This window comes from Maylandia zebra, linkage group LG9, assembly GCF_041146795.1.
Source record: "Maylandia zebra isolate NMK-2024a linkage group LG9, Mzebra_GT3a, whole genome shotgun sequence".
Lineage (NCBI taxonomy): Eukaryota > Metazoa > Chordata > Actinopteri > Cichliformes > Cichlidae > Maylandia > Maylandia zebra.
Window position 1 is genome coordinate 34,186,669 of NC_135175.1, and position 104,208 is coordinate 34,290,876.

Consider the following 104,208-nt stretch of genomic DNA (forward strand, 5'->3'; position numbering starts at 1 on the left):
TCCCTGTGTTTTGGTTTCTGGCTCGTTGTGTTTCATTTGTTTCGTGTCTGCCCTGGTCCCACGTCTCTGTTCCCTCTGTAGTGCCTGTCTGTGTGTCTAAGTTCAGTCTGTGTTATGTTTCCTGTTTTACTTTGAAAGTCCGTGTCTCATGTAAATGCGTCTGGTTGTGTTTCCTTTGTCTCGTTAGGCCTGATTTGCCCCAGCTGTGTTTCCCCCCTGTTACTCATTCCCTGATTGCTCCCTCTGTGTATTTAAGCCTTGTGTTTCTCTGTGTCCGTGTCGCGTCGTCCCTCATGCTGTGTGGATCTCCCTGTGTCTCACTGAGTTTTGTTTATGAGTTTCCAGTTTAGTTTAGTTTGCCTTTTTTATGACTTTCCCCTGCCAGCAAATAAAGCTGAGTTTGTTTGTGTTTAAACCTCATGCCTGAGTGCCTGCATTTTGCGTCCAACTCCTGCCTGCCACACAGCGACTCATGACAGGCGTAAACACAACATTCAAGATAACAGTTAAAAGTAACGTAACCATAAACAATAGAACAAGAACATCTAAACAGCAACACATGTCCCAAGGCATGATGGGAGACATTTCTGGATGCATTTTTACAATCTAAATATGCATATGTACAAAAAAGTATATTTAAAAAACAAGTAAATTGTTTTTTATTACATTTACAGTGATGTTATGTTATTTTACATTTGACGTGTCAGATCAGTCTACTTATGTAAATGTAATGATATTCTAGAAAAACAGTACACGACTGTAAACTACACAGTAAAATAATTTGACATTACTATTTTTTGGAACAGTGTATAGTAAATAACATTTTTATTAATTCACTTTATTCCATTATTAATGTGCAACTGACTGGTTGACATAAAGTCTGTAGTTACACCTGGACTTGCTGTAGAGGGCAGTCATAAGGAAGAGCTCACTTTGTTATGATCCAGATGCAGTGTGATGTTGTTGGGAATCTTTTTAATTTTCCTAACCTCTGACTTTTAGGTATTTTCATATTTTTAGTTCCAAAACTTTAATTTCATTCACATTTCTCAGTTATTGGGAAACTGTAGAAAATACTCTATTCTGAAAATGGCTACTGAAGGGATTCAAAAATACATCAAATAAACTGGGAACACATACTCGGCCCATGTCTGAGTTAAAAAGTAAGGAAACCAAATACAGCTTTACTGTTTACTGACCAACATTATTTGTCTGCATTCTGATAAATACAACCCCAGTACTATACTCACTGTACATACAGTACATGACGATATTAGTAAGTAATGTAATAACTGAGTAAATGACATATGACACACAAAAAAACCAACACATTGCACGAAACAGGAAGAAGGCAGCTTATTTCCATATATTTTTATACATATGCATAAAATAGCATCATTAAGAAAAAAACATACATGGGCAATTTTGATAGCCATGTTTATGTAGACTGGAAACACCAGGGTCTGGGTGCAGTTCCCCCCTCCAGGGGCAAGAGTACCTAGACCCGGTTCGTAGAGTATGCTTGGGGAGTGTGATTGTGTGTACAGCGTCTCTTTATGTCTGTCTCCACGTTGGTTGAGTGTGGAGTGAGTGCATATGAGAGCATGAGGGTGGGAATGGATGTTTGTGTCTGTGTGTGCCTGTATGTCTGTGTCTATATGTCAGGTTGGGTATCAGACGCCACCTCTCTGGGGACATCTCAGGCCCTCCAAGGTTTGGAGGCCTATCTCCACCCACCACCACTTCCCCTGCCAGTGGCGGACTCCCTCAGACGTCGGTGCGTTGGTGGTTCTTTGTGTCTGGGGGTGGGCGTCCGGGTACACACCGGCTCACTCCTTGGCGGCCGCTTATCGGGGCCTGGAGCCTGGGGCTCGCTCGGGCCACTTCGGAGGTGGGGTGCCCCCGGCCTCTCGGCCTGGGGCTCGGTCACTCAGGCACAGCTGGCTGCCGGCGGAGCTCACGGGCACGTCACTGCAACTAACCCTGGCTTCTGCTCCGCGGCTGCTGAGTGAGCCCTCATCTGGGACTCTCCTCAGCTCTTACTGGGACAGTGGCGCAGCTGCCCCTCTGTGGGTCTTCCTTGGTCTCTTGTGTTCTGGGGGCCTCTAGATGTCTGGAGTTTTGATCTCCTCCATACCTTTTTTTTTTTTTTTTGTTTGTTTGTTTTTTTTTCTCTCTTCCCCCCCTTCTCACCGTCTCTTCTCCCCTTTGGTTTTCTTTCTTTCTCTCCCCCTCTTTCTTTCATTCTTTTCCCCTGTCCTATCCCACAGTTATGTCCGTCCCGTTTGCAACTGAAAATAAAATAAATTCATAATTATAATAAAGGTCAATCAAATGGACCAATATGGCAAGGCCATGATGATCCACTTGGTAAAATAAATCTGCTTGGCATCTTTCTTGGCCTCAAGACAACAATTCTGATGGCTAAAGATCCAAACGGGACAAAAAAAAAAGAAAAAAGAAAAAAAAAGAAAGCAGTGTTTTAGAATTAGAAAGAAATGATGACAGCGATGCATTGAAATTATTTATTGAGATATAACATTTAAAAGAATTACACTGAAGCAACAATAAACAATCATTGACAAAATTAAATGCTTTTCACAATATTTTCAGACAAAAATGGCAAAGAAAAGAAAATACATTTCAAACTTCATGCCATCATTTAAAAACAAGTCATTGACTGAAAATATGCATAAAACACACTATTTAAAATAAATTTAACACCAAACCATCAGGGTTGCAAACTCACTACAAATTGGAGCAGATGCAGTAGAGAAAAGCTCGTACTATGATTATTATTTCACTTTATAATGCTTTCCTCTTGAATACCAAAAGATAAAGTTAAATAATGTAGACAGCTGTCTACACTGTAAGTCTGTGTCAGACTAGACTTACAAATGGGTACAGAAACTGTCCTGTTTAGACTAGATTCATCACTATTTATTACAATAATTTAATCTCCATGAAGAACAGTACGAAACATTTTGATACGCTGAAACAGCGACTCAGTGAATTTACACTCATCCACGGCCAATCCCTTACTGTGTGCTTCCTCCACCTGTCTATACATGGCGTTTGTGTAGCGTATGCCTCCATTTGCTGCCACCATGTCATCAATCTTCTTGACCAGCTGCTCCACCTGCTTTCTGTCACTGCTGGTGTTGTCAAAGACGTGGAACCTGTTTCCACAGCTTTCAATGATGTGCTGAAGTCCAAGATCAGCTTCATTTACATACTCCTCTATGGTCATGTCTTCAAGATCGCCGCCACGGGTGAACAGCACAATCATGTGCTGGTTTATCTCTGGGCCAAACAGCTCCTGCAGGGCTTTCACTGAGTTTTTCTCCTCCTTAGTGAATCGACCCACTTGGAAGACCAACAGGAACACATGAGGACCGGGAGAGGAGTCTTCAACACATTTCTTGATTTCTTTTTTGATGAACTCATCTGAATTCGCAACGTCCATGATCCCTGGTGTGTCTACAACACTAACTGACCTGTTACCCATCTGTGCCACACCTTTTTCACAGACCTCGGTCACTGACCCCAGTAAGGGACAAGAGCTGAAATTTGTTTTTCCCAGGATGGTGTTTCCAACAGCGCTCTTACCCACACCAGTTTTCCCAATCATCACAATGCTCAAATCAGGACCTGAAACACAATTCACAATTCACAATTCACTTCACAGGACCTCAAACACAATTCACTACTTTTATTTGATGAAGATTAACTATAAATCTTACATAGTGGAAATGAAGCCATCTTAACTTCACTGTTGTCACTGCGCAGGTGAGAGAGATGAATGTTAAAGCCTCTGTTCAACACAGTGCTTTTATAGCTTTACAGCTGGCATGCCTCTGGCATTTGACAGTGACAGAGCTGTGGGTTCAAACTGGTTCTTCCAGTTTTGGATTTCTGTTTTACCTTTTGGACATTGTTTGAGGGTAAAAGGAAATAATAACTAGTCTTTCCATGGGTAAAGTGATACAGAAGAAGAGTTTATTTATGTGTGCTTTTGCTAATATTAAATCATTTTTAATTCTTCGTTAAAAATATAAATATTTATCAAAATACATTTTTGATCAACACATTCCTACATTATGTAACTGAGTGAAAAAAATCATGTTGAAATCAATATTTGTGTGATGGAGCTGCTGATAAATCATGTTAAAGTAAAACATAGAAAAAAGAAGAAAATGCAGCTTATCTCTTCTGCATGAAACTTTTGTACCTGGTCACCATTTCTCCCCCCTCTTTTTCTTCAACATTACATCTGAGGTGATGTCTAGTCCTACCCATTGTAATATATAATGGGAAATGCCTGCAATACCTCACCCAGGAGGCATCCTTGTCAGATGCCGGAACCACCCCAACTGGTTCCTTATAATGTGGAGGAGTAGCGGCTCGACTCTGAGCCATTCATGGACGGCCGAACTCTTCAACCTATCTCTAAGTTAGAGACCCGCCACCCTTTGGAGAAAGTTCATTTCTGCCATTATTCATTATCTTGAATGTTGTGTTTACGCCGTGGTGCAGCGTCACTGACAGTTGTTGTTTTGTAGAGAGAGTGCTGTACCATGAGTGACTTCTGTTGTGCTGTTGTTGAACCTTGAGGCACATTGTAGCACAGCAAGTGTTTTAATAAAGACCTCCCCCTACCAGCTTGGGGTTAAACAACAAGCTCAATCTCTCTCTGTGAGCTTCGTTGTTAAGATTTCTCTGCATGCCACAATGTAAAACATTGCACGGACACACTGTGCTAATTATATATTTTGAAAAAGAAATGTAGAGGTAGGAATTGCAATTAATATAAATAACATGACGCTAAGCATCGGCCAATGAATGTGAACTAACAACACGGTCGCGGGTAACGCTGCGACCGTAGGAAAAAACCCTAATATGAAGGTATTTTACTGTGCATTTTACAGTAATGTTCTGTTCTTCTAGAATATCATTAAAGTTATGTAAATAGACTTTGACTTCACATTTTGAATGTAAATTAACGTTAAATCACTGTAATCACTGTAACCTAAAAAATCAGTCAGACAACTACAGCTCATTCAGAACTCTGCTGCTCGAGTCCTCACTAAGACCAAAAAAGTGGACCACATCAGTCCAGCTCTGAGGTCTTTACACTGGCTGCCTGTCCGTCAGAGGATAGACTTTAAAGTTCTGATGCTGGTCTATAAAGCTCTGAATGGTTTAGGACCAAAATACATCAGCGACCTCCTGACCCAGCATGAACCTTCCAGATCCCTCAGGTCATCTGGATCCGGTCTTTTATCAGTTCCCAGAGTCAGAACCAGACACGGAGAAGCTGCATTCAGCTTTTATGCTCCTTATATCTGGAACAAACTCCCAGAAAGCCTCAGATCAGCTGAAACACTCAGTTTATTTAAATCCAGGTTGAAGACTCACCTGTTCTCAGCTGCATTTGAATAAAGCACCAAATCCACACTTTAAGCTTAAATTTCAAAACTAACATTTTAACTACTGATTTTATCTGTTTTGATTTTATATACTGTTTTGTTTGTTTGTTTGTTTGTTTGTTAATTAGTTAGTTTGTTTTATTTGCTTGTTTTAATCAATTTTAAATCATGCTTTTTATTTGTTTTTGTTTCTAATGTCTCTGTAAAGCACTTTGAATCACCTTGTTGTTGAATTGTGCTATACAAATAAACTTGCCTTGCCTTGCCTTGCCTTGCCTAATGTAATACAACATAATTAAATTAAATTAAAATGTATCTGTCTGTACATATGCATATTTAGATTGTTAAAATACAAATGATACAAATGTATCATGATCTCACAAATATCTGTCCGTTATTTGAAAGATCGAATTCAAATGTAATGCTATGGAAAAGTAATAACATGATCCCTATAAGCTTGAGTTGCATCACATAAGTATTATTATCATTGCTAGTTAGGCCGTTCGTGGCTCAAGGGTTGGCAGTTTGCCTTGTGATCAAAAGATTGCCGGTTCGCGCCCCGGCTCGGACACTCTCCGTCGTTGTGTCCGTGGTCAAGACTCTTCATCTACCGCCTACTAGTGATGGCCGATGGTGCGATATGGCATCCTCGCCTCTGTCAGTCTGTCCCTGGACATCCAATCGATTATTATTCGAACCAACTGTTAACTGTATATTTCTGTACATTTACGTATTATGATTGTTGAAAACACGCAGTTCTTTGAATCTTTGGGCTGAAGGAGGGACAATACTCGGTGTATCAATGCTCAATCAACAATCATTTATTTCCATACAATTCAACAGTTAGAGCATTACAACGTCCGGACGGGAGAGATGCCTGCAGAGGTTCGACAGCATGTCTCAAAATGGTGACGGGTTGCTCAGCTTTTTATAGTCTCTAGTGGCCCCCAGCTAGTCGTGAAAGCCAAAACATCACATTTTTCTCTGTTACAGCGCCTAAGTTATGACCTCGGCAGTTGTTTCTCTGCTTTCTGTAAGGTGGGGGTGTGGAATGTGGTCTGTCTATCTCCCCTGTCTTTAGACACAGAGTCTCCTGCTTACAACCTTCTCTTCATGATTCAACAATTAAGCATGTCAAGAAAACAGTGTAACACATTCCCAGCAGATCAAGGATACAGAGTGATGCACATTTATCTAATGGACTAATATGTGAATATGTTCTGTTAACTCAAAAGTATAATGAGAACTAAACTACATACAGCTCACACACTCTATTTTAAAGGGTATAATATGATCTACAGCAGTATTCTAATTCAACTACTTTGATTACATATATAAGGTAACATATAATAACAGAATAATTTAATAATTCCCCCTTTTGATCTCTGAAAGAGATCACTTACAACATGCACTCCAGGGTTGCAAGGTCCAGGTTTTCTTGATCCTGAGGCCCTCTGTCCCCCTTTAACGGGTGGACCATATGTGGGATGACCTCTGTGTTCACGCAGTTCAGATGCAAGCAAAGTTAGATTTACAACCATAACAGCAGTTACAGATGACACTCCCATCACTCCCCATTTTCCCACAGCTTTATTTTGGTGCTCCAGTTTTCCACTCCCATTTTAATGCCCCCTTATACCTTTCAAATGTACTTAGACTAGAACCTCTGTCTAAGGAGCTTTTAACCTTTATTTTTATTGCTGCAGCTACCAGTGTCTTCCAGTTGGGTGATTCTCAGCTTCTTTCTTCGACCTCCGGGGTTAGACCACCCTTTAGTCATTGCACAGTTCTGGGGATTATTCTGCCTCGATTTCAAACAAGGATCTGTGTGTTTTGGGTTCACCGGCGTGTCCCCCTTTCTGCCAAGAGCCTCTCGAACCTCGTTGGTCTGGTGTTCCTGGTTTTCCGCCAACCCCTTCATGGTTATTGCTGTGTTTATGGGATCCATCCTTTTGTGGTGACTAGCTGGAGCCCAAACGCCATGACCCTTGGACCCAGTTGATGTCTCGGCAGTCACTGTGTCTGACTCTGCTACGGAGGATCCTCGCATCTCTGTGACCTCGTCTGGTGTCTGTTCCTTTCTCTGTAAGAGACAGAAAACCAAAGCACCTCTCTTCCTAACCCTAATAATCTAATGTTCTTATCTACTGACCTTCTAGTGATTCAGAATTGGTCTAAAACATTCAGAATGTCCCAGGGACTTATTCTAATCATATCTTATGTGTGTGTAAGCATGTTTGCATTTAGCCCTCTGCACTCAAGGCATTTCCTACACTTTATCAGTCCGGACAGTCACGCCGAACGAAGCTTCTGACCTTCAAAAGGCCGAGTGCCAACTCGTTATAAGCACATTTGCAAGGTGTGTCTGAAAATTATTGAAACCCCTCTTTTTAACAAAAGACAAAAAATTAACAAATCTTCTAAACGCTATTCAGTTCATTTCAATGAGTAATGATTAAACATGAAAGTGATAGTTTATGCTTTTTCACTGATTCTCTAAAAGGTCCGTCTTCTCGGACCGCTATTAGCTTAAGCTTTACCATTCCTAAATTATTAAAGACACAAATGAAGTTATAAAATGTTCAAATAATCCTGGTTTGATGTTAAAGCTCAACCTTCCCCCCCTTTTTTGACACATTCCAATGTGTCAAATCAACGGAGCTAGAACATTCAAAAAAGTTAGGCAGCTACAAAGTTTCCCAGACTCTTAAGGTGATCCGCGTGTAACGTTCTGACTCAGGTATTTAATATTTTAATAAATCTCGTTTAATTAACTGCCACTCTTTAAACTAACCTTAAAGACATAATTTAAGAAAAGATCACAAAGAATAACATGATATCAGTGTTTTGTAAGCGCGTGCGGCCTTCTATGCTCGAAGCCTTTCCCCTCAATAGATCAGTCAGACATTCGCGCTGACTGTAGCTTTTAACCCTTATTAACTTGAGCACAACTCTACAATGAGCAACAAGTTGCAATATGTATAAAAACGATCATGGTTACACCTGCAATGAAAACCATCACTGGCGTCTGACAGGGTGGTGCTGCATACTCTTCCTTTAATGTCACTATTTTCACCCTGTTAATTAGAGTGTTTAAACCTGAAGTCGACTACGTCCACAACAAGTCAATACAGCTGTAAATGTGGCCAATTATCAATCTATTACCAATCAATAACAACAGATAACTTCTATTTTATGCATACTTTTAATCAACCACTCACCCAGAGGATCTCCAATCCCAGCAAGTTCCTTCTCCTCCTTTAATGAGTCTGTCCTCCTTCCATGCCCTGGTAACCGGTCCATCCAGAGCCATATGATCTCAAATATCCATACGACAAGCCAAACCACACCTTGGTCACACCAACCCCTTTCCACCCCCAAGATGTCCAATGCCATCCTAGTATGGACTGTCAAATGTGGCTTTAACGCTGACTGTTCTGACAATCCATTTTATAACGTTCCTGGTCAGATTTGCCAATCTCTGCACCAGAGTTTTAAACGTTTCGCCATTTTCATTAGGTTTTATCTTTTATTTAGTTTCGACTCCAGATTTTCAATTTTTTGCCAGTTGTAATTAGCTTTTACCAATTCTTTGCTAGTTTAGTCTAGTTTTTATTTTCTGAAAATCCTTAGTTTCAATTTAGTTCTATTTGTGTTTTGCAAAAGTTAAGTGTAACAAAATCTCCGTTCCATCATATCAGTCATGCTCTTCTAATTATCCTTGGGTGTTGAGACTAATAACTATTAACTCTTGCCGCACCGAGTGTTCCTAAATTTGGTTAAAGTCCACTGCACACCTCTTACTATCTCTCCTTTTTATTTTTATTACACCACAGAGTAATACACCCAATTATGCCCGTCTATCTCTATGTGGCTCCAAATTCCCTCTTTATTTTAATTTCACACTCGTCAGGGGACAGGCACACAACAATTTCAACCACTGAAACGAGGAATTCAACCTTTTTATATTTCTTCACTAATCTAGACTCAACGTTTGTTTGCAAAAATGTGTCTTGTTCTAGTCCGGAATAAATGTGAACCCGTGATTACACGGCCGTTCCAGTGTTATATCCGTAGCTATGCGGGGGCCCTCACCTCCCCAAGTCACCACCTCGGCACCCGGACGCCGCCGGTCCTGGCCAAGCGTCCCTGGACAGGAGGGTCGCCACTCCTAGGGCAAAGGTCCACAGGTACACTAGGCATCAACGTTTGATCCTAAAATGTGTCTTTGCTCTAATGTCCTCCTAATCAAACACATTAACCGTCACTGTCACTGTGTTCACGCTTCACACTCCACACAAAACACACTCAGAGCGCGCCTCAGTCACACTCTCCCTCAGTGCGCGCTTCACCCACAAGACAGCACCCAGAGCGCGCCTCGCAGCTTCACACACACTCTCTCACCCAGAGCGCGCTTTGACACTCACACACAACACTTTTCCTCAGCGGGAATTTTACACAGAAACCTCTGAGCTCAACTATTAGATCTTCTTAAAGCACACTGCACCATAGACCAAAATACCCTTTTCTCTGCGATTATGACCGCCACAACGGAGCAAAGTCGCATCATAAAAGTGATGCTTGCATCCCCGAAGTTATACCAGACATCATAAACCAGGTTTTGCTCTATGTACTTCTTGGCAAGTAAAATTTTACTTTGTTTTATGACCGCAGCCCTTAAAAAAAAAAACTCGACTGACGCCACAAACCACCGTCAAACCTCTGTTCAATGTACTAAAATTAGCACCAACCACTACTGCACTTCACGGCCGCATATCACCGGAACACGCCGTATCATAAACCAAACCTACGGACGTGTTTCGCTCTCGCGTTGCCAGTGTTTAACCGCACCGTGAAGCCAGCATCTGCTTTTCCTTAAATCAACTTCTATTTCATAGCCGGCAAGAGCCAGGACGTAACCGACGACTAATATGTGAATATGTTCTGTTAACTCAAAAGTATAATGAGAACTAAACTACATACAGCTCACACACTCTATTTTAAAGGGTATAATATGATCTACAGCAGTATTCTAATTCAACTACTTTGATTACATATATAAGGTAACATATAATAACAGAATAATTTAATATGATTCATATTTCCACATTCAGTGACCTTGTTTATAGGTAATTTCATTGTTTGATCGCGTAAAAATGTTCCTAATTTAATGTCTAAAAGCACTTGGAAAAGGCAGAATCCCATGTCAAATTAGCGCAACAAACTCTATTTTCATTACTGAAAATAACCGTATTTTTATGGGACAGTTATTTTCTGTTATTTCACGGTCGTATTTTGGCGCCCCAGCTGCCGGAAGATTACCGTTGTTTTACGATGTTTTTTGTAACAGTGCAGTTATTTATCAAGTGCATTCATTGCTGGTGAATTTAAAGGACAGCGTGTGGTTGAAGAATTTGTCACTTCTAAAATATTCTTTTTACATTTCACCTTCTGGTTTCATCTAAGGCTGTGAACGACAGAATGATCCCAGCATAATGAAGCATATCTGGAATGCATCCAAACAAACTAGTCAATTGTAAATCACTATTAATGAAACTTTTTTGTATGGATAATATCAAGCCAAAACATGCAACCTAAATTCCAGAAAAAATGCGTCGTTCTTAAAGTTTGAGCAACTAAAATACTTGAAAATCACATTATGAATCACATGAATGTTCAAACTAAGAATTTTTTATGCACAAAAATTAAATAAAATTGTATAAAAAAGTAAAATTTCATGGTTTAATCATTTGTTGTGTCATTTACATTCTGTTATAGAGAAAATATTAGGTCATGTGATTTGAAAGTCTTTTAGTTTACATTTTGTTAAAATTCAAAGAATGTCCTAACTTTTCTGGAATTCGTGTTTCACATGATCACATTTGATAGTCATGTTTTGAATGACTATCACTGTGATAAATCATGTTTGTCACAGTGTTTTGTTCTGTTTTTATATAATGGTCTGTAAGACACACATCTGTAGTAATCTGAATGTACATTGTATCACTAATGAGAGTTTCACAACTACAATTGTAAGAGCCAGATAAGAATTATTTGATTGTCTTTAGCTATAAGCCAAAAACACAAAAAATAAAAACAGAAAGTAATCAAAATAGAATATATAAAAAGTTACCTTTTTTAATTAAACTACAAAAAAGTGATTTTTCATGGTAGTTTTTTTATGATAGTTTCACAGACTGCCTATATTTTATTAAATTAAATGAAGACATTAACACACATATTTCAAAACAATACATCGTCTTTCTTACAAACACACATTGCGCCGTGATTCTCTTGTGAGTCATAAAGTTTTGCCACAGGGTGGCAGAACTTCAATACAACCAGAGCACGAATGTCGGTTTTTAGAAAAGAGAACATGATTTTGAATTTTATTTGATGTAAAATTTTAACAAAAAAGTTCTAACGTTTTTTACTTTGTGTCAAGTTTTTAGAAATTTAGACACAGTTTTTGGGAATGTATTTAAATATTTTCAGAAATACCCATACATTCAAAAATATATCACTCTGAAGCTGGTTCCAGTTGTAGATTGTTTTATATTCATAGGTCATGTTAATCAGTTATTTCTGTGAACGTTCAAATTGGGTGGTGTATCACATTTATAGTTAGTAGACATGCTTCAACACATTGGATTTTTCTTCAGGTTTCTAAGATTGTCTTCATCTGATTGGGTAAAGAATATTTAGGGTACAAAAAAACAGTCTACACTGCAAAAACTCAAAATCTTAAAAGATATATTTGTCTTATTTCTAGTCAAAATAATCTCATTTCACTTAAACTAAGACACATTCAGCTACAGAGTAACATTTTAGTGACATGGGTTATAAGCTGTGTCCAAATTCAGAGGCTGCATCCCCCTGAGGACCCGGCCTTCGCAGTCTATGTGGGCCGAGTCCTCCGAAGGCCGGGTAGGCCGGAAGTGAGCAGCTGTGAAATTGGCCTTCAGATTTGCGTCACCAGCTGTCTCGGTGGAGTTTAATAAACCTCGCCACCGTGTCCTGGAGGAACGTTTCCTCCAGGACACAATGGATGGATTTCCTTGTTTTTCTTTACGCAACCTCTTCTGACCGTTCTCCCTGATGTGATGTTTGTGTAATGTATGTATGGTCAGAAAACGTTCAATTTCGCTGCAGGCAACTGCAAGTGACAAATAAAGGCTCATAACTGCCTGAGAGAACAAGATAAACATCAGCTGAAACCAGGCAATGACAGTTTTGCTGATTAATATGTATACAAGGAACATCCTGCTTTTCTTCCTCATGGCATGACTTTAAGGAAGTGATTTCCTCACAGCAAACCTTCCTGAATGTTTGTGTTTCATTATGAGCTTCTTCAGGTGTCAGTGAAAACACTCTGGGTGGAATCCAACAGGTGTTACAGGTTTTTCCACATCATTATCAAACTTTCTGTCACATTTGTTCAGGTCCTACAACAACATCCCTGTTTTTTTCTAAGAAGCCTTGAACAATTTATTACTTGTAGATAGGCCAGTAGTTTCTTAATGAAAAGTAACAGCTGTGGTTTCCACTGTACTTCCTACATAGTAATCTAGCCACATTACAGATTTTATCTGAATTTCTATAAAACTAAATCCCTTTCTAAACCTAATTCTAAGTAAATAACAGTAATCATACTCATGAGAAAAACATATATGACAAAAGGATTCATTTCGTGTTTTTTTTTTTTTCATTTTTCTTATTTGAAAATAACTGGACGGTTCTCTTTTTTTCCTTGTTAGATTTGTTTTGAGGAAACAAATAAAGCACATAGACATATATTTTAAGTACAGAAAGCAACTGGCCAGTCTCTGTCACTAGCATAAAGTCAGATTAGATGTTAGCTAGAAAGCACTAAGATGTAGAAAAAAAAGTGCTTATATGAATTACTGAATGAGGATTTTTTTTAAGCACTACTCAAATAGAGTAGAAAAGTGCATTAAGGCAACCAGTGAATTTATCAGCACACTGGATGTATGATGGTAGAGCGCAATAGTAATCATCTGAAGATGTAGTTCTGTCTCCTTATAAAGATGACTTGGCTGAGCACAAACCACATTTTTGTGATTACTAATGATTCTCTGTTAGAAAATCAGAAAATGTCGTCATAGTGGCTTCAACTGTAACTACTTTAAAAGACACAAATCTTTCTTCCAGCTCCTGAAAACAATAGAATAATTGCTTATTTGTTTTCTGAGTGCTGATGATTGCATTGTTTTCTTTTTGGTGCCTTTTTTTTTAAATTTACATGTTACAAGGAACTTCCTGGTTTTCTCTCTGACCACATGTCTTTAAGAAAAGTATTTCCTCACGAAAACCTTCCTGAATCTTTCTGTATGATTATGAGATTGTCTGTGGGTTTGCACCTACAGTTTAAAAGTTTTTTTTCACATCACCAACTTCTGTGACAACTTCCTGTCAAATTTGTTCCATCCTCTCACCAAAATCCTTGTTCCTTTTCAAGAGGCTATGAACGCCCATTAATGATTTTAATCATAGGAAAGTAGTGTTGGACCAAATGTTAAAAGATCACAGCACAACTTCGTGCTGGCTCATTGTGTCCAACAAAAATATCCAGAACACCTCAGATAGATTATTCTCTGAATGAAAAGTATGACAGCGATACTTTTGACTTCTAAAAAGTGGAAAAACTGTTCATAATAGATGATGTTCTTAAGAATCTCAGAATGGTGGCTGTAAAGAAGCCATTCTTAATGAAGGGACACTGGGAGAAAAGGCTGACGGATAACAAGAAATTAGGTCTTAAAGAGTAATTAACCTGAATTTGAAAATTTTGGTTCAAATCATCAACATGTACCGAGGAGCTCTGGAGAGAGGTACTATAGAGAGTTTTTACAGCCATCTGTAAAACAGGGTGTAGGCTCTGTCATGGTTTGGTGTTGGAGATCTTGTCAAATCTGATAAAAAATTTGAAAACAAGAAAAGTAAGTATCTTGATGCATGCTCATTCATCCAAGTAAGGGCATCCCAAAATTCACTTCATCCGGAGGTAACGAAACGTTTCTCCCGCTGAAAACATTACGTCCAGATATACTGAATCAGCTTTTGAGGCAGAAAAGTAAGGTTAGATTTCGATGCACAATGTGATATCATCTGGAAAGAATGTGACTGGCAGTGGCTTAATTCTCTTCATGAGAATGATCTCAAACACACTGACACTGCAATAAAATCATACCTGGCTGGAAAAACACCATGAGTCAAGGTTTGGCCTTCCCAGAGTTTTCTAAATAAAAACATGACATGCTTAGCTTCTAGATCTAATCTGTGGTAAACACAATGACGCAAATCATTAATAAGCAGAGGAAATGTAACAACAGACAAACAGAGACTGCAGCGTGTTGTGCGCTCTGCTGAGAAGGTGATTGGCTGCAGACTCCCATCTCTGCAGGACCTGTACACCTCCAGGACACTGGGGCGTGCAGCTCGGATCTCAGCTGACCCTTCTCACCCTGGACACAGTCTGTTTGACCTGCTCCCCTCAGGCAGGAGGCTCCGGTCCATTCGCACCAGAACCTCTCGCCATAAGAACAGTTTCTTCCCCTCTGCTGTCGGACACATGAACAATAACCGTATGACTGTTCCCATCACTAACACATGACCCTACGCTGTGTTCACTGCATCATTCCATGTTTGGCACTGATCACCACCTGCACTCATGTATATATCATGTATATATTTATCTATTTAGCACTTTTAATTCTTATTCTTATTTTTATTTCATGTCTATTTAAGCGTAATTTATGACAGTATGTTTGCACTGAAGCACCGCAGCAATTTCCTAATGTTGTAAACCTGCTCAACATTTGGCAGTAAAACCCTTTCTGATTCTGATTCTGATTCTGATACAAAAGTTACTGACGTACATAGATCCAAAAACTCACAGTCTTCCCAAAAAAGAAGATAACTGGGTCAATGCTGGTCAAATATGTAAATGGACAGATAAATATTATCTGTAAGAGACTTTATTCCAGACACAAGTGGATACCCCAGTATAGGTTTCAAATATTTTTTATTGATCTTATACAGTGTATGTTCTGTTTAGAGAGAAGAGGACGATACAACTTACCCACATATGTCTTTTATATATTTCTGGAAAATTATACGTTGTGAATGCCATTAAATATAATTTAACTTCTACATTACCATTACTCACAGTGAGAAAGCTTTGTGGATTTGTTAAAAGTACAATCAACAAAATCAGCGTACATTCTTGTGAAAGGTGAAACTGTTTAAACATAAATGGAGTGAACTCACTTCAGTGGATATTTCATTTAAACCATTTTTTTATTCATACTCACATTTACTTAAAGAAATTAACACTAAAAAAAAAAGCATTTGGACAGTATTACCGTTGGTGAGAGTAGTCTAAGGTCAGAATACATCAGTAGGATGTCCTTGAGACTATGCCAGTGCAACTTAGTTAACCAGGATCCTTTCCAACACAAAGCTACACTATCATGCCATCTGTGTGCTGTCATGAGACAAACAAAGATGACATAAAATTGGATATGCAATGTGACGTGGAAATACCTGGATGTTAAAACATATACTTAGTAAATAAAGCTGATTCTGATTCAGATTGTGAAAGTGGGGTTTTATACTTAGACATGACTGATGACAGTGATGTATTTAAATTATTTATTTAGGTAAAACATCAAAATGGACAATGTTGAAGCAACAATTAACAATCATGAACCCAAAGGAAATTTTTCTTCACAATAATTTCATTTAAACAACCAGAAAACAGACAAAACAAACAAACAAATAAAATTCAAACTTCTCCTCTTAGAAGTCATAATTCATCATTTCAAAATCACACAAAAATACAAAATACAGTTCAGTTCAGATATCACAAACCACCCTGATTATAAACTCGCTACAAGCTGGAGCAGATGAAGCAGAGACAAGAAACACTTTGAAAGCACAGCTTGTATTATGATTAGTATTTCACTTTAATACAATGTCAAACAATCAGCAACCGATATCTTCATTATTTTTTGTGATAACTCAAATAAAATGATCCTAAACAGCTTTCTACACTGTGTCATTCTAAACAGATTTCATGCTTTCATGTGTATGTACAAAAACTGTCCAGTTCAGTCTAGATCGTGTACTATTTATCACAACAGTTTAATCTCTCCCAAGAAGAATACGAAAAAGTCTGACACGCTTAAGCAGCGGCTCAGTGAACCTATACTGCTGCAGTGTCAATCCCAGTCTGTGTGCTTCCTCCACCTCCTTGTACATGGCGTCTGTGTAGTGTGTGCCTCTATTTTCTGCCATCATGTTATCAATCTTCTTGACCAGCTCCACCACCTGCTTTTTGTCGCTGCTGGTGTTGTCAAAGACGTGGTACCTGTTTCCACAGCTTTCAATGATGTGCTTTAGCCCAGGCTCAGCTTCACGTACATACTGCTCTATGGTCATGCCTCCAAGATCACCACCACGGGTGAAGAGCACAATCATGTACTTGTTTGCCTCGGGGCCAAACAGCTCCTGCAGGGCTTCCACTGAGTTTTTCTCTTCTTTGGTGAATCGACCCACTTGGATGACCAACAGGAACACATGAGGACCGGGACAGGAGACTTCAACACAACGCACAATTTCTCTTTTGATGAGCTCATCTGATTTTGCAGTGTCCAGGATCCCTGGTGTGTCTACAACACTAACTACTCTATTACCCCACTGAGTCACACCTTTTTGACAGACCTCAGTCACCGACCCAGATAAAGGGCAAGATCTGAAATGTTTGTTTCCCAGGATGGTGTTCCCAACAGCACTCTTGCCCACACCAGTTTTTCCAATCATCACAATCCTCAAATCAGAACCTGAAACATAAAGCCATCTTAATGTCACTGTTGTCACTGCACAGGTGAGAGGGATGAATGATAAAGCTTCTGTTAAACACATCTTTTATTTATAGCTCCACAGAGGACACACCTCCTGTAGCTGACAGGCATAGAGGGCAGCACAGTCTGCACTCACTGCACAGACTGTGCTGCACCTGATTGAAGAGCCACCACTCACAGTGAGTTTTGCTTGTAAACTTTTCTTTGCTTTGTAGCAATAAAATAAAAGGACAGTTATTAAAGGTATTGCAGATAAAAAGAGAAAGAAAACCTTTCTGATTTCATATCACATCACGCTTTATTTTCACAATCTCTCAAGTCCTGCAGTCTATGATTTATAATTTAAAATGTAAAATACTTAATGAATGTACTTCAGCAAAAGTGAAGAGTTCAGAGTTTTGCTGCTTCTGACTTATGAACCCACAGATCACTCATTCAGTTTCTGCAGTATGGGTCTCCGGCAAAGCAGTAATTCAAGGAGATGTGAACCGAAACAACTCATAACAACCAATGCCAGGTAAAGCTGAAAGTGCAGAACTGTTGAGCTAGCATTAGGGCTTACCTTATTTAAATAAAAATGAAAAACATTCTCTTTAACCATGTGCACATATGCTATGAAAAACTCTGGTAATGTATTTTACAAGGGGCTCTGATTTTTTTTATATATATATTGTTAGAAACAACAAATAAGTGTTTATAAAACAAAAAAAGAGTTTTTGAGCTGAGGTGGGTTTATTTTTTCTCTGTTATTAAATTGTAGGCCTGACTATGGATCACAAACTGGACCGTACACTACTGAGCCACAAGCAGGTGAACCCCAATGCTTCTAAGCAGCATTTTAGAAGTTCATATTAAAAAATGGGTTATTAAATAGGGATTATGCAGACGGTTGTTATAAGCAAAGAGTCCTTCATGATCCAAGAAAGACTTCAAATAGTAAGACTGGATTTACTAATGTTAAATAAGCTCTTTTGTGTATTTTAGTGCAACTGTGGGAGTTTACGTTTTCATTATTTATAGATTTTGAATGTAATGCAATGAGGGATTTCGCTGACATTATCATCATTATAAACTTATTCAGGAAGACGCACTCCAGCCATATGGAACATTGTCCTTTTGGGAATGTCTGGGAGTGGAAAGAGTGCGAGTGGGAACAGCATCCTCAGAGAGAAACGCTTCATATCTAGACCCAGCTCCAAGCCGATCACCTCAGAGTGCCAAGTGGCAGAAACTAAAGTGAATGATTTCCATGTATGTGTGATCGATACTCCTGACATCTTTGATGATGACATTGCACCGTCAGTTAGGGACAAACATGTAAAAAAGTGCAAACAGCTTTGTGAGTCAGGACCTTGTGTGTATGTACTTGTATTACATGTGAGCAGATTTACAAATGGTGAGAGAGATATCTTTAAAAAGTTGGAAAAAGCGTTTGGGAGCAAAGTTAAAGAACAAACAATTATCCTGTTCACCAGAGGAGATGACCTGCGGCAGGCAGAAATGAAGTTTGAGGATTTCCTACGTACCTGTCAACCTGAGCTGAAAGCAATAATTCAGAAATGTGACAACAGGTGTGTTCTCTTTGAGAACAGCAGGCAAAATGACAGTCAGGTAAAGAAGCTACTGGAGACAGGGATGAACCTAATCCAAAACCAGCAGACGTTGCTGTATTAGGTCAGGAAATAAAGTAATTGGAAGTGGGATTTTTTATTTTGGTGTGTGCAAAGACACACATAAGGGCATGAACACAGTTATAAACTGCATTTTTTTTGTGTGTTTTCTTCTTGATTTCATATTAATCAGCATTCAAACAAGGAAACAAGGAATTATTTCTGAACTATTTAAACGTTTTTATACACTTTTATCTAACAAATCAGTGAAAGTTTGTCATCTTTTGTAAACTGCAAAATAATAATCCGAAATTCAATAAAAATAAACTTGTCAGTACATAAAGTGTCTCTGTTTTCCACCACACTGATTCAGACAAACACAGAGAAAAGACAAAGCAGCTAGATTGTCACGGTCTGGCTGGGGCAGACCGTAGGTGTTGGCAAAAGGACCCAAACCCAACTCCATAAACTGAACGTGGCGTAGATTTAACAGAAAATAAGCCGTTTATTGAGGCCAGCAAAAAGGGAGTACAACAGCAGGACACAGGTGAACACTAAACCATAGCCTAAACTGGGTGAACTAAAGCTAAACATGAAAAACCTTAAACGTGGTGAACTGACATAGAATGCTGAAGTGAGGGTATGGATGAGCAGATGACCTGACAAATGACATGCAAAAACAGAGGACTTAAATACACACATGAGGTGATCAGGGGAAGTGGAGACACATGAGGAAACAGCTGACTAACATGAACCTAATGACAGGAGCAGTGAAGCTAAATACAAAGAACCAAGAACACACGACTCCTTCCAAAATAAAACAGGAAACATAATGAAACGCAGACATGACAACCAGAACTTGACAACGTAAGACACAGACATGAAACACAAGAAGAGCAGGGGAGACTTAACATGGGTTGGAAACACGAGGGGGAATTAATAAGAACTAAAATCACCTAGACATGGTAACAAATGAACTTAGAAAACCTGAAGGGCTTAACATAAACTATAAACATCAAAATGAACTAAAACTCAAAACACTGGGTCATAAGACCCAGGACCGTGACATAGATGTTCAAAAAAATCTCAAAGATAACAACATAACAGCTGAATACATATTTCTGTGATGTTCTGAAAATGAATTTGTGTTCTGTCGTATAACAGTATAAAGTGCAATGTGGTCAGGAGTTGCATCCAAAGGGAGGGCATGAGCTGTTCACTAAACTCTAATTTTAAATAACTTTACATAATACACATGAAAGCCAGTTCAGAGTGAAGAGCCAGTGACAGCAATTTGTTACCAAGAACTAAGTAAGTAAGTAAGTAAGTAAAATTTATTTTTATAGCACTTTTCACAGATAGAAAAAATCACAAAGTGCTTTACAACACAGAAAATGGAAATATAAAACAATATGACAGTAAATAAAACAGCAAATAAAACAATGTAATATAATAAAACTATAAAAACAGCATAAGAGGAAATTAATCAAATGCTTTTCTAAATAAAAATGTCTTCAGCTGTTTCTTAAAAGAATCAATGGAGTCCGTGCAGCGAAGATACAGTGGAAGAGAAATACACAACCGTGGTGCCACCGTCTGAAAGGCCCGATCACCACGAGTTTTAAAACGAGTGCGCGGTACCACCAGCAGTCTCTGATCTAATGACCTTAAAGCCCGAGAAGATGTATGTGGTTTCAGCAGGTCAGATAAATATTGAGGAGCCTGACCATGTAGGGCCCTAAAGGTTAGAGCTAAAATTTTAAAATGAAACCTAAAACTTACAGGCAACCAGTGAAGGGAGGCTAAAACTGGAGTGATATGCGATCTTCTCTTGGTGCCTGTTAAGAGATGTGCTGCAGCGTTCTGCACAGTCTGAAGACGATTTAAGGCTGATTTGTTAAAACAAGTAAAAAGGCCATTAGAGTAGTCTAAACGAGAAGAAATAAAAGCATGAATAATCATCTGAAGTTCAAGCTTTGATACCGTTAGTCTGAGTTTAGAAATATTCCGTAAATGATAAAAACAGTTTCGGACCAGCTGCTTAGAGTGCTGCTCGAGCAACACCGAGGTTTCTAAGGCTCGATTTTACATAGGGGTCTAAGAAGCTGATATGCTGCCTGATTTCTGGGACCATGTGGTCTGGAGCAATAATTAGAGTTTCTGTTTTATCAGAGTTTAGTTGGAGAAAATTGTCATTTAACCATTGGTTGATTTCTGTCAGGCAATTACTTAAATTAGACAATTTATAAAACTCAGACATTTTGAAGGAACAGTATAGTTGGATGTCATCAGCATAGCGATGATAGGAGATATATTTATAGTGCTTAATAATTTGGCCTAGGGGAAATACATAAAGTAGAAATAGAATTGGACCCAGGACAGATCCCTGAGGTACCCCACACGGCAAAACTGTTGATTCTGATGTGACATGATTCATGCAAACAGTAAAAGATCTCTCAGACAGATATGATATAAACCATTTTAAAACAACACCAGTAATCCCAAACAAGTTCTCGAGTCTGTTTATCATGATACTGTGATCTACAGTGTCAAAAGCAGAGCTGAGATCCAACAGGACCAGCACGGTGTTCTCCAGAGTCTGCTGCCATCAAGATATCACTAGATACTCTAAGTAAGGCAGTTTCAGTGGAATGCAATTTACGAAAACCAGACTGGAAAGTATCCATAACAGCATTTTTATCCAGGAGATAGTTAAGTTGTTCTACTACTACTTTTTCTAAAATTTTCGATATAAAAGACAATTTGGATATTTTCCTATAACTGTTAGGAAGAGATGGATCCAGCTGGGGTTTCTTTAATATTGGCTCGACGATAGCTTGTTTTTATAGAAGCTGGGAACTGAGCCAGTATGAAGAGAAGTATTTATCATTTCCACAATACAGGGGCCAATGGAATCAAACACACTAGTGAAAAGTGAAGATGGAAGGACATCAAGGGGGCTTGAAGTCTGTTTTATATGACAAAGCAGGCCTCTGATGTCTTGTAATGTAACAGGAGAAAAAGAGGACCAAGTATCAGAGGAGAGCAAGTTGAAAGTCTGATATTGAGAAGATGATGGACAGATATTAGACCTGATGGCAATGACCTTATTTCTGAAATAGTTCATAAACTCATTGCATTCGGACGTTGAGTGAACTGGTGCACAAGGAGCATCAGGAGAAACAATGCTCTTAATTGTTTTAAACAAGAATTTGGGGTATTTCTTTTTTGAAGCTATGAAGTGTGAAAAATACTCTGTTCTAGCATTTTTCCACATGTCATTTAGTAAGACGATAGATTCTTTAAGGTGTAACTTATAAACCTCAAGCTTGGAAGCCTTCCACAAACGTTCCAGCTTGCGACAGTATCTCCTGAAATTACGAATGTTTTCATTTAGCCAAGGATGAGATTTCAAACGTAGGACAGTACTTTTTTTCAGAGGTGCCACTATGTCTAAAATAGAATTACACTGGTTATTAAAGGATGAGACAAGAGAGTCCAAATCATTGTAAGTCATTTCAGCGTCAAACATGACAGAGAACCTTTTGCCGGCGTTCAGGTTTATGATTCGCCTTTCAATCGTTATTTTGGGTTAAAGTTAAGTTAAAATATATGCAGCTATGGTCACTCACATGGACATCTTCCACACGAATGTCATTTATATTTAAACCCAAGGAGAAAACAAGGTCCAATGTGTGACCCTTTACATGTGTAGGGCCAGAAACATGCTGCATAAAGTTAAAAGACTCTGTGATAGTCATGAAGTCAGCAGCCATATTACAGGATGTATCATCAATATGAAGGTTAAAATCTCCCAACATTACCACCTTCTCTAATTTAATAATGGATGACAGGAGGTCATTAAATTCAGTTAAAAAGACTCCGGCAGGGCCAGGAGGTCAGTAGATTAAAATACAATAAAAGGTGAGCAAAGAGCCGACCTTGATCATCTGCAGTTCAGATGAGGTAAAGGAATCCGAGTTCATCAGTCTGCATGTGAATCTGTCCTGGTGCACAACAGCGAGACCTCCGCCACGTCCCGAAAGACGTGGAGTTCCGATGACGGAGCAGCCAGTCGAACAAATTTCCTTCAGATGTATATAATCCACGTTTTGTTGCCACGTCTCAGTTAAACACATGACGTTGAGAGATTCCTTTATAAAAAGATCGTTTAAAATAAACGATTTGTTTGTGATTGAGCGAGTGTTGAGCAGGGCAAACCTGATTGATGACGTTTGGTTGGTGCACTCAACAGCTGACTGCAGTGGCACTTGAATTAAACACCTGTGTGCACCTGTTACACCAGGCGGTGACTTCAGGGCTAGCTGAAGCTAATATCCTTAGTGGTACGTCACATCTGCCATCAAAACTGCGGTCGAACGAGGGACGCAAGGTGAACATGGGGCCATCGGACCATAGATTCCGGGTTGGGAACTGAAGTGTAGCGTCGGCACCAGGTGACAGTAGATGAATTGGTCGTAGGCACCGGGAATCTTCCCAAATCCAAGAAGCTAATCTTCGGTACCTTCTCAGTCATATCATTAAACTATAATGAAGGTAATGGGAAAGAATTGTTGAAGTGGATGATCAGTGAGCAGCATTATTGTTTCATGCCAAGAAAGAGCAAAAGAGATGTGATACACTGACTATTTGTTCTTCAGTCACTTTTCTCACTCATTGTGTGTCCATGCACCTCTCTGCATTGAATCATACTTGTGATTAATCTCTGGCTCGCTCCACAGCATGTCTTTTATCTTGTCTTCCTTCTCTAACCAGTGGTGGCAGATGGCCGTTCCTCCCTGAATTGAAATTGAAAATTAAATATTTTCTTTGAGAGTGTTGATGGAGAAGTATAGAGGCCAGAAGGACGTGCACTGTGCCTTTGTGGATCTAAAAACACATATGATAAGGTACCAGGAAAGGGACTGTGGTATGTATGAGGAAGTTAATAGTGACAGAGAAGTATGTGAGGGTGGAGCAGGATGTGTATGAGAACAACGCGGCAATGGTGAGGTTTAGGAATGACAGATGGGTTCAAGGTGGGGTAGGATTACATCAGAGATATGTTTTGAGCCCCATCATGTTTACAATGGTGATACGTTGACAGATGAGGTCAGGAAGAAGTCTCCAAGGACTGTGTTTGCAAATGCCCTAGTCTGGGACCAACTCTGTTCATTGGCTCCTTCACTACATCCATCACTTTTCTATGTGGTCTTCCATTTTCCTCCTGCCTGGGAGATTGACATTAAGCTCCACAGTTACCATCCTTGTCCAGAATAAACCCAATCCCTCCTCTGCACATGTCCAGTCCATCTCAACCCTGCCTCTTCAACTTTGTCTCCAAACTGTTTAACCTGAGCTGTCCCTCTGATGTCCTCATTTCTAATCCTGTACATTCTGTTCCTCCCAATGAGAATATTAACATCTTCAGCCCTATCACCTCTAGCTTGTCCTACAGTCTATTATCAGAAACTAAAAGCCATGCCCTTAAGACACAATAACCACACAGAGAATGTCAGCGATGCATCTGACCCTTGAGTTGATTAATCTACTGGTTTGTGATGCCTCATCAGAAGTGGAAGGAAACTATTAGAAAGGCTGAGGTAAAACAAAGTAAACAAAAACTGAACTGAAAATCTGTGAATCAGAAAATCTCTGATTCCAGTCATCAGTATGTCAGGGGTCAGGAGCGAGGTACAACAGTGAGTATCTGCAAACAATTTGTGAAACATGATAGAGAATCATCATGTTTCAGAGCTTTATTTCAGCCAGTGGTGTTGGAGATCTTGTGGGATCATTTTGACAATGAATTGAACAAATGGCAGCAAAACAATCAGTTTTTGCATTATATAACGTGTTCTATTTGTGTTTGTACATTTCATTACTTCAAAATACAAAAATGAGGCTGGATCTGTACTCTTGCACAGTACTGTATGTGTTTTCATGTCTCTCAGTAGTTTACAGAGGTGGAAAAAGTACAGACATACTGCACTTAAGTAGAAGTAAGAATACCATTGTTAAAAAATAGTCCAATAAAAGTTGAAGTACTGATTCAAATTGTGATTCCTGGCTAAAGTAAAAATAAAAAAGTAAAGGCTTCATAAATGTGCTCAGAATAAGAAAGCAAAAAGTAGGTCGTTGGAGGACTTTTCTATTTTTGTGCAAAGCTAACTGAACCTCGTACTATATTGACATTGTGGAAGTAAACACAGACGACATGAGAGCTCTCGATTAACACTCCTCGTTTATTACTCGTCACCACACAACTGAATACCTTTCCCTCCAAAACATAGCAACAACCCTTCCTGAGAACTGGGTGTGAGTGGAGCCCTCCAGTGGTCAACCACACATGCCCCCCCCCCCCCCCCCCCCCCCCCCCCGGAACACCCAGTAGGGTCATCCCCTAGTCCAGAACCCTTGCTTTAATCAAGCGTCCAGAACGGCTGAACCGGGGAGGTGGAGAGCTGGCTGAGGAGAAACGAGCCTGAGGACCAGGTTGGCATGGGCGGTCAGGAAAACCTGAAGATAGCTCGGGCCCCGCCAGGTGGGGGGCGCTCCCAGAGGAAGAAGCAGAGTTGTCCAGTCCAGTGGAAGGCGGACGGCCACAGCAGGGGGCCTGAGCCGGCACCACCTGATCATCCAGAAGCACATGTGCCGGTTTAAGTCTGTCAATAGAAACAGCCTCCTGCTGACTCCCAAAGTCCAAAAGGAAATGCTTCCGGCCGGTTGAATAACCCTAAAGGGGCTGTCATACAGTGGACGCAGCGGAGGCCTATGAGCGTCATGCCTGACGAAAACAAACTGCAGAGTCCAACGACCTCGGAACAAAGGTGTCGGGCAGAAAATGGTGCACTGGGCCAGGAACAGAAAACGAGTCTCTTGGGGGACGGAGAGACAGCACAGAGGGAGCGAAGCACGGGGGGTGCACTCTCGGGCAAGAATTCCTCGGGGACCCGGGGAGGCTAACCGAGGACAAGTTCAGCCAGGAAACCCCGAGGTCTTCTTTAACCGCGCAGCGCAACCCCAGTAAAACCCATGGAAGGCGGTCCACCCAGTTGGCATCTGTGAGAGAATCACGGAACACAGCCTTAAGCGAACGGTGGAAACGCTCGCACATCCCGTTGGCCTGCGGGTGGTACGCAGTGGTTGGGTGGACCTTGACCCCTAGGCCGTCAGTTTCATCAGCTTTTTCTCCAATCAATATTATGTCTATTCATAGTCTTGTCTCCTCTTTACTGAGAAATCTGTTTATTTTCTCTCATGTTCTTCCCTGAGTTACTCTTTTTGAGTTCCTCAAGAAAATGAAAACACGCGTTTCCTGGGACTTTACATTTCTGTTCCTCGTGCTCTGGATTTCTCTTTTGCACTTTGTTTGGTTTTGGATCTACATCAGCAGTAAAATATTGCTTTTCATCAAGTCCTTTCCTTCTGAGAGGCCTGCATTTACATCTTTGCCAAACCCTGGCATCTAAAACATTCCTTTTATATTTATGGTTTCAAGGGTGTGAGAGACAGAAAAAATTCCCCTTAAAAAGGCACATTTGGAATGCATCCAATTAAACTAGACATGGAAGATAGAGAGGATTTTGTTTTGATCTTATCAGATCCTAAAAATTCATACATCCTGTTCTCTGTTGGAACTGACAGGACTACATTTCCTTGTCAACCGGAACATCTTACAGAACCTGATAGAGATCTCAGAAATCTCTGGAAACTTTGGTTTCCTTGTTTACAGAAACGTGTTCAAGTGTGAAAACCTTGTTGTTTGGTTTAAAAGGTGTCTTACTTCCTTCTTGTGTGAAGGAAGTAAATACTTTTTATATAACAGATCTCAGATTTGTCTCCTTTAAAATATATTAAGCTCAAGATTGACAAATGTGATCAATCAACGAACCTCAACTGACCTATTCAGGTCCAACACTAAAATACAGAACAAAATCGCATTTCTTCAAATTAAAATAAGCCCTCAAAAAGTGAAAACTTTGCACTGACATCATTATACTGCTAGTGCCAGCTGTTTGGTCAAGTAAGACTAGGTTTTGCATTCTTTCACACATGTACTTAAGTAACCAAAATCCAGCTCTGCTTTTTTACATTAAGCTTATTTACTGACTTTAGAATAGCTGACCTATTTTAACATTAATGTTAATTTTTGCACATCAGGTTATCTCACATATCAAACCAGCATATTAAGCTCATAACTCTTTTGCAATTGAATCTATTTAACACTTCAATTTCTTTTCTTTTTTTTTGTTTCCACTTATTTATTAATCCTATTTGTATTTTATCCATTTGTACATATTAACGGGCATCTGCATGTGGACAGCAGGGAAAGAATTTCATTAGAGAAAAGCTTTTTCTTTGCACACATGACAATAAACGCTTTGAATCTTGAATCTTATTTCTAAACTTTTGTGTGAATGAGGAAAATGGTCCCTATTCAGTTCAGTTGAATTCATTTTTATTTATACAGTGCCAAATCAACAGCAGTTACCTCAAGGAGCTTTATATTTTAAGGTAGAGACTCTACAATACAAAGAAGACTGAGAAGACAGAAAAAAAACTCAACAAACATATGACCCCAATGAACAACCACTTTGGCAACAGTGGGAATGAAGGGAAGCCAGTATAATCACTCTTCCTGAAGACTTTTCAGTGAATTTTTAGGACATCCTGATAATAAAGAATTACAGTGGCCCAGTCTAGAAATAATAAATACATGAACTAGTTTTTCAGTGTCATCTGAGCCAGGATGTTTCTAAAATTAAAAACGATGTAAGGAAATTATTTCTCAGGAGAGAAATTTTAAATGATTAAGATTCAAACACTAAATGACCAAACCATTAAATTATAAATGTCACCTCTTTTATTTACATAGAATATTGAGTCATTTTGTCAGTTCAAAATAGATCAACTAAATACTGAATAATAGAAAAACCTAATTCTGAACTACACTTTGAGAAATCCACATTTGACTTTTACAGTCAGTAATATCTTCTCTTTGAGTTCATTAGTTTTTTCTCCTTTTTATTAACACAGTGGTATTGTCTTTTTGGCATTTAAAAATATGTACATAGCCCAATGAATAATTTAAATTAAAATCTAAATAACTAAACATCCCAAATATATAAATGTAGTAAAATAAAGAATTTTTGAGGAAAAACTCACTCATAAGTTGCACCTTATCTCTCATGGAAAATGAAATGTTGATTTTGAGCTGTTCAATTCAACATTGTTTAACTAACAGAGCTCCAGTTAAAGGAACTAAATGAATAGAATTTGCATGTATTTGTACATGTATATATTTTGAAAAATGTGTTTGTCCATGTTGTAATGTGAAAAATAGAAAAATAGAAAAAAATATTAAGAGAAAAAGATATCAATTTTATCAATTTTATTATTGACATAATCATGATGATGTTGTCCAAAACCTAACCCTTAACCCTATATTTTCAAAACATTTATAAATGGTTAATTGTATAACTTAATGAAAAGTCAACATTAAATATATGCACTATATTTCTAATGAAGTTTACAGTGATAATGAATACACACAATTCACATTTAATGCATAATACATTAATTAATGAATTTACATAGTGCAAAGTTTTAAATACACAATAAACTGTCATGATCACACATCCACTACAAATTGGACCAGATCCACCTAAGACAAAATATACTTTAGAAGCAGAGCTCATATTGTGATTATTATTTATTTTAAAATGCTTTTGTCTGTACCAAAACACCAAGAAGCAAAACAACATCATCAAAATATTTTTTTTACATTTTTTTCATACATCCAAGTTTATTGATGCTACACAGCAATATACATCGTAGGTCTGTGTCAGAGACTCCTAATCGATACATGCTGAGCCTAGATTCTTCATTACAATAGTTTAATCTCTGTGAAGAATGAGAAAAAATTTTTGAATACGCTTCAGTAGGGCCTCAAGGAACTCATACTGAACAGCCTTAAGTCCCATGATACCTGCAGCCTCCACCTCCTTGTACATGGCATCTGTGTAGTGCTTGCCCCCATTTGCTGCCACCATGTCATCAATCTTGTTGACCAGCTCCATCACCTGCGTTCTGTCTTTGCTGGTGTTTTCAAAGATGTGGAACCTGTTTCCACAGCTTTGGATGATGCGGCGAAGTCCTTCCTCAGCTTCACGTACGTACTCCTGTATGGTCATGTCACCAAGATCACCACCGCGAGTGAACAGCACGATCATGTGCTGATTTGCAGCCTGGCCAAACAGCTCCTGCAGGGCTTCCACTGAGTTTTTCTCTTCTTTGGTGAATCGACCCACTTGGATGACCAACAGGAACACATGAGGACCGGGACAGGAGACTTCAACACAACGCACAATTTCTCTTTTGATGAACTCATTTGATTTTGCAGTGTCCAGGATCCCTGGTGTGTCTACAACACTAACTACCCTGTTACCCCACTGAGTCACACCTTTCTGACAGACCTCAGTCACTGACCGTGATAAAGGAGAAGATCTGAAATATCTGTCTCCCAGAATGGTGTTTCCAACAGCACTCTTACCCACACCGGTCTTTCCAAGCATCACAATCCTCAAATCAGGACCTGAAACACAAATTACAACCTTGATTTAACCTGTATACACAACAAAAAACAATCATACAGACAGAAGATTAACTTTGAGTCTTACCTGCTGGAAATTTAGCCATCTTAATGTCACTGTTTTCACTGCACGTGTGAGCGAGAAGAATGTTAAAGCTTCTTTTCAACACATGGTTTATTTATAGCTCCACAGCTGACACACCTCCAGCATTTGCATAACAGGTACATATAATAAAGAGAGAGTGCAGCACAGCCTGCAGAAGACACCGTGCAGAGTTTTGACACACCAGACTAATGAAATATGTCTGAAGGTAAGTTTATTTGAAAAGGTTTCTTTGCTTTATAGCTGTTTTTTTTAACAGTTTTAATGATTGAATTTTGTAGCAGTAGAGAGAAAATGTTGCTCTTAAACAGTGTCAGAGAAAAAGGATTTTGTGTTTGTTCACAGACAAAATTTCAGTCGTCATCCTGGGAAATGGGAAGTTTTTGAAGAAAGTGTTAATAACCAACATCCTGGAAGATGACATATCTGTGCTATCCACAAGAAAGATTCTAACAAAAACCACGATATATGAAAACGAGACATATGTTTTCACATGCATGCCAGATTTGGACGTGCAATGTGATGACATAAAACAACAATTTGCTATGAATCCAGACCCTGACATGTGTTTGTTGGTGGTAAGATGTGACTTTTCAGTAGAAAATGTGTGGAATCAGATAGAATATCTGAGCAAGAAAAGTGGAACACCTACAGATACATTCACAGTTGTGCTGCCTTTGAGTTCTAAACCTACAGAGTACCCATTCAAGAATATGACCATGGAGCAGCTTTACAGAGAACTGCCTTACAAACAGCGGGGGTTAAGTCATAAGAGGTAAACCTAAAAAATCAGTAACATATAATGAATATTTATGATATCACATAAGTTTGCATAAGAAGAACAGTGTTTTATTTAATCTGAGTAATCATATTAATTCATTAGTTATTAGGTTTATTATTATTATATATATATATTGTAATGTTTCAAACATAATAGATCTTTTGCCCAAAAAACAAAGTTTCCTGGTGAGTTAATTTAGTTCTGTTATATTACAGGTCTGCTGCAGATCCCCAATCTATGACAGCTTTGGGAGACCTCAGCTTAAATTCATGTTTAAGAAGCAAACATGAATGGATGGAAGGCAAGACTCAGCTTTATCAGCAGTATCTCACAATATTGTCGTGTTCTGTGTGTGGATGTGTATGTCAAAAACATTTCTTTAGCCTTTTTATAAAAGTGGCAGATGTAACAAAGAGCCCTACACTATCCCCGTACATAGTTTCAAATGTGGGACATTTTTTGAAATTTTTATCTCTATTATTAACATTTTTTTTTTACTTTTTATCTAATCAGGAAGTTAAAATATTGAGATAAAGAGTCTCTTGTGCAGGAATAGCATGGTGTAATTATGCGAACTGCATGCAGATATAATTATGTGTATACTTAAATGCGTATTTAACTGTTCAGATAAAAGTCTTGTAAGTGTTTTAGCTGTAGATGATTATTCTTCAGATCTGGAAAGAATATTTATTTCTATTTCACTGTCACTTATTTTTGTTCTTCATTGACACAGAAAATCACTTTGATACCAAAGTGAACCTAGTTCTTCTGGGAATGACCGGTACGGGAAAGAGTGCCAGTGGAAACACCATCCTCGGAAAGAAATTCTTCAAGTGTAAGCCGAGTACAAAGCCGGTCACCACAGAGTGCCAAGTGGCAGAATCAAAGATAAATGGCATACATGTACGTGTCATTGATAACCCAGACATCTTTGATGATGACATCAACCCACGAGTTTGGGACACACATGTAAAAAAGTGCAAACAGCTTTGTGAGTCAGAACCATGTGTGTATTTACTTGTGATGCAAGCAAGCAGATTTACAGATGGTGAGAGAAACATAATAGAAAAGCTAGAAAAAGCTTTTGCAAGCCAAGTTAGAAAACAAACAATCATCCTGTTCACCAGAGGAGACGACCTGCACTGTGCAAACATTAAGCTGGAGGATTTTCTTCACTCCTGCCAACCTGGTCTGAAAGAAATAATTCAGAAGTGTGACAACAGGTGTGTTGTTTTTGAGAACAGCAGGCCAACATCACATCAAGTGGCAATTTTAATGGAGAAAGTGATCAGGATGATCCAAGAACAGCAGCAATGATAACACTATGAAGTGCATGGATATGATAAGTTGTTAAACAGAAAGATATAAACAGAGCATGAAATACTAGCCTGAACTGTTCAGTTAGAAATGTTTTCTTTTGTTTCCCTTTTTATTTGCCTTCGTCAAAATCAGCCTTTAATCAGCGACTGATTATGAATTCGGTTGTTATTGAAACTGGTGCATGGAGTTTGTCTCTTATTGTGTTTCTGTTTATAGCCTGTTGATGTAAATCATTCATGTTAAATTCACCAATAAAATGAAGTTTGGTAAATATTCAATGTTGACCAAAGGTTTTTCAAGTAACAGAGACCCTTTGATGATTCAAACATACCTTTGAAAAAACCTATATCTAACAATAATAGCACTAGTAATAAGAATACATACAGTAATCATAGCAAAAAAAAAATGAGCATTTGATGTTTGTGGATTGAACACTTGCAAAGACTCAGTGAAAATTTAAATAATTAAAATATGCAGATGTTAAACAAATATGTAGGACTTCTTTCTACTATTTGCAAAATATCTCTAAAATATGAGATATCCTGACTCAGAGTGACACCCAAAATCTAGTTCATGCACTTCTTGCTTCTAGGCTGGACGACCGTAATTCATTATTATCAGCATGCTCTAAAAACTTCCTAAAAGCCTTCAGTTAATCCAAAATGCTGCAGCAAGAGTACTGGCAGAGACTAGAAATGTTAGGATTTTGAGTTTATTATATTATTTATAATTTCTAGTCTTTGGTTTCTTTGAGTTCTGTCTTATGGTTTTTGTCTCTGTCTTCTCTAGTTGCTCTGTCTCCCCTGTCAGCTGTATCCCCTTGTCTAGTTCGCGTCTCTGTGTATCCTCAGTTGCTATATCCCCGTGTCCAGTCAGTGTCTGTGTCTGCACTGGTCCCACGTCTCTGTTCCCTCTGTTACAGTGCGTGCGAGTCTGTGTCTTTAGTTCAGTCTGTGTCATGTTTCCTGTTTTATTTTGAAAGTCCATGTCTGATGTTAATGTATCTGGTTTCGCTTCCCCTTGTCTCGTTAGGCCTGATTTGCCCCAGCTGTGTTTCCCTCCTGTTACTCATTCCCTGATTGCTCCCTCTGTGTATTTAAGCCCTGTGTTTCTCTGTGTCTGGGTTGCGATCTACCGTTTACCTAGCTGTGTGTTCTGTCAGTCCTCCGGTTTAAGTTTATTTAGATTTTTTCCAGTTATGTTATATTTTGAGTTTTACATTAAAGCTGTTTTGAGTTCACGACTGTCTCCTGAGTCTGCACCTTGGGTCCTATTCCTGTCTGCACACAGCCACTCATAACAAGAAAGAGAGAGCATGTTTCTCCTATTGGCTTCCCTTCATTGGCTCCCTGTTAAAACCAGCATATCCAGCTAGCATGGGCTAAAATAAAAATCAGCTGGAAAACCATCCGGACCTGGGGCTTTATTGTCTGGGTGATGCTGTATGGCTTCATGGAAGTCAGACATTGACACAGGTGGATCCAGAGCTACAATCTGTTCATCATTTAAATTCTGTAGATTTATATTGCTAAGAAATTCTTCAAAAGCAATGATGGAGGGAATAATCTGTGATGCTGTGAAGCTTCATAAAACTCATAAAAAGATGTATTTATTTGTTGTGGATCATGAGTAATGTTCCCAGTTGACTCTTTAATAGAATAAACAGTTGTGTTTTTATTTATTGATCATTACCCATTAGCAAGGAATTTCCTAAATTTATTACCACGTTCAAAGCTCTCCAATTGCAGATTTGCAACAATAACCATGTTCTTCTGTTAATTATTTCATTTCATTTAATTCTAGCTTTAGTTTTCTCATGGTGTTAATTATATGTTCTTGTGGCGAGGAAGCAGATTCTAAAGATTACATTTTTGTTTTTAGTACAAGTGTTTGTTCTTTTTCTTATGAGAAGAGTAAGGTATTATTTTGACTCTTTTCTGTCTCAGAGAGTTCGACTCAGTGAATGATTGCTGATAGTGTCTGTAATATCTCTTGTAATCCATCTGTTAACTAAAAAGTAGTCTATACAAGAATGTGTAATCCCTGAGAGGCGACATGAACACCAAGCATCACAAAGACCTAAATCACTCACATGTTGTTTAAGAATGTCTGCAGTCTGGCACTTCTTTTGACTCACTGAACCTGTCAATTTCTAGATTCAATACCAGATTGAAGTCTCCTCCTATTATAAGTGTGGTTTCAGAGTGATCCAAAAGTGAAGAAAAGAAGTGATGAAAAAAGGACGAGTCGTTGTCAATTTGGTCCATACAGTTAGTTCCATATGTATTTGGAAATACATATTTAGTTATTTATTTTTAATCTTTTTTACCTGTCTACTTAAACCTACTTAAACCTATTCCATTTGTAGTTATATAATGGACATGGATATAATGTAGAGTCTCAGCTTTCATATAGAAAATTCTATGTATAGAAAACTATTCCGCGCATAATTAAAACAGGTCCGCGGCTCCCAACCGTAGTAAAGGGACCTCTGGCTATTACGTCGGGTTCATGTCGGGCTCGTAACCAAAAACTAGCTTTACTTTGTTGTCTGGGTCAACTTTGCTAGCGAGAGACAGAGAGAGGCGTTGAAAGACTGCTCCAACGGAACTTATTGTTTCAGAGGAAAACACGAACACGGTGTACAGTCGAGTCTCAATAGATTACTTACAACTGGGCTACACTGCCCATGAGGCTACATTCTTTAGGGCTATGCCTGTAACACTCTGCCTGTTGCCTTTATATTGAATAATGTTTTGAACAATAATTTTTAAAAATATTTCTTCACGTCACTAGGCGGGCTGCAAGTAGAGGTCGCGAGATTGAGACCCAGGCTTTAGAGCCTCTTAATGTGTGTTTTATTTGGGTTTCCACCAGTGTGGAATTACCAAAAATAGATAGCAGACAACCTAGGGTGACCAACCGTCGTCTTTTCCCCGGACATGTCCTCTTTTCATGTTTTGATAAAAATGCCCAGGTTTCCCTATATTCCGACAGATATTTGTGACGTCATCCCCGAGTTGATGCTTTGTGAGTGCTTGTTTTGCGCTCACAAACGGGACAGACAGCATGCAGCAACGCGCCTAATGATGTTTAAAAGATCTCTAAAAGAAAGTCCATCTTTTCAGACGAACTGGAAAATAAATTTCCCTCGTACCAACCCAGTACTGGTAATTTTTCTTCTGCAGATGAGGCATTATTTCTGTAACATTATTTAATTCCAGAGGCTTTTAAGTTATTTTTTGCAATTGTTGACTTGTAAAAGGCTATATGACATATTTTATTTCACAATTCATTAACCGCACAGAGAAGACATCGTTGAAATATGTTAAATATGTTTCTTTAGGCAAGTTAAAACAGTAACTGTAACAGTTACTCATATTTTGTATTTTAAATACATAACGCCAGAACGTGTATTCTGTTACTCCCCAACACTGTCAATATAGCTACACCTCCTTGAGCTATACTGTAAAAGGTGTGAGGGAACTTTGGTAAGGTGGATGTGTGTGCAGATGATTTGGACATATGAGCTTCCTGTAGAAAGACAATGTCATTTAATCAATAAGTCTTTTAATGAAACCAACTCCATGTATTCCATGTAACAAACCTCAGGGTAATGAAAATAGACACGTCATTGTTTCCAGGGCCTTTTATGCCTTCTTTGGGATGCCTGGAAACACTACTCCATGAACTCACTAAGAACTTTAAAGTCTTTGTGTAGAATTTGTGCAGAACCTCTGTACAGAAGTCTCGACTGGCTCTCTGCTTAAAGGATCTGAGTCTTTGATCTATGGGGTTTTACCACAACTGATTAACAGAAACTGATGGTAGCTCCCCCCCTAATGATCTATGGCACTTGGAAATGTTTTGAAGGATTAATTTTTTTGGCCTGGGAAATAAGTCCCAGGGACCTGAATTTTTAGAAGCTATAATAACCTATTAGAACCTCAATAAGGTGGTTGCAAATAGTCATACCAAAAACAGGAAATGTCCACAAAATAAACTTTTAATTGTGACTTTAATTAATTGAAGATAGGACACTTTATTAAGTAAATTTTAAATAATTAAATCTAAACTGTTGCTAAATACCTACAGATGGTTTCTATTAGGTTTTAGTGAGACAGAGAGAGAACCACAGTGGGTTGGAAAAACAAGACCAAATCCACTGTTTCTTGCTGCAAAAATGCACTGTGTGAACCAGTCCTTGACTCGTCTGCGATGACCCAATGAAACTAATTTTTATCTGCAGAGGGTCTCTGTTCATCCTCTGACACAACCAACATCCAGCGTTACCAGTATCCAATCATGTATTGTGACATCATCTGATTTGAGCTTATCTTACTGTTCCCTCCCCCCCCTCCTCCCTTCATCGCTGTAGCAAAAGGTTTTTTTTATTATTACAATAGTCACATTTATACAACATAATTCACTTCACTTTTCATAATTTCAACTTTGACTTCTTCTTATCACGTTGAACAGAATTACACTCTTTTCCCCTGTTACAAACAAGTAAATACTTCCATTGTCACAGAGTGCTTGCTCATAGGGCGTCATGTAACTGGGGTTTTCTCCCCACAATATCACAGATGTTGTCATCTCAAGGCTGTGTTAATTTTTTTTCAGTCTTGTTGCTGCACTGCTAAGAAAGTATTTGCAGACTTTGACACACCTCCAGCATTTGCATAACTGGTTCATATAAAACAAACAGAGTGTCACAGCCTGCAGACATCCACACAGCCTCTGCCTGCAGCATGTCTCATAGTAAGTTTACTGTCACTGTTTCTGTAATGTTATATTTTTAAAAAGCATAATCCAAGTCAAAGCAACACTTTTATATCTACTAAATATTTATTGAAATCACATGTTTAAATTTTATATATAGTGTTGTTACTATCAAAAAATAAAACTGTGATTCACTATTTTTACAGACAAGATTTCAGTTGTTGTCTTTGGAAAAACAGAGTCTTTGAAGAAAGCCCTAATAACCAACATCCTGGGGAAAGATTTGTCTGTGCTACCCACGAGAAAGATTCTCAAAAACATCGAGATATATGAGAATTATACATATGAGATCACATGTACACCTGACTTGTACTTATTCTGTGATGACATACAGGAACTATTTTCTGAGAATTCCCACAGTGACATGTGCTTGTTGGTGGTAGAGGATGGGTTTTCACCAGAAGATGTGGGGAAGCAAATAGAAGATTTGAGTAAGAAAACTGGAAAACCAAGAGAAGAGTTCACAGTCGTGCTGCCACTGACATGTGAACCCTCAGGTTACTGTTTCACATCCTGCACCATCCAGCAGCTTTTCAGTGAACTGGACAAACTGGCTAAACACAGACTACTGGTGCCAGGCTCTAAGAGGCAAAGGTGAAATTTGAGACTTGTTGAACTGTGACTGTTAACTTCATGCAAACACAATTTGAAGTATTTTCTTTATTTTAGCTCTGTACACAGATACTATAAAATGTTTGTATTTTATAGAGAAGGTTTGCATTTTTATTATTGTTATAAAAATAATTAAGTTTTTATAAAACAGTAAACAGCTGCCTGCTGAGTTTATAATTGCTCTGTAACAAAATTACAGGTTTGACTATGAATCACAAACAATGTCCAGATCACACAGTGACATAACAAAGCCAGGTAAACTCACATCTCTCTCAGGAGCGTCTTACCAACAAATACAAAAAGTTGTGCTGTTCCGTGAATGAGAATATTTCACATGATCCCAGATGTGTCATTAAAAACTGACAAAATTCTTTTATGCCCTTTTAATTCAGTTGGCAGTTTAAGCAAAGAATTATTTACACACACCAAGAAGAGTTTAAAAAGTAAGATGCATGTTTTTACAACGTAGCTGAATTTAAAGAAACCATACATGTTTATTTTGTCATTTATTCATTCTTAAGGTAGGATACCAACTGATTTCTTTCCATTATTATTTGTACATATCAATACAGGAAAGCGTGCTATCACCACAGTGAACCTTGTTCTACTGGGAATGGCTGGAACTGGAAAGAGTGCAAGTGGAAACACCATCCTCGGAAAGAAGAGCTTCATGTCTAAACCCAGTTCAAAGCCGGTCACCACAGAATTCCAGGTGGCAGAAACTGAGATGAAGGACTTACGTGTACGTGTGATTGATAGCCCAGATATCTTTGATGATGACATTGAAGCATCAGTTTGGGACAAACATGTAAAACAGTGTAAACAGCTCTGTGGGTCAGAACCCTGTGTGTATGTACTCGTGATGCATGTGAGCAGATTTACAGATGGTGAGAGAGACATCATGGAAAAGTTAGAAAAAGATTTTGGGAGTAAAGTTAAAGAAAAAACAATCATCCTGTTCACACGAGGAGGCGACCTGCAGCAGGCAGAAATCACCTTGAAGGATTTCCTTCACTCCTGCCAACCCGGTCTGAAAGAAATAGTTGAAAAGTGTGGAAACAGGTGTGTTCTCTTTGAGAACAGCAGGTCAAGTTCACAGGAAGTGGAAAAGCTGATTGACACGGTGATCGGGCTGTTAGAATAACAGGCAATATAGATAAAATCATGTGCTTAGACATTTGGCCTTTTTTCTGTAAAGCTATGAATAATTTAGAGGGTGAAAGTTTATTCTGCAAATTGAAGTGACAGATTATAACAAAACAGTTGCCTTCTATATTTTATTTACTACAGTAGCATTTAAACAAGAAGAGTTTCCTTTTTAAAATATGGTTACTTTAAAGAGTTTTTCAATTTTTTGTTAAACAAACTACTGACTTCCTCACATAGTTCTGCTCATTAGAGTGTAATAGAATCAAATAAATGCTGAATTTATTAAACTCAAGTTATTTCATGCACCTAGTGTTTCTTTGTTTTCCGATATTTTTACCAGGCAGATCTATCACACACTAAGATATTGAAATATTACACAAAACTCAGTGCTTTGACACACAATAGGTATTCATGTAAAGAGAGGTAACCAAATATTAAGGAAAAATGTTGTCCTTACAGTTAATACTTAATACTTGAAATAGTTTTCCCAGGATGTTTACCATGGCCGCCCAGGACAGAGAGATTATATATTTTGAAAGCTCAGTTCCTGGTTAAATTTAAATAAATAAATCATTTAATTGATAATAATAATAATAATCACAAATAATTTGTTGTATGTAAAGTTAGTACCATAAATCTTTCACCTATTTATCGAAACATTTTCCAATTATAGTTATATAATGGACATGGACTAAGTGTGTCCATGTCAGCTTTCATTTGAGGGTATCCACATTCAAACTGTGTTTAGGATTTTCAGCTAATTAACATGTGTCACCCACTTTTTAAAGGGACAAAAGTAATTGGACAATTGACAAAGGCTATTTCATGGGCAGGTGTTTGAAATTCCTTCATTATTAATTGAGCAGACAAAAGGTCGGGAGTAGATCTGAGGTGTAGTGCTTCCATTTGGATGATTTTGCTGTGAACAGACAACATACAGTCAAGAAGCTCTCCATGCAGGTGAAACAAGCCATCCTGAAGCAGAAAAAAACATCAGCGAAATTGCTACAATATTAGGAGAGGCAAAATCTACAGTGTGGAACATCCTGAGAAAGACACACGGCACTGGTAAACTCAGACCTGCACGTCCACGGAAGACAACAGTGGTGGATGATCCCAGACTCATTTCCATGATGAAAAGAAACCCCTTCATGACAGCCAAACAAGTGAACAACACTCTCCAAGAGGTAGGCGTATGGATATGAAAGTTTACCATGAAGACGACACTGCATGAAAGTAAATAAGACGGTTCACTGAAAGGTGAAAGCCACTCATAAAACTCAGGAATAGACAGGCTAGACTGGACTTTGCTAAAAACAAAAAAATCTAAAAAAGCCAGTACAGTTTGGGAAAAACATTCTCATGATAGATAAACGCAAGATCAACCTCTACCAGAAATGTGGCAAGATAAAAGTACTGAGAAAGTGTGAAACAGCTCATGATCCAAAGCATACCAAATCAACTGTAAAACACAGCACAGGCAGTGTGATGGCTTGGGCGCGCATGGCTGCCAGTTGCACTGGGACGCTAAAGTTTATTCATGATGTGACACATGACAGAAGCAACACAATGAACTCCTGAGGTGTTCAGAGACATACTGTCTGCTCAAATCCAGCTAAATGCAATCAAATTGATTGGCTGGTATTTAATAAAGCAGATGGAAAACGACCCAAAACATATGGCCAAAGCAACACAGGAGTTTATTAAAGTAAAGAATGACCAAATCAGTCACCTGATCTTAACCCAGCTGAACATTTCACTTGTCGGAGACTAAACTTCAGACATGCACACAGACAAGAAAGCTCCTTACCATGCATGGAGGGTTTCACCCCAAGTTCAGCACCCTGAGGCTGTATGCTAAGCGGAAGGAAGGAGGCCGGGGACTAGTGAGTGTCAGCACCACAGTCCAGGATGAGACAACGAACATCCAAGAATACATCACGAAGATGGCCCCAAATGACCGAGTGCTCAGTGAATACCTCAGGCAGCAGAAACCCAAGAAAGAGGAGGGAGACGAGGAACCATCATGGAAGGACAGGCCCCTGCACGGTATGTACCACCGGCAGATAGAGGAGGTGGCTGATATCCAGAAATCCTACCAGTGGCTGGACAAAGCTGGACTGAAAGACAGCACAGAGGCACTAATCATGGCAGCACAGGAACAAGCTCTGAGTACAAGATCCATAGAGGCTGGGGTCTATCACACCAGGCAAGACCCCAGGCTGTGTAAAGATGCCCCAGAGACAATCCAGCACATAACAGCAGGGTGCAAGATGCTAGCAGGCAAGGCATACATGGAACGCCATAACCAGGTGGCCGGCTTAGTGTACAGGAACATCTGTGCCGAGTACAACCTGGAAGTCCCGAGGTCAAAATGGGAGACGCCCCCAAGGGTGGTGGAGAATGACCGAGCTAAGATCCTGTGGGACTTCCAGATACAGACGGACAAAATGGTGGTGGCTAACACACCGGACATAGTGGTGGTAGACAAACAGAAGAAGACGGCCGTAGTGATCGATGTAGTGATACTGAATGACAGCAACATCAGCAAGAAGGAACACGAGAAGCTGGAAAAGTACCAAGGGCTCAGAGAAGAGCTGGAGAAGAATTGGAGGGTGACCCAGAGGTAATTGGAGCGCTCGATGCAGTGACCCCCAAGCTCGGCGAGTGGCTCCAGCAGATCCCGGGAACAACATCTGAGATCTCTGTCCAGAAGAGCGCAGTCCTGGGAACAGCTAAGATACTGTACAGGACCCTCGAGCTCCCAGGCCTCTGGTAGAGGACCCGAGGTTGAAGCTTGAAGGGATTTTGTTTTATACATTATACATTACATTTGAAAATGTTTTTTTTATCTTATCTATTTTAATTCTTTTAATTTGATCATACTATCCCTCTGTTCAGCACTGTGCTATATAAATAAAGTTGACTTGACTTGACACTCTCTTAACGCCATCATGACAGTCCAGAGCTTCCTCAAATGGAATAAGGCTGCTGCCATAAGGCTGGGACAAATGTGACAGAAAGTTGGATACTGATGTTGAAATACCTGTAACACTTGTAGGTGGAAACCCACTAGTGTCTTATGTATATGTTTTCAGTGACGCTTGTGTTGATGAGCACACAATGAATCACAAACATCCAGGAAGGTTCGATAGAAGGAAATACTCTGAAAGAAATGTCAGAAAAGCAGGAAGTTCCCTGTAAACGATTTAATCAATAAAACTGTCATTGCTTGGCTTCACTTGATATTTATCTTGTTCTTTGGTCCACACAGTTCAGTACTCCTGAGTCATTCTTTCCCTTCACTAATACTTTAAACTTTCCAACCTCATGTGGCTGCATTACAACTTTGTAATAAAAATAGAAATTGAGCTCCTACCTATGCCACATAAAAGGGTTATAATAAGAGTGTTTCCATTTTTTTAAAAGGTTTCTCATTTCATTTACAACAACATGGTCTACTGTAGTGGCTCATTTTCTTTTCAGAAATTATTGTTCTGAATCTTAGTCCTCTGCTTCTCATATTTTTTCTTCCATTGTTGGCATCAATCTTCAAGGCAGGCTTTAATAAAACTCCAGGTCCAGCTGGTTTTCCAACAGTTTTATAAAGAATTTTGGCCTACACTAGAAACCACTATTTTTCAGAATGGTAACTCTTATTCAGAATGTCTGTGAAGGTTCTCAGTCATCCAGGTCATCGTAGTCTAAGGAGATTGGAAAGAAAAGCGTCTGGACTTCTTTAGGTTTCTTGAAGATGCTTTGCGTCTCATCCGAGATGCTTCTTCCATTCTAACCGCAAATGGTGGAGAGTCCCAGATTTTAAACCCTATGGCAGTGTCCCCAAGAGGGTCATGAACCCCCTAATGATCCTCTATCGAATCAAACGAGTCAAGGTGTAAAAATGGGTGTGGGTCACAAAGAGCAAAGGTTTCCAGTCAATTCATTGTGAAACCTAGCCCCACCATATCGTCATTTACTGAGGTCAAAGGGCCAAGGTTTTAGTGGGCGTTAAGGCGTCTGGAAAGGGATCTCAAAACTGGATTATAAGATTGCAGACAGTTGATGTTGCAGCCCACCGCCTCTGTTCAAAGATGGTCATTCACAGTGGACATATATGGCTTCTTGCACTCCTCTTTCAAACCATCTGTCTTCTCGGTCCAAAATGTAAACATCCTCGAAACATTGACCTTTGTCCTTTAGACACAGATGAACCACTAAGTCTTGTCCCGTCGAGGTGGCTCTTCTATGTTGTGCATATCTTATATTATACATGTAGTAGTGTGCAATACTCTAATAAAACTATTATTCAAAGTGTAAATGCTTAAATATTAGTCACTACTTTATCACTTTTCTTAATCGATGGCACATCACTTGTGATTTTTTGGAGATACTTCAACACTTTAAGATTTCAAGAACTATCTTCACAAAAGTGGGAAAAAAAATATTTAAATTAGATTTTAAATAATCTATAAATAATACTGAAGTGAAACTGTACTCAGAAGTACTGAACTGTCTATGGTGAAAAACAAAGTCAACATGAATTGAAAACAAGCAATGGCACCTTTGTTGATTAAAATCTTTGCAGAGAAGTGCCTGCTTCTGGCTGCCAACATTTCTTAAAAAGAAAAAAAAAGAAAGACAGAAAGACAGAAAGAAAGAAAGAAAGACAGAAAGACAGAAAGAAAGAAAGAAAGAATTTCTGCCTAACAAAGCTTCCTGAATGTTTGTGTTTCATTATGATCATATCAACACAAGTGTCACTAAAAAATATTTGGGGTGAAATCCCCTAGGTGTTACAGGTTTTTCCACATCACTATTCAACTTTCTGTCATATTTGCTAAAGTCCCAGAGCAACATCCTTGTTCCTTTCTAAGATGCTGTGGATTCTTTGTATTTTACTACTTGGAGATAGGATTAAGTACTGATTGGGGCAAATTTTAGATGATCACAGTAGGTTTTACTCAGGGAAGTTGGTTGTTTTTGGTTAACCCCCCGCCCCCAAAAACCAACAACAACAACAACAACAACAACAACAAAAAAACATCCAGAGTATCCAAGGTACGTTCTTCTCTTTATGACAAGTGTGACAGCTGAGCCTCCCAATTTACTTCCTGCATAGTGATTTAACAGCGTTTTTTCTAGTTTCAAAACAAACAACTTTCATTTTCTGAATCCAACATTGAGTAAATTACAGTATGGCACAATAATTACCATGAGATACATAATACATATAGAAACACTACATATTAACATCACTTTGGAAATAGAAAGAAGACTGAAGAGAGGGAACGTTTCTGTTTTTACAACAAAAATTTGTGGGTTTTTTAGAGTTGTAAGACACCCCTGTGGAATTGGACAAGCTAGAGTTGGATGTCATGAACACATCGTTTCCAGTTTTTTAATGTACTGTGTAATTAACTCTCAATATCGTTATTATTTTGACTGTTTTTAAACTGGTATAATATTAGTAAAATAGTGACAATACCAAGTCATGTGATGAACGTGAACATGTCCCTGAAACACAATTCCAAAATTTGGTTGAATATTTCTCAAATGTCATATGAATGAAAATAAAGACAATGTGACTTTTCATATAATATCAGAAACAGAGAAGCTTAAAGATAATGTATACCTGATGTAGATGATGTCATACTTTGTTTTCACTGTTCTAACTACACAGGTGAGAGAGATGAATGTTAGAGCCTCTTTTCAAAACGTTCTTTATGAGCGGTTTTACAATAGGCACACCTTCAGTATTTGAATAACAGGTTCATATAACAGAGACACAGAGCAGCAGAGCTTGGAGACACCGCACAGGTCTTCCGTCTCTGGATTGAGGAACCATGTCTCAGAGTGAGTTGTAATAAAAAGTTTGTATTCACATTAACATCACAATCTTTGCTTTGTATTAATACGTATGTGAATAGCGGGAAAATATTTTTAAATGTAAAGGTTTATAATTGAATTTCAGATTTTAAAAAAGTAATGTTGAGTTTTAACCTTTGCTCGACTCATGGGTCAAGAATTTCCTGTAAAAAGAAAAAGAAAACCTTTTTCTTAAGGACATGAAAACATCTGCTTACATCCACAGCAGATTTTAAAACACAATGTGATGAGTTTTATCTAAGAATCACACCATAACATGTCTTTAATGATCATAGAGGACGAGTCTTCACCTGAACCTGTGCAGCCACAGAAAGAAGATCTGAGTGAGAACACAGAGAAAGCTTCAGCAGACATGACAGACCACCCTGATCAAGAAGAAAATCAGATCCAGTCCAACAACACTGATCACAAGACTGACACACCAGAAAACATGGATGAAACTAAAGGAGCAGGACAAAGGAACAACAGGTAAATGTGAACATGGAGACTTCTAGATTCTGGATTTGACAAAACTTTATGTGAAGTTCACACTGAACAGAAATATTCTTTAATGATGTTCACTGATTTAAAAAGATGATCAGCTGATGATATAAACACAGTTTCTAATCACTTCATGAGGTTCAACACTTCTGTTACAGTTCTGATAAAAATCCTGAGTTACAAGATCAACCTGAGACTAAAGGTGAGACACAAACTTATACAGCAGTTTGTCTTCATACTTCAGGTGTGTGTGTGTGTGTGTGTGTGTGTGAGACAGAGTTCAGTGAGACCATGGAGGAGAAGAGGGGAGAGGGGGCAGAATCGGGAGGGAGTTAAGCTTCCTGACAGCCTGATGGATGAAGCTGTCCTTCAGTCTGCTGGTCCTGGCCTGGAGACTCCGCAGTCTCCTCCCTGACGGCAGCAGCTTGAAGAAGCTTTGCATTGGGTGCGTGGGATCAGCCGCTATGCAAAGGGCTTTTTTAGTGAGACGGGTGCTGTAAATGTCCTGGAGGGAGGGGAGAGAGACACCAATGATCCTCTCTGCAGCTCTCACTATGCGTTGGAGGGTTCTATGACAGGACGCATTGCAGGCTCCAAACCACACAGTGATGCAGCTCGACAGGATGCTCTCGATGGTGCCTCTGTAGAAAGTGTACATGATATCCTATTAGATCGATTAGAACATGCTGTAGGTATTACAGGTACTGCACTGCAGTGGTTTGTATCATATCTATCTAATAGACTCCAGTTTGTGCATGTAAATGGAGAGTCCTCTTCACACACTGAGGTTAATTATGGAGTTCCACAGGGTTCAGTGCTAGGACCAATTCTGTTTACATTATACATGCTTCCCTTAGGCAGCATCATTAGAAGACATAGCATACATTTACACTGCTATGCTGATGACACCCGGCTCTATCTGTCCATGAAGCCAGATAACACACACCAATTAGTTAAACTGCAGGAATGTCTTAAAGACATAAAGACCTGGATGGCCGCTAACTTTCTGCTTCTTAATTCAGATCAAACTGAGGTTATTGTACTCGGCCCTGAAAATCTTAGAAATATGGTATCTAACCAGATTCTTACTCTGGATGGCATTACCTTGGCCTCCAGTAACACTGTGAGGAACCTTGGAGTCATTTTTGACCCGGATATGTCCTTTAGTGCACATTTTAAACAAATATTTAGGACTGCTGTCTTCCATTTGTGCAAAATCTCTCAAATTTGAAAGGTCTTTTTTTAGAATGATGCTGAAAAATGTGTTTTCAGCATCATTCAAATTAACAAATACATTGTTAAAGAAAGTACATTTGTGGGTTGAACAGTTTAATTATGTGGGTTATGCCTAAGACAAACTTGTCCAATCGTCTGTGCCAATGTGAACAGCTTATTCTGCTACTGAATCTTGTTACGTGTCATTTATCGGATTGGATGATTGAAGTCTGTATTGGCAGTTTAACAATTTATTCATTTAACAAACAGAAAACTTTGTAGAATTTTGACTAATCATCACCGCAACAGCCTGGCACCTCCTCCTCCTCACAAGAGGATGAGGATAAATGTCTATGTATTTAGTGCTAAGTTGATGTATTGTGGAGTGGTGTTCCCTGGAGGAGAGGGAGAAGGAAGGTGACACAGCAAATGAAAGAGTGTGGCCTGGTACCTAAGTAATCCGGAGACAGAGGAGTGCATGAGCGCATGAGTACTTAAGTATGCTGCCTTACAGGAAAGGTGAGCCTAACATTCACACACACACAAACGCAATTGTAAGAGACAAAGAGAAAGATAAAGGATAGCAAACCACAATGGAGATCAGGATATACCAAGGAACATAACATTCAACCTCAAACAAATAAAAAGAAGAATATTCTAGTATATACTAAAATATCTGGGATAGAATTTTCACACAGGGAATGTGATGGAATGAAGACAGCAAAGCAAACTGAGTCTTTTCATAATCGTACTAGTGCATTTCATAACAGTACAATATCATGAAAAGGTTCTTTGTTCTAATAATTTCATGAACTTTCCTATATTCTTATTCACTTCAGTCTTTTACATTTTAAGTTTTATTCCCAAATTCTCTGCAGGGTGTGGATTCAGCTAGCATAAATAATCAGCAGGACATGAGACTTCAGCACATCACACAATTTATTTTTGCTCGTGACCTCTTCAGTTTGTCTGGTTTGGGTGTTAGTGGATGAAAATCAAATTTTTCTGACGAATTCTCCACCACAAAGATGACACAACTGAATGTTAAAAACGTTATATATAGCTTCACACATGACACACCTCCAGCATTTGCATAACAGGTTATTAAAACAGACAAAGATCGGCACTGCTTGCAGACGCCACACAGCTCGTCTTCTTCACTTTGCTAAACTGGACTGAAGGACTGAAGGACTATGTCTTCTAGTGGGTGAAAATATTCTGTTAATAGTATTTTTAGTTGTTTTGCTGAAATTAAAAGAACTGCATAGCAAATGGGAAAACTAACCATGTGACTTATTGTTTTCACAGAAAGGAAGATTGTAGTTGTTATCCTGGGAAGAGATGAAGTCTTGAAGAAAGCTCTAATAACCAACATCCTGGGAAAAGATTTATCCAAACTAGATAAAAGACAAGCTTTGAAAAAGATTGAGATCTATGTAAATGATATATATGAAGTCATGTTTACGCCAGACTTGTATGCAGAATTTAAGGACATACAAGACTTGTTGTGTATTAATCGATATCCTGACATGTGTCTGCTGGTGGTAGAACATGGCTTTTCACCAGATGATGTTCGGAAGCAGATAGAACATCTGAGCAATAAGACTGAAAAACCTGCAGAAGAGTTTATGGTTTTGCTTCCACTGAGTTATAAACCCACAGATTACTCGTTCATATCCTGCACCATGGAACAGGTTTTCAGTGAGCTCGACAGACTGGCTGAAGGCAGAAATCTGATGCTAACTAAAACAAAGTAAGGATGAAAAATAACATAATGCTTTATGGTATTTTTCATGTATTTGTGGGGGAAGGTTGCTATGCTACTAAAACACAGGTATTAAGGCTTAATTTGAACATTAGGTCCACAGGTAATCCTGTTGTGGCGAAGGCGTGTTCCCTGGCTCAGCTGCAGGGGAGGGTGGTGCAGTGCACTCAAGGGACAGTGTGGGTTGGAGGATCAGGTGGACATGATTGAACTAATGAGGTTTCACCCTTTTTATAGTGAGATCAGAGATCAGAGACGGGAGAGTGCGCAGACAGCTGGAAAGCCAGCGGATGTGTGTGCCGAACCAGGAAAACAGCCTATAAGTGAAAAATCAATCAAAACCATTAAACAACCACAGGAACAGAGTGTCGGGTCACGGCCCTTTGTACCTCTTCCACGTTTGTCAGCACCACGCACTGTGATGGCAATGCCAGGTAAACCACAATCTATACAGTGTCTTTCAGACTTGTTCAGACTGATATCAGTTGGAAGTTCATTATTCCAAACTATGTCGATGTTTCTGAAATTCATTACAGGAATCAAAACAACACAACACTTCCATACAGGAAAGCGTACCAGCAACAAAGTGAACCTTGTTCTCCTGGGAATGTCTGGGACTGGAAAGAGTGCGAGTGGAAACACCATCCTTGGAAAGCCAGTCTTCTTCTCTAGACCCAGTTCACAGCCAGTCACCAAAGATTGTGAGATAGCAGAAACAGAGATAAATGGCAAACATGTGCGTGTGATAGATACTCCAGACATGTTTGATGATGACATTGAAGAACCAGTTAAGAACAAATATCTAAAACAGTGCAAAGAGCTCTGTGAGTCACACCCTCGTGTGTATGTACTTGTGATGCATATAAGCAGATTTACAGATGGTGAGAGAAACATACTTAAAAAACTGGAAAAAGCTTTTGGGAGGAATGTTAAAGAACAAACTATCATCCTGTTCACTAAATCAGATGATTTGCATCGTTCTGGAAAAATGCTGACTGATTTTCTGCATAGTTGCCAACCTGATCTGAAGGAAATGATTCAACAGTTGGGCAACAGGTGTGTTCTCTTTGAGAATAACAGATCAGGTTCTGCTCAGGTGGAAAAGCTGCTGGACACAGTGATCATGGTGTTAGAAAAACAGCAGAAATTATAATGTCATGTGTCAGATCATGTACGGTGTAAAGATATAAAAAATTATAAAAACTGGGTTTTCCTCTATATTTCCTCTATATGTATTATTCAAGGGTCTACCTGAAACTATAAAGTGCCTTGAGGCACCTGATGCTGTGATTTGGAGCTGTATATATAAAACTGAGTTGAACTAAATTAAATTGAAAAAGGTTTGAGCATGACATTATTTGATGTATTAAACCAGTAGATCTTATAAATCTCATAAATCTTATAATTTTCATTTTTAGGCTTTATTTCACTTTTTTCCTACAAATCAGCAAATGAAGGAGTGATGGATTTAAAAAATTATGTTGGGTTTTTTGTAATTGTTGTTTGTGAATCTTGGTCAGATTAATCAAGCTCATAAAGTGTAACAGCAACAAATTATCGCTGAATTCAATAAAAGTTATCAAGTGCATCTGGTGTCTCTTTGGATAAACAGATCATTGTTAGATCCTTAGTTGTTTTGTTTGGTCCACTGTAAAAACATCTCAGGTATTTATGTTATTATGTAGAAGTGATTGAGCTGCAGATTTTCCAAGAAACCAACTTCCGAAAAGACTCCTGTGATGTCCCATAAATACATAAATATCCATATGTTGGACTGTTAAAAGTTTAAATTTAAAGAATGTGTATAGAATGGGTACCTTATATTAGACAATGAAAATATAAAATTAACTTAATTTCCCAATGTAAGTACTGCATATTTCACAAACAAATAAGTAATTATTAATAACAATCTATTCCAGCGTGAGAAAATGCACCCAAACGCATTTTAAAATCATTCTAAATATGATTTATACTCCAACGGCCTTATTCAATGAATCCTTTGATGGCATGAACCCTCAGTTATATCTTTTAGTCGTTTTATTTCTCATCCATTTATTTATCTGTTAATTTATTTAATTGTTTTATTTTATTTCATTTTATTTCATTTATGTTGTTGTGTTATATTTTTCTGGAACCAAAACTGTATCCAGGTGCAGTTTCAACAAGCATCACTATTATTGTCGATGTGTCGCCATCTATTGGACATATCATGAATAAGCCAGGATAAAGAACTTTAGTTGTTGCAGCACTATTTTTTTTAAATTATCATTATTATTTTTTTGCCTGTCCTGTTTGGTTCCTTAGTCATCAGAATTGTTCTCTGATTGCCAATAAAGATATCCAACAGATTTACTTACCAAGTGGATCATCAAGTTGATCCATTTGATCAACGTTTATTTTATTTTATTTTATTTTCAGTTGTTACGAAACGCGAGGATGAAAGGCCCAAAAGCATAGCAACACCTGTATTTTCAAAAATACCCGTGTAGGTGCGGACGTAGCGTAAAAGAGTTAGTACTGCATTTTATTACTACCTGTAATTTATTGTAGATTACTTGTATTTGATTAATTGTTTACTAAATGTTTGAGGTGTGAAATAAACTGCAATGGATATTGCAAACAAAATATGGGTGTGAGTTCCCAAAAACTTTTGGGAACCACTGTGCTAGATGGTGTGGGGAGCCATAGCCCCGTCCCCCAGGGCATGAAGCAGGCATGGAGGAGGCTCCAGACATCCAGAGGCCCCAGAGTGTGAGAACCCAGGGAGGACCATCAGAGGGGCAGCCGTGCCACCCTCCTGGGAAGAGCTATGGAGAGCCCCAGATGAGGGGTCACTCAGCAGCCACGGAGCAGAGGCTAGAAGTGGCTGCAGTGACATGCCCGCAGGCTCTGCCGGCAGCCAGCTGCACGAGGCCTGAGGGCCCCCCGCACCCGAAGAGGCCCAACCAAGCCACGGGCGTCAGGCTCACCACCACAAGTGAACAGAAACAATCATCTGCTTATTTGCTTCAGGGCCAAACAGCTCTTTCATAGTTTTTGTCTTCTCTGGTGATTTGACCGACTTGGATGACAGACAGGAACACCTGAGGACCTGGACAGGAGACTTAAATGCATTTAACAATTTCTTTGTTGATTAATTACTGTGATTTTCCAGAATCCAGAATCCCTGGTGTCTTCCACACTTAGTAAACTGTGTCACAGTTTTGTTTTTGTTTTTACAATATCTCAGTCACTGATAATGAACAGGGACAAATCAGGCCCTGAAACACAATTCACAACTTCAGTGTAATCTGTGCATGTAAGCCTCAATGAATCTGAAAGTATTTCAACATTTTTCATACATAATCTGCTTGAACTGGATTGATAATCAGACATCATGCAGAAAGAGAAGATTGAAAATCGTTCTTGCCTCATTGAAATGTAGCATTTTTTTGTTTTTATCGTGACTGCTGTCACTGAACAGATGAGAGAGATAAATGTTAAAGCTTCTGTTAACTGCATTGGTTATTTATAGATACACCTCTGACATGCCTGCATTGGTTGGATAACGCCCCCACATAATAGAAACACAGTGCAGCTCAGCTTCAGACACCACACAGAGTTTTGCTGCTTGTCTAAGGGAATGTCTCACGGTAAGTTCACTTGTAGACTTTTCTTTTATTTGCATTAGTTAAAAAAACCATTGTTAATGAATAAAATTTAGATATAAGGAAAGATGTTTAATGATTACCTAAACATGAGATACAGTATTACAGACAAATGATTTAATGTTTGTCTAATGAGCTTGGAAAGACGTTTTTCTTTCCAGTCTCCTTAGACTTATAACCTTCTCAGACGAGTTCATGTTTGTTTTCACAGACAACATACATGATTTTTACTGCACAACACTGGGGGAATACTTATCATAGTAACTTTACAGTTTACACTGCTAAAGTGTTTGACAAAGCCTTGAAAACTGATATAGCATCTTGTGTAAACAGTTATCTGTTTTTTTTACCCAAAAGAAAACTTATGAAATATAAATAAATGAAGGTGAAGAGTTCAGAATTCTGCTGCCACTGACATATGAACCTACAGATTACTCCTCCTAATCCTGCACCATGAGCTGCCTGCCCTTCAAACTGAAAAGTGTTAAACAGACAAAATCCAGACCATCAGAGGCAACTAGCAAGAGGTAAAGGTGAAGGTGGAGAGTAGAGAGTGGCTGATTTGTAATTACAGTTAGCTTCATGTAAATCTGCTTTCAACAGAAGATGCTATTAAATAATTAATTGTTATGAAACAGCAAACAGTTTACTGCTAAGTTAATATGTTCACTGTTACAAAACTTCAGATTTGGCCATAAATCACAAACCACAGCTAGGCTACACACTCACACTGACACAGCAACGAGAGGTAAACCACAATCTCACTCAGCACTTTCCCTTAAAAATGATTTGTGTGGTGGCTTATTTGAACAAACCACTATGCTTTATAGAAACTGATACAAAAACTCTCATTTGTCTATTTTATTCAGGTGGCAAACATAAAGAAAAGCCCTACAGTGACCCTAAGAAGAGTTCAAAAAGTATGAACTGTGCTTATAATGTGCCTAAAATTAAAGAAAGTAAGTGTTTGTTTTAATGTAACTTTAATCTGTTTCTCTCAAATTATCATTATCGTAAATCAATTCAGGAAGACATGCTGGCACCACAGTGAACCTTGTTCTTCTGGGAATGTCTGGGACTGGAAAGAGTGCCAGTGGGAACACCATCCTTGGACAGAAACTCTTTGTTTCTAGACCCAGTTCAAAGCCGGTCACCAAAAAGTGCCAGATGGAAGAAACTGAGAAAGAAGGTGTACACTTATGTGTGATTGATACTCCTGACATCTTTGATGATGGCATGAAATCATCAGTTAGGGACAAACATGTAAAAAGGTGCAAACAGCTCTATGAGTCAGGACCCTTTGTGTTTGTACTTGTGATGCATGTGAGCAGATTTACAGATGGTGAGAGAGACATCATGGAAAAGTTAGAAAAAGCTTTTGGGAGGGAAGTTAGAGGACAAACAATTATCCTGTTCACCCGAGGAGACGACCTACAACAGGCAGGACTGGGGTTGGAGGATTTCTTACATTCTTGCCAACCTGATCTGAAGAAAATACTTGAAAAGTGTGGCAACAGGTGTGTTCTCTTTGAGAACCACAGATCAGATTCAGCTCAAGTGGAAAAGCTAATGGACAACGTGATCAGGGTGACAGAAGAAAAGCAAAAATGATGACTTCATTTATCAGATCAGAGCACTAAAATACGTGCCATTTCCTGTCTCAAGTAATAAATATGTTAGAGCATTAGTCTGTTTCTTAAAGTGCTGTATATTGGATTTATAAATAGCTTTATGTGTCTTATTTTACAATGTTCCAAAGTAGCCTACATCCAACCAAGATGTCACGTAGCCTGTTTCCTGCTTCATGTCTTCCTTATGTTTTCTAGTCTCATTGTTTTCACAGTGTTTCATTGTATTTTTATGGATTTTGGTTTTCCTTCAATAAAAGATCCCTGTCTGTCTGCATTAGGGTTCTGATTTCATAGTCTAACCTGACAAATGGGATTTTATTTATTTATAAAAGTCACACCAGTTTTAAGATGACACATCATAAACGCATGTTCGTCTTCCTTTGATGATTGTAGCGTATGTGTCTGTTCACCAACTCCTGTGAGATGCCTTGATCAGATACACTATGATACCAGAATTATCAACAAGCACCGAGAATCCAATCTGACAAATGAATATTTTAAGATTGTTAACAATATTCTGAATTTCAGTTTCAAGTTAGCTTGAAAATTCAAATTTTCAATGATATTTTATGCAGTTCTACCTCTGCTGCTGAGTGGAAATGCAGGTACTAGAACACAGGATACACACCAAGAATACTTCTTCAGACTAACAAATTAATAAAGTTTGATGTGCTTCAAAACTGGAGTTATTCTGTGCGTCGCCAGGTAATGGTAAATGGTAAGTGGCCTGTATTTGTATAGCGCTTTACTAGTCCCTAAGGACCCCAAAGCGCTTTACACAACCAGTCATCCACCCATTCACACACACATTCACACACTGGTGTGCCAGGTGTTTCATCAGATTCGAGGTGTTACCTCCTTTGACAGTATCACAGTATCAGCTTAAAGCACTTGTTGCTGCTGAGTTTGCATCTTTTGCTGTGAAGTACAGCCAGACTTTTGACCGCTTCGCCTTGGACATTTTTAATCTGTAGCTCTGCTCTAAAAGAACGTACGTACCTGGGCCCGCCTACTACACTTGCAAAGGTAAAATGATTGGCTAGAATCCAAAGTGTATGACATCTCAGGGAAAAAAAGCACCGAAATTGTTGTGGTCGTGGGTCGGTGACCCAATGTTTTTGGTTTTTGTACTTTCACTTTTGATTTCATAATGGTTTGTGACTGTTTGTGTTTTAGGTTTTCTGTCCTAGTGTTTGTAGCGCCCTAGTTTCGTGGTACTTCCTGAGTTCTGATTTTTAGGTTTTGTTATTTGACCTCCCAGTGTTTATTCTGTGCTCCCTCTGTTTTGTGTCACCCCTACCTGTGTATCCCTCTAGTGTAGCTGAGTCTCTGTGTAAAGTCCGCGTCTCTGTGTCTGTGTCTTCGCATGTGTTTTGAGTTTCCTCTTTTATTGTGAAAGTCTGTCTTATGCCAGTGTGTTCAGTTTGTGTTTCCCCTGTCTCGTCTTGTTGATCACAATCAGCTGTGCCTCCCTCCTGTGTGTAGTTGCCTCGTTCCCTTCTGTGTATTTATAGCCTGTGTTCACTCATGTTAGTGTTTCTCCTAGAGTCTTCCTTTCAGGTCCGTTTTGTTAGTTTCTTCCAGTCTAGGTCATCTTTGGGTTTTGTTTCTGTTTGCCGCATTTCAGTTTGTACCACCAGTGTGTTAATAAAAGCTCGCTCACATCCAAGCCAGTGCCTGCGTCTGGATTCTGTCTCACACTCACCACACGTCTGCCCCCGCAGCCGTGACAGAAATAAAGCACCGAAATGTGCGCTGCTTTTCGGTCTGGTTACTACCGTTGAAGTCAGAACTGGTGCCATCATGGCACCGGATACCCTTACCCATCCCTAACTGTAACCACTGTTGCTACCATGATGTTACTTGGATATTTACTGATTTTTACTTTTTAATTGAATATAACCTTTTCCTACTTTAGAAGGCCTCATGTAAACTCTGCACATATATTTTTGAATTCAGCTGAACAGACCTACAATGAGCAGTGAATATTGGAGAGGCACATGTCAGCTGCTCACAGCCTAATCCTTGGGCTGCCTTTTTTTCCTTTACAATCCAATGTCACGTCTCTCATACCTGACATTGTCATTTCAAATTTCAAAATGAAGATCTCTATGTCTATGTTATTATTATTTACTGATCAAACTGCACAGCTTCACATTTTTCTCATGTCACATCATTATGAAAAAATGTGAAAGATGATGCTTCATCATCTTCCTAAATAAATCATAACATGACACAGGATTTACCTTCTCTCTTTCTCCCATGCCTTTTCAAACTTTGTTTTTTTATCTACCAAAACGTGGTGTGTCATAGTTGATTAGGCTTGTTCTCTTTTGAATAGCCTTCGTCTTTTAACCTTTATTTCACTTTCTATTTCTCTATCAGTGCATCCAAACTGAAGGTAGCCATGTGACCGCAACTATGGACAACGTTAGAAACAGGAATATTTCAGGAATTCAATGGCCTGACGTCAGTAAAACATTTAGACAAGTTAGACTGGATGTTGGTTTTGTTTGTTATTATCATATTTGTTTTTCTTCTGAACACACATATCGATTTTTGTTGTGACTGAAAGGAATCCATTTCATCGGCATTATCTACATTTTCTGTCATGGAAGACAGAAGCCACTCAAATCTCTACTGAACATCACTGATTCAAATCGTGGAATTCTGTGTGTGTACTTACAAATGTTTGTCTCCTTGTGTTCTACAGTATACATAATAATTCATCTCATTTGATCATATACACATTATCTTATACACACACACATAAGTTAACGGATAAATGTGAGTAACTTGGAGGTTATACACAGATGGGACAACATGACCTGGGAAAAGTCAAAAAGTTGAGCTGGCAATAACATTCGAAGTATAAACACCATCATCATTACATACATTACTCTTTGATTGGCTTTATATGACTGTAGGATCTTTAGCTTTCAAAATAAAGCATCTTGAGGCAACTGCTGTTGTGATTTGGCACGGTATAAAGAAATAAAATAAATTCTGTTCATCTGTGTGTTTTCAGTGGCAGAAACGTTTCGTCACTCATCCAAGTGACTTCTGTTAGACTCCGAGTTACATTTGCAGGTGATTTACTGAAACATCAACGCACAGAAAAGATTCAACACACCATCTGCTAAGATGAAATTGTTTGACTTCTACGAGTCACATAAGATGAGGACATAGAAAAGCAAAGCTTCATGTTTAATATGTATACAAAGGATCATTAACTTATGAAAAAGTGTGAAAGATGACACTTCATGATGCTTGCTCTCTTTCAGATAGTCGTCTTCTTTTAATCTTTATTTCAGTTTCTACTTCTCTGTACATCCAAACTGAAGGTAGCCATGTGACAGTTACTATGGGCAACATGGGAAACAGGAATATTTCAGGAATTCAAAAGCGTGACTTCAGTAAAAACCTTTAGATAAGTTAGACTGCATTTTGGTTTCCATTTGTTATTATCAGATTGTTTTTTTCTTCTGAACGCACATATGGATTTTTGGTGACGGAAAGGAATCCATTTCATTGGCATTATCTTATCTTTTCTGTCAGTGGAAGACAATGCACATGGAAGCCAATGGCCTTGGAGTTACTCAAATCTTTACTGAACATCACTGTTTCAAATCTTGGAATTTTCTGTGCCCTTACAAATGTTTGTGTTCTTCTGTTCTATGGCATCCATAACATCCATCCTCTTCAGTGGCACCGGGGGCTGGAGCCTATCCCAGTTGTCTTAGAGTGAGAGGCAGGGTACACCTTGGACAGGTCGCTAGCCTACTAGCAGAGGCAGTATATTAAGAACAGGAAACAGATGCAGACAGAAAAAGCGGAACTAGGCAGAGGGTAGCACACGTAATCACTCCACCAGCAACACAAACATACACATATCAAGTAAGGGCAGAGTGTAGCGCAGAAGTTGTTTTGATCTAAACTGTGTATGACGTGAGTACCAAAATAACACGGGAGGGACCTGACTATCATATAGGTCATAGGCTTCTAGTGCTTCAGATCTGCAAGTGACTTAGCGCTGTGCACAACTCTCTTCCGGAAGATGATTGAATAAAATTATTATAAATGCATTGACCACTCTGACTCTGCGTCTTCTCTGTCTAATAAAAGAATAAAAAGAACTGGGTCCAATAACCCAAACTCTTTCATGGCTTGCATTTTCCGTTTCTCTTTGCTAATTCTCTTTTGCTGTTTGAACAGTATAATGTCCTCATAAGCTGATATCAGGCCCTTGTAGAGCAAATTTAGTAGTTTGGTCTAGACAACCCAAAACGTGATGTCCACATATGTGGACGCCAGCTTTCTTATGTTGGGCCGTCTTATTTTCCCTTAGACTGCATATAAGTCGTGTCAGGAGTTTCCTTCTCTCCTTCTTCCATGCCTTTTCATACTTTTTTATGTACCAAAATGTGGTGTGTCATAGTTGATTGGGCTTGCTCTCTTTCGAATAGTCTTCGTCTTTTAATCTTTATTTCACTTTTTACTTCTCTATCAAACTGAGCAAACTGAAGGTAGTCATGTGACAGTAACTATGGACAACATTAGAAACATGAATATTTCAGGAATTCAATAGTCTGAATTTAGTAAAACATTTGCACAAGTTAGACTGGATTTTGGTTTTGTTTGTTATTATCAGATGGTTTTTATGGGTTTTGTTTTGAACACGTATGTTGATTTTTGTTGCTGACTGAAAGGAATCCATTTCATCGCCATTATCTTATCTTTTCTGTCAGTGGAAGACAATGTGCATGAAAACAAAAGCCCTGCGAGTTATGTAACGGAGCGGAAAGGCTGATTTTGTTTCCACAGTGTCGTTTTTTAAAGGAAGGAAACCTTCCTCCAAACGGACAGAGCAGTGGAGCTGCCAAGGGAAAGCACACGATTAAAAAAACTGTATAATTAAAATATAATTTATTATATTTAAATAGTTAAAAATGTAAGATAAATTAAAACAACCTTGGCCAAGGGATAACACAATAAAAATCAATCAAACACAACATTAAAAGTCCAGTGGGATCCACCACAGCATAAAAGTCCCAGGGAGTTAAGAAATCCAGCGAAGTAAAAGGGAAACCCAGCGGAGTCCTCTCCTTCCCTTCCGCATTCGCGTCTTGATATGCTAGAGAAAGGGAGGAGCGGCAGTCACTATTCTTCCGGCAGTTTTTTCAATAAAAGGGGATAAGTCGAAGACTTACCCCGGGTGGGCAGAGCTCTCAACTCCGCCCGCCGCTTCTTTAAAACTGCAAAGCCACACAGCCGTCCCGTGCCTTCCGCTGGTGCTGTCTCCGCTCTCCCCGCTGGTACTGTCACTCTCTGCACTGGTGCCCTGTGCGCTGATCCTCTGCGCGCTGGTGTTCTGTGCTCCGGTGCTGTCCGTCCTCTTAACGCCCAGCTCCACCAGCCCCTTCGGCTTGCAGGCGCTGCCGCCTGGCACCACTTACTCCTGGCCGTCTCTCAAGCCTCTCGGTCGAACCCCTTCCTTTGGTCTGCCAGGCCCTCTTATTGGCCTCTCTGGGATCTCTCGCAGGTGTGATCAGTTTATTATCAGGTAGGGGCGGAGTCTTTCCAGGACAAGTCACCAAATAAATACAATTAAAACATGCAACAACATAACCACTGCACAAAACATGACCAATACATGCAATATAAAAACTAAGTAAATACACTTCATATTAAAATATTAAAAAGGTAAAACAACAAAACATGCAAAACTTAAATAACTTGTCCCTTTTCACCCCGTGACAGTTACTCGAATCTTTACTGAGCATCACTGATTCAACTTTTCTGTGCCCTTACAAATGTTTGTGTTCTTCTGTTCTATGGCATCCATAACATCCATCGTCTTTAGGGTGCCCGGGGCCAGACAACATTCAATACATCATCTGCTAAGGTTTAATTATTTGACTTTCTCCAGTCACATAAGGTGAGGAGATAAAAAGTTTTATATTTTATATGTTTGCTACATCCCCAAGGTGAAAGACTGGCAGTGGGTGTGAGGGGCAATACTGAATGGAGGCTGGAGAGAAAGAAAGAAGCAAAAACAAAAATCATAAATCATAAATTTTATTTATGTGTCTGAACACAAAGAGACTCCACTGGCATTATGTCAATATCAGTAAAAACCCTAGGTTGTACCTCAGAACTGTAGCCTAACTGACAAAAGTTCAGAGCTCTGTTGAGCCAATCATTCCTTTAAGTTAACTAATAATGAATTTCTTCACAAATAAAATTGTAACCATTAGAAAAGAAATTACTTATAAACTTCTCACAGATATAACATTATGTACAGCTACTTTCAATAACATTGATATTTTTAAGTCTTTTTCTCCAATTAATCTTTTTGAGTTAACTTCAGTAATTGTTCTCCAACCAATCAACATGTGTTTCAGACCCCATTCCTACAAGACTGCTTTAAAACATCCTACTATTCATTAATGCTTCAATCTCAAATATGATCACTCTATCTCTATTATTTGTCTATGCATCACAGGCTTTCAAGCTGGCAGTGGTTATAACTTAAACAGCCATCTCCAGACCCAGCTGTCTTAGCTAATTATAGGCCAATCTCCAACCTTCCTTTTGTCTCAAAAATCATTGAAAGAGTAGTTGTCAAACAGCTAACAGATCATCTGCGGAGGAATGGCTTATTTGAAGAGTTGCAGTCAGGTTTATTAAACCCGATTCTTTGATCCCCATGATAGAACAGAGAAAACCCGACTCAGGAGTGGTAAATCACTTATAATTCTTCATTCAATCATCTTCCAGGAGAGAGCGCCCTGCACAGCCCAAAGCCAGTTGCAGAATCTGTAACATTAGAGGCTAAAAATGTGTCTCATATAGGTGTTATTTTGGTACTTTACACGTCACACACAGCCTCGATACAAACAACTCCTTATATGTTACTAGTTCCTGTTTTTTCTGTCTGGTTTCCTGTTTTATTTATATGCTTGTACAGCTCTACAGTAACTTCCTGTTTTTCATTCTGGCTCACTTAGTTTGTGAGTCAAAAGTGGCCTTGCTTTACAAGCCTTCAATATTAAAATACATAAAACAATATACTCAGAAAATAAGCACAAAGAATATATGTTTATTCCTTAACAGGTTTCAGAGTTCATCACAGCACAGAAACCGCTTTAGTGAAGGTTACAAATGATCTTCTTATGGCCTCTGACAGTGAACTCATCTCTGTGCTTGTCCTGCTAGACCTCAGTGCAGCGTTCGATACTGTCGACCATAATATCCTATTAGAGCGATTAGAAGATGCTGTAGGTGTTACAGGTACTGTGCTGCAGTGGTTTGTATCATATCTATCTAATAGACTCCAGTTTGTGCATGTAAATGGAGAGTCAGATAACACACACCAATTAGTTAAACTGCAGGAATGTCTTAAAGACATAAAGACCTGGATGGCCGCTAACTTTCTGCTTCTTAATTCAGATAAAATTTTGTGAATTTTGCTTTGGGCTCAATAAAGTTATTCTTATTCCTTTTCTCAGCGAGAAGATATGGTCCATCATTAGCTGAGCCATCTACAAGGCGGATGGGCACTTGGGCAGGGTGATAAAGTGAATTGTCTTGGAGAAATGATTCATGATGCTGAAACCTAGAAACCTGTCAATACCAGTCATCTAATTTTCTGTCATTCACACAGGCAAAACATAATAATGAATGAAGCAGCTGAACATCTGATTCTGACATTGTCATCTCAGAATCAGAAATAACTGATGAAAGTGGAGTGATTATTAGTTTTTATGAAGCTTGAAGCTTTAAATGAATAACTGTCAAATCAGATTCAGATTAAGGGAAACTTTCATAATGTTTTAATACAAACAGCCATAGAATAGACCCAAAGTAAAACTTCTCATTAGAAACTGTAAGAGCCAATTAAAGGCTGGTTTAATTGGTTTAAAAAAGGAAATATAGATTTTTGTTGATAAGTGTGTAATTTCCAGTTAATTTCCAAATACTGTTGTGTTAAAGGGTAGAATATAGAAGTGCGAAATTCTAGTGCGCTTTTTGGTATTTTGGGCTTCTGCCACACTGTAATTACGTAGTTCGGGAGTTGGATAAGCTGGAGGGAACACAGTCTTTCGACCGAGTCTTGCCATGTTAATTCGAAGTTTCATTAAACAGCTTTTTAAAAAGAAAAGTACCTGGTCTTGCTTGCCTTTCAAATGCCTGTTGCTGGACTGACTTCTAAAGGTGGTACAAAAGAGTGAAACAGAGGCAGAGTGCCACCGTTATAGAAACTGAAGTCATGATTGTTTAAAACAGAAAACAATTCACAGCTCGAATTAACACAAAATATTTAATTGACTAAATTTATCTTGTGTCTCCCAAATGTATGATATATACATAACCACCATGATTTGATGCCCATATACAAATCAGAATAGATGCAACAGAGACAATAAATACTTTAATAGCATAGCTTATGTTATGATTATTATAAAACAATGATTATATGCTCACTATTTCACGTTCAAATACTTTCTTCTTTAACATCAAAAGATAAAGTCACATAAAAATATTTTACTTTATTATTTCTTTATGGGAAATCAACATATATTGATCCTGCACACTGTGTGTATGATCATGAACAAACTGTATATTTCATGTAGGTATAAAAGCTGTCCTATTCAGAATAGAATAATTACAGTAGAATAACAACACTTTAATCTTTCCCCAGAATGATGCGAAAAAGTTTGATACGTTTACACAATGGCTCAGTGAACTTGTACTGCTGCAGTGTTACTCCCTTTTTGCGTGCTTCCTCCACCTCTTTGAACATGGCGTCTGTGTAGTGCATGCCCTTATTTAATACCATCATTTTGTCGATCTTCTTGACCAACTCCACCACCTGCCTTCTGTCGTTGCTAGTGTTGTCAAAGACGTGGTACCTTTTTCCACAGCTTTGGATGATGCGTTTAAGCCCTGGCTCAGCGTCACGTACATACTGCTGTATGGTCATGCTTCCAAGATCACCACCACGGGTGAAGAGCACAATCATGTACTTGTTTGCCTCGGGGCCAAACAGCTCCTGCAGGGCTTCCACTGAGTTTTTTTCTTCTCTCGTGAATCGACCGATTTGGATGACCAACAGGAACACGTGAGGACCGGGACAGGAGACTTCAACACATTTGACGATTTCACTTTTGATGAACTCGTCTGATTTTGAAGTGTCCAGGATCCCTGGTGTGTCTACAACACTAATCACCCTGTTACCCCACTGTGTCACACCTTTTTCACAAAACTCAGTCACTGATGCAGATAAAGGACAAGATCTGAAACGCTCACATCCCAGGATGGTGTTCCCAACAGCACTCTTGCCCACACCAGTTTTTCCAATCATCACAATCCTCAAATCAGGACCTGAAACACAAATGACTAATTTGATTTAACCCAGGTACACAAGAGTTTTACAAGAACCAAAGTGAAACTGAGAAATTTTGACATTTTTCAAAGGAAAGTAATTAAAGACACAATGATTAATAATAAGTCTTACCTGGTGGAAATGAAGCCATGTTTTCTCTTCACTGTTGTCGCTGCACAGGTGAGAGATGAATGCTAAAACTGCAACAAACATGTTGCTTTTTATAGCTCAACAGATGACACGCCTCCTGCAGTATTATACAGTCAGAGAACAGCAGTCTGCAGGCTTTAGACAGAGTCACACAGAGTTATGCTTCAACAGACCGAACAACTTCCACTCACTGTAAGTTGTGTGTCTACATTTCTTTGCTTTGTAGCAATAAAAAATAATTTCTAATCAAGAGTGTCTAAGAGTATCAGAAAAATGTATTTATTTAACGGAGATATACTAATTTGTTAAATGAGTATACTTAAACAAAAGTGAAGAGTTGTGCTGGCATTGACATTTGAACCTGCAGGTTATTCGTTCAAATCCTGCATCATGGGAAACTTTTTCAGCAAATGGCAAGACGGAAGCAACGAGACTAAAGACAGACAACCGGCGGCAGACAATATGAGGTAAAGCTAAAAGTCGAGCACTTTTGATTTAGCTTTAGCATGTAAATCAAGTCTCTTTTCATGGGGTACATATATGCAATGAAATATTTTGCAAATGTAGCTCATAGAGATACTCTGAAATGTTTGCATATTATTATGATTATAACTTTTTATGACACAACAACCAGCTTCCTGATGAAGTGCGTGGGATTACAATGTATAACAAGACCACACACTGATGAGGCAAAGACAGGTAAACCACTATCTCTTTGAACTGCTATATAAAGCACATACTAGTGGGTTTTTCAGTCAAGCAGCATTGTTCATATGATTTCTGAAGCAAAGAGTACTTGAAAAATAATGCAATAAAGATTCACTAATGGTAACCACATTCTTTTGTGTTTTAATAGTACTGTACAAGACTCAATCTTAAATTATTTCATTCACTTTTAATTTATTCTTTTTTTAATGTAGCATAATAAGTTTTCACTTACATTACTATTGGTATACATCTATGCAGGACGACACACTGGCACCACAGTGAACCTTGTTCTTTTGGGAATGGCTGGGACTGGAAAGAGTGCCAGTGGGAACACCATCCTTGGACAGAAACACTTTGTTTCTAGACCCAGTTCAACGGCGGTCACCACAATTTGCCAGAATGTACAAACTGAGATCAGTGGTGTAGACGTAAATGTGATTGATACCCCAGATATGTTTGATGATGACATTGCTCCATCAGTTAGGGGCAAACATGTGAAAAGGTGCAAACAACTCTGTGAATCAGGACCATGTGTGTATGTACTTGTGATGCATGTGAGCAGATTTACAGATGATGAGAGAGACATCATGGAAAAGTTAGAAAAAGCTTTTGGGAGGGAAGTTAGAGGACGAACAATCATCCTGTTCACCCGAGGAAACGACTTGCAGCAGGCGGGAATGGGCTTGGAGGATTTTCTTCATTCTTGCCAACCTGATCTGAAGAAAATGGTTGAAAAGTGTGGAAACAGGTGTGTTCTCTTTGAGAACAACAAATCAGGTCCTGATCAGGTTGAAAAACTAATGAAGGTGGTAAACACAATACTCAAAGACCAGAATAATGTATAAATTGAAGTGCTTGGAAATTATTTTTTTTGCATATATGTAAAAATAGAGCATTGAGCGAATCAGTATCTTGAAGAGGTAGATGATCTAATACAGCTAAAAATGTGAATCTTTGGTGTTTTCTTTAATAAATTTCATTTGAATTAACATACAGATGAGAAGAATGATCTGATATTTTTTCTTGGACTTCTGTCAAAGGAGGCAATGAAAGCTTGTTAACCTTTGTAAACTGGAACTAATTCAATAAAACTAAAATTTTCAGTACAAAGTGTCCAATTGTTCTATGGTCTAAGACTCAATTCAATTCAATTTTATCTATATGGCACCACATCACAACAACAGTGGCATTAAGGTGCTTTCTATTGTAAGGTATTTTAAGTACTACTTAAATATCCTATTAACAACAAGTAAGCAATGGGGGTGAGTGAGTAAGCTCAGGAGGTAGAGGGTGGTGGTTCGAGTCCCGTCTTCTACTTACCCCCAAGTTTCTCTCCAGTGCACCTATCACAGTATGAATATGTGTGAATGTTAGATAGAAAGCACAGAAAAAAGGTGCTTGTATGACTGGGTGAATTAGGTAAGTTGTATAAAGCACTTGAAGTGTGCAATGGGAGTCCATTTACAATTTACCAATCTGAGAGCAAAGTCCTCTATTTAGGTGATACAGTACTATGATATGTTCAAGAGAAGATGAGGCCTAATCATTCAAAACATTCCACGTGAGGAGAAGGATTTTAAATTTGATTCTGGATGTAGAAGGGATCAGATGAAGAAAAGCCAATTTGCTAATGGTAAATGGGCTGGTTCTTGCATTGCGATTTTCTACTCTGAGCACTCAAAGCATTCATATAACTTGCCGTATTCAGTGCTTTCTATCCATCATTCACACACTCTCCTTGTTCTATCTTCAGATATTTAGATATATTCATGTGGGGCTGTTGTTGGATGCATGTATTTATGGAAATTCTGTATGTGCAAAAAACTAGGTATCATATATTTTGATTATTGTTGATAGACTCATTATCGCCATTGCCTGTGTTCACCATAAATTAGGTAATGGTGGTGGTTTCTTAGGAGTTACTCTCACATGTGTATCAGGCACACAGAGGGAAGCCACATGTTGAAATGTATCAGTGTCAATTTACTTTTCCTGTAAGAGATATATACTCTGAGGAATGTACCAATTCATGACCGATAATATTCCATTGGTCCCCTGGGCAGACTCTTTTAGGCGGACTCGTTTCCAGTAGGTGTCAGACTCCGCCAGAGCTGCCCTTTGTCACTGATTCTGTTCATGATTTTTATGGACAGAATTTCTAGGTGTAGTAAAGTGGCAGAAGGCTTTCACTTATGTAGTCTCAGAATCCCATCTTTACTTTTTGCAGAAAATGTGATTCTGTTGCTTGATCGAGTGATGGCCTCCAGCTCGCATAAGTATCTCGGAAATCCTGCTCACGTGAGTACATTTACCTTTGACAGTTTGGAGGCAGATCCAAAGAAGAACTAAGACTAAGAACAAGAAAAATAACTCACTTCTCAAAACACAATACAACAAAGATTCAAAAATCCCAAAAAACACAAAACACTGAGAACAAATTCAGGGACCTTAACAGGACTTTTTTCTATAAAAATAGAAATGGATACCCCACCTCTAGCCCTTTGCTGTTTTCAATGTTCTGAAGTAAAGATACTAAAGATCAAAGATTATAGAGAGACTGCTGAGACTGTCCATGTTCTCCTTCTCCATTCAAATAAGAAAGCAAAATAGGGCAAAAGATGTTGTAAATGTTGTTATGTGCATCGTATATTTCATGGAATTATTGTTTTATACTGTTGTTACGTCCCCACAACAGTATAACAGTATTTACTCATCATTTGATTCAGATATTGTGAGTTAATGTTGTAGAGATTCAGAAAACCTCCAATGTGGCTAGATCACTATGCAGGAAGTAAACTGCACAACAGCTTTTACTTTTGATTTGAGAAGAATTTCTATGTTTTTGTTCAATGTAATGAGCCTGTTACTAAACAGAAACCCTGCTTAGTCAGATCTGCTCTGATAATTCAGCTGTTGAGCCAACCCTAATCTCCTATCACCACTTGATAAGATATCTCGTGAGAGTCATCAGCTTCCTATAGAAGAACGAACATGCTGGCATGAGACTCAAACAATTATAACAGAAAGGTGGGCAGTGATGTAACACCTGTGGGTTGGGCTAAAAGTACTGAGGAATGTTCATGTTTTCCTTTGCTCCAAAATTCAGTGTTAATGCCACTGTTTCACTTCAGAGTTGGTTGTGGAAGTTTTTTGCTTGCTTGCTTGTTTTACTTCGAATATGTTTCACACCCACTTGTGAGGAGAAACTCAATAAAGGGACTTTACAAACATTTCAGTTTGATGTTTCTCCTTTGAAAGACAACAGAATTAATAGCTAATATTTAATTATTTAGTACTTTATTATTATTTTTGTCTGTATGTCATAGTTATGATTAAAAACAAAATGGAATTGAGCAGGAATTGATCCTGCAACATGAAATACTGGTATCGGAAGTATCGGTATTTCAGGATTGCTCCTCACATCACTACCCCTCAGTCACTGAGTGAGACGGTAGACAACGGTGAAGAGGAGAGTGCAAGTGCATTGCAAAAACACATAAATGTGACTGACACCCATAAACGATGCAGCACCCGGCTTGAGTTTAAAGAAGCAGACACTAACTAAAAAGAGAAACCAAATCAAACCAGCCAATCTGAGGCATTTGATTTTTCTGAATGTCAACCTGCACTGAGGACATACTGTTTTTGAGTTCGGCCCTTTTTCTGTTCTGTGGATTTGTTAGCAGTGTTTAAACCATGACCCTATTGAAAATTGCAAAACATGAATGTCTTGAGCATATTGAGCACTCAGTTCACTAGTTAGCTGGCAGCCCTATCTGATAACTGTTAGAATTCATATTATGGCAAGAACCTAAATCACCTAAATAAATAGAAACGACAGTCCATTATTACTTTAAGAACTGAAGGTCAATCAGTCTGGAAAATTGCTATAACTTTAAATGCATCCCCGAGCGCAGTCACAGAAACCATCGGCACTAAAACGAAATTGGCTCACATGAGAACCGCCCCAACAACAACTGTTCAGAGGAGACTGGATAAATCAGGCATTTATGGTCAAATAGCTCCTAAGAAAGCAAATAGCTACTAAGGAAAAGCAACAAGCAGAAGAGATTTGTTTGGGCCAAGAAACACCAGGAAGGAAGAGATGGACTTCTCTGACCAAATGGCCTGGCCTCCACAGTCACCTGACCTAAACCCAATCAAGATGATTTGGGATGAGATCGACCGCATAGTGAAGGCAAAAGGACCAACAAGTGCTGAGCATGTTTGGGAACTCCTTCAAGACTGTTTAAAAAGCATTTCAGGTGACTGAAAGCTCATTGAGAGAACACCAAGAGAGTGCAAAACAGTAAACAAAGTAAAGGGTGGTTATTTTGAAGAATCTAAAATATATATTTAAATAATTTCACACTTTTTTGTTTACTACATAATTCCATATATTTTCACCCATAGTTTTGATGCCCTCAGTAGGAATCTACAATGTAAATAGTCGTGAAAATAAAGAAAATACATCAATTGAGAAGATGTGTCTAAACTTTTGACTGGTAGCATATATATATATAAGTTAATTTCCCTCTCACCCCTGCAGGCAGTCTATCCTTCAAGCTTGGGTCCTCTTCCAGAGACCTTGTCCTGCACAGTAACTTTGCTGTTCCTAGGACCGCACTCTTCTGAACAGAGATGTTGTTCCTGGGATCTACTGGAGCCACTTGCCTAGCTTGGGGGTCACTACACTGAGTGCTCCGATTACCTCTGTAGCCACTATTACCTTCAACCTCCACGTCCTCTCGAGTTCTTCTCTCAGTTCTTTTCTGAGCCCTTGGTACTTCCCGACTGTCGTTTGGTATAACTTCATCTAGCACTACTGCCATCTTCCTCAGCTTGTCTACCACCACTATGTCCGGTTGGTTAGCCATCACCAGTTTGTCTGTCTGTATCTGGAAGTCCCACAGGATCTTACCTCGGTCATTCTTGGCCACCCTTCCCATTTTTAACATGGGACTTCCAGGCCAGATGTTTTTGTATACTATGCCAGCAACTTGGCTATGGCATTACAAGTATGCCTTGCCTGCTAGCACCTTGCACCCTGCTGTAATGTGTCAGATTATCTCAAGGGCATCTTTACACAGCCTGCACCTGGCATCTTGCCTGGTGTGGTAGACCCCAGCCTCTATGGATCTTGTACTTAGAGCTTAATCCTATGGTGCCATGGCTATTTCCTCTGTGCTGTCTTTCCATCCAGCTTTATTCATCCACTAGTAGGATTTCTGGATGTCAGCCACTTTCTCTATCTGCCAGTGGTATATACCATGCAGGGGCATGTCCTTCCATGATGCTTCCTCCTATTGCTCCTTTCTTTCTTGGGTTTCTGTTGATGAGGTATTCACTAAGCGCTCACTAGTATTCAGCCTACTTCCGTTCACTTAGCTTACAGTGCTACAGTACAGGGTAATAGGTGTTGATAGCCCAGATCTTGTTCTTGCCATTCAGTTGACTCCTCAGGACTTGCCTTGCAGGTATTTGGTGGTTGTAGCTTTATTAGCGACCTCTTCGTTATTCACATTTCCCTGTGAGATTCCCAGGTTGTCAGGGGGTTGGGTTTTTACGATCCAGCATTCTGAGTTTTTTTAGTTTTTTTTATTTCTTAGGTTATATTTGAATATGTTAAGTTATTGCATTATTTTTAGTTAAGGTTTAGTCTAATCTATGATATCATCAAAGTCCTTTTAGTTTTGAGTCTTTGTCTGTTCTCTGTGTAGTCTGTCTTGTCCTCTATGTTTAACTTGTTTCCTGTTTTTTATTGAAGCGTCCCATTTTCCATGGTTAGTGTGTTTAGTTTTCTTTCCCCTTTGGCGTCATGTGTTCCCCCAGGTGTTTGCACTTCCCTGTTAAGTGTCGGCTGTGTGCGGACAGGGATAGGACCCAAGGTGCAGACTCCGGAGACAGAACTTAAACCAAAACAGCTTTAATGCTGAACGCAAACATAACATAACTGGAAAAACTCAAAAATAAACTAACACCAGCGGATTGACAAAACACACAGCAAAGTAAACGGTAGATCGCGACACTGACATAGAGAAACACAGGGCTTAAATACACAGAGGGAGCAATCAGGGAATGAATAACAGGAGGGAAACACAGCTGGGGCAAAACAGAACTGACGAGACAAAAGGAAGCGTAAACTGAACACACTGAGATAAGACAGAGACCTTCAAAGTAAAACAGGAAACACATAACACAGACTCACATGCAGGCACTACAGAGGGAACAGAGACGTGGGACCAGGGCAGACACAAACACTGACTGAACACGGGGATATAGGAACTAAGGATACACAGAGACGCGAACTAGACAAGGGGATACAGGTGATAGGGGAGACAGAGCAACTAAAGAAGACAGAGACATAAACCATAAGACAGAACTCAAAGAAACCAAAGACTAGAAAGTATAAATAATATAATAAACTCAAAACCCCTGGGTCAACGACCCAGGCATCCTAACATTCCCTCATTACTCTCATGTGTATTTAAGTCTTTTTTTCTCCCTCTGTTCATTGTCAGGTCGTCTGTTTACCTCACCTCGTGTTCCTGGAATTCATGTCATCTCAAGTCCCGGTTTTCTTAGGTTCATGCTCATGTTCCTGGTTATATTTTATGTTTATATGTCTAGCTTTAGCTTTCCCAGTTTAGGTTGTAATTTAGTTTTCACCATTGCCATTTTGTTTCTATGTTTTTCTAACAGCAAGAATAAAATTCTTGCTTTTTCTTTAGCTTCAGGTCTGCCCCTTGTGTTTCCTACTTTTAGGTCCACTCCTTAAGCACACTGGCCATCCCAGCCATGACACAGGTACTGGTAGCTGTCCTTGATGTCTGCAATGTTGCCTTCTGGTAGTGCAGTCCCCTTACTTCTGACTACTTTCCCTCTCTTTGTTACCATACAACTACACTTCTCCACACCGAATGACATTCCAATGTTGTTGCTCTATATCCTTGTGGTGTGGCTAAGTGAATCAATGTCTCATTCACTCCAGGCATATTCTCCTGCCTTTAAGCTCTCTGACGTACCTCCTAGGCACCTTCTTCATTGAACCTTTCTCCAGGTCCAATACTTGGCTAACTTCCCTCCGTGCTACCTTGATCTTGGCATCTAGTCTCCTTATCCATGGAGGGTACTATTCCTTGTAGCTGTTCATCTTGTAGCAAAGCATCTCATTGATCACTGCTATGCCATGCTGTAGATCAGGGCCCTGTTTCAGGAAGCCGGTTTAGAAAACTCAGAGTGAAAAACGATACGCAGGGTTGAGTAATCCCGAACTGTCCAACTCGGAATATTCGGTTTCAGAAAGGCTGATAACAATTAGTTCAGTCAACGCGGAGTTGCTTTAACCCCAAGTGAAGCGCGCGGACGAGGATACATAAAGCCCTGATAAGCGGAGCACAGATTAAGCGAGTCACCATGGAGACGGAGGGAAAGAAGGCGTGATCAATGTATTTTACAGCGCTTGAGGCCGAAATTCTGATGGCAGCATATGCCGATAACACGCAAATTCCGCGGAAAAAAGTAACACAGCCACAGCTGCGAAAGACAGGGAGCATGCATGGCAAAACATAGCCGACAGAGTCAATGCGTGAGTGTTACTTTAAACATTGATCTAGGGATTTCCACCCATTTAACACGTTATTTTATCATATGTTATTTTATTTGTTATTTTATACATTTTATTTTGTGATGTGATGTGAGCGCAGGTGCAACCCAACAGAACCCAAACGTTCCTGGCAGCAAGTAAAAATGAAATATAAAAATATAGTCCAAACAGGTAAGGTGTAATTGTATTATGAGCCATAGTGCTTGGTCTGTTTGTCCCATGTAAATCAATTGCAGTTAGAGGCTACATTAATTTTCCTTCTGTAAGCACTTATTGAAATTATCTGAGCACATTACAAGTACATATTTGCTTACTCTGTATGCTCAAATGTGGCCCGTTATAGCCAACAGAAAAAAAGCGGAGGCCCGAAAAACAGGTGGGGGTCCTCCACCACCACCACTCACAGAGGCTGAGCAGTTGGCCCTCAGCCAAAACAGTGGGCGCCCTGTGGCTGAAGGCATCTCTGCGGGGACATCCTCTGAGTCAATAACCCCGCAAGACACAAGTGCCTACATAGGGGGTAAATTCAAAATAATACATGATGTGCATACATCCTTTCTTCACAGTCACCTTTGCAGTGCGACACATTCATTTGATAAACTCTTTACCATAATGGATTATTTTGTAGTGAAGTTATTTTCCTACTGATTTTGCCTTCCCTCAGGCTTGGTTGTCTTTGAGAGCATAATGACAATGAAGTGTAAGGTGATTGGTATGTTTGTTAATTGCCATTTGGTCCCTTGTAAGTTATAAGTGACCTGTATAAACCTCATTCTATCAGTTGATGGTGGTGGTGTACTGCATCTGGTGCAGCCTCCTGTTGAGCCAGACCAACATGCAGTTGTGAGTAATACTCCACAGATTATATGAGTGTACAGTAGAACAGCAATGTTGTTTATTTCTTTACTACAGGAAAATAATGAAGAAACATTGACAGCTGTTACAGAGGAGGAAGCAACAGAGACACTCTATGAGGTGTACATCTTTTAATACTTTGTGTACAGGAAATACAGGCGACCAATAAAGCCAGTTGAACAAAAAATCTGTTTATTCTTCTTTCAACATGTTGAGGTGATGGGTCAAAAGAAATGATTGTGACATATGGTGTCTCTGACTGCACTTCCATCTTGTATGTCCGTGGGAGGGTCAGGATGTTCATGGTTTGGATCACTGCTGATGTTTGGTTCAGAAGGACAGTGTTCTCCTCTAATTGTGGCAATGTTGTGAAGAATCACACATGCCACAATAATGTCACATGCCCTTTCTGGGGTGACCCTGAGTCTTTGCAGGCACTGGAACCGGGCCTTAAGCATTCCGATAGTCATTTCAATTCTGGCTCTTGTCCTGCAATTAGCCAGATTATATCGCTGCTGTGGGCCCGGTTCAGGGTCAGGGTAAGGGGTAAGCAAATAGGGTAAACATGGATACCCCCTATCACCAAGCAAGTAGCCAGTGAACTCTCCTAAGAGAGAAGGATACACTTCAGTTCAAATGTCCCTGAAGCAATTGGTCTTTATATATTTTAAAGTATTCTCAACTCACCATGTCCAAATTTTGTGCTCAGTGTACATTCACGGAATATTTGTGAGTCATGGACAGAGCCTGGCCACTTGGCTTCCACATTTGTGATAATGTTGGCAGCATCACATATGATCTTCACAGTGCAGAGAACACAAATTAGCATCCATTACTATGATAAAATAATTTGTTAGTTTGAAATGCTACAGGGAACTATGTACCTGTACATTAATGCTGTGGAAAGACTTCCTGTTCACATAGTCTCCTTCATTTACTAAAGGAGCAATGACTGGAATGTGAGTGCCATCTATACAGCCAATCACGCCTGGGAATCCTGAAAATAAATGTAAAATTTAAGTAGTAGTCCAAGTATCACCACACCATAAATTAAGTTTTGTTCATCCTGATACCTGCAATTTTGTGGCATCCCTCTTTGATAAATCTTGTGGGTCTATGACCGGGGAACACCACAAACCAGTACAGGAGACGTTTCAGTGCAACTGTAACATTCCTGACTGCCCGACAGACGGTAGCCTTGGAAACGTGCTCAGCGTCACCAATATTATACAGAAAGCTCCCGTTTGCAAAAAAACGAAGTGCAATACAAATAATATGTACAGAACTGAGAGCATGTCCGCGATGTGTCACATGCGTAATATATGGCCTGAGGATGTTATTCAAATAACTTATAGATTGTGCTGAAAAACGGTAACGTTCGCACAGAAAATCATCAGGAAATGATAAAATGTCCAAACGCGCTCTAATCACTCTCTCCCGGCGGAGAGCTCTGCGGAGAATTTGGGCTTCACGATCTACTGGCTCTTCAAGGAAGGGACACGCCATGTCCGACACTTCCTACTGTCAGGTTTCCGACAAAGGGGCGGAGACAGTCAGGGTTAGTTGTAGTAAACCTGCTAGGGGGCAGGTTAGCTTCACGGCGTGTGTCGTCATAGTGACTCACTCAGGCTTCAGCTGAACTCGCTTTGTGAAACCGAAAACCCAGAGTTTTCGTTAACTCAGGGTATACTTACTCAGTTTTTCCACTAAACCGGCTTCCTGAAACAGGGCCCAGGTGGTTGATTTCAGTGATGGTCGCAGTAGGAGTTGTCCATAGTGCTGCATCCACACTACGGACTATCTTCTACCTAAAGTACCTTCAGAGGGTACTTTACGTAATCTTTCTAACCAGCTGCACAGGGTCCAAGTTTCCAGCTTTGTCTTAATCCTATTGTCATGTTTACGTTGTGTGGCAGGCAGGAAGTAGAATCCAAACACAGGACTCATACACAGAGAGGAATTAAACTCAAAGCAGCACCTTTATTGCTGGGAACAAAGTCCATACTAATACAAAACTAAACCAAAAGCAAGAAACTAGAAACTCAAACCAAAAACCTAAGAATAGAGAAACAAAACTAAGAACAAAGAACCAGGAAGCACAGAGGAAACCACACATCAGAGAGGCCACATGAAGGTTAATGACACAAAAACAAGCAGGGGAAGACTGAGGACTATAATACACAGGCTGGATAATGAGAGGATTGGGAACAGGTGGAAACACAGCTGGGACTTATCATACATAATGAGACAAGGAGAAGCAAAACTAGACACACTGATCTAGGGCAAGGACTATCAAAATAAAACAGGAAACACACAGATAAAAACTCAGATTCAAGACAACAAGCTTATGTTAAAAACACCAACTCTTTGATCTTCGTAATTATTGAAGTTAACTCAGAAAGATCAATTGGAGAAAAAGAGTCTAACTTAACATCAATGGTACTAAGAGTAGCTGTAGATAATATTACATCTGTGGGATGATTATTGGTAATTTTTTCTCTAATGATAAGAATTTTATTTGTGAAGAAGTTCATGAAGTCATTACTAGTTAACGTTAAAGGGATGGTTGGCTCAACAGAGCTCTGACTTTTTGTCAGCCTGGCTACAGTGCTGAAGAGAAACCTGGGGTTGTTCTTATTTTCTTCAATCAGTGATGAATAGTAAGATGTTCTGGCTTTGCGGAGGGCTTTCTTATAAAGCAGCAAACTATTTCTCCAGGCTAAATGATGATCCTCTAAATATGTGACACGCCATTTCCTCTCCAGATTACGAGTCATCTGCTTTAGACTACGTGTTTGAGAATTATACCATGGAGTCAGGTACTTCTGATTAGAGACCTTAGTTTTCACAGGAGCTACAGTATCCAGAGTCGTACGTAGTGAGGAGGTGAAATTATTAACAAGATAATCGACCTCTGTTGGAGCAGCGTTCAGATAGCTGCTCTGCTCTGTGTTGGTACAGGGCATTGAAGATGATAACAGTGGGTGGATTAAATTCTTAAACTTAGTTACAGCGCTTTCAGAAAGACATCTACTTTGATAAAGTCTACTCTCCACCGCTGTGTAATCAATTATTGTAAAAGTAAATGTTATCAGGAAATGATCAGACAGGAGAGGGTTTTCAGGAAACACTGTTAAATGTTCAGTTTCTATGCCATATGTTAAAACAAGATCTAGAGTGTGATTAAAGTGGTGGGTGGGTTCTTTTACATTTTGAGAGAAACCAATTGAGTCTAATAACAGATTAAATGCCATGTTGAGGCTGTCATTCTTAGCATCTACATGGATGTTAAAATCACCCACAATAATTATTTGATCTGAGCTCAGAACTAAATCCGATAAAAATCTGAGAAATCAGACAGAAACTCTGTGTAAGGCCCAGGTGGACGATAGATGATAACAAGTAAGACTGGTTTCTGAATTTCACAGCTGGGGTGGAGAATGTTAAGCATCAGGCTTTCAAATGAATTAAAAGTCTGTCTTGGTCTTTCATTAATTAATAGGCTGTTGTGAAAAATTGCTGCCACACCTCCCCCCCGGCCTGTGCTTCGAGGTTTCTGGTAGTTAGAATGACTCGGGGGTGTTGATTCATTTAAACGAACATAATCATCCGGCTGCAACCAGGTTTCTGTAAGGCAGAGTAAATCGATTTGTTGATCAATTATTAAGTCATGTACTAACAGAGACTTGGAGGAGAGAGACCTAATATTTAATAATCCACATTTCACTGTTTCACTCTTTGGTTCAGATGTGGATACTGTATTGTTCTTTCTTTGTGATTGTTTATGTTTAAGTTGTTTGTTGATGGTTTTTAGTTTGTTTTTTGTCTGTTTGGGAGCTGACACAGTCTCTATGGAGATGGGTTTTTGGGGGGTAGCAGGAGGAGAGAAGCTGCAGAGAGGCGTGTAAGACTGCAACTCTGCTTCCTGGTCCCAACTCTGGATAGTCATATTTTGGGGGGGTTAATAAATTTGTCCATATTTCTAGAAATGAGAGCTGCTCCATCCAAAGTGGGATGGATGCCGTCTCTCCTAACAAGACCAGGTTTCCTCCAGAAGGTTTGCCAATTATCTATGAAGCCCACATCATTTCTGGGACACCACTCAGACAGCCAGCAATTTAAGGAGAACATGCGGCTAAACATGTCACTCCTGGTCTGATTGGGGAGGGGACCAGAGAAAACTACAGAGTCCAACATTGTTTGGCAAAGTTGCACACCGATTCAATATTGATTTTAGTGACCTCCGATTGGCGTAACCGGGTGTCATTACTGCCGACGTGAATTATGATCTTACTGAATTTACGTTTACCCTTAGCCAGCAGTTTTAAATTTCCCTCAATGTCGCCTGCTCTGGCCCCTGGAAGACAATTGACTATGGTTGCCGGCGTCTCTAGCTTCACATGTCTGAGAACAGAATCACCAATTACCAGAGTTTGAGTGTTGTAACACTCTCAGAGTCGGTGCAGTCTGACTTTGACAGGGTCGTGCCCCCTGCTGGTCAGTGAAAAACTGACTGGCAGGAGGTGAAGACGATCGTCGTTGCGCCAGCTACACAAGCAGTCAGGAAGTTTTCCTCATCGGCATCACAGACTGTGATATATTTATGCCGGAATGTAAACAGAATACATTTTTGATTTTTCAAAGGAAAAATAAGAAGAATTTACGTGTACGACCCAAAACTACCCACACATAAAGAAACCTGGCTGGCTCACCACATGTAACACAGTAAAGTAAATAAGAAGAATAAGAATAAGAATAAGAATAAGAATGATGATAAACAAACAATTTGGTCAAGAAGGAAGTTGGACAAATTCCAGTCAAGTTCATTTGACTTATGATAGGCCATGTTCCAAACAGGTACAGAGTTTAAGTTCATTTATTGATTCATAAGGATTTTATTGGTCCTACAGCAACGGCACAGAGGTCAGGCAGCTCGCCATCCTGCACTGATCAGAACTCTGATTGCAGGAAAAAAATCCCTGACCATCGAGTAGATTGAGTGAGGGCACAATGCTGAATAAATCAGGTCAAGTGTACTAAAACCTTAAATTAAATTATGATCACACATCCTTGGTGTTTCTAACCACACTTCAGAGCAGTGTTTAGAAAAATCTGCACTTCAGAAGCGTAACACTGTGTTGAAACGTCAGTGTCGAGTGTCTCATCCCTACCATTCCTTTTTTGATCATGTGTTGCATAAGGTCAGACAGAAAAATAATTTTATACTTTAGTCAGCAATCCAAAGAGTAACTTCTTATCGTTACATTCATCAAGAGAATAAGATTTATTCTATGAGTTTTTGTACAAACCAGTAGCATTACATGTACGTTTATGAGATTTATAATAGATCAGGTTTGTTTTAATTCAACATGAGTAACTTAATATTTAAATGCATAAACAATGGAAAAGAATATTCTTTTTTTAAAGAGAACACATAAAATTGACCTGTGCAGAATCTACTTTTTTATTTCAACTTTGTTTTATTAATTTCAACAATGACATACAAAGTTAGCAACAGCTAAGTCCATCTTGATTTCAGAACAGTGGTATGTCCATTATACCCTCCAACCCCCCAACCCAAATTCTCCCCCTACCAGGTCTACAATAAACAAAACACTGCATAGAACCAGTTTCTGCCCCCCCACACACACACACACACACACACACACACACACACACAAAAACCCAAAAAATAAATAAAATTAAAAAAAATAAATAAATAAATAAAAAAAAACCAACAACAACAACACCTCAGGACCCATACACATAACAAGCATAACCCCCAAAAAACAACAACAACCACAACTCCCCCCGCCTCCTTCCCGCCCCGTAACCAAACAGACAAACAAAAACAAACAAAACAAAAACAGAGAAAACAATAGCAGAGAAAGGGCCAAACAAAACAAAAGGAAAAACAAATAGATGAGGTATAAATAAGATTAAAAAAAAAAACAAAAAAAAAACCATTATAATGTAGCTTCGCTCAGTTCACTTCAGACTCAGGAAGTAAAGTAATAGTGTCGACCAGCAAGAGAAATGATTTCCAGATTTTATTAAATTCCCTAATAGAACCTTTTAGAGAGAATCTAAGTTTTTCCAGCTTTAAGTTAAAGAGTACATCTCTCACCCAATGGTCATGAGTTGGGGGGTGGGGAAGCTTCCACTTCAACAGAATAAGCCTCCGGGCCAGTAAAGTGGTAAAGGCTAGGGCCTGTTTGAGGGGACCAGATAAGTTCAAGTCGGGAGGAATGCCAAAAATTGCAGAGAGTGGGTTAGGAAGGACAGTCTGGCCATATGCTTGGCTAAGTGTGTCGAATATATTCCTCCAAAATGCACTCAGTTTCGAACATGACCAAAACATGTGGACATGGTTGGCAGGCGATAGTCCACATCTGCTACAGGCATCACTGATGGTTGGATAGATTTTAGATAATTTTGCGTTTGTATAGTGTACTTTATAGACCACCTTGCACTGAATCAAAGCATGACGAGCACAAATTGAAGACGAGTGAATCAATTTCAAAGCACAATCCCACTGCTGTTCTGGCAGGGTTGTCTGAAGCTCTTCCTCCCATCTCAGCTTAATATGAGAAATGGATTTGGGGACCAAAGCATCTAGTATTTTATACAAGGCTGATATCAGTCTGTTTTGATGAGGGTTCGTCTGCAGGATGATATCCAGATTTGTTTCTGGAGGCCGATTGGGAAAGTGAGGGAACTGCGTTTTTACAAAATTTCTAGCCTGAAGATAGCGAAAAAAGTTGGAGTTAGGCAGGTCGTATTTGGACGATAGGTCAGCAAAAGATAGAAAGGTGTCCTGACTGTACAAGTCCTTAACAGTCCTAAGTCCGTTATCTTTCCAACTACTAAAGGCCGCATCAGTGTTTGAAGGTGCAAAATTAAAATTTTTTGATAAAGGTGTTAGCAAAGACGGTCCAAGTAGCCCGAAGTATTTTCTGAACTGTCGCCAAATAGTTACTGTTTCCTTAGCTATTGGATTATCCCCAACAAAGGTTGGAGAAAAAGGGAGTGGTGAGCTGAGTATTGATGATAATGAGTAAGAGCTAGATGCAGTTTCCATTTGTACCCAAGCTGTTACAGGGGGGTCGTTATGAACCCATTGTAAAAGTTTTTGTATGTTAGCTGCCCAATAGTAGTGTCTAAAATTGGGCAGACCAAGACCACCATCACTTTTAGAGGACTGAAGAATAGACTTGCAAATTCTAGCTTGTTTCCCTCCCCATATGAAATGTGACAGAATCTTTTCTAACTTGTCAAAAAATGCCTTGGTAAGAAAAATCGGGACATGTTGAAAAAGATACAAGAATTTTGGGAGGACACTCATCTTTATCAGGTTAACTCTCCCTGCCACTGACAATGGTAGAGAAGTCCAACGGTCACAATCTTTCCCAACATTTTCTAGTAGGGATAGAAAATTCTCCCTCATCATTTTATGTATACACTGTAAAAACTGTGATTGGGGTTAATTAGAATCTAATAGGAGAGTAATAGTAATTATTACTCAGTAAAAATGTGTATGAGTAGTTTTAATCAAATCTAAGCAAAATTCAACAATTTTGAGATGTTCAGTTATTTAAATTTACACAGTTTTGTTTGGGGTAAATTCAGCAATGGTTTGTTGAGTAGATTTAAAAAAAATGTTTGAGTACTAAAAAAATTTAAGAAATCTAATAGATTTAACTGATGAAAGCATTTTCATTTTAATCATTGTACACTTCCGCCCATAATCCTTTGTGCCACGTGCAGGACACACGTGCTTCATGAGTGGACGTCTCCATTTTGTCAGAGGTAAGACTTCTTAATTTGTTCAAATATAAGACAATAACGTATATCGGTTTTGAGTAAAGGTTTTAAACAGTATGATACGTCGAAATTTTATTAATAATCATCACTGTAATGATAGTATCGTATTTTTACACAAATGGCAGTTAGTGGACTGCTAGCACAAGGTCACTTTCCAAGCCTTCACGACTGTGTTACTGAACAGCTTTAACTAACCACATGTTTTACCGTATTAAAAAATATCAACGGTATATTCCGATGAGTTTTAACGTCTTTCATCCACGTTTAAAAGTTCATGAAAAGGTTTTGCGGTCAGTTGTGAGTGATTTTGTCAGCCACAGTCAGTTTTTCGAACTCCAGTTTCCAATAATGGCGGCCGCTACTAAGTTTTAAAATTACTCTTAGTAATCTTTCTGGGTCACAAAATAAACTTTTAACATATTTTCAGGCGCGAAAGTAGCTGTGTAAACATCAAATATCTGCTCGGTTTATCAAGATATCGCATGTTTGCAAAAGTGCTTCGACGTTTTCGGAGCATCTGCTACCCACCAGCTTGATAGCAAGCCGGGAGCTCGAGGGTCACTGAAGCCGCTGAGAACGGCACAACTCCCGGCACATCATTTTCAGATCACCGCGGGGTTTCGCTACTCAGTTTAAACGTAATGTATAAGTCACTTAGACAACCTAAAAATGTTATTGTTTGGTTTTTTTCAGTGTTTTATTTGTTCGTGAGTAAATCGGTTTGGCTGAGATTAAAGTTATTAGATTAGATTAGATAAAATAAAACTTTATTAATCCCCCGGGTGGGTTCCTCCTTGGTTTTTACACAGCTGACTAAACGTCAAAAATGATAATGTTGCTTTCCTTTCAGGTAATGGAAGATCCCTCAACTTAAATTCACCTGATCAGCATGGGATTGAAGTTGCAGGCTATCATAGCCAAGGTATTTTCCACAGACATTTCAGCTTGGAATTTTATTTAAAGAATTTTTTTGTCAAATTTCATTTGCATGGTGCACAGCTCCACTAATTTGTTTGCATGTTTTTGTCAGTGCAAGAGGACGCCAGGACGTCACTGATATAATTAACAACACAATTATGGGTTTCATGTTTTAATTGTATTTTAAATACATGTCTATTCTTAGTAAAAAACAAACAAACAAAAAACAAACAAAAAAACACAAGTACAGGTATTGCTGGGTTTTTGTTTTGTCCCAAGAAGGAAAAACCCTTTCTGACGAACATAAACTAAATTAGATAAAAAAAACTAAATGACTAAATTAATGTAATTTACTAAAACGACACATTTAAAGATTGAACCTGTCAAGCATGTTGACAATACCTTTGTGTTGACTGTCAGCACCCAGGCATGTGCATTAACATCAGCTAATTATCGCACATAATGCTCCATGTGATGATAATTTGATATTTAACAGTTTTTTTTAATACTGCCAATTCTCACAGTTTTGTCTTAATAAATGGTCACTTATCTGATGGTAATTTTTGGAATTCTTGCTCATTTTCAGTCACCAAGCAATCCTAGCAATAACATAACCAGAAATCTGGTTATTCAGTGCTTGATGGTGTACCTTGGGGAGTCCATTGATCAACTGATCAAAGAGTACAGTGTAAGTGTTGAAGTAGAAACATTATTCTGTTTTTGTTATTCATATGTGTTTGTCAAGTTTCAAATAATTTGAGGCATTATCATGTTTTATTTGTCATTCAGCTACAGGATGTGTCCAGGAAATATTTCATGTGTGCAACTACAGTCAGAAAACCCATGTGTTTGTTGTTTCAGGATGCTGATGAGGATGGTGTGTCACAAGATCTTTCTGAACAGAGGATGAAAATCTACAAAATCAAGGCTGTTGGATCTGAGGAGGATGACATTGGCATTGTGCTGGAGGGTGTGAGAGTTATGCCTGCTCTGGGCAATTTTCCAAGAGCATGCGCAATGCTGGTTGGATTGACATATGCAGTCGATCTTGCCTATCCCAAAGAGCTAAAATACACCTTGGAAGTATTCCAGAAACTTTTCCTTGAACTGGATTGTGCTAAGCTCTCACCAAAAGTGAACAGCCTCAAGAACAAGTTATTAGCTTAAACGAGGACTCTGAAAGAATGAAAGGGAAGTAAGCTCACTGAAAACCTTTGGTTTGTCTTTGTTAGATGCAGCTATCTTTTCAGTTTTTAAGTTAATTTCATCTTATTCATATCTTACCCAAATGACCTGCAATGTGTCAGGCTGTATTTGTGCTCTTCATTTTAATTTTGTTTTTTATTACCTACAAGTTTCTTAGGAATATTCTGTTTGAAAGGCAGCAAATTGGAGGAATCACTAGTGAAGCTTTTCTTTGTTTATAGTGTATGTTACTATAAAACATTGGTTTAAAACAACTTTAAAATTTAACAGAAGTGCAGTCCTGTAGCTGTAGAAATGTTACTTGCTCTTACATGTGTCTTAGATTTTCTCAGGTTAAACATCCAAATTGGGATAAAAGGTTGATTTACATTATTGATATTCCATGTACATGAGTGAAAAACCTTTGTTCTACAGTTATATTGAGTGATTCAATTTAACAAAAGATTGACAAACTAAAGTTTTTGTTTGTCAATCATAAATAAGTAACAGAGATAAAGGAAACGGTAAAGGATATTCAAATTTCAGGTTCATGTTGATATTACAGTCTAAAGATTAATTTCTTTTTTACAAAACTGGTTTACATTCATGCAGTTTATGTTGCTGTTGCTCTGTACACAAAGCTGTGTGATAAACTGTTTATGACACTAAAACAAATTTACAGCAGAGGAATGTATTTAGGAGATCAGGAGATTGTTGATGAGAATTCAGTGTATACGAGCAGAAAAATGTTATATTATAAATTACTGTGTTTTATTTTCCACAATAAAACAAATTACTGTTTTGATGTTTTCTTTGTGAAATTGATTCATTTTACTCAGAAAATAAGTAAAATTCATTTCATTTTCTCTTATTATTCAGTCATTATTTTTAAGGTTTATTTGGAAAATTATTGAATCCAATTTGAGTTTTACTGAAAAAACAAGAAGATTTCATTTCTTTGTAATGGATATTTTAGGAAGTTTTTACTAAACCTTTGCCAGATAGTTAGTAAATTCAAAGTAATTTTTCTCAGAGACTTATTTCATATCAATTATTTTTTTTGGTAAAGTTGGGCAATTTCAACCTTCAGTTTGAGATTTTGACCCTAAATCCAACACATATTTACAGTTTAATTCTATTAATATCTACTTTTGTTTTCTATTTGAATTTAATTAACATTTTCTCTACATTTTACATAAATCTTTTGAAATTAAAATCTACTTAATTATTTCAAGTGTCACTTTGTTGCCATAACTTTTTTAAGTAACCTCTAGTCACAGTTTTTACAGTGTAGAAGAGGAAATAAAAACCCCCAAATATCTAAATCCGGTTTCTGTCCACTTAAAAGGCACTATTGAGTGGGGAAGAGCTCTGGCCAGGGAATTAAGGGGTTGCAACTCACTTTTTTGATAATTGACCTTATATCCTGACAGTGTACCATATTGGTCCAGTATGTCAAAAAGCACCGGGAATGAGTTTAGAGGGTCAGAAATGTACAGGAGCAAGTCATCTGCATAAAGGGAGAGTTTGTGAGTCACACCGAACCTTGTAATGCCTTTAAATCTATCCTCTGAACGCAGCCATATTGCAAGAGGCTCGATAGCAATGGCGAATAGGAGGGGTGAGAGAGGGCACCCTTGCCTAGTGCCCCTCTCAAGTGGAAAAGGCAAAGACAAGTTGTTGTTAGTACGAATACAGGTGGATGGCGAGGAATATAGTAGCTTAACCCAGAGAATAAAGTCAGCCCCCAAGCCAAACCTATCCATCACCTCATAGAGGAAGCTCCACTCGACGCAGTCGAAAGCTTTCTCCGCGTCAAGAGATACCACAACCTCTGGAATTGAGTTGCACGATGTATGGATAATATTCAAGAGGCGTCTTGAATTGTCATATGAGTGCCTGCCGGCCATAAACCCCGTCTGGTCAAAGGCGATAATTTGTGACAGAACACGTTGTAGCCTAAGTGCGAGGATTTTAGATAGTATTTTAAAATCAATATTTAAAAGAGAAATTGGTCTGTAACTACTGCACAACAAAGGATCCTTATCCTTTTTCAGGATTAAACAAATAGTAGCTTCGGACAAAGTCTTGGGTAATTGACATTTTGAAAAGGCTTCATTATACATATCTTTCAACAACGGTGCCATAAGATCAGAATTGACTTTATAGTATTCTGCAGAGTAACCGTCAGGGCCCGGCGATTTACCTGTGTTTAAGGATTTAATGGCTTCTTGTACCTCTACTACAGTAATAGGTCCCCCTAATCCTTTCGTCAGATCTCTATCTATTCTTGGAAAATGTATATTTTGGAGAGTTTCTTCTGATAGAGGGGGAGAACTTGAAGTGTACAGATTGGAATAGAAACTTACAAATACTTCATTAATTCCCTCTGGGTCCGATATTATGTCACCAGCAGCAGACTTGACCTTTGGGATTAGCTTAGAGGTTGCTTCGGCACGGGCTTGATAAGCCAGAAGTTTCCCTGCCTTGTCGCCAGATTCAAAAAAGCGTTGCTTAGTCTTAATTAATTGAACCATAGCTGTTGCGGTGGTGGTTAAATTGAGACTGGCTTGAACTTTCACACGTTCTGTATAGAGGTTAGGATCTGGGTTTGATGCATATCTGCCATCTAGATCTTTGATCTTATTCAATAAACTGGACGTGTAAGTTAACTCTTTCTTCTTTAAATTTGACACAAATCCTATAAGCTGGCCTCTCATGTAGGCTTTCGACGTTTCCCATAATACACCTCTTGACACTTCAGTAGAATCGTTCAACTCAAGGAAAAGTGAGAACTGTGATCTCAAAAAATGTGTGTAGTCATCCCTTATCAACAGGCTAGAGTTAAATCTCCAATGTTTAATGGGTCGAGACGGGGTCGCTAATACCACATCAAAAGAAACTGGTGAATGATCTGAAATGGCGATAGCATGATACTGACAATGGCTAATTTTACAGAGAAACCTAATATCAACAAGAAAAAAGTCTATACGTGTATATGTACGGTGGGGATGAGAGAAAAAGGAAAATGCCTTAGTAGTGGGATTCGCATGTCACCATGGATCCACAATCCCCAGCTGAGTTTTGAAAAATTCTAGGGTTTTAGCAGATTTATTCAGGGAACAGGCCTTAGTTGACGATCTATCCAGCAGAGTGTCCTGAACCAAGTTAAAATCACCTCCAATAATAAGATGATAGTTTTCCAAATTTGGAAGTGAAGAGAAAAGTTTAGCTATAAAAGAGTCGTCATCCCAGTTCGGCCCGTACACGCTAGCCAGTATCACAAGTGAGCCCTGCAAGTTTCCTGACACAAATGTGAAACGGCCATCTGGATCAGCAATAACTTTATGTTGCTCAAACAGAATATTATTACGAATAAGTATGGCTGTCCCTCTAGCCTTGGCGTTAAATTTGGAATGATATATATTGCCGATCCAGTTTCTCTTGAGTCGCCTCACTTCTCTGTTGCAGAGATGTGTCTCTTGAAGAAAAAACACATCTCCTTTAAGCTGCTGTAAATGCGCCATAACTTTGTTAACTTTGGCTGCATTCCCCACCCCTCTCACATTCCAGGAGACAATTCTAAGACCATTGATTGTGCTCGACATACCTTACTATGTTCAGACAGGTCTTTGATTTGACAAGTTGACAGTGGCCAGGGGAAAGCTGGTGTCTGTATTTGAGGTAGTAGACTGTGAACAGAACAGGGGGGAAAAAACCAGAAAGAAAAATAAATAAATAAAATAAAATAAAATGAAATGAAATGAAATAAATAAGACACAACAACAACAACAACAGAAAAAACATAAAACAAGGCAATACATACATGCAGATCGAACAACATAAATTGGACCTGGATACCCCCGAAAACAAAACTTGCAAGTGTCCATTGCACAGCAAGGTGTAAACATTCCCGTGTGAAGACTTCGCCATCACAACTCTTATCAAATGGCTTGCTTCCCTGTGGCGGCAAGGTCTCACTATGAAAATATGCCTTGTCAATATTCTGCTAGAAAAAATTGAGGAACTAGGATGTATCTTACTATACAAAAACGGACAGAAGAAAAGCACAAAAAAGGCAGGCTGGGGTATTGTTGTCCCCCATTTGTACATGGCAGGAATCAAACTGTAGGAGAGGCAATAATAATGAAAAAATGTGTGTTTATATAAAGTAAAACAGTATATACATATATGTGTACGTAGCAGACTAGCGTGCCAACGGTGGTATTAGAACAAAATATAAACAGGGGTATTATAAAGGAAAATGAGAGAAAAACAGAAAAAACAATGAGGTTAGAATTACTCAAACCATGCTGTCCTCTGGGTACCAAACATCAAACTAAAATGTCATGAGCCCTTCTATGGAAGTGGCAAGATCCAACCATGACCCTCAGATCAGGTTTCCAGAATGTTAGAACTCAGGGGACGGTGTGAGGCGATATAGCTCCGAGCGTCGCCTGGTGACGCCAGTCGCTTCCGGTTCATAACGAACAGTTTGGCCGGGTAGCGAAGCTGAGGCTTGAGTCCAAGATCGTACAACTCCTTCATAACTCCGCGGTAAGCGGACCGTTGTTCCAGCACCTCAGGGCAATAGTCCTCGACAATATGGATGGGGGTGTCCTTATATTTCAGTTTACCCCGCATTTCCCGAGCTTTGCGCACAACGAGCTCACGGGTCTGGTAGCTATGGAAACAGACAACAACCGCTCTGGGTTTCGCGTTGGGGCCTGGTCTTGCCACCAGTGCCCGGTGGGCTCGATCCAACTCCGGGGCCGTTTTCAAAACGTCCACTCCAAATATGTCCACAAGCACCTGAGAAAAGAACACAGTTGGCCTGGGCCATTCAATATTTTCAGGGACCCCCAAGAGGCGAATATTGTTGCGGCGGCTCCTGCTTTCAACGTCGATTAGCCTAGCTCTCAGCTTCTCGTTATCCTCCGCCACCACCGCTAACTTAGCCACCACGTTCTGGAGCTCCGCGCTCGTAGTTGTGGCCATAGTTTCCAAGGCTGTAATCCGTTGGTCATGGTTGTTGAGAGTCGTTTGGATGTTGTCCAGCTTGTTTTCAAGTCGCTGAACGGATGTCTTGAATTCTGCCGAAAGCGAGGCTTTGTGCTCGTCCAGCGTGGTCTTTAGCATAGCCATGATGGCTTCATTAGCCGCACTGAGCTCATCTCTTTTTTGCTCCTGGTTCCTGGTGTTTCTACTGGTCATCTTGGCAGATTATGACACCAGATACACAATACCACCAATACAACTCCACACTTTGTTGCGGGTAGTGAGAAATTATCAAGTAGTTGTGATAAAAGTAGAAACCCTGCGAAGAGCGACTATTTCGACATGCCGTCTACCGGAAATCCCAGAATCTACTTTTTTAATAATAACAAAAACACAACAAATTAGACAGTTAGGTATAGATGTTTATTTAATTTGACTTTCATTTTCTAGACAAAAAGAACACTAAACTTTTTAAAGAAACATTGTGATGAAAAAATTGATTTAAATACATATTTTTACAATGAATAATAGAGTTGTGTTTACACATATAAACTACAATGATTTAGGACTGCTGCATTTAGAATAGATACAAGAAGTACCTTTCTCTAATGATTAGAATCAGATCCAAAACTTGCATTATGGTTATTATTAAACTTTAATATACCACTATTAGCATCCAAGGACACACAATTATCTACACGAAGTGTGTGTCAGACATTTTCATATGTTCACAGATGGGTACACAGACTGTCTTGTTTCCATTATGCTGATTGTGTTTAGACAGTTTATCATATTGATTTAATCTCTTGCAAGAATGGAATGAAAACGTAAAACGCTCTGGTGCAGTGGAGCAAGGAACCTGTACTGAGCGACTCGCATTCCCATTTTCCGTGCGGCCTCCACCTCTTGAAACATCTCATCTGTGTAGTACATGCGCGTGTTCTCAGCCACCATGCGATCAATCTTGCCGATTAGCTCATTCACTTGCTTTCTGCCCCTGTTTGTGTTTTCAAAGACGTGGAACCTATTTCCACATCTTTTGGTAATGACTTTAAGACCTTGGTGGCCTTTATTTACATACTCTTCTATTGTCATGTCTCCAAGATCACCACCGCGGGTGAACAACACAATCATGTGATCGTTAGCCCTTGGCCCAAACAGCTCCTGCAGGGCTTCCACAGAGTTTTTTTCTTCTTTGGTGAATCGACCGACTTGAATAACCAGCAGGAACACGTGAGGACCTGGACAGGAGATTTCAATACATCTCACAATTTCTTTTTTGATGATTTCTGCGGATTTTCCCGTGTCCAGAATGCCAGGTGTGTCTACCACACTAACTACCCTATTACCAAACTTCTTCACACGTTGTTCACAAGATTCAGTCACTGACTCTGAACTGGGAGAAGAAAGGAAACATTTTTCTCCCAGGATGGTGTTTCCAACTGCACTTTTTCCCACACCAGTTTTTCCAATCAGCACAATCCTCAAGTCAGGACCTGAAACACAATTAACTAATTTGATTTAACCCATATACACAAGGGTGTAACAAGAACCTCAGTGAAACTGGGAAATTTTGACACTTTTCAAAGGAAAACAATCAGGACCTGAAACACAGATTTCCCCGGAACTATTTACCATGCCAGAAATCAATAGCTCAACATCTCAGAATCTCAGTTTGGGATATTAGCTATACACAGGTAGAGCTTACCTTGTGGAAATAAAGCCATATTTTATTGAAGTATTGTCCTGGCAGAGGTGAGAGCGATGAATGTGAATATTTCTGTTGAACTCAATATTTATAGCTCCATAGCTGACACGCCTCCAGTACTTGCATAACAGGTTTATGAAATATTGACAGAGCAGCACAGCATAAGTGAGGAAACAGTAAGGAGAAGAAAGATTTGTAGTTGCTTAAAGTATGAGAACAACTGTTTTTCACAGAAAACTATATTTCAATTGCGCTTGGCAACATCTTCTGAAGAAGAAATTTAAAAACTACCTCATTCAAATGACCTGTAACTGTATAAAATATAATAATAATTAATAACAAGTTTGTGTAACTCTTAAAAAAAAAAACACAGTTACAAGAAGTTTCACACTTTGAATAATAAACCCCTTGCATTACTACCAAGACAAAGACTACATTAGTACTACTTAGTAAGTTGAAGTTCTGAACCATAAATAAATATAAATACCATCAAAGGCCACCTGTGCTGGAGGTGCGCAGGACAAGCCCAGAACACCTCACCCAGGAGGCACCAAGAAGATATTCTGTTCGGATGTCAGTGCAGCAGGATGGATACATTTATTTATATATCTTAAAAACTGTAGTTCAGACAGACAACATGTGTCTGACAAATTCATAGGTATAAAAATATCAATCATATTTTCTACTTAAATGATCAAAATTGGTCTCGGTGGGTCAGCCAGAGTTGAATCTGTCCAAAAGAATCAAAGGCTCTGTAAGGAATCAGGAAACCATGTCTGATGGAATGGATACAACACGGATCATGGATTCAGACCAGAACAGGGTCAATTCATCTTTCATTGTTTCCCAGCTCATCTTATTCTGATCATTCATAACGATTTAATTCTTACTGGCACAATTTAGTTGCATTTCTTATAGCATGTTCGCTTTTACTGATAAAACTTTATGAATTTATAAAAAAAACTTGGAAACTGTCCTGGATTTTTTAAGTTAAAGGTTAAACTATTAATGAACTCTGACAGTAAGTAAAACATGTAGGAAGCCAATTACTTATCAGTGAAAACTGATCTTAGATCAGGTTAGAAATTAGGGAATCTTAAGGCAGAGTTTCTGTCAATCTAATTAATGACTAAAACAATCAAATTCTTTATTAAAGAAGGTTAAGTTGCTACATTCTATTAATTTGATTTTTTTAAAGATTTTTTTGGGGAGGGGGCATTTTCTTCACCTTTATTAGATAGTACAACAATGAAGAGTAGACAAAGGCAGTGAACTGGAGGTAAATTACATGGTTTACCCAACCATCCAAATTGTTTGATTCAGGTGTTCCAATCTCTTCTTTAGCCACAGATGTATAAAATCAGCAACCTATGCATGCAGACTGCTTCTACAAACAATTGTGAAAGAATAGGTGGCTCTCAGCGTGGTACCAGGATAGGATGTCACCTGTGCAACAAGTTCAGTCGTGAAAATTATTTTTCTTCCCACTGCGAGGTCTGTCTCTTCTAAGTCCCTGTTTGTGCATGGATTAATAATTGATTGATCAACAAATGAATTTACTGTGTCTTACAGAAACCTGGCTACAGCAGGATGATTATGTTAGTTTAAATTAATTAAGCCATACTAATTGTCAGTATTGCCAGTTTACTAATCAACCAAAGACCCAGACGGAGTTTTAATTCATTTGAAAGCCTGATGCTTAATCTTGTCCACCCCAGCTGTAAAACTCAAAAAGGTAGTTTTATTTGTTATTTCTCATCCAAGTAGTCCTTACTCAGTTTCCCTCTGATTTCTCAGACTCTTCATCAGATTTAGTTCCCAGCTCAGATAAAATAATTATTATTATTTCAACATTCATGTAGATACTAAACATGACAGCCTCAAGAGGGGGTTTGATTGTTTATAAGACACAATTTGCTTATTTTAAATTGTAAAAGAACCCACCCACCATTTAATCACACTCTAGATCTTGTTCTGACAGTATTCTCTGAAACCACTCTTTTTTTCTGATCATTTCCTGATAACATTTGCAATAATTGATTACACAGCAGTGGGGAGTAGACTTTATCACAGTAGATGTCTTTCTGAAAGCGCTGTAACTAAGTTTAAGAATATAATCCACCCACTGTTATCATCTTCAATGCCCTGTACCAACACAGAGCAGAGCAGCTATCTGAACGCTACCCCAACAGAGGTCAATCATCTTGTTAATAATTTCACCTCCTCACTACGTACGACTCTGGATACTGTAGCTCCTGTGAAAACTAAGGTCTCTAATCAGAAGTACCTGACTCCGTGGTATAATTCTCAAACACGTACCCTAAAGCAGATGACTCGTAATCTGGAGAGGAAATGGCGTGTCACAAATTTAGAGGATCATCATTTAGCCTGGAGAAATAGTTTGCTGCTTTATAAGCCCTCCGCAAAGCCAGAACATCTTACTATTCGTCACTGATTGAAGACAATAAGAACAACCCCAGGGTTCTCTTCAGTACTGTAGCCAGTCTGTGAGTCTGTATCTACTATGAGGAGACTTAAGTTATTTTGCGACTATAGAGAGGGCTTTACCAGAAGTTGGTCTGCACCCTAACAGAGCTGTTTTTTCCATGTTGTCATCAAACATATATTACTTACAAAATTTTATTGCTTCTTGGCAAGAAATGTTATAAAATTGGAACACCGGTTTATTTCCTTTCAAATGGTGCCACATTTGTAAAGAAAATACATTTGTGGGTTGTCAGTGAAGGTTCTCAGTCATCCAGGTCATCTTAAGTCTAAGGAGCTTGGACAGAAAAGTGTCTGGACTTCTTTGAGTTGCTTGAAGACGTTACATTATGGAGAAACTCCTAAACACAAACTTAACAATGTGGTGTATGCTGTACAGTGTAGCGAGGAATGCCCAGACCTCTACATTGGAGAGACCAAACAGCCACTTCATAAATGCATGGCACAACACAGAAGAGCCACCTCCCCAGGACAAGACTCAGCTGTCCATCTGCATCTTAAGGTCAAAGGTCACTCTTTCAATTATGCCAATGTTCACATTTTGGACAGAGAGGACAGATGGTTTGAAAGAGGAGTGAAAGAAGCATCTATGTCCACTGTGAGCGACCATCTTTGAACAGAGGCGGTGGTTTACGACACCAACTGTCTGCCATCTATAATCCAGTTTTGAGATCCCTTCCCAGATGCCTTAATGGCACTCATCCCCTTGGCCATCTGACCTCAGGACCCATTTTCACACCTTGGCTCATGTGATTAGGTAGAGGATCATTAGGGGGTCCATTGTCCCTCTCAGTGTTATACTCCCACAGGGCCTAAATTTGGGACTCTAGAACTGAAGAATCTTCTCAAATGAGAGGTGAAATGTCTTCAAGCAACTTAAAGAAGTCCAGACGCTTTTCTTTCCAAGCTCCTTAGATTACATTTGTGGGTTGAACAGTTTAAGTATGTGGGTTGTGCCTATGAAAAACTTGTTAAATCTTCTCTGCCAATGCTAAACAGCTTATTCTGTTGCTGAATCTTGTTATGTGTCATTTATTGGATTGGATGATAGAAGTTGGTGGTTGGCGGTTTAACAATTTATTATAGCCATAACAAGATAAATGTCCATGCATTTAGTGCTAAGTTTATATATCGTGGAGTGGTGTTCCCTGGAGGAAAGGGAGAAGGTAGGTGACACGGTGAATGAAAGAATGGCCAGGTACCTAAGTAATCTGAAGACAGAGGAGTGCATGAGCACATGAGTGCTTAATTATGCTGCCTTACAGGAAAGGTGAGTCTAGCACTCACACACGCGCAAAGCCAAGTGTAAGAGACGCAAAAGAAAGAGAAAGAATAGCAAACCACAACGGAGGCATGGGATCAGGATAAAACAAAGAACATAACATTAAACTTCAAACAATAAAAAAAACAATATTCTGTCATATACTAAAATATTTGAGATAACATCATTTTTTTTCATCAATTGTCACACAGGGAATGTGATGAAATGAAGACAGCAAAGCAAACTGAGTCTTTTCATAATCGTACTAGTGCATTTCATAACAGTACAATATCATGAAAAGGTTCTTTGTTCTAATAATTTCATGAACTTTCCTATATTCTTATTCACTTCAGTCTTTTACATTTTAAGTTTTATTCCCAAATTCTCTGCAGGGTTTGGATTCAGCTAGCCTAAATAATCAGCAGGACATGAGACTTCAGCACATCACACAATTTATTTTTGCTCGTGACCTCTTCAGTTTGTCTGGTTTGGGTGTTAGTGGATGAAAATCAAATTTTTCTGACGAATTCTCCACCACAAAGATGACACAACTGAATGTTAAAAACGTTATATATAGCTTCACACATGACACACCTCCAGCATTTGCATAACAGGTTATTAAAACAGACAAAGATCGGCACTGCTTGCAGACGCCACACAGCTCGTCTTCTTCACTTTGCTAAACTGGACTGAAGGACTGAAGGACTATGTCTTCTAGTGGGTGAAAATATTCTGTAAATAGAATTTTTAGTTGTTTTGCTGAAATTAAAAGAACTGCATAGCAAATGGGAAAATGAACCATGTGACTTATTGTTTTCACAGAAAGGAAGATTGTAGTTGTTATCCTGGGAAGAGATGAAGTCTTGAAGAAAGCTCTAATAACCAACATCCTGGGAAAAGATTTATCCAAACTAGATAAAAGACAAGCTTTGAAAAAGATTGAGATCTATGTAAATGATATATATGAAGTCATGTTTACGCCAGACTTGTATGCAGAATTTAAGGACATACAAGACTTGTTGTGTATTAATCGATATCCTGACATGTGTCTGCTGGTGGTAGAACATGGCTTTTCACCAGACGATGTTCGGAAGCAGATAGAACATCTGAGCAATAAGACTGAAAAACCTGCAGAAGAGTTTATGGTTTTGCTTCCACTGAGTTATAAACCCACAGATTACTCGTTCATATCCTGCACCATGGAACAGGTTTTCAGTGAGCTCGACAGACTGGCTGAAGGCAGAAATCTGATGCTAACTAAAACAAAGTAAGGATGAAAAATAACATAATGCTTTATGGTATTTTTTCATGTATTTGTGGGGGAAGGTTGCTATGCTACTAAAACACAGGTATTAAGGCTTAATTTGAACATTAGGTCCACAGGTAATCCTGTTGTGGCGAAGGCGTGTTCCCGGGCTCAGCTGCAGGGGAGGGTGGTGCAGTGCACTCAAGGGACAGTGTTGGTTGGAGGATCAGGTGGACATGATTGAACTAATGAGGTTTCACCCTTTTTATAGTGAGATCAGAGATCAGAGACGGGAGAGTGCGCAGACAGCTGGAAAGCCAGCGGATGTGTGTGCCGAACCAGGAAAACAGCCTATAAGTGAAAAATCAATCAAAACCATTAAACAACCACAGGAACAGAGTGTCGGGTCACGGCCCTTTGTACCTCTTCCACGTTTGTCAGCACCACGCACTGTGATGGCAATGCCAGGTAAACCACAATCTATACAGTGTCTTTCAGACTTGTTCAGACTGATATCAGTTGGAAGTTCATTATTCAAAACTATGTCGATGTTTCTGAAATTCATTACAGGAATCAAAACAACACAACACTTCCATACAGGAAAGCGTACCAGCAACAAAGTGAACCTTGTTCTCCTGGGAATGTCTGGGACTGGAAAGAGTGCGAGTGGAAACACCATCCTTGGAAAGCCAGTCTTCTTCTCTAGACCCAGTTCACAGCCCGTCACCAAAGATTGTGAGATAGCAGAAACAGAGATAAATGGCAAACATGTGCGTGTGATAGATACTCCAGACATGTTTGATGATGACATTGAAGAACCAGTTAAGAACAAATATCTAAAACAGTGCAAAGAGCTCTGTGAGTCACACCCTTGTGTGTATGTACTTGTGATGCATATAAGCAGATTTACAGATGGTGAGAGAAATATACTGAAAAAACTGGAAAAAGCTTTTGGGAGGAATGTTAAAGAACAAACTATCATCCTGTTCACTAAATCAGATGATTTGCATCGTTCTGGAAAAACGCTGACTGATTTTCTGCATAGTTGCCAACCTGATCTGAAGGAAATGATTCAACAGTTGGGCAACAGGTGTGTTCTCTTTGAGAATAACAGATCAGGTTCAGCTCAGGTGGAAAAGCTGCTGGACACAGTGATCATGGTTTTAGAAAAACAGCAGAAGTTATAATGTCATGTGTCAGATCATTTTCAGTGTAAAGATATGAGAAATAGTTTGACCATGAAGTTATTTGATATCTTAAACTCGTAGATAAAAATGTTCTAATTTTGATTTTTAGCCATAATTTTTCTTTGTTTTCTACAAACTGGCGAATGAACGATTGGTTTCTGAATTGTTTTCTTTTTTGCTTTTGTTTTTTTGTTGTTGTTGTTTTTTTTGGGGGGGGGGGGGGGGCAATCTTGGTAAAATAAATCAATGAAAGCTCATTTTGTAAAGTGTAACAGTAACAAATTATTGCTGAATTCAATAAAACGAAGTTAATGTGCATCTGGTGTCTCTTGGATAAACAGGACATTGTTAGGTCTTTAGTTTTGTGTTTGGTCCTCTGTAAAAACATCTCAGGTATTCAGGTTAATTTAATAGAAGTGAGTGAGCTGCAGAGATTCCAAGACACCAACAAACTTCCGACTCCTATGATGTCTCATAAATACATAAATATCCATATGCTGGATTTTAAAATGGCATGTGGTGAAAACCTGTAATAAATGAGATTTAAAGAATATGAAATGTTAAAATGTATAGACTGGACATCTTATATGAAAATATAAAATTAACTTAATTTTTTCAATTAAGTACAGCATAACGGCATTTGTCCAGTTGTCTTCCTCGTGCACGAGAAACATAAAGAACTTTGCCTAATCGCGTCTTGCTTTGCTGTGTAGAATTGTCTTGAACGTTCCACCGAGTAGGTTTATGCTACAAACCTATCAACAATCTTAGCCAGTTATTTATCTGTTCATTTATGTAATTATTTTATTTTATTTCATTTTATTTTTTTGTCTGGAACCAAAACTGTATCCAGGTGCAGCTTCAACAAACGCCACTATAACTGCTGATGTGTCGCCATCTACTGGCCATTTGATGAATAAGCCAGGATAAAGAACTTATGATCTTACTGCACATTTATTTAGTTCAGTTCATCCATTCATCCATCAATTCGCTTCCGCTTATCCTTTTCAGGGTCACGGGGGATACTGGAGCCTATCCCAGCTGCCCAACAATCATATGACCTATGAGAAGTGCTTTGGTGACCAGAGGTGGGTCCAGTATCCAAAATTGTACTCAAGTAAAAGTAGCATTACTTTAAAATATTATTACTCAAGTAAAAGTGAAAAGTAGTCTTCAAAAATGTTACTCAAGTAAGAGTAAAAAAGTACTTGGTGAAAAGACTACTCAAGTAGTGAGTAACTGTTTGAAATGTCTGATTTATTTTTTAAATAAATGCTATCAGACAAACAAAAATAAATAAATATACAATTTTTTGTATTTTCAAATAGAATATATGTAAAAAAATCAACAAAATAAGGCACAAAAATTCTAATTTCCAGATTTCAGTTTTTCACAACATAAAGCATTTTTCATCAATACCTACAGTAAATAATATAAATATATAAACAGTGCAAACCATTTCCAGTGACAAGATATGCTGTAAACGTTATATTCATTTTTGCTCCAAATGCCACAGCAGCCTCAGAGGAAACATTAGAACAAGGCATCTTCAACATATGTACATACACGGCAGCTCAGTTTACCATAAGTTGTATGGGTGTGCGTCTATTTCTGCATATTTAGCAAACAATGTGCCATTTCTTCACTCAGTGAGGTGATGGTTAAGCTTCAGCAGCAGTTTGCTCTCAAGGTTCTTTCTGTGAAGCTTTAACTGTTTAGCAGTGAACAGGAGTCCTGCATGACTGAGAAGTCCTTCACAAGCTCCAAATGCAGGAAGAGCTGTATTCATTTTGATCGACAGCTTCTTGATGGTAGGAACGCCATGCAATGGATCCACACCTCCAGTGAATGGACATGAAAGGTACCTCTCCAGTTCCCCTGCTTCTGGCTTTCCTGACCCCATGGATCCATCACCTTTGTCGGTTAGGCTGCTGTTTGCGCTGGCCTCATCCAGCTCTGAGTCTAAGTGATGTCTGATGAAGTGGAGACCTGTGGAAAGAGGCTTCCGTATCCGAGGCTTTTCAAAGTGGCCTCACAAAATTATCACGACTACAACAACCAGAAAAAGAGCTGGATGGACATTGCTGCTCAATTGCAGCTGCCTGGTCAGTGTTTTTCATTAGTAATTTAGCAAAGTTGATGGTGGTGGAATGTGTGTGTCTGTGTGTGTGTGTCTGTCTATGTGAGTGAAAGACAGAGAGGGAGAACGAGAGACAGATTTTGTATGATAAGCTTCATGTTATAAACGCACAGTTTGAGCACTCAGGTCGCATCAGAGATGTCTTTTTACGCCTCTTGGTGGCGCTGTCACTTGGTGTTTGCTCGCTCTGTGGTAGAGTATCACTTCCTGTTCCTGCTCAAACACAGTGATGTTTCTGAGTAGCTTATTTGCTTAGCAATTTAATTAACAACTTTTAAATACATTCTTCTTTCATAGTATAATCTTCACGTGCTTCATCCGAAGCACACTTTCTGTGTACTCACTACCTAATTTATAGCCAAAGTATTCACTCACTGTGTCTGTACTGTTTCGCTAGCTTAGCTCGTAGCTGACTCGTTAGCACCATGGCTACTTCACCTGTCCCTCCCGCACTTTCCTGCTCATTGTGTCAGATGTTTAGTTACTCTTCGGCCTCCTTTAGCAGTAATGATACTTGTAAGAAATGTAGCATATTTGTAGCTTTAGAGGCCAGGATTACTGAATTGGAGACTCGGCTTCGCACCCTTCATTCACCCGTAGCTAGCCAGGCCCCTGTAGCTGGTGCAGCGAAGATAGCGTAGGCCCCGCTAGCTGTTCCCCGGCAGACCCCAAGCAGCTGGGGAAAGAGGGAGGCTGGGTCACGGTGAGGAGGAAGCATAGTCTTAAACAGAAGCCCCAGGTACACCACCAACCTGTTCATGTGTCTAACCGTTTTTCCCCACTCTGCGACACACCCGCCGGGGTTCAAACTCTGGTAATTGGTGATTCTGTTCTCAGATATGTGAAGCTAGAGACACCGGCAACTAGGGATGGGTATCGTTTAGGTTTTATCCGATACCAGTACCAAACCGGTACTTTTCAAACGGTGCCGGTGCTTAAACGGTGCTCAAACTGGTGCTTAAAGAATGGAGAACACAAACTTTGTCCAAAAACCTCTCATTTTCAGCTGTTTTTTTGTAAAAAGATAACAATGTTAGCCTTTTCTGCAGCTATAGGTCATATATGGTATCACTCTTGGCTGGAAGCAGTGCTTAATAAATGGAAAATGTCATGGTCCTGCGGCCATGACTCAGTGACTTTGTGTTTGTGTTCTTTATTGTTATTACTTTCATTATTATTCGTGGCTGTTTTGGGATGGTTTGTGTTTTGGGATTTTAGATACTGGGTTCTGGGTTTGTGCTCCCTCTGTTGGTCCCTGGTGTTAGTGTTCCCCTGTCTCGTCAGGTTAATCAGGTCCAGCTGTGTCCCCCACCTGTGTGTGATTTCCCAGTGTCTCTCTGTGTACTTATAGTGTGTGTTTTCCTCTGTTCCTCGTCGCGTCGTCTGTGTTCATATTTTGTGAAATCCCCTGCGTGCTCTCCCTGCTGTTCTCCCTTCATGTCAGGTTTGCTACTCCTTGGTGTAGTTTCTCCCAGTTTAGTTCATCCTTAGTTCTGTTTTGCCATCTCCACTTTATGTTTGGTATTGTTAATAAATCGCCCTCACGTCTGAATAAGTGCTGCATTTGAGTCCTCCTTCCACTCTTCACACGGCCGCTGCCCCGAGCCGTGACAGAAAAAACACCAATTTTGTCTAAAAACTTCTCATGTTTAGCTGTTTCCCACTTTTCTTTAGTCATTTTAGCCTTTTTGGCCAGGATGAAGGGAGTATCTTCCATCAAACAAGAAGACAGCCACATGTAACTACGACGGTATTTGCTAGTTCACCTTACATGCATTAATGTGATAATGTGGTTAGCCTACTCAACGTGAATTACACACGAACAACATTAAGCTACTCACGCAGAGAAGAGCGGCTGTTGCTGCCATCATCATCCGTCATCATTTCTGCTACACTGGCAGGGCTAGGGGCCAGGACTCTCCTCTTCCGGTTCTTGGGGGATGTTGCTAACTCCAGGTCTGATAACAGGCACCACACCCGCAGTAGATGCGCTCGGTGTGAGGTCTCGCAGCAAGCTATCAAATACGGTACATTTCTCGGCTTAAAAAAAAAAAAAACGCTATGCGTCGCCAGGTGTTTCATCAGATTCGAGGTGTTACCTCCTTTGACAGTATCACAGTATCACCTTAAAGCACTTGTTGCTGCTGAGTTTGCATCTTTTGCTGTGAAGTACAGCCAGACTTTTGACCGCTTCGCCTTGGGCATTTTTAATATGTAGCTCTGCTCTAAAAGAACGTACGTACCTGGGCCCGCCTACTACGCTCACAAAGGTAAAATGATTGGCTAGAATCCAAAGTGTATGACATCTCAGGAAAAAAAGCACCGAAATAAAGCACCGAAATGTGCACTGCTTTTCGGTCTGGTTACTACCATTTATGTCAGAACCGGTGCCGGATACCGGTACCCATCTCTACCAGCAATCATAGTCAATTGTCTTCCAGGAGCCAGAGCAGGCGACATTGAAGGAAATTTAAAACTGCTGGCTAAGGGTAAACGTAAATACAGTAAAATCATAATTCACGTCGGCAGTAATGACACCCGGTTACGCCAATCGGAGGTCACTAAAATCAATATTGAATTGGTGTGTAACTTTGCCAAAACAATGTCAGACTCTGTAGTTTTCTCTGGTTCCCTCCCCAATCAGACCAGGAGCGACATGTTTAGCCGCATGTTCTCCTTAAATTGCTGGCTGTCTGAGTGGTGTCCCAGAAACGATGTGGGCTTCATAGATAATTGGCAAACCTTCTGGAGGAAACCTGGTCTTGTTAGGAGAGACGGCATCCATCCCACTTTGGATGGAGCAGCTCTCATTTCTAGAAATATGGACAAATTTATTAAACCCCCCAAAATATGACTATCCAGAGTTGGGACCAGGAAGCAGAGTTGCAGTCTTACACGCCTCTCTGCAGCTTCTCTCCTCCTGCTACCCCCCCCCCCCCCCCCCCCAAAAAAACCCATCTCCATAGAGACTGTGTCAGCTCCCAAAAAGACAAAAAACAAATTAAAAGCCAGCAAAAAACAACCTAAACATAAAAAATCAAAAAGAAAGAACAATACAGTATCCACATCTGAACCAAAGAGTAAAACAGTGAAATGTGGATTATTAAATATTAGGTCTCTCTCCTCCAAGTCTCTGTTAGTACATGACTTAATAATTGATCAACAAATCGATTTACTCTGCCTTACAGAAACCTGGTTGCAGCAGGATGATTATGTTAGTTTAAATGAATCAACACCCCCGAGTCATTCTAACTACCAGAAATCTCGAAGCACAGGCCGAGGGGGCGGTGTGGCAGCAATTTTTCACACCAGCCTATTAATTAACGAAAGACCAAGACAGGCTTTTAGTTCATTTGAAAGCCTGATGCTTAACATTGTCCACACCAGCTGTAAAACTCAGAAACCAGTCTTTTTTCCAACAATATCTTTATTATTTTTTTACATTTTAATGACTTACAAACAGTCCAACATTCTAAATACTACATGAACATACACTCCTCTCAGACAGCAAAAAGAAAACAAAAAAGTCATCAGATTTGTCACTCTGTTAAAGGCCTAAATTTATCATTTTCCCAAATCAAATGTCATTGCCCTCCGTCCTCATCCTCCTCAGATAATACAAATCCTTCTACAAAATTCACAAATGGTCTCCACACCTTCTCAAAAACATCCAATTTCCTTTTCAGTATACATGTCATCCACTCCAATGGCAAAGCCACCATCATTTGTTTTATCCACTGTGTGATACTTGGTTCCCTTGTTCTTTTCCATTTTAGTGCGATTAATCTTTTTGCTTGTAACAAACCCATATCAATAAACATTCTGTCACTTTTTGTGTATCTCATGTTTTCTGGGTACAATCCCAGAATAAGGAAGCCAGGATCCAAAACCTCTTTGGATAATATTTGTTTCATAGTTTGTGTTACTGCAACCCAAAAAAACCCCCAAAAAGAGCCTATCTTCCTGCAATCCCAAATACAATGCCAAAAGTTACCTTTATCTTCATTACATTTATTACAAGTGTCTGGAATATTAGAGTTGTACTTATTTAATTTTTCCGGAGTAACATATATTCGCATTAACCATTTGTATTGCAACAACCTTAGTCTAGAATTAATATTCTGTTTATGAGCTTTTGCACAAACCAATGCCCATTGTTCCATGGATATGTCCTTCTTTGAATCATTTTTCCAGGCGTTCAACTTTCACAAAAAATTGTCAGATGTTTTGGACCTAATCAATTTATATATTTCTGATATTGCCCCTTTTTTTGAACTGCTTTTGCTAATTATGTCTTCCAATTCTGATTTTGGTGGTTTGGTGCAGGTGTTATTTTGATTTGCTCGAATGTAACTTCTAATTTGGAGATATTTGAAAAATTGCTTTCTATCTATATTATATTTATGTCTAAGCATATCAAAGGATATCATATCTTGAGAATCTGTTGCATACAAATCTTGGATTTTTTGGAGTCCTTTAATTGACCATTGTCTCTTTGTCTGGCTCTTGGCGAAGGCGGTCGCACTTTTTCTCTTCTCCTCCTTCCCCTTATCTTCCCTGCTTAGCCTCTTGTGTCCTTGTCTTGTCTCGTGTGCATTACTTTCCCTCGAACAGTCTCTCACTGTCGTTCTCTAAAACCTAAAAGAGAATTATGGATTTGATCAACTGGTCTCTGAATGCTATTGACACCCTTTTCTCAACGAGAAGTCGGGGCTCGGGAGAGCCTGAGTGCCCTGGAGGGACTTTCCCTGCCCGATACACGATGGATGGGTGGCAGACCTGGAGGATCTTGTGCCTGGCGGGACTGTCTATCGAGGATGCTGAAGATATCTACCTATTCGGAACCATGATAACAGGGTTCTTGCTGATCGGAGCTGGCTTGGCCCTGACTTATCGGAGAAATAAGAGAGCAGAACCAGCTGTTCAAACCCCCCCAAAGCTGACCGCTGGAATTGAAGCGATGGGACGAGGCGCGACCTCTCACACGGAACGCAGCATGGTTAACACCTTGGAGACGCTTACAGCTGCCGTGAAGACTCAAAATAACACCATTGAGCGTATGAGGGGATACATCAGAGAGAGGCCTGCTCAAAATGAGATCCTTGAGCGAAAATTGGATCACATCGCAGATCGGATCACTGCAGTTGTGAGGTCTCAGAATCAAAAGAATGACAACACCACGGAACAGAAGTTTGATACCATCATGGGGAGGCTCGCGGCTCTCCAACGGGAGATTGAGAGACCAGCGTCAGAGTGCTAAATTCGGCTGCTCGCATAATGGAGAAATCAACAATATTCAACATATGGACACCATGGCGCCAGCTGCTCAGGCCCAAGGCTGGAGCCGACCAAAACAACTCCCTGATAACGACTGTGTGATGACTATTCTTCCCATCCCATGCAAGGCCACCTGGGTTGGCTGGCAGACTGTTTACTTAGCCTGATACAGCGAAGGACACTGTCTCAGCTGGACTCTGGACACGCACACACATACACTTACACTGATAAGCATGCACTCATCCCCCTCCCTTTCCAAACGCCTTCGATGCTTGTTTCCTGCGGGGGAAGACGGCGGGTCTGCGTGCCGCGCTGAAATGGTAGCGCTGTGTAGGACGACTGCTGTGTTCCTTCGGATTACCCCCCACCCCCCTATCCACCCCTGTGGCTTGTCACGTGCTCTAATGTTGTGATGTGGACATTAATGTGCTCTCTGTGCAGAGGAGGTTTTTATTGTTTCCTGTTCTCATGCTGTCCTCCCATAGGTGCCCAGCGTGAGAAGAGGTCTCTTTTTTTCCTCTTGTATCTTTCCCATTGTTGTGTACTTTTTCAGTGTTTTCTCTGCAAGTGTTGTATGTGTAAGTCGGGGGGGGGGGGGGTCCTATTCCTCTGCGGGGCAACCTGCATATGGCCAATAAAGCATTCATTCAATTCAATTCAATTCAATTCTAAAAACTTCATCGGTGTAAACTGTGACAATACAACAGGTTCCTTCATATATCTTTTTACATCATACAACACTTTGACCATGTTCTTTACCATTGGATTTTTCGCCTTTTTAATCAAGTTTATTGCTGTGTCTGAGAAAAAATATAAAGGTAAAGGTGGATGCAAATTAATACTTTCCATCTCTGACCATTGCGGGGCGTTATTTAAGTCAAAATAGTATCTTATAGACCTGATTTGACATGCCCAGTAATACCACTCAATATTTGGACACATGACACCACCCTCGTTGTATGGTAGATGCAACAATGATAATCTTATCCTTGGTCTCCCATTTTTCCATAAAAAACCAAGAACATCCTGCTAAACCAATCAACAGGAGGCGGCAGGGGGATGTTCTGATACGCATAAAGCACCTTTGGCAGTATACTCATTTTGTATATATTAATCCGACCAATTAAAGAAACTGGTAGAGATATGCATCTGTCCACTATCTCTGTTATTTCTTTAGAAAGTCTTTCATAGTTATTTTCCATGATCTCACTTAATTTGGGCGAAATCATTATTCCTAAGTACATAAAGTCCTTTACTGTCTTAAAATGAGATGTTACTATATGTGGGTTTTTCCTTTCTTCTTCATTAAGTAATAAAACGGATGATTTAGATTTGTTAATGACATACCCTGATATTTGACCAAACTCCCCTATCAATCTAAGCAGAGCAGGTATAGATTCTGTTATTTTAGAGAGATATACTATTACATCGTCTGCGTACAACGAAATCCTATGTTCTACTTCATTTACCATAATTCCTGTCAATGATAAACTCGAACGTACGGCTATAGCAAAGGGTTCCATAGCTAATATAAACAACAGTGGGCTTATCGGTGAGCCTTGTGGACATCCCCGTTTCACGTGCATGTTTGCAAGCTTGTTTTCAATACCTGCAAACTCCTCTCGTATGGCACGCTGCAACCTCTCCTCTATGTAGCCACTATCCGCAGGGCCGTGTTTGCTCATGGTGGCTGGCTTGTTAGCTGAGCAGGCCTCGGACGCGCTAGCTTCACCGCCAAACACCGATATCTTGGTTTCCGTGGTTGACTTAGTCTTCTCCTTGGTAGTTTTACCAGGTCCAGGCATCGTGGGTCTATAGCGTATTTCGTTTTCGTGTTTTGGAGCGTTTTTCCTTAATTTTAAGGATTTAGCAAAGTTTCTTGCAGGAGCAGTTCAGAGCTCGACCGATTGCTACGGTGACGTCATCGGAAGTCCCCAGAAACCCGTCTTACTTGTTATCATCAATCGTCCACCTGGGCCTTACACAGAGTTTCTGTCTGATTTCTCAGACTTTTTATCTGATTTAGTTCTCAGCTCAGATAAAATAATTGTTGTGGATGATTTTAACATCCATGTAGATGCTAAAAACGACAGCCTCAACATGGCATTTAATCTTTTATTAGACTCAATTGGCTTCTCTCAAAATGTAAAAGAACCCACCCACCACTTTAATCACACTCTAGATCTTGTTTTAACATATGGCATAGAAACTGAACATTTAACAGTGTTTCCTGAAAACCCTCTCCTGTCTGATCATTTTCTGATAACATTTACATTTACAATAATTGATTACACAGCGGTGGAGAGTAGACTTTATCACAGTAGATGTCTTTCTAAAAGCGCTGTAACTAAGTTTAAGAATAT

The 104,208-nt window shown here is 39.2% G+C and overlaps 12 protein-coding genes and 1 long non-coding RNA gene across 13 annotated transcripts; 7 read left to right on the plus strand and 6 right to left on the minus strand.

Annotated features, from left to right (window-relative positions):
* Positions 1 to 2,575: 2,575 nt before the first annotated feature.
* On the minus strand, positions 2,576 to 3,810 carry LOC112431716 (GTPase IMAP family member 7-like). The gene is made up of 2 exons (XM_024800429.2): positions 3,744 to 3,810; positions 2,576 to 3,651 (listed from the first exon to the last, which is right to left on the minus strand). The coding sequence occupies exons 1-2, from the start codon at positions 3,760 to 3,762 to the stop codon at positions 2,954 to 2,956; spliced, it is 717 nt and encodes a 238-aa protein (XP_024656197.2). The 5' UTR covers positions 3,763 to 3,810; the 3' UTR covers positions 2,576 to 2,953.
* A 12,341-nt stretch (positions 3,811 to 16,151) lies between these two features.
* LOC112431717 (GTPase IMAP family member 7-like) lies at positions 16,152 to 17,375 on the minus strand. Its single transcript, XM_024800430.2, has one exon. It carries the CDS (start codon positions 17,373 to 17,375, stop codon positions 16,596 to 16,598), a length of 780 nt encoding a protein of 259 aa, XP_024656198.2. The 3' UTR covers positions 16,152 to 16,595.
* A 373-nt stretch (positions 17,376 to 17,748) lies between these two features.
* LOC112431718 (uncharacterized) lies at positions 17,749 to 19,253 on the plus strand. The gene is made up of 3 exons (XM_076888720.1): positions 17,749 to 17,831; positions 18,075 to 18,124; positions 18,396 to 19,253. Exons 1-3 carry the CDS (start codon positions 17,764 to 17,766, stop codon positions 18,986 to 18,988), a joined length of 711 nt encoding a protein of 236 aa, XP_076744835.1. The 5' UTR covers positions 17,749 to 17,763; the 3' UTR covers positions 18,989 to 19,253.
* A 9,335-nt stretch (positions 19,254 to 28,588) lies between these two features.
* Positions 28,589 to 29,636, minus strand: LOC112431719 (GTPase IMAP family member 7-like). Its single transcript, XM_076888721.1, has 2 exons — positions 29,607 to 29,636; positions 28,589 to 29,521 (listed from the first exon to the last, which is right to left on the minus strand). Exons 1-2 carry the CDS (start codon positions 29,623 to 29,625, stop codon positions 28,824 to 28,826), a joined length of 717 nt encoding a protein of 238 aa, XP_076744836.1. The 5' UTR covers positions 29,626 to 29,636; the 3' UTR covers positions 28,589 to 28,823.
* A 1,423-nt stretch (positions 29,637 to 31,059) lies between these two features.
* On the plus strand, positions 31,060 to 31,719 carry LOC112431720 (uncharacterized). Its single transcript, XM_024800432.2, has one exon. The coding sequence runs from the start codon at positions 31,060 to 31,062 to the stop codon at positions 31,717 to 31,719; it is 660 nt and encodes a 219-aa protein (XP_024656200.2).
* Positions 31,720 to 36,986: 5,267 nt separating this feature from the next.
* Positions 36,987 to 38,511, plus strand: LOC101486687 (GTPase IMAP family member 7-like; the record flags this gene model as incomplete). Its single annotated transcript, XM_076888590.1, has 2 exons — positions 36,987 to 37,098; positions 37,689 to 38,511. Coding segments are annotated over 2 exons (684 nt in total), but the record flags the coding sequence as incomplete, so codon positions are not given.
* An 8,483-nt stretch (positions 38,512 to 46,994) lies between these two features.
* On the plus strand, positions 46,995 to 49,135 carry LOC112435355 (uncharacterized). Its single transcript, XM_024803807.2, has 4 exons — positions 46,995 to 47,049; positions 47,155 to 47,599; positions 47,849 to 48,045; positions 48,148 to 49,135. Exons 1-4 carry the CDS (start codon positions 47,040 to 47,042, stop codon positions 48,762 to 48,764), a joined length of 1,269 nt encoding a protein of 422 aa, XP_024659575.2. The 5' UTR covers positions 46,995 to 47,039; the 3' UTR covers positions 48,765 to 49,135.
* Positions 49,136 to 51,233: 2,098 nt separating this feature from the next.
* Positions 51,234 to 52,893, plus strand: LOC101466525 (GTPase IMAP family member 7-like). Its single transcript, XM_004572933.2, has 3 exons — positions 51,234 to 51,243; positions 52,089 to 52,178; positions 52,286 to 52,893. The coding sequence occupies exons 1-3, from the start codon at positions 51,234 to 51,236 to the stop codon at positions 52,867 to 52,869; spliced, it is 684 nt and encodes a 227-aa protein (XP_004572990.2). The 3' UTR covers positions 52,870 to 52,893.
* An 8,478-nt stretch (positions 52,894 to 61,371) lies between these two features.
* Positions 61,372 to 62,460, minus strand: LOC101486396 (GTPase IMAP family member 7-like). The gene is made up of 2 exons (XM_004572918.3): positions 62,410 to 62,460; positions 61,372 to 62,276 (listed from the first exon to the last, which is right to left on the minus strand). Exons 1-2 carry the CDS (start codon positions 62,426 to 62,428, stop codon positions 61,579 to 61,581), a joined length of 717 nt encoding a protein of 238 aa, XP_004572975.3. The 5' UTR covers positions 62,429 to 62,460; the 3' UTR covers positions 61,372 to 61,578.
* A 608-nt stretch (positions 62,461 to 63,068) lies between these two features.
* On the plus strand, positions 63,069 to 64,002 carry LOC101475561 (uncharacterized). The gene is made up of 2 exons (XM_076888591.1): positions 63,069 to 63,126; positions 63,394 to 64,002. Exons 1-2 carry the CDS (start codon positions 63,069 to 63,071, stop codon positions 63,978 to 63,980), a joined length of 645 nt encoding a protein of 214 aa, XP_076744706.1. The 3' UTR covers positions 63,981 to 64,002.
* A 7,723-nt stretch (positions 64,003 to 71,725) lies between these two features.
* LOC143420405 (uncharacterized) lies at positions 71,726 to 72,580 on the minus strand. The gene is made up of 3 exons (XR_013100214.1): positions 72,481 to 72,580; positions 72,284 to 72,395; positions 71,726 to 72,203 (listed from the first exon to the last, which is right to left on the minus strand). It is a non-coding gene; the product is annotated as an uncharacterized LOC143420405 (long non-coding RNA).
* Positions 72,581 to 87,115: 14,535 nt separating this feature from the next.
* Positions 87,116 to 88,275, minus strand: LOC101465949 (GTPase IMAP family member 7-like). Its single transcript, XM_076888509.1, has 2 exons — positions 88,230 to 88,275; positions 87,116 to 88,017 (listed from the first exon to the last, which is right to left on the minus strand). The coding sequence occupies exons 1-2, from the start codon at positions 88,246 to 88,248 to the stop codon at positions 87,320 to 87,322; spliced, it is 717 nt and encodes a 238-aa protein (XP_076744624.1). The 5' UTR covers positions 88,249 to 88,275; the 3' UTR covers positions 87,116 to 87,319.
* Positions 88,276 to 92,657: 4,382 nt separating this feature from the next.
* Positions 92,658 to 94,428, plus strand: LOC101465637 (uncharacterized). Its single transcript, XM_076888508.1, has 4 exons — positions 92,658 to 92,712; positions 92,818 to 93,262; positions 93,513 to 93,709; positions 93,812 to 94,428. The coding sequence occupies exons 1-4, from the start codon at positions 92,703 to 92,705 to the stop codon at positions 94,426 to 94,428; spliced, it is 1,269 nt and encodes a 422-aa protein (XP_076744623.1). The 5' UTR covers positions 92,658 to 92,702.
* The last annotated feature ends 9,780 nt before the right edge of the window (positions 94,429 to 104,208 follow it).

Excerpts from the sequence above, each read along its gene's own strand:
- LOC101466525 (XM_004572933.2), top strand. Across the intron at positions 52,179-52,285 it reads CCCTAAGAAGAGTTCAAAAA|GAAGACATGCTGGCACCACA; the intron begins GTATGAACTGTG and ends AAATCAATTCAG.
- LOC112435355 (XM_024803807.2), top strand. Across the intron at positions 47,600-47,848 it reads CTGATGCTAACTAAAACAAA|TGAGATCAGAGATCAGAGAC; the intron begins GTAAGGATGAAA and ends CCCTTTTTATAG. Across the intron at positions 48,046-48,147 it reads CACTGTGATGGCAATGCCAG|GAATCAAAACAACACAACAC; the intron begins GTAAACCACAAT and ends AATTCATTACAG.
- LOC112431717 (XM_024800430.2), bottom strand. The coding sequence starts at position 17,375 with ATGTGTTTAACAGAAGCTTTATCATTCATCCCTCTCACCTGTGCAGTG.
- LOC101465637 (XM_076888508.1), top strand. Across the intron at positions 93,263-93,512 it reads CTGATGCTAACTAAAACAAA|TGAGATCAGAGATCAGAGAC; the intron begins GTAAGGATGAAA and ends CCCTTTTTATAG. Across the intron at positions 93,710-93,811 it reads CACTGTGATGGCAATGCCAG|GAATCAAAACAACACAACAC; the intron begins GTAAACCACAAT and ends AATTCATTACAG.
- LOC112431720 (XM_024800432.2), top strand. The coding sequence starts at position 31,060 with ATGATTATTCTTCAGATCTGGAAAGAATATTTATTTCTATTTCACTGT.
- LOC112431718 (XM_076888720.1), top strand. The coding sequence starts at position 17,764 with ATGGGTCTCCGGCAAAGCAGTAATTCAAGGAGATGTGAACCGAAACAA. Across the intron at positions 17,832-18,074 it reads CTCATAACAACCAATGCCAG|GCCTGACTATGGATCACAAA; the intron begins GTAAAGCTGAAA and ends ATTAAATTGTAG. Across the intron at positions 18,125-18,395 it reads CACTACTGAGCCACAAGCAG|GAAGACGCACTCCAGCCATA; the intron begins GTGAACCCCAAT and ends AAACTTATTCAG.
- LOC101475561 (XM_076888591.1), top strand. The coding sequence starts at position 63,069 with ATGAAGTGCGTGGGATTACAATGTATAACAAGACCACACACTGATGAG. Across the intron at positions 63,127-63,393 it reads CACTGATGAGGCAAAGACAG|GACGACACACTGGCACCACA; the intron begins GTAAACCACTAT and ends ACATCTATGCAG.